Here is a 144,179-nt window from a genome sequence, read left to right as displayed (position 1 = left end):
AGGTGATCTGACCATCGCCTCTATGTAGCAGAGCCAATCAGGCTATGACAGCTTCTAGCCTCCCATGGAGACTATCAAAGCATGCCAAAATAAAAAAAATGTTTTAAAAAATTTGAAAAAAATAGAATAAAATATAAAAGTTCAAATCCACCCCCCTTTTGCCCTATTCAAAATAAAACAAAAAAAAAAATCAAACCTACACATATTTGGCATCGCCGCGTTCACAATCGCACGATCAATAAAAAGGATCAACTGGATCGCTAAACGGCGTAGCGAAAAAAAATTAAAAACGACAGAATTACGTTTTTTTGGTCGCTGTGACATTGCATTAAAATGCAATAACGGGCGATCAAAAGAACGTATCTGCACATAAATGGTATACTTAAAACAGTCAGCTCGGCACGCAAAAATTAAGCCCTCACCCAATCCCCAATCCTGAAAAATGGAGTCGCTAAGGGTATCAGAAAACGGCGCAATTTTATTTTCTTTAGTAAACTTTGGAATTTTTTTCAACACTTAGATAAGAGAACCTAGACATGTTTGGTGTCTATGAACTCGCAATGACCCAGAGAATCATAATGGCAGGGTAGTTTTAGCATTTAGTGAGCCTAGCAAAAAAGCCAAACAAAAAACAAGTGTAGGATTGCACTTTTTTTGCAATTTCACCGCACTTGGAATTTTTTTCCCGTTTTCGAGTACACGACATACTAAAAGCAATGGTGTCATTAAAAAGTACAACTCGTCCAGTAAAAAATAAACCCTCAGATATGGACGGAAAAATAAAAAAAGTTATGGCTCTGGGATGATGGGGAGCAAAAAACGATAACGCAAAACCGAGAAAAGCTCCGTCATTAAGGGGTTAAAAGCTACACACCTTTAGCCTTTGTCATTGTTCTGCTACGGAAGCCACATCACGTCATGTGTGGAGACGGACCAGAAACTAAGAAGATGCCTGTGGTTACGAGAGGTTCCACTCATCCACAAGTTATACGGACAGGTAACGTGACCCATCCAGCTGACTGATGCCCCATCCTGTGCCCTCCCTGTATCTTCACCTCTGGCTGTAATCTCTGTATATTACTCTGTATATATCTGTATTATCCAGCTGACTGTGGCCCCATCCTGTGCCCTCCCTGTATCTGCACCTCTGGCTGTAATCTCTGTATATTACACTGTATATATCTGCATTATCCAACTGACTGCTGTCCCATCCTGTGCCCTCCCTGTATCTGCCCCTCTGGCTGTAATCTCTGGATATTACACTGTATATATCTGCATTATCCAACTGACTGCTGTCCCATCCTGTGCCCTCCCTGTATCTGCACCTCTGGCTGTAATCTCTGTATATTACACTGTATATATCTGCATTATCCAACTGACTGCTGTCCCATCCTGTGTCCTCCCTGTATCTGCACCTCTGGCTGTAATCTCTGTATATTACACTGTATATATCTGTATTATCCAGCTGACTGCTGCCCCATCCTGTGCCCTCCCTGTATCTGAACCTCTGGCTGTAATCTCTGTATATTACTCTGTATATATCTGTATTATCCAGCTGACTGCTGCCCCATCCTGTGCCCTCCCTGTATCTGCACCTCTGGTTGTAATCTCTGGATATTACTCTGTATATATCTGTATTATCCAGCTGACTGCTGCCCCATCCTGTGCCCTCCCTGTATCTGCCCCTCTGGCTGTAATCTCTGTATATTACTCTGTATATATCTGTATTATCCAGCTGACTGCTGCCCCATCCTGTGCCCTCCCTGTATCTGCACCTCTGGCTGTAATCTCTGTATATTACTCTGTATATATCTGTCTTATCCAGCTGACTGCTGTCCCATCCTGTGCCCTCCCTGTATCTGCACCTCTGACTGTAATCTCTGTATATTACTCTGTATATATCTGCATTATCCAACTGACTGCTGTCCCATCCTGTGCCCTCCCTGTATCTGCACCTCTGGCTGTAATCTCTGTATATTACTCTGTATATATCTGTATTATCCAGCTGACTGCTGCCCCATCCTGTGCCCTCCCTGTATCTGCACCTCTGGCTGTAATCTCTGTATATTACTCTGTATATATCTGTATTATCCAGCTGACTGCTGTCCCATCCTGTGCCCTCCCTGTATCTGCACCTCTGGCTGTAATCTCTGTATATTACTCTGTATATATCTGTATTATCCAGCTGACTGCTGCCCCATCCTGTGCCCTCCCTGTATCTTCACCTCTGGCTGTAATCTCTGGATATTACTCTGTATATAGCTGTATTATCCAGCTGACTGCTGTCCCATCCTGTGCCCTCCCTGTATCTGCACCTCTGGCTGTAATCTCTGTATATTACTCTGTATATATCTGTATTATCCAGCTGACTGCTGCCCCATCCTGTGCCCTCCCTGTATCTTCACCTCTGGCTGTAATCTCTGGATATTACTCTGTATATAGCTGTATTATCCAGCTGACTGCTGTCCCATCCTGTGCCCTCCCTGTATCTGCACCTCTGGCTGTAATCTCTGTATATTACTCTGTATATATCTGTATTATCCAGCTGACTGCTGTCCCATCCTGTGCCCTCCCTGTATCTGCACCTCTGGCTGTAATCTCTGTATATTACTCTGCATATATCTGTATTATCCAGCTGACTGCTGTCCCATCCTGTGCCCTCCCTGTATCTGCACCTCTGGCTGTAATCTCTGTATATTACTCTGTATATATCTGTATTATCCAGCTGACTGCTGTCCCATCCTGTGCCCTCCCTGTATCTGCACCTCTGGCTGTAATCTCTGTATATTACTCTGTATATATCTGTATTATCCAGCTGACTGCTGTCCCATCCTGTGCCCTCCCTGTATCTGCACCTCTGGCTGTAATCTCTGTATATTACTCTGTATATATCTGTATTATCCAGCTGACTGCTGTCCCATCCTGTGCCCTCCCTGTATCTGCACCTCTGGCTGTAATCTCTGTATATTACTCTGTATATATCTGTATTATCCAGCTGACTGCTGTCCCATCCTGTGCCCTCCCTGTATCTGCACCTCTGGCTGTAATCTCTGTATATTACTCTGTATATATCTGTATTATCCAGCTGACTGCTGCCCCATCCTGTGCCCTCCCTGTATCTGCACCTATGGCTGTAATCTCTGTATATTACACTGTATATATCTGCATTATCCAACTGACTGCTGTCCCATCCTGTGCCCTCCCTGTATCTGCACCTCTGGCTGTATCCTCTGTATATTACTCTGTATATATCTGTATTATCCAGCTGACTGCTGCCCCATCCTGTGTCCTCCCTGTATCTGCACCTCTGGCTGTAATCTCTGTATATTACTCTGTATATATCTGTATTATCCAGCTGACTGCTGTCCCATCCTGTGCCCTCCCTGTATCTGGACCTCTGGCTGTAATCTCTGTATATTACTCTGTATATATCTGTATTATCCAGCTGACTGCTGCCCCATCCTGTGCCCTCCCTGTATCTGCACCTCTGGCTGTAATCTCTGTATATTACTCTGTATATATCTGTATTATCCAGCTGACTGCTGCCCCATCCTGTGCCCTCCCTGTATCTGCCCCTCTGGCTGTAATCTCTGTATATTACTCTGTATATAACTGTATTATCCAGCTGACTGTGGCCCCATCCTGTGCCTTCCCTGTATCTGCACCTCTGGCTGTAATCTCTGTATATTACTCTGTATATATCTGTATTATCCAGCTGACTGCGGTCCCATCCTGTGCCCTCCCTGTATCTGCACCTCTGGCTGTAATCTCTGTATATTACTCTGTATATATCTGTATTATCCAGCTGACTGTGGCCCCATCCTGTGCCCTCCCTGTATCTGCACCTCTGGCTGTAATCTCTGTATATTACTCTGTATATATCTGTATTATCCAGCTGACTGCTGCCCCATTCTGTGCCCTCCCTGTATCTGCACCTATGGCTGTAATCTCTGTATATTACTCTGTATATATCTGTATTATCCAGCTGACTGCTGTCCCATCCTGTGCCCTCCCTGTATCTGCACCTATGGCTGTAATCTCTGTATATTACACTGTATATATCTGCATTATCCAACTGACTGCTGTCCCATCCTGTGCCCTCCCTGTATCTGCACCTCTGGCTGTATCCTCTCTATATTACTCTGTATATATCTGTATTATCCAGCTGACTGCTGCCCCATCCTGTGCCCTCCCTGTATCTGCACCTCTGGCTGTAATCTCTGTATATTACACTGTATATATCTGTATTATCCAGCTGACTGCTGCCCCATCCTGTGCCCTCCCTGTATCTGCACCTCTGGCTGTAATCTCTGTATATTACTCTGTATATATCTGTATTATCCAGCTGACTGCTGTCCCATCCTGTGCCCTCCCTGTATCTGCACCTATGGCTGTAATCTCTGTATATTACACTGTATATATCTGCATTATCCAACTGACTGCTGTCCCATCCTGTGCCCTCCCTGTATCTGCACCTCTGGCTGTATCCTCTGTATATTACTCTGTATATATCTGTATTATCCAGCTGACTGCTGCCCCATCCTGTGTCCTCCCTGTATCTGCACCTCTGGCTGTAATCTCTGTATATTACTCTGTATATATCTGTATTATCCAGCTGACTGCTGTCCCATCCTGTGCCCTCCCTGTATCTGGACCTCTGGCTGTAATCTCTGTATATTACTCTGTATATATCTGTATTATCCAGCTGACTGCTGCCCCATCCTGTGCCCTCCCTGTATCTGCACCTCTGGCTGTAATCTCTGTATATTACTCTGTATATATCTGTATTATCCAGCTGACTGCTGTCCCATCCTGTGCCCTCCCTGTATCTGCACCTCTGGCTGTAATCTCTGTATATTACTCTGTATATATCTGCATTATCCAACTGACTGCTGTCCCATCCTGTGCCCTCCCTGTATCTGCACCTCTGGCTGTAATCTCTGTATATTACTCTGTATATATCTGTATTATCCAGCTGACTGCTGCCCCATCCTGTGCCCTCCCTGTATCTGCACCTCTGGCTGTAATCTCTGTATATTACTCTGTATATATCCGTCTTATCCAGCTGACTGCTGTCCCATCCTGTGCCCTCCCTGTATCTGCACCTCTGGCTGTAATCTCTGTATATTACTCTGTATATATCTGCATTATCCAACTGACTGCTGTCCCATCCTGTGCCCTCCCTGTATCTGCACCTCTGGCTGTAATCTCTGTATATTACTCTGTATATATCTGTATTATCCAGCTGACTGCTGCCCCATCCTGTGCCCTCCCTGTATCTGCACCTCTGGCTGTAATCTCTGTATATTACTCTGTATATATCTGTATTATCCAGCTGACTGCTGTCCCATCCTGTGCCCTCCCTGTATCTGCACCTCTGGCTGTAATCTCTGTATATTACTCTGTATATATCTGTATTATCCAGCTGACTGCTGTCCCATCCTGTGCCCTCCCTGTATCTGCACCTCTGGCTGTAATCTCTGTATATTACTCTGTATATATCTGTATTATCCAGCTGACTGCTGTCCCATCCTGTGCCCTCCCTGTATCTGCACCTATGGCTGTAATCTCTGTATATTACACTGTATATATCTGCATTATCCAACTGACTGCTGTCCCATCCTGTGCCCTCCCTGTATCTGCACCTCTGGCTGTATCCTCTGTATATTACTCTGTATATATCTGTATTATCCAGCTGACTGCTGCCCCATCCTGTGTCCTCCCTGTATCTGCACCTCTGGCTGTAATCTCTGTATATTACTCTGTATATATCTGTATTATCCAGCTGACTGCTGTCCCATCCTGTGCCCTCCCAGTATCTGGACCTCTGGCTGTAATCTCTGTATATTACTCTGTATATATCTGTATTATCCAGCTGACTGCTGCCCCATCCTGTGCCCTCCCTGTATCTGCACCTCTGGCTGTAATCTCTGTATATTACTCTGTATATATCTGTATTATCCAGCTGACTGCTGCCCCATCCTGTGCCCTCCCTGTATCTGCCCCTCTGGCTGTAATCTCTGTATATTACTCTGTATATAACTGTATTATCCAGCTGACTGTGGCCCCATCCTGTGCCTTCCCTGTATCTGCACCTCTGGCTGTAATCTCTGTATATTACTCTGTATATATCTGTATTATCCAGCTGACTGCGGTCCCATCCTGTGCCCTCCCTGTATCTGCACCTCTGGCTGTAATCTCTGTATATTACTCTGTATATATCTGTATTATCCAGCTGACTGTGGCCCCATCCTGTGCCCTCCCTGTATCTGCACCTCTGGCTGTAATCTCTGTATATTACTCTGTATATATCTGTATTATCCAGCTGACTGCTGCCCCATTCTGTGCCCTCCCTGTATCTGCACCTATGGCTGTAATCTCTGTATATTACTCTGTATATATCTGTATTATCCAGCTGACTGCTGTCCCATCCTGTGCCCTCCCTGTATCTGCACCTATGGCTGTAATCTCTGTATATTACACTGTATATATCTGCATTATCCAACTGACTGCTGTCCCATCCTGTGCCCTCCCTGTATCTGCACCTCTGGCTGTATCCTCTGTATATTACTCTGTATATATCTGTATTATCCAGCTGACTGCTGCCCCATCCTGTGCCCTCCCTGTATCTGCACCTCTGGCTGTAATCTCTGTATATTACACTGTATATATCTGTATTATCCAGCTGACTGCTGCCCCATCCTGTGCCCTCCCTGTATCTGCACCTCTGGCTGTAATCTCTGTATATTACTCTGTATATATCTGTATTATCCAGCTGACTGCTGTCCCATCCTGTGCCCTCCCTGTATCTGCACCTATGGCTGTAATCTCTGTATATTACACTGTATATATCTGCATTATCCAACTGACTGCTGTCCCATCCTGTGCCCTCCCTGTATCTGCACCTCTGGCTGTATCCTCTGTATATTACTCTGTATATATCTGTATTATCCAGCTGACTGCTGCCCCATCCTGTGTCCTCCCTGCATCTGCACCTCTGGCTGTAATCTCTGTATATTACTCTGTATATATCTGTATTATCCAGCTGACTGCTGTCCCATCCTGTGCCCTCCCTGTATCTGGACCTCTGGCTGTAATCTCTGTATATTACTCTGTATATATCTGTATTATCCAGCTGACTGCTGCCCCATCCTGTGCCCTCCCTGTATCTGCACCTCTGGCTGTAATCTCTGTATATTACTCTGTATATATCTGTATTATCCAGCTGACTGCTGCCCCATCCTGTGCCCTCCCTGTATCTGCCCCTCTGGCTGTAATCTCTGTATATTACTCTGTATATATCTGTATTATCCAGCTGACTGCGGCCCCATCCTGTGCCCTCCCTGTATCTGCACCTCTGGCTGTAATCTCTGTATATTACTCTGTATATATCTGTATTATCCAGCTGACTGCGGTCCCATCCTGTGCCCTCCCTGTATCTGCACCTCTGGCTGTAATCTCTGTATATTACTCTGTATATATCTGTATTATCCAGCTGACAACTGCCCCATTCTGTGCCCTCCCTGTATCTGCACCTATGGCTGTAATCTCTGTATATTACTCTGTATATATCTGTATTATCCAGCTGACTGCTGCTCCATCCTGTGCCCTCCCTGTATCTGCCCTTCTGGCTGTAATCTCTGTATATTACTCTGTATATATCTGTATTATCCAGCTGACTGCTGCCCCATCCTGTGCCCTCCCTGTATCTGCACCTCTGGCTGTATTCTCTGTATATTACACTGTATATATCTGTATTATCCAGCTGACTGCGGTCCCATCCTGTGCCCTCCCTGTTTCTGCCCCTCTGGCTGTAATCTCTGTATATTACTCTGTATATATCTGTATTATCCAGCTGACTGCGGTCCCATCCTGTGCCCTCCCTGTATCTGCACCTCTGGCTGTAATCTCTGTATATTACTCTGTATATATCTGTATTATCCAGGTGACTGCTACCCATCCTGTGCCCTCCCTGTTTCTGCCCCTCTGGCTGTAATCTCTGTATATTACTCTGTATATATCTGTATTATCCAGCTGACTGCTGTCCCATCCTGTGTCCTCCCTGTATCTGCACCTCTGGCTGTAATCTCTGTATATTACTCTGTATATATCTGTATTATCCAGCTGACTGCTGCCCCATCCTGTGCCCTCCCTGTATCTGCACCTCTCGCTGAAATTTCTGTATATTACTCTGTATATATCTGTATTATCCAGCTGACTGCTGCCCCATCCTGTGCCCTCCCTGTTTCTGCCCCTCTGGCTGTAATCTCTGTATATTACTCTGTATATATCTGTATTATCCAGCTGACTGCTGCCCCATCCTGTGCCCTCCCTGTATCTGCACCTATGGCTGTAATCTCTGTATATTACTCTGTATATATCTGTATTATCCAGCTGACTGCGGTCCCATCCTGTGCCCTCCCTGTTTCTGCACCTCTGGCTGTAATCTCTGTATATTACTCTGTATATATCTGTATTATCCAGGTGACTGCTGCCCCATCCTGTGCCCTCCCTGTATCTGCACCTATGGCTGTAATCTCTGTATATTACACTGTATATATCTGCATTATCCAACTGACTGCTGTCCCATCCTGTGCCCTCCCTGTATCTGCACCTATGGCTGTAATCTCTGTATATTACACTGTATATATCTGCATTATCCAACTGACTGCTGTCCCATCCTGTGCCCTCCCTGTATCTGCACCTCTGGCTGTATCCTCTCTATATTACTCTGTATATATCTGTATTATCCAGCTGACTGCTGCCCCATCCTGTGCCCTCCCTGTATCTGCAACTCTGGCTGTAATCTCTGTATATTACTCTGTATATATCTGTATTATCCAGCTGACTGCTGCCCCATCCTGTGCCCTCCCTGTATCTGCACCTCTGGCTGTAATCTCTGTATATTACTCTGTATATATCTGTATTATCCAGCTGACTGCTGCCCCATCCTGTGCCCTCCCTGTATCTGCACCTCTGGCTGTAATCTCTGTATATTACTCTGTATATATCTGTATTATCCAGCTGACTGCTGTCCCATCCTGTGCCCTCCCTGTATCTGCACCTATGGCTGTAATCTCTGTATATTACACTGTATATATCTGCATTATCCAACTGACTGCTGTCCCATCCTGTGCCCTCCCTGTATCTGCACCTCTGGCTGTTTCCTCTGTATATTACTCTGTATATATCTGTATTATCCAGCTGACTGCTGCCCCATCCTGTGTCCTCCCTGTATCTGCACCTCTGGCTGTAATCTCTGTAAATTACTCTGTATATATCTGTATTATCCAGCTGACTGCTGTCCCATCCTGTGCCCTCCCTGTATCTGTACCTCTGGCTGTAATCTCTGTATATTACTCTGTATATATCTGTATTATCCAGCTGACTGCTGCCCCATCCTGTGCCCTCCCTGTATCTGCACCTCTGGCTGTAATCTCTCTATATTACTCTGTATATATCTGTATTATCCAGCTGACTGCTGCCCCATCCTGTGCCCTCCCTGTATCTGCACCTCTGGCTGTAATCTCTGTATATTACTCTGTATATATCTGTATTATCCAGCTGACTGCTGTCCCATCCTGTGCCCTCTCTGTATCTGTACCTCTGGCTGTAATCTCTGTATATTACTCTGTATATATCTGTATTATCCAGCTGACTGCTGCCCCATCCTGTGCCCTCCCTGTATCTGCCCCTCTGGCTGTAATCTCTGTATATTACTCTGTATATATCTGTATTATCCAGCTGACTGCGGCCCCATCCTGTGCCCTCCCTGTATCTGCACCTCTGGCTGTAATCTCTGTATATTACTCTGTATATATCTGTATTATCCAGCTGACTGCTGCCCCATCCTGTGCTCTCCCTGTATCTGCACCTCTGGCTGTAATCTCTGGATATTACTCTGTATATATCTGTATTATCCAGCTGACTGCTGTCCCATCCTGTGCCCTCCCTGTATCTGCACCTCTGGCTGTAATCTCTGTATATTACTCTGTATATATCTGTATTATCCAGCTGACTGCTGCCCCATTCTGTGCCCTCCCTGTATCTGCACCTCTGGCTGTAATCTCTGTATATTACTCTGTATATATCTGTATTATCCAGATGACTGCTGTCCCATCCTGTGCCCTCCCTGTATGTGCACCTCTGGCTGTAATCTCTGTATATTACTCTGTATATATCTGTATTATCCAGCTGACTGCGGTCCCATCCTGTGCCCTCCCTGTTTCTGCCCCTCTGGCTGTAATCTCTGTATATTACACTGTATATATCTGTATTATCCAGCTGACTGCGGTCCCATCCTGTGCCCTCCCTGTTTCTGCCCCTCTGGCTGTAATCTCTGTATATTACTCTGTATATATCTGTATTATCCAGCTGACTGCGGTCCCATCCTGTGCCCTCCCTGTTTCTGCCCCTCTGGCTGTAATCTCTGTATATTACTCTGTATATATCTGTATTATCCAGCTGACTGCGGTCCCATCCTGTGCCCTCCCTGTTTCTGCCCCTCTGGCTGTAATCTCTGTATATTACTCTGTATATATCTGTATTATCCAGCTGACTGCGGTCCCATCCTGCGCCCTCCCTGTATCTGCACCTCTGGCTGTAATCTCTGTATATTACACTGTATATATCTGTATTATCCAGCTGACTGCGGTCCCATCCTGTGCCCTCCCTGTTTCTGCCCCTCTGGCTGTAATCTCTGTATATTACTCTGTATATATCTGTATTATCCAGCTGACTGCGGTCCCATCCTGTGCCCTCCCTGTATCTGCACCTATGGCTGTAATCTCTGTATATTACTCTGTATATATCTGTATTATCCAGGTGACTGTTACCCATCCTGTGCCCTCCCTGTTTCTGCCCCTCTGGCTGTAATCTCTGTATATTACTCTGTATATATCTGTATTATCCAGCTGACTGCTGCCCCATCCTGTGCCCTCCCTGTATCTGCACCTATGGCTGTAATCTCTGTATATTACTCTGTATATATCTGTATTATCCAGCTGACTGCTGTCCCATCCTGTGTCCTCCCTGTATCTGCAACTCTGGCTGTAATCTCTGTATATTACTCTGTATATATCTGTATTATCCAGCTGACTGCTGCCCCATCCTGTGCCCTCCCTGTATCTGCACCTCTGGCAGTAATCTCTGTATATTACTCTGTATATATCTGTATTATCCAGCTGACTGCTGCCCCATCCTGTGCCCTCCCTGTATCTGCACCTCTGGCTGTAATCTCTGTATATTACTCTGTATATATCTGTATTATCCAGCTGACTGCTGCCCCATCCTGTGCCCTCCCTGTATCTGCACCTATGGCTGTAATCTCTGTATATTACTCTGTATATATCTGTATTATCCAGCTGACTGCGGTCCCATCCTGTGCTCTCCCTGTTTCTGCACCTCTGGCTGTAATCTCTGTATATTACTCTGTATATATCTGTATTATCCAGCTGACTGCTGCCCCATCCTGTGCCCTCCCTGTATCTGCACCTATGGCTGTAATCTCTGTATATTACTCTGTATATATCTGTATTATCCAGCTGACTGCGGTCCCATCCTGTGCCCTCCCTGTATCTGCACCTCTGGCTGTAATCTCTGTATATTACTCTGTATATATCTGTATTATCCAGCTGACTGCTGTCCCATTTTGTGCCCTCCCTGTATCTGCACCTCTGGCTGTAATCTCTGTATATTACTCTGTATATATCTGTATTATCCAGCTGACTGCTGCCCCATCCTGTGCCCTCCCTGTATCTGCACCTATGGCTGTAATCTCTGTATATTACTCTGTATATATCTGTATTATCCAGCTGACTGCGGTCCCATCCTTTGCCCTCCCTGTATCTGCACCTATGGCTGTAATCTCTGTATATTACTCTGTATATATCTGTATTATCCAGCTGACTGCTGCCCCATCCTGTGCCCTCCCTGTATCTGCACCTATGGCTGTAATCTCTGTATATTACTCTGTATATATCTGTATTATCCAGCTGACTGCTGCCCCATCCTGTGCCCTCCCTGTATCTGCACCTATGGCTGTAATCTCTGTATATTACTCTGTATATATCTGTATTATCCAGCTGACTGCTGCCCCATCCTGTGCCCTCCCTGTATCTGCACCTATGGCTGTAATCTCTGTATATTACTCTGTATATATCTGTATTATCCAGCTGACTGCTGCTCCATCCTGTGCCCTCCCTGTATCTGCACCTATGGCTGTAATCTCTGTATATTACTCTGTATATATCTGTATTATCCAGCTGACTGCGGTCCCATCCTGTGCCCTCCCTGTTTCTGCCCCTCTGGCTGTAATCTCTGTATATTACTCTGTATATATCTGTATTATCCAGCTGACTGCTGTCCCATCCTGTGCCCTCCCTGTATCTGCACCTCTGGCTGTAATCTCTGTATATTACTCTGTATATATCTGTATTATCCAGCTGACTGCTGCCCCATCCTGTGCCCTCCCTGTATCTGCACCTATGGCTGTAATCTCTGGATATTACTCTGTGTATGTCTGTATTATCCAGCTGACTGCTGCCCCATCCTGTGCCCTCCCTGTATCTGCACCTCTGGCTGTAATCTCTGTATATTACTCTGTATATATCTGTATTATCCAGCTGACTGCTGTCCCATCCTGTGCCCTCCCTGTATCTGCCCCTCTGGCTGTAATCTCTGTATATAACTCTGTATATATCTGTATTATCCAGCTGACTGCTGCCCCATCCTGTGCCCTCCCTGTATCTGCACCTATGGCTGTAATCTCTGGATATTACTCTGTGTATGTCTGTATTATCCAGCTGACTGCTGCCCCATCCTGTGCCCTCCCTGTATCTGCACCTCTGGCTGTAATCTCTGTATATTACTCTGTATATATCTGTATTATCCATCTGACTGCTGCCCCATCCTGTGTCCTCCCTGTTTCTGCACCTGTGGCTGTAATCTCTGTATATTACTCTGTATATATCTGTATTATCCAGCTGACTGCTGCCCCATCCTGTGGTCTCCCTGTATCTGCACCTCTGGCTGTAATCTCTGTATATTACTCTGTATACACTCACTGGCCACTTTATTAGGTATACCTGTCCAACTGTGTGTTAAGACTTAATTTCTAATCAGCCAATCACATGGCGGCAACTCAGTGCATTTAGGCATGTAGACATGATCAAGACAATCTCCTGCAGTTCAAACCGAGCATCAGTATGGGGAAGAAAGGTGATTTGAGTGCCTTTGAACGTGGCATGATTGTTGGTGCCAGAAGGGCTGGTCTGAGAATTTCAGAAACTGCTGATCTACTGGGATTTTCACGCACAACCATCTCTAGGGTTTACAGAGAATGGTCCGAAAAAGAAAAAAAATCCAGTGAGCGGCAGTTCTGTGGCCGGAAATGCCATGTTGATGCCAGAGGTCAGAGGAGAATGGGCAGACTGGTTCGAGCTGATAGAAAGGCAACAGTGACTCAAATTGCCACCCGTTACAACCAAGGTAGGCAGAAGAGCATCTCTGAACGCACAGTGCGTCGAACTTTGAGGCAGATGGGCTACAGCAGCAGAAGACCACACTGGGTACCACTCCTCTCAGCTAAGAACAGGAAACTGAGGCTACAATTTGCACAAGCTCATCGAAATTGGACAGTAGAAGATTTGAAAAACGTTGCCTGGTCTGATGTGTCTCGATTTCTGCTGCGACATTCGGATGGTAGGGTCAGAATTTGGCGTAAACAACATGAAAGCATGGATCCATCCTGCCTTGTATCAACGGTTCAGGCTGGTGGTGGTGGTGTCATGGTGTGGGGAATTTTTTCTGGGCACTCTTTGGGCCCCTTGGTACCAATTGAGCATCGTTGCAACGCCACAGCCTACCTGAGTATTGTTGCTGACCATGTCCATCCCTTTATGACCACAATGTACCCAACATCTGATGGCTACTTTCAGCAGGATAATGCGCCATGTCATAAAGCTCGAATCATCTCAGATTGGTTTCTTGAACATGACAATGAGTTTACTGTACTCAAATGGCCTCCTCAGTCACCAGATCTCAATCCAATAGAGCATCTTTGGGATGTGGTGGAACGGGAGATTCGCATCAGGGATGTGCAGCCGACAAATCTGCGCCAACTGTGTGATGCCATCATGTCAATATGGTCCAAAATCTCTGAGGAATGCTTCCAGCACCTTGTTGAATCTCTGCCACGAAGAATTGAGGCAGTTCTGAAGGCAAAAGGGGGTCCAACCCCTTACTAGCATGGTGTACCTAATAAAGTGGCCAGTGAGTGTATATCTGTATTATCCAGCTGACTGCTGTCCCATCCTGTGCCCTCCCTGTATCTGCACCTCTGGCTGTAATCTCTGTATATTACTCTGTATATATCTGTATTATCCAGCTGACTGCTGCCCCATCCTGTGCCCTCCCTGTATCTGCACCTATGGCTGTAATCTCTGTATATTACTCTGTATATATCTGTATTATCCAGCTGACTGCTGCCCCATCCTGTGCCCTCCCTGTATCTGCACCTCTGGCTGTAATCTCTGTATATTACTCTGTATATATCTGTATTATCCAGCTGACTGCTTCCCCATCCTGTGCCCTCCCTGTATCTGCACCTATGGCTGTAATCTCTGGATATTACTCTGTGTATGTCTGTATTATCCAGCTGACTGCTGCCCCATCCTGTGCCCTCCCTGTATCTGCACCTCTGGCTGTAATCTCTGTATATTACTCTGTATATATCTGTATTATCCATCTGACTGCTGCCCCATCCTGTGTCCTCCCTGTTTCTGCACCTGTGGCTGTAATCTCTGTATATTACTCTGTATATATCTGTATTATCCAGCTGACTGCTGCCCCATCCTGTGGTCTCCCTGTATCTGCACCTCTGGCTGTAATCTCTGTATATTACTCTGTATACACTCACTGGCCACTTTATTAGGTACACCTGTCCAACTGTGTGTTAAGACTTAATTTCTAATCAGCCAATCACATGGCGGCAACTCAGTGCATTTAGGCATGTAGACATGATCAAGACAATCTCCTGCAGTTCAAACCGAGCATCAGTATGGGGAAGAAAGGTGATTTGAGTGCCTTTGAACGTGGCATGATTGTTGGTGCCAGAAGGGCTGGTCTGAGAATTTCAGAAACTGCTGATCTACTGGGATTTTCACGCACAACCATCTCTAGGGTTTACAGAGAATGGTCCGAAAAAGAAAAAAAATCCAGTGAGCGGCAGTTCTGTGGCCGGAAATGCCATGTTGATGCCAGAGGTCAGAGGAGAATGGGCAGACTGGTTCGAGCTGATAGAAAGGCAACAGTGACTCAAATTGCCACCCGTTACAACCAAGGTAGGCAGAAGAGCATCTCTGAACGCACAGTGCGTCGAACTTTGAGGCAGATGGGCTACAGCAGCAGAAGACCACACTGGGTACCACTCCTCTCAGCTAAGAACAGGAAACTGAGGCTACAATTTGCACAAGCTCATCGAAATTGGACAGTAGAAGATTTGAAAAACGTTGCCTGGTCTGATGTGTCTCGATTTCTGCTGCGACATTCGGATGGTAGGGTCAGAATTTGGCGTAAACAACATGAAAGCATGGATCCATCCTGCCTTGTATCAACGGTTCAGGCTGGTGGTGGTGGTGTCATGGTGTGGGGAATTTTTTCTGGGCACTCTTTGGGCCCCTTGGTACCAATTGAGCATCGTTGCAACGCCACAGCCTACCTGAGTATTGTTGCTGACCATGTCCATCCCTTTATGACCACAATGTACCCAACATCTGATGGCTACTTTCAGCAGGATAATGCGCCATGTCATAAAGCTCGAATCATCTCAGATTGGTTTCTTGAACATGACAATGAGTTTACTGTACTCAAATGGCCTCCTCAGTCACCAGATCTCAATCCAATAGAGCATCTTTGGGATGTGGTGGAACGGGAGATTCGCATCAGGGATGTGCAGCCGACAAATCTGCGCCAACTGTGTGATGCCATCATGTCAATATGGTCCAAAATCTCTGAGGAATGCTTCCAGCACCTTGTTGAATCTCTGCCACGAAGAATTGAGGCAGTTCTGAAGGCAAAAGGGGGTCCAACCCCTTACTAGCATGGTGTACCTAATAAAGTGGCCAGTGAGTGTATATCTGTATTATCCAGCTGACTGCTGTCCCATCCTGCGCCCTCCCTGTATCTGCACCTCTGGCTGTAATCTCTGGATATTACTCTGTATATATCTGTATTATCCAGCTGACTGCTGTCCCATCCTGTGCCCTCCCTGTTTCTGCACCTCTGGCTGTAATCTCTGTATATTACTCTGTATATATCTGTATTATCCAGCTGACTGCTGTCCCATCCTGCGCCCTCCCTGTATCTGCACCTCTGGCTGTAATCTCTGTATATTACTCTGTATATATCTGTATTATCCAGCTGACTGCTGTCCCATCCTGTGCCCTCCCTGTTTCTGCACCTCTGGCTGTAATCTCTGTATATTACTCTGTATATATCTGTATTATCCAGATGACTGCTGCCCCATCCTGTGCCCTCCCTGTATCTGCACCTCTGGCTGTAATCTCTGTATATTACACTGTATATATCTGTATTATCCAACTGACTGCTGTCCCATCATGCGCCCTCCCTGTATCTGCACCTCTGGCTGTAATCTCTGTATATTACTCTGTATATATCTGTATTATCCAGCTGACTGCTGCCCCAACCTGTGCCCTCCCTGTATCTGCACCTCTGGCTATAATCTCTGTATATTACTCTGTATATATCTGTATTATCCAGCTGACTGCTGTCCCATCCTGTGCCCTCCCTGTATCTGCACCTCTGGCTGTAATCTCTGGATATTACTCTGTATATATCTGTATTATCCAGCTGACTGCGGTCCCATCCTGTGCCCTCCCTGTATCTGCACCTCTGGCTGTAATCTCTGTATATTACTCTGTATATATCTGTATTATCCATCTGACTGCTGTCCCCCATCCTGTGCCCTCCCTGTATCTGCCCCTCTGGCTGTAATCTCTGTATATTACTCTGTATATATCTGTATTATTCATCTGACTGCTGCCCCATCCTGTGTCCTCCCTGTATCTGCACCTCTGGCTGTAATCTCTGTATATTACTCTGTATATATCTGCATAATCCAACTGACTGCTGTCCCATCCTGTGCCCTCCCTGTATCTGCACCTCTGGCTGTAATCTCTGTATATTACTCTGTATATATCTCTATTATCCAGCTGACTGCTGTCCCATCCTGTGCCCTCCCTGTATCTGGACCTCTGGCTGTAATCTCTGTATATTACTCTGTATATATCTGTATTATCCAGCTGACTGCTGCCCCATCCTGTGCCCTCCCTGTATTTGCACCTCTGGCTGTAATCTCTGTATATTACTCTGTATATATCTGTATTATCCAGCTGACTGCTGTCCCATCCTGTGCCCTCCCTGTATCTGCACCTCTGGCTGTAATCTCTGGATATTACTCTGTAAATATCTGTATTATCCAGCTGACTGCGGTCCCATCCTGTGCCCTCCCTGTATCTGCACCTCTGGCTGTAATCTCTGTATATTACTCTGTATATATCTGTATTATCCATTTGACTGCTGCCCCATCCTGTGCCCTCCCTGTATCTGCCCCTCTGGCTGTAATCTCTGTATATTACTCTGTATATATCTGTATTATCCATCTGACTGCTGCCCCATCCTGTGTCCTCCCTGTATCTGCACCTCTGGCTGTAATCTCTGTATATTACTCTGTATATATCTGTATTATCCAACTGACTGCTGCCCCATCCTGTGCCCTCCCTGTATCTGCACCTCTGGCTGTAATCTCTTTATATTACTCTGCATATATCTGTATTATCCAACTGACTGCTGCCCCATCCTGTGCCCTCCCTGTATCTGCACCTCTGGCTGTAATCTCTGTATATTACTCTGTATATATCTGTATTATCCAGCTGACTGCTGCCCCATCCTGTGCCCTCCCTGTATCTGCACCTCTGGCTGTAATCTCTGTATATTACTCTGTATATATCTGCATTATCCAACTGACTGCTGTCCCATCCTGTGCTCTCCCTGTATCTGCACCTCTGGCTGTAATCTCTGTATATTACTCTGTATATATCTCTATTATCCAGCTGACTGCTGCCCCATCCTGTGCCCTCCCTGTATCTGCGCCTCTGGCTGTAATCTCTGTATATTACTCTGTATATATCTGTATTATCCAGCTGACTGCTGTCCCATTCTGTGCACTCCCTGTATCTGCACCTCTGGCTGTAATCTCTGTATATTACTCTGTATATATCTGTATTATCCAACTGACTGCTGCCCCATCCTGTGCCCTCCCTGTATCTGCACCTCTGGCTGTAATCTCTGTATATTACTCTGTATATATCTGTATTATCCAGCTGACTGCTGCCCCATCCTGTGCCCTCCCTGTATCTGCACCTCTGGCTGTAATCTCTGTATATTACTCTGTATATATCTGCATTATCCAACTGACTGCTGTCCCATCCTGTGCCCTCCCTGTATCTGGACCTCTGGCTGTAATCTCTGTATATTACTCTGTATATATCTGTATTATCCAGCTGACTGCTGCCCCATCCTGTGCCCTCCCTGTATCTGCACCTCTGGCTGTAATCTCTGTATATTACTCTGTATATATCTGTATTATCCAGCTGACTGCTGTCCCATTCTGTGCACTCCCTGTATCTGCACCTATGGCTGTAATCTCTGTATATTACTCTGTATATATCTGTATTATCCAGCTGACTGCGGTCCCATCCTGTGCCCTCCCTGTTTCTGCCCCTCTGGCTGTAATCTCTGTATATTACTCTGTATATATCTGTATTATCCAGCTGACTGCGGTCCCATCCTGTGCCCTCCCTGTATCTGCACCTATGGCTGTAATCTCTGTATATTACACTGTATATATCTGCATTATCCAACTGACTGCTGTCCCATCCTGTGCCCTCCCTGTATCTGCACCTCTGGCTGTATCCTCTGTATATTACTCTGTATATATCTGTATTATCCAGCTGACTGCTGCCCCATTCTGTGCCCTCCCTGACTCTGCACCTCTGGCTGTAATCTCTGTATATTACTCTGTATATATCTGTATTATCCAGCTGACTGCTGTCCCATCCTGTGCTCTCCCTGTATCTGCACCTCTGGCTGTATCCTCTGTATATTACTCTGTATATATCTGTATTATCCAGCTGACTGCTGCCCCATTCTGTGCCCTCCCTGACTCTGCACCTCTGGCTGTAATCTCTGTATATTACTCTGTATATATCTGTATTATCCAACTGACTGCTGTCCCATCCTGTGCCCTCCCTGTATCTGCACCTCTGGCTGTATCCTCTGTATATTACTCTGTATATATCTGTATTATCCAGCTGACTGCTGCCCCATTCTGTGCCCTCCCTGACTCTGCACCTCTGGCTGTAATCTCTGTATATTACTCTGTATATATCTGTATTATCCAGCTGACTGCGGTCCCATCCTGTGCCCTCCCTGTATCTGCACCTATGGCTGTAATCTCTGTATATTACACTGTATATATCTGCATTATCCAACTGACTGCTGTCCCATCCTGTGCCCTCCCTGTATCTGCACCTCTGGCTGTATCCTCTGTATATTACTCTGTATATATCTGTATTATCCAGCTGACTGCTGCCCCATTCTGTGCCCTCTCTGACTCTGCACCTCTGGCTGTAATCTCTGTATATTACACTGTATATATCTGTATTATCCAGCTGACTGCTGTCCCATCCTGTGCCCTCCCTGTATCTGCACCTATGGCTGTAATCTCTGTATATTACACTGTATATATCTGCATTATCCAACTGACTGCTGTCCCATCCTGTGCCCTCCCTGTATCTGCACCTCTGGCTGTAATCTCTGTATATTACTCTGTATATATCTGTATTATCCAGCTGACTGCTGCCCCATCCTGTGCCCTCCCTGTATCTGCACCTCTGGCTGTAATCTCTGTATATTACTCTGTATATATCTGTATTATCCAGCTGACTGCTGTCCCATCCTGTGCCCCCCCTGTATCTGCTCCTCTGGCTGTAATCTCTGTATATTACTCTGTATATATCTGTATTATCCAGCTGACTGCTGTCCCATCCTGTGCCCTCCCTGTATCTGCACCTCTGGCTGTAATCTCTGTATATTACTCTGTATATATCTGTATTATCCAGCTGACTGATGCCCCATCCTGTGCCCTCCCTGTATCTGCACCTCTGGCTGTAATCTCTGTATATTACTCTGTTTATATCTGTATTATCCAGCTGACTGATGCCCCATCCTGTGCCCTCCCTGTATCTGCACCTCTGGCTTTATTCTCTGTATATTACTCTGTATATATCTGTATTACCCAGCTGACTTCTGCCCCATCCTGTACCCTCCCTGTATCTGCACCTCTGGCTGTAATCTCTGTATATTACTCTGTATATATCTGTATTATCCAGCTGACTGATGCCCCATCCTGTGCCCTCCCTGTATCTGCACCTCTGGCTGTAATCTCTGTATATTACTCTGTATATATCTGTATTATCCAGCTGACTGATGCCCCATCCTGTGCCCTCCCTGTATCTGCACCTCTGGCTGTAATCTCTGTATATTACTCTGTATATATCTGTATTATCCAGCTGACTGCTGTCCCATCCTGCGCCCTCCCTGTATCTGCACCTCTGGCTGTAATCTCTGTATATTACTCTGTATATATCTGTATTATCCAGCTGACTGCTGTCCCATCCTGTGCCCTCCCTGTTTCTGCACCTCTGGCTGTAATCTCTGTATATTACTCTGTATATATCTGTATTATCCAGCTGACTGCTGCCCCATCCTGTGCCCTCCCTGTATCTGCACCTCTGGCTGTAATCTCTGTATATTACACTGTATATATCTGTATTATCCAACTGACTGCTGTCCCATCATGCGCCCTCCCTGTATCTGCACCTCTGGCTGTAATCTCTGTATATTACTCTGTATATATCTGTATTATCCAGCTGACTGCTGCCCCAACCTGTGCCCTCCCTGTATCTGCACCTCTGGCTATAATCTCTGTATATTACTCTGTATATATCTGTATTATCCAGCTGACTGCTGTCCCATCCTGTGCCCTCCCTGTATCTGCACCTCTGGCTGTAATCTCTGGATATTACTCTGTATATATCTGTATTATCCAGCTGACTGCGGTCCCATCCTGTGCCCTCCCTGTATCTGCACCTCTGGCTGTAATCTCTGTATATTACTCTGTATATATCTGTATTATCCATCTGACTGCTGTCCCCCATCCTGTGCCCTCCCTGTATCTGCCCCTCTGGCTGTAATCTCTGTATATTACTCTGTATATATCTGTATTATCCATCTGACTGCTGACCCATCCTGTGTCCTCCCTGTATCTGCACCTCTGGCTGTAATCTCTGTATATTACTCTGTATATATCTGCATAATCCAACTGACTGCTGTCCCATCCTGTGCCCTCCCTGTATCTGCACCTCTGGCTGTAATCTCTGTATATTACTCTGTATATATCTCTATTATCCAGCTGACTGCTGTCCCATCCTGTGCCCTCCCTGTATCTGGACCTCTGGCTGTAATCTCTGTATATTACTCTGTATATATCTGTATTATCCAGCTGACTGCTGCCCCATCCTGTGCCCTCCCTGTATTTGCACCTCTGGCTGTAATCTCTGTATATTACTCTGTATATATCTGTATTATCCAGCTGACTGCTTTCCCATCCTGTGCCCTCCCTGTATCTGCACCTCTGGCTGTAATCTCTGGATATTACTCTGTAAATATCTGTATTATCCAGCTGACTGCGGTCCCATCCTGTGCCCTCCCTGTATCTGCACCTCTGGCTGTAATCTCTGTATATTACTCTGTATATATCTGTATTATCCATTTGACTGCTGCCCCATCCTGTGCCCTCCCTGTATCTGCCCCTCTGGCTGTAATCTCTGTATATTACTCTGTATATATCTGTATTATCCATCTGACTGCTGCCCCATCCTGTGTCCTCCCTGTATCTGCACCTCTGGCTGTAATCTCTGTATATTACTCTGTATATATCTGTATTATCCAACTGACTGCTGCCCCATCCTGTGCCCTCCCTGTATCTGCACCTCTGGCTGTAATCTCTGTATATTACTCTGTATATATCTGTATTATCCAGCTGACTGCTGCCCCATCCTGTGCCCTCCCTGTATCTGCACCTCTGGCTGTAATCTCTGTATATTACTCTGTATATATCTGCATTATCCAACTGACTGCTGTCCCATCCTGTGCTCTCCCTGTATCTGCACCTCTGGTTGTAATCTCTGTATATTACTCTGTATATATCTGTATTAATCATAGAATCATAGAATCATAGAATCGTAGAGTTGGAAGGGACCTCCTGGGCCATCTGGTCCAACCCCCTGCTCAAAGCAGGATTCGCTAAATCATCCCAGTCAGATGTGTGTCCAGCCTCTGTTTGAAGACTTCCATTGAAGGAGAACTCACCACTTCTGGTTGCAGCCTGTTCCACTCATTGATCACTCTAACTGTCAAAAAGTTTTTTCTAATATCTAATCTGTGTCTCCTCCCATTCAGTTTCATCCCATTGCTTCTAGTCTTTCCTTGTGCAAATGAGAATAAAGTTGATCCTTCTACAATGTGACAGCCCTTTAGATATTTGTAGACAGCTATTAAGTCTCCTCTCAGTCTTCTCTTTTGCAAACTAAACATTCCCAAATCCTGCAACCTTTCCTCATAAGACAGGGTTTGCAGACCGGTCACCATTCTGGTCGCTCTTTTCTGAACTTGCTCCAGTTTGTTGATGTCTTTTTTAAAATGTGGTGCCCAAAACTGGACACAATATTCCAGATGAGGTCTGACCAAAGAGGAGTAGAGGGAAATAATGACTTCACGTGATCTAGACTGTATGCTTCTGTTAATACATCCTAGAATTGCATTTGCCTTTTTTGCTGCTGCATCACACTGTTGACTCATATTCAGTCTGTGATCTATTAGTATACCCAAGTCTTTTTCACATGTGCTGTCACTTAGCCCTATTCCTCCCATTCTATATATGCTTTTTTCATTTTTATTGCCCAGATGTAGTACTTTGCATTTCTCCCTGTTAAAAACCATTCTGTTAGTTGCTGCCCACTTCTCCAGTTTATTTAAATCTTTTTGAATCCTCTCTCTCTCTTCTCTAGTATTAGCTATCCCTCCTAGCTTTGTGTCATCAGCAAATTTAATCAGTTTACCCTCAATTCCTTCATCCAAATCGTTGATAAAGATGTTGAACAATACAGGGCCCAGGACAGAGCCCTGTGGTACCCCACTTGAGACATTCTTCCAACTGGATGTGCAGCCATTTATGACCACTCTTTGGGTCCGATCACTAAGCCAGTTATGAATCCACCTAACAGTTGCCTTGTCCATTCCATACTTAGTTATTTTTTCAATAAGGATTGTATGAGAGACTTTGTCAAATGCTTTGCTGAAGTCAAGATATACTATATCTACAGCATTTCCTTGATCCACCCAATCAGTAATACCGTCATAGAAGGAAATTAAATTAGTCTGACATGACTTATTAGTTAGAAACCCATGCTGACTCTGTTTAATCACTTCATTCTTATCCAGGTATTGACATACATGTTGTTTAATAATTTGTTCAAAGATCTTTCCTGGTATAGAAGTCAGACTCACCGGCCTATAGTTGCCTGGGTCCACCTTCTTCCCCTTTTTGAAGATAGGAACAACATTTGCTCTTCTCCAGTCTTCTGGCACTTCTCCTGTTCTGTATTATTATCTGACAGCTGACTGCTGTCCCATCCTGTGCCCTCCCTGTATCTGAACCTCTGGCTGTAATCTCTGTATATTACTCTGTATATATCTGTATTATCCAGCTGACTGGTGTCCCATCCTGTGCCCTCCCTGTATCTGCCCCTCTGGCTGTCATCTCTGTATATTACTCTGTATATATCTGTATTATCCAGCTGACTGCTGCCCCATCCTGTGCCCTCCCTGTATCTGCACCTCAGGCTGAAATCTCTGTATATTACTCTGTATATATCTGTATTATCCAGCTGACTGCTGTCCCATCCTGTGCCCTCCCTGTATCTGCACCTCAGGCTGAAATCTCTGTATATTACTCTGTATATATCTGTATTATCCATCTGACTGCTGCCCCATCCTGTGCCCTCCCTGTATCTGCACCTCTGGCTGTAATCTCTGTATATTACTCTGTATATATCTGTATTATCCAGCTGACTGCTGTCCCATCCTGTGCCCTCCCTGTATCTGAACCTCTGGCTGTAATCTCTGTATATTACTCTGTATATATCTGTATTATCCAGCTGACTGGTGTCCCATCCTGTGCCCTCCCTGTATCTGCCCCTCTGGCTGTAATCTCTGTATATTACTCTGTATATATCTGTATTATCCAGCTGACTGGTGTCCCATCCTGTGCCCTCCCTGTATCTGCCCCTCTGGCTGTAATCTCTGGATATTACTCTGTATATATCTGTATTATCCAGCTGACTGCTGTCCCATCCTGTGCCTCCCTGTATCTGCACCTCTGGCTGCAATCTCTGTATATTACTCTGTATATATCTGTATTATCCAGCTGACTGCTGTCCCATCCTGTGCCCTCCCTGTATCTGCACCTCTGGCTGTAATCTCTGTATATTACTCTGTATATATCTGTATTATCCAGCTGACTGGTGTCCCATCCTGTGCCCTCCCTGTATCTGCCCCTCTGGCTGTCATCTCTGTATATTACTCTATATATATCTGTATTATCCAGCTGACTGCTGTCCCATCCTGTGCCCTCCCTGTATCTGCACCTCTGGCTGTAATCTCTGTATATTACTCTGTATATATCTGTATTATCCAGCTGACTGCTGCCCCATCCTGTGCCCTCCCTGTATCTGCACCTCTGGCTGTAATCTCTGTACATTACTCTGTATATATCTGTATTATCCAGCTGACTGCTGTCCCATCCTGTGCCCTCCCTGTATCTGAACCTCTGGCTGTAATCTCTGTATATTACTCTGTATATATCTGTATTATCCAGCTGACTGCTGTCCCATCCTGTGCCTCCCTGTATCTGCACCTCTGGCTGCAATCTCTGTATATTACTCTGTATATATCTGTATTATCCAGCTGACTGCTGTCCCATCCTGTGCCCTCCCTGTATCTGCACCTCTGGCTGTAATCTCTGTATATTACTCTGTATATATCTGTATTATCCAGCTGACTGGTGTCCCATCCTGTGCCCTCCCTGTATCTGCCCCTCTGGCTGTCATCTCTGTATATTACTCTGTATATATCTGTATTATCCAGCTGACTGCTGTCCCATCCTGTGCCCTCCCTGTATCTGCACCTCTGGCTGTAATCTCTGTATATTACTCTGTATATATCTGTATTATCCAGCTGACTGCTGTCCCATCCTGTGCCCTCCCTGTATCTGTACCTCTGGCTGTAATCTCTGTATATTACTCTGTATATATCTGTATTATCCAGCTGACTGCTGTCCCATCCTGTGCCCTCCCTGTATCTGCACCTCTGGCTGTAATCTCTGTATATTACTCTGTATATATCTGTATTATCCAGCTGACTGCTGTCCCATCCTGTGCCCTCCCTGTATCTGCACCTCTGGCTGTAATCTCTGTATATTACTCTGTATATATCTGTATTATCCAGCTGACTGCTGCCCCATCCTGTGCCCTCCCTGTATCTGCACCTCTGGCTGTAATCTCTGTATATTACTCTGTATATATCTATATTATCCAGCTGACTGCTGTTCCATCCTGTGCCCTCCCTGTATCTGCACCTCTGGCTGTAATCTCTGTATATTACTCTGTATATATCTGTATTATCCAGCTGACTGCTGTCCCATCCTGTGCCCTCCCTGTATCTGCACCTCTGGCTGTAATCTCTGTATATTACTCTGTATATATCTGTATTATCCAGCTGACTGCTGTCCCATCCTGTGCCCTCCCTGTATCTGCACCTCTGGCTGTAATCTCTGTACATTAGTCTGTATATATCTGTATTATCCAGCTGACTGCTGCCCCATCCTGTGCCCTCCCTGTATCTGAACCTCTGGCTGTAATCTCTGTATATTACTCTGTATATATATGTATTATCCAGCTGACTTCTGTCCCATCCTGTGTCCTCCCTGTATCTGCACCTCTGGCTGTAATCTCTGTATATTACTCTGTATATATCTGTATTATCCAGCTGACTGCTGCCCCATCCTGTGCCCTCCCTATATCTGCACCTCTGGCTGTAATCTCTGTATATTACTCTGTAAATATCTGTATTATCCAGCTGACTGCTGCCCCATCCTGTGCCCTCCCTGTATCTGCACCTCTGGCTGTAATCTCTGTATATTACTCTGTAAATATCTGTATTATCCAGCTGACTGCTGCCCCATCCTGTGTCCTCCCTGTATCTGCACCTCTGGCTGCTATCTCTGTATGTTACTCTGTATATATCTGTATTATCCAGCTGACTGCTGTCCCATCCTGTGCCCTCCCTGTATCTGCACCTCTGGCTGTAATCTCTGTATATTTCTCTGTATGTATCTGTATTACCCAGCTGACTTCTGTCCCATCCTGTGTCCTCCCTGTATCTGCCCCTCTGGCTGTAATCTCTGTATATTAATCTGTATATATCTGTATTATCCAGCTGACTGCTGTCCCATCCTGTGCCCTCCGTGTATCTGCACTTCTGGCTGTAATCTCTGTATATTACTCTGTATATATCTGTATAATCCAGCTGACTGCTGTCCCATCCTGTGCCCTCCCTGTATCTACACCTCTGGCTGTAATCTCTGTATATTACTCTGTATATATCTGTATTATCCAGCTGACTGGTGTCCCATCCTGTGCCCTCCCTGTATCTGCCCCTCTGGCTGTCATCTCTGTATATTACTCTGTATATATCTGTATTATCCAGCTGACTGCTGTCCCATCCTGTGCCCTCCCTGTATTTGCCCCTCTGGCTGTAATCTCTGTATATTACTCTGTATATATCTGTATTATCCAGCTGACTGCTGCCCCATCCTGTGCCCTCCCTGTATCTGCACCTCTGGCTGTAATCTCTGTATATTACTCTGTATATATCTGTATTATCCAGCTGACTGCTGTCCCATCCTGTGCCCTCCCTGTATCTGCACCTCTGGCTGTAATCTCTGTATATTACTCTGAATATATCTGTATTATCCAGCTGACTGCTGCCCCATCCTGTGCCCTCCCTGTATCTGCACCTCTGGCTGTAATCTCTTTATATTACTCTGTATATATCTGTGTTATCCAGCTGACTTCTGTCCCATCCTGTGCCCTCCCTGTATCTGCACCTCTGGCTGTAATCTCTGTATATTACTCTGTATATATCTGTATTATCCAGCTGACTGCTGTCCCATCCTGTGCCCTCCCTGTATCTGAACCTCTGGCTGTAATCTCTGTATATTACTCTGTATATATCTGTATTATCCAGCTGACTGCTGTCCCATCCTGTGCCCTCCCTGTATCTGCACCTCTGGCTGTAATCTCTGTATGTTACTCTGTATATATCTGTATTATCCAGCTGACTGCTGTCCCATCCTGTGCCCTCCCTGTATCTGAACCTCTGGCTGTAATCTCTGTATATTACTCTGTATATATCTGTATTATCCAGCTGACTGCTGTCCCATCCTGTGCCCTCCCTGTATCTGCACCTCTGGCTGTAATCTCTGGATATTACTCTGTATATATCTGTATTATCCAGCTGACTGCTGTCCCATCCTGTGCCCTCCCTGTATCTGCACCTCTGGCTGTAATCTCTGGATATTACTCTGTATATATCTGTATTATCCAGCTGACTGCTGCCCCATCCTGTGCCCTCCCTGTATCTGCACCTCTGGCTGTAATCTCTTTATATTACTCTGTATATATCTGTGTTATCCAGCTGACTTCTGTCCCATCCTGTGCCCTCCCTGTATCTGCACCTCTGGCTGTAATCTCTGTATATTACTCTGTATATATCTGTATTATCCAGCTGACTGCTGTCCCATCCTGTGCCCTCCCTGTATCTGAACCTCTGGCTGTAATCTCTGTATATTACTCTGTATATATCTGTATTATCCAGCTGACTGCTGTCCCATCCTGTGCCCTCCCTGTATCTGCACCTCTGGCTGTAATCTCTGTATGTTACTCTGTATATATCTGTATTATCCAGCTGACTGCTGCCCCATCCTGTGCCCTCCCTGTATCTGCACCTCTGGCTGTAATCTCTGTATATTACTCTGTATATATCTGTATTATCCAGCTGACTGCTGTCCCATCCTGTGCCCTCCCTGTATCTGCACCTCTGGCTGTAATCTCTATATATTACTCTGTATATATCTGTATTACCCAGCTGACTTCTGTCCCATCCTGTGTCCTCCCTGTATCTGCACCTCTGGCTGTAATCTCTGTATATTACTCTGTATATATCTGTATTATCCAGCTGACTGCTGCCCCATCCTGTGCCCTCCCTGTATCTGCACCTCTAGCTGTAATCTCTGTATATTACTCTGTAAATATCTGTATTATCCAGCTGACTGCTGCCCCATCCTGTGCCCTCCCTGTATCTGCACCTCTGGCTGTAATCTCTGTATATTACTCTGTAAATATCTGTATTATCCAGCTGACTGCTGCCCCATCCTGTGTCCTCCCTGTATCTGCACCTCTGGCTGTAATCTCTGTATATTACTCTGTATATATCTGTATTATCCAGCTGACTGCTGCCCCATCCTGTGTCCTCCCTGTATCTGCACCTCTGGCTGTAATCTCTGTATATTACTCTGTATATATCTGTATTATCCAGCTGACTGCTGCCCCATCCTGTGCCCTTCCTGTATCTGCACCTCTGGCTGTAATCTCTGTATATTACTCTGTATATATCTGTATTATCCAGCTGACTGCTGTCCTATCCTGTGCCCTCCCTGTATCTGCACCTCTGGCTGTAATCTCTGCATATTACTCTGTATATATCTGTATTATCCAGCTGACTGCTGCCCCATCCTGTGCCCTCCCTGTATCTGCACCTCTGGCTGTAATCTCTGTATATTACTCTGTATATATCTGTATCATCCAGCTGACTGCTGTCCCATCCTGTGCCCTCCCTGTATCTGCACCTCTGGCTGTAATCTCTGTATATTACTCTGTATATATCTGTATCATCCAGCTGACTGCTGCCCCATCCTGTGCCCTCCCTGTATCTGCACCTCTGGCTGTAATCTCTGTATATTACTCTGTATATATCTGTATCATCCAGCTGACTGCTGTCCCATCCTGTGCCCTCCCTGTATCTGCCCCTCTGGCTGTAATCTCTGTATATTGCTCTGTATATATCTGTATTACCCAGCTGACTTCTGTCCCATCCTGTGCCCTCCCTGTATCTGCACCTCTGGCTGTAATCTCTGTATATTACTCTGTATATATCTGTATTATCCAGCTGACTGCTGCCCCATCCTGTGCCCTCCCTGTATCTGCACCTCTGGCTGTAATCTCTGTATATTACTCTGTATATATCTGTATTATCCAGCTGACTGCTGCCCCATCCTGTGTCCTCCCTGTTTCTGCACCTCTGGCTGTAATCTCTGTATATTACTCTGTATATATCTGTATTATCCAGCTGACTGCTGCCCCATCCTGTGCCCTCCCTGTATCTGCCCCTCTGGCTGTAATCTCTGTATATTACTCTGTATATATCTGTATTATCCAGCTGACTGCTGCCCCATCCTGTGCCCTCCCTGTATCTGCACCTCTGGCTGTAATCTCTGTATATTACTCTGTATATATCTGTATTATCCAGCTGACTGCTGCCCCATCCTGTGCCCTCCCTGTATCTGCACCTCTGGCTGTAATCTCTGTATATTACTCTGTATATATCTGTATTATCCAGCTGACTGCTGCCCCATCCTGTGCCCTCCCTGTATCTGCCCCTCTGGCTGTAATCTCTGTATATTACTCTGTATATATCTGTATTATCCAGCTGACTGCTGCCCCATCCTGTGCCCTCCCTGTATCTGCCCCTCTGGCTGTAATCTCTGTATATTACTCTGTATATATCTGTATTATCCAGCTGACTGCTGCCCCATCCTGTGCCCTCCCTGTATCTGCACCTCTGGCTGTAATCTCTGTATATTACTCTGTATATTACTCTGTATATATCTGTATTATCCAGCTGACTGCTGTCCCATCCTGTGCCCTCCCTGTATCTGCACCTCTGACTGTAATCTCTGTATATTACTCTGTATATATCTGTATTATCCAGCTGACTGCTGCCCCATCCTGTGCCCTCCCTGTATCTGCCCCTCTGGCTGTAATCTCTGTATATTACTCTGTATATATCTGTATTATCCAGCTGACTGCTGCCCCATCCTGTGCCCTCCCTTTATCTGCACCTCTGGCTGTAATCTCTGTATATTACTCTGTATATATCTGTATTATCCAGCTGACTGCTGCCCCATCCTGTGCCCTCCCTGTATCTGCCCCTCTGGCTGTAATCTCTGTATATTACTCTGTATATATCTGTATTATCCAGCTGACTGCTGCCCCATCCTGTGCCCTCCCTGTATCTGCACCTCTGGCTGTAATCTCTGTATATTACTCTGTATATATATGTATTATCCAGCTGACTGCTGCCCCATCCTGTGCCCTCCCTGTATCTGCACCTCTGGCTGTAATCTCTGTATATTACTCTGTATATATATGTATTATCCAGCTGACTGCTGTCCCATCCTGTGCCCTCCCTGTATCTGCACCTCTGGCTGTAATCTCTGTATATTACTATGTATATATCTGTATTATCCAGCTGACTGCTGTCCCATCCTGTGCCCTCCCTGTATCTGCCCCTCTGGCTGTAATCTCTGTATATTACTCTGTATATATCTGTATTATCCAGCTGACTGCTGTCCCATCCTGTGCCCTCCCTGTATCTGCACCTCTGGCTGTAATCTCTGTATATTACTCTGTATATATCTGTATTATCCAGCTGACTGCGGTCCCATTCTGTGCCTTCCCTGTATCTGCCCCTCTGGCTGTAATCTCTGTATATTACTCTGTATATATCTGTATTATCCAGCTGACTGCTGCCCCATCCTGTGCCCTCCCTGTATCTGCCCCTCTGGCTGTAATCTCTGTATATTACTCTGTATATATCTTTATTATCCATCTGACTGCTGCCCCATCCTGTGCCCTCCCTGTATCTGCACCTCTGGCTGTAATCTCTGGATATTACTCTGTATATATCTGTATTATCCAGCTGACTGCTGTCCCATCCTGTGCCCTCCCTGTATCTGCCCCTCTGGCTGTAATCTCTGTATATTACTCTGTATATATCTGTATTATCCATCTGACTGCTGCCCCATCCTGTGCCCTCCCTGTATCTGCACCTCTGGTTGTAATCTCTGGATATTACTCTGTATATATCTGTATTATGCAGCTGACTGCTGTCCCATCCTGTACCCTCCCTGTATCTGCACCTCTGGCTGTAATCTCTGTATATTACTCTGTATATATCTGTATTATCCAGCTGACTGCTGCCCCATCCTGTGCCCTCCCTGTATCTGCACCTCTGGCTGTAATCTCTGTATATTACTCTGTATATATCTGTATTATCCAGCTGACTGCTGTCCCATCCTGTGCCCTCCCTGTATCTGCCCCTCTGGATGTAATCTCTGGATATTACTCTGTATATATCTGTATTATCCAGCTGACTGCTGCCCCATCCTGTGCCCTCCCTGTATCTGCACCTCTGGCTGTAATCTCTGTATATTACTCTATATATATCTGTATTATCCAGCTGACTGCTGTCCCATCCTGTGCCCTCCCTGTATCTGCACCTCTGGCTGTAATCTCTGTATATTACTCTGTATATATCTGTATTATCCAGCTGACTGCTGTCCCATCCTGCGCCCTCCCTGTATCTGCACCTCTGGCTGTAATCTCTGTATATTACTCTGTATATATCTGTATTATCCAGCTGACTGCTACCCATCCTGTGCCCTCCCTGTATCTGTACCTCTTTCTGTAATGTCTGTATATTACTCTGTATATATCTGTATTATCCAGGTGACTGCTACCCATCCTGTGCCCTCCCTGTATCTGTACCTCTGGCTGTAATCTCTGTATATTACTCTGTATATATCTGTATTATCCAGCTGACTGCTGCCCCATCCTGTGCCCTCCCTGTATCTGCACCTATGGCTGTAATCTCTGTATATTACTCTGTATATATCTGTATTATCCAGCTGACTGCTTTCCCATCCTGTGCCCTCCCTGTATCTGCACCTCTGGCTGTAATCTCTGTATATTACTCCGTATATATCTTTATTATCCATCTGACTGCTGCCCCATCTTGTGCCCTCCATGTATCTGCCCCTCTGGATGTAATCTCTGGATATTACTCTGTATATATCTGTATTATCCAGCTGACTGCTGTCCCATCCTGTGCCCTCCCTGTATCTGCACCTCTGGCTGTAATCTCTGTATATTACTCTGTATATATCTGTATTATCCAGCTGACTGCTGTCCCATCCTGTGCCCTCCCTGTATCTGCACCTCTGGCTGTAATCTCTGTATATTACTCTGTATATATCTGTATTATCCAGCTGACTGCTGTCACATCCTGTGCCCTCCCTGTATCTGCACCTCTGGCTGTAATCTCTGTATATTACTCTGTATATATCTGTATTATCCAGCTGACTGCTGCCCCATCCTGTGCCCTCCCTGTATCTGCACCTATGGCTGTAATCTCTGTATATTACTCTGTATATATCTGTATTATCCAGCTGACTGCTTTCCCATCCTGTGCCCTCCCTGTATCTGCACCTCTGGCTGTAATCTCTGTATATTACTCCGTATATATCTGTATTATCCAGCTGACTGCTGTCCCATCCTGTGCCCTCCCTGTATCTGCACCTCTGGCTGTAATCTCTGTATATTACTCTGTATATATCTGTATTATCCAGCTGACTGCTGTCCCATCCTGTGCCCTCCCTGTATCTGCACCTCTGGCTGTAATCTCTGTATATTACTCTGTATATATCTGTATTATCCAGCTGACTGCTGTCCCATCCTGTGCCCTCCCTGTATCTGCACCTCTGGCTGTAATCTCTGTATATTACTCTGTATATATCTGTATTATCCAGCTGACTGCTGTCCCATCCTGTGCCCTCCCTGTATCTGCACCTCTGGCTGTAATCTCTGTATATTACTCTGTATATATCTGTATTATCCAGCTGACTGCTGCCCCATCCTGTGCCCTCCCTGTATCTGCACCTCTGGCTGTAATCTCTGTATATTACTCTGTATATATCTGTATTATCCAGCTGACTGCTGTCCCATCCTGTGCCCTCCCTGTATCTGCACCTCTGGCTGTAATCTCTGTATATTACTCTGTATATATCTGTATTATCCAGCTGACTGCTGCCCCATCCTGTGCCCTCCCTGTATCTGCACCTATGGCTGTAATCTCTGTATATTACTCTGTATATATCTGTATTATCCAGCTGACTGCTTTCCCATCCTGTGCCCTCCCTGTATCTGCACCTCTGGCTGTAATCTCTGTATATTACTCCGTATATATCTTTATTATCCATCTGACTGCTGCCCCATCCTGTGCCCTCCCTGTATCTGCCCCTCTGGATGTAATCTCTGTATATTACTCTGTATATATCTGTATTATCCAGCTGACTGCTGCCCCATCCTGTGCCCTCCCTGTATCTGCACCTCTGGCTGTAATCTCTGTATATTACTCTGTATATATCTGTATTATCCAGCTGACTGCTGTCCCATCCTGTGCCCTCCCTGTATCTGCACCTCTGGCTGTAATCTCTGTATATTACTCTGTATATATCTGTATTATCCAGCTGACTGCTGTCCCATCCTGTGCCCTCCCTGTATCTGTACCTCTTTCTGTAATCTCTGTATATTACTCTGTATATATCTGTATTATCCAGCTGACTGCTGCCCCATCCTGTGCCCTCCCTGTATCTGCACCTATGGCTGTAATCTCTGTATATTACTCTGTATATATCTGTATTATCCAGCTGACTGCTGTCCCATCCTGTGCCCTCCCTGTATCTGTACCTCTTTCTGTAATCTCTGTATATTACTCTGTATATATCTGTATTATCCAGGTGACTGCTACCCATCCTGTGCCCTCCCTGTTTCTGCCCCTCTGGCTGTAATCTCTGTATATTACTCTGTATATATCTCTATTATCCAGCTGACTGCTGCCCCATCCTGTGCCCTCCCTGTATCTGCCCCTCTGGATGTAATCTCTGGATATTACTCTGTATATATCTGTATTATCCAGCTGACTGCTGTCCCATCCTGTGCCCTCCCTGTATCTGCACCTCTGGCTGTAATCTCTGTATATTACTCTGTATATATCTGTATTACCCAGCTGACTGCTGTCCCATCCTGTGCCCTCCCTGTATCTGCCCCTCTGGCTGTAATCTCTGTATATTACTCTGTATATATCTGTATTATCCATCTGACTGCTGCCCCATCCTGTGCCCTCCCTGTATCTGTACCTCTTTCTGTAATGTCTGTATATTACTCTGTATATATCTGTATTATCCAGCTGACTGCTGCCCCATCCTGTGCCCTCCCTGTATCTGCACCTCTGGCTGTAATCTCTGTATATTACTCTGTATATATCTGTATTATCCAGCTGACTGCTGTCCCATCCTGTGCCCTCCCTGTATCTGCACCTCTGGCTGTAATCTCTGTATATTACTCTGTATATAACTGTATTATCCAGCTGACTGCTGTCCCATCCTGTGCCCTCCCTGTATCTGCACCTCTGGCTGTAATCTCTGTATATTACTCTGTATATATCTGTATTATGCAGCTGACTGCTGTCCCATCCTGTGCCCTCCCTGTATCTGAACCTCTGGCTGTAATCTCTGTATATTACTCTGTATATATCTGTATTATCCAGCTGACTGCTGTCCCATCCTGTGCCCTCCCTGTATCTGCACCTCTGGCTGTAATCTCTGTATATTACTCCGTATATATCTTTATTATCCATCTGACTGCTGCCCCATCCTGTGCCCTCCCTGTATCTGTACCTCTGGCTGTAATCTCTGTATATTACTCTGTATATATCTGTATTATCCAGCTGACTGCTGCCCCATCCTGTGCCCTCCCTGTATCTGCACCTCTGGCTGTAATCTCTGTATATTACTCTGTATATATCTGTATTATCCAGCTGACTGCTGTCCCATCCTGTGCCCTCCCTGTATCTGTACCTCTTTCTGTAATGTCTGTATATTACTCTGTATATATCTGTATTATCCAGCTGACTGCTGTCCCATCCTGTGCCCTCCCTGTATCTGCACCTCTGGCTGTAATCTCTGTATATTACTCTGTATATATCTGTATTATCCAGCTGATTGCTGTCCCATCCTGTGCCCTCCCTGTATCTGCCCCTCTGGCTGTAATCTCTGTATATTACTCTGTATATATCTTTATTATCCATCTGACTGCTGCCCCATCCTGTGCCCTCCCTGTATCTGCACCTCTGGATGTAATCTCTGGATATTACTCTGTATATATCTGTATTATCCAGCTGACTGCTGCCCCATCCTGTGCCCTCCCTGTATCTGCACCTCTGGATGTAATCTCTGGATATTACTCTGTATATATCTGTATCATCCAGCTGACTGCTGCCCCATCCTGTGCCCTCCCTGTATCTGCACCTCAGGCTGTAATCTCTGTATATTACTCTGTATATATCTGTATTATCCAGCTGACTGCTGTCCCATCCTGTGCCCTCCCTGTATCTGCACCTCTGGCTGTAATCTCTGTATATTACTCTGTATATATCTGTATTATCCAGCTGACTGCTGCCCCATCCTGTGCCCTCCCTGTATCTGCACCTCTGGCTGTAATCTCTGTATATTACTCTGTATATATCTGTATTATCCAGCTGACTGCTGTACCATCCTGTCCCTTCCCTGTATCTGTACCTCTGGCTGTAATCTCTGTATATTACTCTGTATATATCTGTATTATCCAGCTGACTGCTGTCCCATCCTGTGCCCTCCCTGTATCTGCACCTCTGGCTGTAATCTCTGTATATTACTCTGTATATATCTGTATTATCCAGCTGACTGCTGCCCCATCCTGTGCCCTCCATGTATCTGCACCTCTGGCTGTAATCTCTGTATATTACTCTGTATATATCTGTATTATCCAGCTGACTGCTGCCCCATCCTGTGCCCTCCCTGTATCTGCACCTCTGGCTGTAATCTCTGTATATTACTCTGTATATATCTGTATTATCCAGCTGACTGCTGTCCCATCCTGTGCCCTCCCTGTATCTGCACCTCTTTCTGTAATCTCTGTATATTACTCTGTATATATCTGTATTATCCAGCTGACTGCTGTCCCATCCTGTGCCCTCCCTGTATCTGCACCTTTGGCTGTAATCTCTGTATATTACTCTGTATATATCTGTATTATCCAGCTGATTGCTGTCCCATCCTGTGCCCTCCCTGTATCTGCCCCTCTGGCTGTAATCTCTGTATATTACTCTGTATATATCTTTATTATCCATCTGACTGCTGCCCCATCCTGTGCCCTCCCTGTATCTGCACCTCTGGATGTAATCTCTGGATATTACTCTGTATATATCTGTATTATCCAGCTGACTGCTGCCCCATCCTGTGCCCTCCCTGTATCTGCACCTCTGGATGTAATCTCTGGATATTACTCTGTATATATCTGTATCATCCAGCTGACTGCTGCCCCATCCTGTGCTCTCCCTGTATCTGCACCTCAGGCTGTAATCTCTGTATATTACTCTGTATATATCTGTATTATCCAGCTGACTGCTGTCCCATCCTGTGCCCTCCCTGTATCTGCACCTCTGGCTGTAATCTCTGTATATTACTCTGTATATATCTGTATTATCCAGCTGACTGCTGTCCCATCCTGTGCCCTCCCTGTATCTGCACCTCTGGCTGTAATCTCTGTATATTACTCTGTATATATCTGTATTATCCAGCTGACTGCTGTACCATCCTGTCCCTTCCCTGTATCTGTACCTCTGGCTGTAATCTCTGTATATTACTCTGTATATATCTGTATTATCCAGCTGACTGCTGTCCCATTCTGTGCCCTCCCTGTATCTGCACCTCTGGCTGTAATCTCTGTATATTACTCTGTATATATCTGTATTATCCAGCTGACTGCTGTCCCATCCTGTGCCCTCCCTGTATCTGCACCTCTGGCTGTAATCTCTGTATATTACTCTGTATATATCTGTATTATCCAGCTGACTGCTGTCCCATCCTGTGTCCTCCCTGTATCTGCACCTCTGGATGTAATCTCTGTATATTACTCTGTATATATCTGTATTATCCAGCTGACTGCTGCCCCATCCTGTGCCCTCCCTGTATCTGCACCTCTGGCTGTAATCTCTGTATATTACTCTATATATATCTGTATTATCCAGCTGACTGCTGTCCCATCCTGTGTCCTCCCTGTATCTGCACCTCTGGCTGTAATCTCTGTATATTACTCTGTATATATCTGTATTATCCAGCTGACTGCTGTCCCATCCTGTGCCCTCCCTGTATCTGCACCTCTGGCTGTAATCTCTGGATATTACTCTGTATATATCTGTATTATCCAGCTGACTGCTGTCCCATCCTGTGCCCTCCCTGTATCTGCACCTCTGGCTGTAATCTCTGTATATTACTCTGTATATATCTGTATTATCCAGCTGACTGCTGCCCCATCCTGTGCCCTCCCTGTATCTGCACCTCTGGCTGTAATCTCTGTATATCACTCTGTATATATCTGTATTATCCAGCTGACTGCTGCCCCATCCTGTGCCCTCCCTGTATCTGCACCTCTGGCTGTAATCTCTATATTACTCTGTATATATCTGTATTATCCAGCTGACTGCTGTCCCATCCTGTGCCCTCCCTGTATCTGCACCTCTGGCTGTAATCTCTGTATATTACTCTGTATATATCTGTATTATCCAGCTGACTGCTGTACCATCCTGTCCCTTCCCTGTATCTGTACCTCTGGCTGTAATCTCTGTATATTACTCTGTATATATCTGTATTATCCAGCTGACTGCTGTCCCATCCTGTGCCCTCCCTGTATCTGCACCTCTGGCTGTAATCTCTGTATATTACTCTGTATATATCTGTATTATCCAGCTGACTGCTGTCCCATCCTGTGCCCTCCCTGTATCTGCACCTCTGGCTGTAATCTCTGTATATTACTCTGTATATATCTGTATTATCCAGCTGACTGCTGTCCCATCCTGTGTCCTCCCTGTATCTGCACCTCTGGATGTAATCTCTGTATATTACTCTGTATATATCTGTATTATCCAGCTGACTGCTGTCCCATACTGTGCCCTCCCTGTATCTGCACCTCTGGCTGTAATCTCTGTATATTACTCTGTATATATCTGTATTATCCAGCTGACTGCGGCCCCATCCTGTGCCCTTCCTGTATCTGTACCTCTGGCTGTAATCTCTGTATATTACTCTGTATATATCTGTATTATCCAGCTGACTGCTGTCCCATCCTGTGCCCTCCCTGTATCTGCACCTCTGGCTGTAATCTCTGTATATTACTCTGTATATATCTGTATTATCCAGCTGACTGCTGCCCCATCCTGTGCCCTCCCTGTATCTGCCCCTCTGGCTGTAATCTCTGTATATTACTCTGTATATATCTGTATTATCCAGCTGACTGCTGTCCCATCCTGTGCCCTCCCTGTATCTGCACCTCTGGCTGTAATCTCTGTATATTACTCTGTATATATCTGTATTATCCAGCTGACTGCTGTCCCATCCTGTGCCCTCCCTGTATCTGCACCTCTGGCTGTAATCTCTGTATATTACTCTGTATATATCTGTATTATCCAGCTGATTGCTGTCCCATCCTGTGCCCTCCCTGTATCTGCCCCTCTGGCTGTAATCTCTGTATATTACTCTGTATATATCTTTATTATCCATCTGACTGCTGCCCCATCCTGTGCCCTCCCTGTATCTGCACCTCTGGATGTAATCTCTGGATATTGCTCTGTATATATCTGTATTATCCAGCTGACTGCTGCCCCATCCTGTGCCCTCCCTGTATCTGCACCTCTGGATGTAATCTCTGGATATTACTCTGTATATATCTGTATCATCCAGCTGACTGCTGCCCCATCCTGTGCCCTCCCTGTATCTGCACCTCAGGCTGTAATCTCTGTATATTACTCTGTATATATCTGTATTATCCAGCTGACTGCTGTCCCATCCTGTGCCCTCCCTGTATCTGCACCTCTGGCTGTAATCTCTGTATATTACTCTGTATATATCTGTATTATCCAGCTGACTGCTGTCCCATCCTGTGCCCTCCCTGTATCTGCACCTCTGGCTGTAATCTCTGTATATTACTCTGTATATATCTGTATTATCCAGCTGACTGCTGTCCCATCCTGTGCCCTCCCTGTATCTGCACCTCTGGCTGTAATCTCTGGATATTACTCTGTATATATCTGTATTATCCAGCTGACTGCTGTCCCATCCTGTGCCCTTCCTGTATCTGTACCTCTGGCTGTAATCTCTGTATATTACTCTGTATATATCTTTATTATCCAGCTGACTGCTGTCCCATCCTGTGCCCTCCCTGTATCTGCACCTCTGGCTGTAATCTCTGTATATTACTCTGTATATATCTGTATTATCCAGCTGACTGCTGTCCCATCCTGTGCCCTCCCTGTATCTGCACCTCTGGCTGTAATCTCTGGATATTACTCTGTATATATCTGTATTATCCAGCTGACTGCTGTCCCATCCTGTGCCCTTCCTGTATCTGTACCTCTGGCTGTAATCTCTGTATATTACTCTGTATATATCTGTATTATCCAGCTGACTGCTGTCCCATCCTGTGTCCTCCCTGTATCTGCACCTCTGGCTGTAATCTCTGTATATTACTCTGTATATATCTGTATTATCCAGCTGACTGCTGTCCCATACTGTGCCCTCCCTGTATCTGCACCTCTGGCTGTAATCTCTGTATATTACTCTGTATATATCTGTATTATCCAGCTGACTGCTGCCCCATCCTGTGCCCTCCCTGTATCTGCACCTCTGGCTGTAATCTCTGTATATTACTCTGTATATATCTGTATTATCCAGCTGACTGCTGTCCCATCCTGTGCCCTCCCTGTATCTGCACCTCTGGCTGTAATCTCTGTATATTACGCTGTATATATCTGTATTATCCAGCTGACTGCGGCCCCATCCTGTGCCCTCCCTGTATCTGCACCTCTGGCTGTAATCTCTGTATATTACTCTGTATATATCTGTATTTTCCAGCTGACTGCTGTCCCATCCTGTGCCCTCCCTGTATCTGCACCTCTGGCTGTAATCTCTGTATATTACTTTGTATATATCTGTATTATCCAGCTGACTGCTGTCCCATCCTGTGCCCTCCCTGTATCTGCACCTCTGTCTGTAATCTCTGTATATTACTCTGTATATATCTGTATTATCCAGCTGACTGCTGCCCCATCCTGTGCCCTCCCTGTATCTGCCCCTCTGGCTGTAATCTCTGTATATTACTCTGTATATATCTGTATTATCCAGCTGACTGCTGTCCCATCCTGTGCCCTCCCTGTATCTGCACCTCTGGCTGTAATCTCTGTATATTACTCTGTATATATCTGTATTATCCAGCTGACTGCTGCCCCATCCTGTGCCCTCCCTGTATCTGCACCTCTGGCTGTAATCTCTGTATATTACTCTGTATATATCTGTATTATCCAGCTGACTGCTGTCCCATCCTGTGCCCTCCCTGTATCTGCACCTCTGGCTGTAATCTCTGTATATTACTCTGTATATATCTGTATTATCCAGCTGACTGCTGCCCCATCCTGTGCCCTCCCTGTATCTGCACCTCTGGCTGTAATCTCTGTATATTACTCTGTATATATCTGTATTATCCAGCTGACTGCTGCCCCATCCTGTGCCCTCCCTGTATCTGCACCTTTGGCTGTAATCTCTGTATATTACTCTGTATATATCTGTATTATCCAGCTGACTGCTGCCCCATCCTGTGCCCTTCATGTATCTGCTCCTCTGGCTGTAATCTCTGTATATTACTCTGTATATATCTGTATTATCCAGCTGACTGCTGTCCCATCCTGTGCCCTCCCTGTATCTGCACCTTTGGCTGTAATCTCTGTATATTACTCTGTATATATCTGTATTATCCAGCTGACTGCTGCCCCATCCTGTGCCCTCCATGTATCTGCTCCTCTGGCTGTAATCTCTGTATATTACTCTGTATATATCTGTATTATCCAGCTGACTGCTGCCCCATCCTGTGCCCTCCCTGTATCTGCACCTCTGGCTGTAATCTCTGTATATTACTCTGTATATATCTGTATTATCCAGCTGACTGCTGCCCCATCCTGTGCCCTCCCTGTATCTGCACCTTTGGCTGTAATCTCTGTATATTACTCTGTATATATCTGTATTATCCAGCTGACTGCTGTCCCATCCTGTGTCCTCCATGTATCTGCTCCTCTGGCTGTAATCTCTGTATATTACTCTGTATATATCTGTATTTTCCAGCTGACTGCTGTCCCATCCTGTGCCCTCCCTGTATCTGCACCTTTGGCTGTAATCTCTGTATATTACTCTGTATATATCTGTATTATCCAGCTGACTGCTTCCCCATCCTGTGCCCTCCCTGTATCTGCACCTCTGGCTGTAATCTCTGTATATTACTCTATATATATCTGTATTATCCAGCTGACTGCTGTCCCATCCTGTGTCCTCCCTGTATCTGCACCTCTGGCTGTAATCTCTGTATATTACTCTGTATATATCTGTATTATCCAGCTGACTGCTGCCCCATCCTGTGCCCTCCCTGTATCTGCACCTCTGGCTGTAATCTCTGTTTATTACTCTGTATATATCTGTATTATCCAGCTGACTGCTGTCCCATCCTGTGCCCTCCCTGTATCTGCACCTCTGGCTGTAATCTCTGTATATTACTCTGTATATATCTGTATTATCCAGCTGACTGCTGTACCATCCTGTCCCTTCCCTGTATCTGTACCTCTGGCTGTAATCTCTGTATATTACTCTGTATATATCTGTATTATCCAGCTGACTGCTGTCCCATCCTGTGCCCTCCCTGTATCTGCACCTCTGGCTGTAATCTCTGTATATTACTCTGTATATATCTGTATTATCCAGCTGACTGCTGTCCCATCCTGTGCCCTCCCTGTATCTGCACCTCTGGATGTAATCTCTGTATATTACTCTGTATATATCTGTATTATCCAGCTGACTGCTGTCCCATCCTGTGTCCTCCCTGTATCTGCACCTCTGGATGTAATCTCTGTATATTACTCTGTATATATCTGTATTATCCAGCTGATTGCTGTCCCATCCTGTGCCCTCCCTGTATCTGCCCCTCTGGCTGTAATCTCTGTATATTACTCTGTATATATCTTTGTTATCCAGCTGACTGCTGTCCCATCCTGTGCCCTCCCTGTATCTGCACCTCTGGCTGTAATCTCTGTATATTACTCTGTATATATCTTTATTATCCAGCTGACTGCTGTCCCATCCTGTGTCCTCCCTGTATCTGCACCTCTGGCTGTAATCTCTGTATATTACTCTGTATATATCTGTATTATCCAGCTGACTGCTGTCCCATACTGTGCCCTCCCTGTATCTGCACCTCTGGCTGTAATCTCTGTATATTACTCTGTATATATCTGTATTATCCAGCTGACTGCTGCCCCATCCTGTGCCCTCCCTGTATCTGCACCTCTGGCTGTAATCTCTGTATATTACTCTGTATATATCTGTATTATCCAGCTGACTGCTGTCCCATCCTGTGCCCTCCCTGTATCTGCACCTCTGGCTGTAATCTCTGTATATTACTCTGTATATATCTGTATTATCCAGCTGACTGCGGCCCCATCCTGTGCCCTCCCTGTATCTGCACCTCTGGCTGTAATCTCTGTATATTACTCTGTATATATCTGTATTTTCCAGCTGACTGCTGCCCCATCTTGTGCCCTTCCTGTATCTGTACCTCTGGCTGTAATCTCTGTATATTACTCTGTATATATCTGTATTATCCAGCTGACTGCTGTCCCATCCTGTGCCCTCCCTGTATCTGCACCTCTGGCTGTAATCTCTGTATATTACTCTGTATATATCTGTATTATCCAGCTGACTTCTGCCCCATCCTGTGCCCTCCCTGTATCTGCCCCTCTGGCTGTAATCTCTGTATATTACTCTGTATATGTCTGTATTATCCAGCTGACTGCTGTCCCATCCTGTGCCCTCCCTGTATCTGCACCTCTGGCTGTAATCTCTGTATATTACTTTGTATATATCTGTATTATCCAGCTGACTGCTGTCCCATCCTGTGCCCTCCCTGTATCTGCCTCTCTGGCTGTAATCTCTGTATATTACTCTGTATATATCTGTATTATCCAGCTGACTGCTGTCCCATCCTGTGCCCTCCCTGTATCTGCACCTCTGGCTGTAATCTCTGTATATTACTCTGTATATATCTGTATTATCCAGCTGACTGCTGCCCCATCCTGTGCCCTCCCTGTATCTGCACCTCTGGCTGTAATCTCTGTATATTACTCTGTATATATCTGTATTATCCAGCTGACTGCTGTCCCATCCTGTGCCCTCCCTGTATCTGCACCTCTGGCTGTAATCTCTGTATATTACTCTGTATATATCTGTATTATCCAGCTGACTGCTGCCCCATCCTGTGCCCTCCCTGTATCTGCACCTCTGGCTGTAATCTCTGTATATTACTCTGTATATATCTGTATTATCCAGCTGACTGCTGCCCCATCCTGTGCCCTCCCTGTATCTGCACCTCTGGCTGTAATCTCTGTATATTAATCTGTATATATCTGTATTATCCAGCTGACTGCTGCCCCATCCTGTGCCCTCCCTGTATCTGCACCTCTGGCTGTAATCTCTGTATATTACTCTGTATATATCTGTATTATCCAGCTGACTGCTGCCCCATCCTGTGCCCTCCCTGTATCTGCCCCTCTGGTTGTAATCTCTGGATATTACTCTGTATATATCTGTATTATCCAGCTGACTGCTGTCCCATCCTGTGCCCTCCCTGTATCTGCACCTCTGGCTGTAATCTCTGTATATTACTCTGTATATATCTGTATTATCCAGCTGACTGCTGCCCCATCCTGTTGTTGAGGTAGGGCTAAATTAACCCTTCACGGTTGATCCAATGATTTCCAAATTAATTTACAGGGCGTTGCTAGCAACTGGGAATGACCACACGGAGACGGGGGTCTCTGTACGGGAGGATCGAGGCAGATCACTGAGCCCCTTTACTGAATCTCACATTACATAGCATTCTGCTTAATTATGCAAAGTATACAGCTACCAATAGAATCGTAATACATTTAAGCCAATAGTATTGCAAGAAAATCGGAATATGTCCCTAGCTGCGTGACGTAGACTATAGAACAATAGCACATTCTTTTCGGGTCTCATTTGATATCTCATATCTTGTACAAGCTGGAACAGTCTGGTTTCATAACAGCCGTGAACTTTCATCTAGTTAAGTTACAAAATTTAACTCGTAAACAGCAAAATGGCGTCGCAAGCACAAAAATGGAGTCTGGAGAACAAGATGTCCCGTACATCTGAATACTGTACTTCACAATTCCCCCCTAGATAAATTTTGGTAAGACATATGCAGCATCAGAGGTGCTATCCCAAGCTAACAGCTTGAGGGGTACTGGTCTTCACATGACTGATGACGTGTTACCAGTCATGGCTGTCGCAGCGCACCCGTCCCCCCTGTATACTGCAGTTCACGAATAACAATTCTTGATGACGGTGGTGGAGATCTTTTGTAGGCAGCCATGTGCTTGGCTTCAACATCTTCATCAAGTAGCCTTTTAAGATCGGAGCAGAGAAGAGCAGGGGCAACGACGCCTTTGGTATCATCATTAGCTGGCTTAGTGCAGACTTTCCTAATACATACAGAAATACACCAAAAAACAAGTTTTAGTCTCACATATACAACAAGGATACAGGCAGCAATGTGTAACAAGCTTTGTAAGATCCCAGCTATCAGCCCCCAATTCCCTTAAACCAATTGGCTGGATTGAGAAAGGAGAAGGTGTCTGACCACCAGCTGTCCTTAGTACGATCATTGTCTTTATCGTATTGATCTCTGAGTCTTTGAATATCTTCTAACTTTAACTTCATAGTACTGTTAGGATCTATATAATGACAGCAAGCGGGTCCAGTGACCTGACACATACCACCTTGTGCTGCTGTTATGTAGTCCAGCACTATAGGATGTTGATTAGTGACTATAATATGTTGATTTTGGACAGCAACAGTAGTGTTACGTATATCCAATATATCCCAAATTTGATCATCTAGATAGTCTGTGGCCCTAACCAATTTATCCCACATTTGTGTAATCATTAGGTAAATGAAAATGGAACTGACAATTTTATTGGCCACACTCATCTGCACTATATGTGGTCTCCCTGAAGGGCGGGGTGAATTGTCCGCAGCTCTTTTGTATAATGTATGTTTGGGTATAGCCTGTGTATCCAACTTTTTGTTCGGAATAACAAAGGTGGCCGGGGTCATGCGACCCAGAGTACAAGTACCTCTTACCCCTACTGGCAACCATTTATAAGCATTGTCTCCACATACCCAGAACATGTCATCAGGTAAATCCCATAGGGCTGAATGTTGCAGTACCAATCTATGAGTTAAGTCTATGAATGCAGATGCATTCTGGAGATTGCCCTCAAGGACTACAATCACCTACATCGGGATTTCCACAAGTGGGGGTTCCTGGCACATATTCAGAGGACTCATTACAAGATATATTGCCAGGAATACTGGCACAGGTTTTGTTAGAACCCTGGGGAAACAAATTAGAAAATTCCCATTATGTAACCTTCTTTCTAGCAACATTGGTTTGAAGGCATCAGTAGAGTGTGAAGTTACATTGAAACTGACTTGTAGACCATACGTTGGAACTTGCCCTAGATTGGTTAGACTAGTCTTATTCTTAGGGACCCAAGCCCCTCCTTTGTAGGCCAAATATTGAAGTTGTGTACTGCTTCCTGAAAGGTTACCTTGCCACCAGGGTTATCCCACCCATCCTACAATAGGTATACCAACAGTTAAATTCCATAATTTAGCATTATCTGTGGCATTATTAGCGAGTGTGTCAGTGCATTCTGTCCTAGCAAATAACTCCTCGGGTGGAACCGGGATAGCCAAAAAGGGGATGCTTGTGGCTGACACTGGTGAATACCTGCAGATCCAACAGTCTGCCAGAGACTGGGAATTATCCAACAAATCTCTCAGTAATTTTTCATGATGTTGTATAAACTTATTATTCAAGGACGTTGGGGAATTTAGGCTGTCCCGTGCGGTTACCAATAGTAATATGGAAAATGCGAAAGACCAAAACATTATGTCCCTTCATTTGCTATTGGCTTGTTGGGTGATGAGGAGAACTTGATAGGGACCGTCATACAAGGGTTCTAGTCCGTGCTTCCTGACATGCCTTTTCACGACTACCAAATCACCAGGCTTCAGGTTATAACAGGTGTCAGTTTCTGCTGAATCTGGAAAAGAAGAGGAAACTAGAACATGGGTGTTAGCAAAAAAAATCTTGCTAAGCTGAATAACACATTGAACAGCACGGTCAGTTTCTTCTGATAACTGCTGAGGCTGGAAATTTGCAACTGGGGGCCTAGTACCAAACAATATCTCATATGGGGACAGGCCATGTTTTGCAATAGGGGTAGTACGAATGAGGTATAGTACAATGGGTAGGAGCTCTGGCCATGGAGCCGTAGTCTCCTGCATCATTTTGGTCAATTGTCCCTTCAGTATGCCGTTCAACCTCTCAACTTCCCCACTGGATTGTGCGTGGTACGGAGTATGGAAGGCTACAGTGGATCCAAGCATTGTCAGAACTTCTTGGTACACATGAGAAGAAAAGGCCGGACCTTGGTCACTTTCAACAACTTCTGGAACCCCATATCTGCATATAACTTCCATCACCAGTTTCTTCGCTGTGGTCTTTGCAGTCATGTTGGTAACAGGGAATGCTTCCGGCCAACTGGAGAACAGGGGCCCAGTAGAATTTTTGCACCAGTGTGAGGGCCTGATTCTTTCCTCGATGTGTAGGCCCATGTGCCCATAGCAGGGTACATCCGCTTAGGGAGACACACGAGTTGGTCCTTTTTCCAGAGACCATTATCCATTCGTGCCCCATCAGCCTTCCATTGCTTCACCTCTTCCTTTGGAGACATTCTCTGCATCGTCATTAAGCAGTCTCGCGGGGTCCGACAGAAAACTTCAGTCTGTTGTAGATCCTCAGGTTCTTGCAGGGTCAGTGCTTCTTGTAACTGTTCACGCTAAGAGCGTGTGGTCACCATAGTTGGTATGGTTGGTTCAACGGGTAAGAGAGCGGCGGCTTTTGCTTGCATATCCGCAAATGCGTTGTCAACAGTCTGTGGACTGTTCCTAGGACCGTGCGCCTTACCTTTGATAATGGCCACCTGAGTAGGTAGTTTGATCGAGTCCATGAGGGTTTTAACAGCTTCAGCATTTTTCACTGGGGTTCCGGCAGTAGTAATAAACCTTCGATTGGCCCATAGAGCCCCAAAATCATGAGCAATACCAAATGCATACCGTGAGTCCGTGTATATATTATCCCGTCTGTTCTTGGCCAAAGTACATGCAGTAGACAGAGCCTGGAGTTCTGCTTCTTGTGCTGACTGTGAGGGCGGGAGTGCAGCTGCGTGCACTACAGTGTCCTCTGTGGTAACAGCGTATCCCGTGTGGAATCTACCAAACTCGTCAGCATATCTTGAACCATCCGTGTATAACACCAGATCGGGATTTGGGAGTGGATTCTCACTGACATTTGGTGGAGTAACTGTTTCTTCAGTCAGAAGTTGGGAACAATCATGTTGGAGAAAATCCTCATCACTGCCATCTTTCTTGGGGACCGGCAGTAAAGTAGCGGGGTTGATTGTTGTACAGCGATGCAACTTGACATAATCAGGCAAAAGGAGTGAACACTGCAGCCGTAAGTGTCGTTGCACAGTCAAATGTCTTGGTTGCTGAAGGCTCAGTATTGCTGCAATATCATGCGGGGCAAAAATATGCGTTTCATGTCCAAGAATTATGTCTGCAGTCTTGTCAAGCAACGAGTGAGTGGCGTGAACTGCCCTCATGCAACTTGGTGATGCTCGGGCCACTGGGTCGAGGCGGGCCGAATAATAGCCCACTGGTCGCTGCCTATTGCCATGTGATTGTGTAAGTACTCCTGCTGCGTGTCCTTCATTCTCAGACACATACAAATGGAAAGGTCGAGTATAGTCCGGGATGCCCAAGGCAGGGGCGGAAGCAATAAGCCGCTTCAATTCAGAGAAGGCATGATGAGGGCTTTCCATGCAAACTGGTGATCTTTCCTTGTAGCTCATTGTGCCGTCTTTCAAGGCATTGTAAAGAGGTTGCATTATGCGGGATGCATCCGGTATCCACTGACGACAGTAGGTACATAGTCCAAGAAAACGCTGGAGTTCAGTTTCATCTTTTGGGAAAGGAAGGGAGCTGACAGCTATTTTCTTCTGTGAGGTGTCTGACACCCTGAAGGAGACAGTGACCCAAGAAGATCACTTGACCAAGGCAGAACTGAAGTTTCGAGGCCGAAACCCGACAGTTCAGTGCTGCCAGATGCTTAAGGAGGCTAACAGTGGCAGAAATGGCAAAAGACACCTGCTCATATTTTTTTTTTTTTGCAAACTGGTTGGGACTGTTTTGGGCCCCTTGTGACATAACTGTACATATTAACTGTCATCCCTGAAAAGTGAATACAAATAGAAACTGGCAGTCTGGGTGTAACGGAATGCTAAAGAAGGCATTGGTAAGATAAATAACTGTAAACCAAGCAGCATCCTGGGGTATTTGGGACAAAAGAGTATGAGGATTAGGCACCAGGTTTGAGAAACACTTTTACTGGTTCTACAGGCATTTTCCCTATATCATTTGGCCCTTTTGACCAGAGTTTAGATAGTATCTCTGAGAGGTATGGGGTGAGTCATTGATCCTCAGGCAATATTGGGGGTGGATCTGAGCCTATCAGGGCCATCATAACTGTGGGAAGGGCATGCAAAATACAGATTTCCTCACTGTCTTCATAACGTAAGAGCCATCTGACCATCATCTTGGAATTGTATTCCGGAGCGGAACTGTGATAATAAATCTGCCCCTAATAAATTTACTGGACATGTGGGAGAGATTACAAACTGAACAGTAACCTTGGGAAAAGGTCCCACAGAAATAGTATATTAATTGGGTCTACCATCTACTCCGATTAAAATAGCAGGGGAATGACAATCTCTGAAAATGTTCGAGTCTGGCACAGTGCCATAATTAGCAGGGAGGGGCTGAGGAGTAAGGTTCTCAGTAGCTGAAGACTGGGGGGGGCAGAGTTTGCTGTGTGGGCTGAAGGGCACACTGTGTGCTCGCAGCTGTGGTGGGGGCTGGAGGCTGCTGTTTGCTTTTGTTTTTTTTTCTCTGTACGCTGAACAGACGGGTTAAATTCTTCTGAAAACTTTTTTTTTTTTTTTTTTTTCCTCTGGATCGGGTGAACGGGGATTGAGGCTGGCAGCAAAGGTGGGGGCTGCGACTCTCGGTCTCCTTGTACCATTGTCATCTAGCAGGGAGACCTCTTCTTTCAAATCATCACTTTTAACTATTCATCTGCCTGACACATTGTCTGGATCTTAGTTCCTTCTTTAATCAATCACATTCTCACATCACAGTCACTTGCTTGAGCCACAAACAATCCCGTCTTTGCCATAATAATAGACAATTTTTCCTTCTTCAACATAGCAGTATCAGAATTCACTTCCTCTGTTCTTCCTGACACCTTCGTCACACAATTCATGTACCAAGCCACAAAATTCTTCGTTTCCTTCCACGGATTCTCTCATTTAGAGCTAAATATCCTTTAGTTGTGCACAATACTGGAGCGGCCGTCTCAGTCTGTTCCACAGGGTCAATAATCCCCCTCTGGGATTGCCCAAAATTCGCGGTACTCAGTGAAAGGAGGAGGGTATCTCAGACTATCCCTCCGGACACCTATGGTTATATAAATATATATATATATATATATATATATATATATATATACATACCTGAGTTACGTATCCTACCCAGTCTTCGATCACTCACCACACCTGATTACTAACAGTGAATTCAGGATTTCAGGATATTTTGACTATAAAGAGAGTCACTGTTATGATTGACTCACCGTAGGAGGCAAAAACAGAAATGCTAGCTAAGTCCAGAAAACCAGAGAGGTTGGCAGCTATCGGATTGCAGACCCCTGAACCTATCAACACAACTAGCAGTAGCCGATGCCCTAGACCCCTCGATCACTGCCGGAGAATTAAATAGGCCTAAAGAAAGAAAGGGGAAATCTAAACTGCCCCAGAGCAGACTCCAAAGCAAAAGGCAGCCCCCAACATATAATGATGGTGAAGCAAGATGAAAACACTAACACAGACAGAAAGATAGACTGAGCAAAGACGGGGCCCAAGCTAACTAGATAGAAAAGGACAGGAAGGCTGCTGTCTGCAATCCGTGAAAAACCCTATGAAAATAAGAGCCAACAGACTGACAGTGAAAAAGGCCCTGAAGACGCTAGGCTTCAAAAAAGCTATGTCAGTACTCAGGAATATTCTGAAGACAGAGCTACAGGCAAAAGGAGATTCAGCTCACCCCAGCAGGGAATGGCAGAATACAGAAAATCAAGGAAAACAAAAACAAAACATAAATGCTAACAGGCAAAGCAGAAAACTTAGCTTTAGAGGAGCAGGAATCAGACTGGTGTCCTAGAAGTCCACAGAGAAATCACCCGCAGGGCAGAAGGGCGTCGGCAGCCTTATATCCAGTCCGTGACTCCACTCAGCCAGTCATCCTCATTAGGCTCAGGTGCCTGATAATCAGGCTCATTACCTTCCTTTACCAGAATAGGGAGTTCACCAGACCTCAGTGACGAAGGGGAAAATGAACTCACAACAAGTCACAATCACTGGTCAATCCGGGGTGTCCGTCCCTTATGAGGTACGGTTCGAGCACTGGGCCCCCAACGGGACTACACCTCTATATGATTCCACCCATGAATCACCCCACCACGGGGACAAACCTCAGATCCTCTTTGCAGCAACAAGCACAGGAAAACCGCACCAACGGTCAGTCTGAACAGTATAACTGCCAACTTACTGTGGTTGTCGTGGGGGGGTGATCAGTCCCAATTTTCCAGCACATGTGTCCGCTCCGAGGGTCGTTTGTCTTGTTGTCCTCCGGGGGGGCAGAGGCGTCCCTACTCGGGGGCCCCACGTTGGGCGCCAAGCTGTTGAGGTAAAGCTAAATTAACCCTTCACGGTTGAGCCAGTGATTTCCAAATTAATTTACAGGGCGTTGCTAGCAACTGGGAATGACCACACGGAGACGGGGGTCTCTGTACGGGAGGATCGAGGCAGATCACTGAGCCCCTTTACTGAATCTCACATTACATAGCATTCTGCTTAATTATGCAACGCATACAGCTACCAATAGAATCGTAACACATTTAAGCCAATAGTATTGCAAGAATATCGGAATATGTCCCTAGCTGCGTGACGTAGACTATAGAAAAATGGCACATTCTTTTCGGGTCTCATCTCATATCTCATATCTTGTACAAGCTGGAACAGTCTGGTTTCATAACAGCCGTGAACTTTCATCTAGCTAAGTTACAAAATTTAACTCGTAAACAGCAAAATGGCGTCGCAAACGCAAAAATGGAGTCTGGAGAACAAGATGTCCCGTACATCTGAATACTGTACTTCACACTGTGCCCTCCCTGTATCTGCACCTCTGGTTCTAATCTCTGTATATTACTCTGTATATATCTGTATTATCCAGCTGACTGCTGCCCCATCCTGTGTCCTCGCTGTATCTGCACCTCTGGCTGTAATCTCTGTATATTACTCTGTATATATCTGTATTATCCAGCTGACTGCTGCCCCATCCTGTGCCCTCCCTGTATCTGCACCTCTGGCTGTAATCTCTGGATATTACTCTGTATATATCTGTATTATCCAGCTGACTGCTGCCCCATCCTGTGCCCTCCCTGTATCTGCACCTCTGGGTGTAATCTCTGGATATTACTCTGTATATATCTGTATTATCCAGCTGACTGCTTCCCCATCCTGTGCCCTCCCTGTATCTGCACCTCTGGCTGTAATCTCTGTATATTACTCTGTATATATCTGTATTATCCAGCTGACTGCTGCCCCATCCTGTGCCCTCCCTGTATCTGCACCTCTGGCTGTAATCTCTGGATATTACTCTGTATATATCTGTATTATCCAGCTGACTGCTGTCCCATCCTGTGCCCTCCCTGTATCTGCACCTCTGGCTGTAATCTCTGTATATTACTCTGTATATATCTGTATTATCCAGCTGACTGCTGTCCCATACTGTGCCCTCCCTGTATCTGCACCTCTGGCTGTAGTCTCTGGATATTACTCGGTATATATCTGTATTATCCAGCTGACTGCTGCCCCATCCTGTGCCCTCCCTGTATCTGCACCTCTGGCTGTAATCTCTGTATATTACTCTGTATATATCTGTATTATCCAGCTGACTGCTGCCTCATCCTGTGCCCTCCCTGTATCTGCACCTCTGGCTGTAATCTCTGGATATTACTCTGTATATATCTGTATTATCCAGCTGACTGCTGCCCCATCCTGTGCCCTCCCTGTATCTGCACCTCTGGCTGGAATCTCTGGATATTACACTGTATATATCTGTATTATCCAGCTGACTGCTGTCCCATTCTGTGCCCTCCCTGTATATTACTCTGTATATATCTGTGTTATCCAGCTGACTGCTGCCCCATCCTGTGCCCTCCCTGTATCTGCACCTCTGGCTGTAATCTCTGGATATTACTCTGTATATATCTGTATTATCCAGCTGACTGCTGCCTCATCCTGTGCCCTCCCTGTATCTGCACCTCTGGCTGTAATCTCTGGATATTACTCTGTATATATCTGTATTATCCAGCTGACTGCTGCCCCATCCTGTGCCCTCCCTGTATCTGCACCTCTGGCTGTAATCTCTGTATATTTCTCTGTATATATCTGTATTATCCAGCTGACTGCTGTCCCATCCTGTGCCCTCCATGTATCTGCACCTCTGGCTGTAATCTCTGTATATTTCTCTGTATATATCTGTATTATCCAGCTGACTGCTGTCCCATTCTGTGCCCTCCCTGTATATTACTCTGTATATATCTGTGTTATCCAGCTGACTGCTGTCCCATCCTGTGCCCTCCCTGTATCTGCACCTCTGGCTGTAATCTCTATATATTACTCTGTATATATCTGTATAAGACAGCTGACTGCTCCCCCATCCTGTGCCCTCCCTGTATCTGCACCTCTGGCTGTAATCTCTGTATATTTCTCTGTATATATCTGTATTATCCAGCTGACTGCTGCCCCATCCTGTGCCCTCCCTGTATCTGCACCTCTGGCTGTAATCTCTGTCTATTACTCTGTATATATCTGTATTATCCAGCTGACTGCTGTCCCATCCTGTGCCCTCCCTGTATCTGCACCTCTGGCTGTAATCTCTATATATTACTCTGTATGTATCTGTATTATCCAGCTGACTGCTGTCCCATCCTGTGCCCTCCCTGTATCTGCACCTCTGGATGTAATCTCTGTATATTACTCTGTATATACCTGTATTATCCAGCTGACTGCTGCCCCATCCTGTGCCCTCCCTGTATCTGCACCTCTGGCTGTAATCTCTGGATATTACTCTGTATATATCTGTATTATCCAGCTGACTGCTGCCCCATCCTGTGCCCTCCCTGTATCTGCACCTCTGGCTGGAATCTCTGGATATTACACTGTATATATCTGCATTATCCAGATGACTGATGTCCCATCCTGTGCCCTCCCTGTATCTGCACCTCTGGCTGTAATCTCTGTATATTACTCTGTATATACCTGTATTATCCAGCTGACTGCTGTCCCATCCTGTGCCCTCCCTGTATCTGCACCTCTGGCTGTAATCTCTGTATATTACTCTGTATATATCTGTATTATCCAGATGACTGATGTCCCATCCTGTGCCCTCCCTGTATCTGCACCTCTGGCTGTAATCTCTAGATATTACACTGTATATATTTGCATTATCCAGATGACTGCTGCCCCATCCTGTGCCCTCCCTGTATCTGCACCTCTGGCTGTAATCTCTGTATAGTACTCTGTATATATCTGTATTATCCAGCTGACTGCAGTCCTATCCTGTGCCCTCCCTGTATCTGCACCTCTGTCTGTAATCTCTGTATATTACTCTGTATATATCTGCATTATACAGCTGACTGCTCCCTCATCCTGTGCCCTCCCTGTATCTGTACCTCTGGCTGTAATCTCTGTATGTTACTCTGTATATATCTGTATTATCCAGCTGACTGCTGTCCCATCCTGTGCCCTCCCTGTATCTGTACCTCTGGCTGTAATCTCTGTATATTACTCTGTATATATCTGTATTATCCAGCTGACTGCTGCCCCATCCTGTGCCCTCCCTGTATCTTCACCTCTGGCTGCAATCTCTGTATATCACTCTGTATATATCTGTATTATCCAGCACTGCTGCGCCATCCTGTGTCCTCCCTGTATCTGCACCTCTGGCTGTAATCTCTGTATATAACTCTGTATATATCTGTATTATCCAGCTGACTGCTGCCCCATCCTGTGCCCTCCCTGTATCAGCCCCTCTGGCTGTAATCTCTGTATATTACTCTGTATATATATGTATTATCCAGCTGACTGCTGTCCCATCCTGTGCCCTCCCTGTATATGCCCCTCTGGCTGTAATCTCTGTATATTACTCTGTATATATCTGTATTATCCAGCTGACTGCTGCCCCATCCTGTGCCCTCCCTGTATCTGCACCTCTGGCTGTAATCTCTGTATATTACTCTGTATATATCTGTATTATCCAGCTGACTGCTGTCCCATCCTGTGCCCTCCCTGTATCTGCACCTCTGGCTGTAATCTTTGTATATTACTCTGTATATATCTGTATTATCCAGCTGACTGCTGCCTCATCCTGTGTCCTTGCTGTATCTGCACCTCTGGCTGTAATCTCTGTATATTACTCTGTATATATCTGTATTATCCAGCTGACTGCTGCCCCATCCTGCGCCCTCCCTGTATCTGCCCCTCTGGCTGTAATCTCTGTATATATCTGTATTATCCAGCTGACTGCTGTCCCATCCTGTGCCCTTCCTGTATCTGCACCTCTGGCTGTAATCTCTGTATATTACTCTGTATATATTTGTATTATCCAGCTGACTGCTGTCCCATCCTGTGCCCTCCCTGTATCTGCACCTCTGGCTGTAATCTCTGTATATTACTCTGTATATATTTGTATTATCCAGCTGACTGCTGTCCCATCCTGTGCCTTCCCTGTATCTGCACCTCTGGCTGTAATCTCTGTATATTACTCTGTATATATTTGTATTATCCAGCTGACTGCTGTCCCATCCTGTGCCCTTCCTGTATCTGCACCTCTGGCTGTAATCTCTGTATATTACTCTGTATATATTTGTATTATCCAGCTGACTGCTGTCCCATCCTGTGCCCTCCCTGTATCTGCACCTCTGGCTGTAATCTCTGTATATTACTCTGTATATATCTGTATTATCCAGCTGACTGCTGTCCCATCCTGTGCCCTTCCTGTATCTGCACCTCTGGCTGTAATCTCTGTATATTACTCTGTATTTATTTGTATTATCCAGCTGACTGCTGTCCCATCCTGTGCCTTCCCTGTATCTGCCCCTCTGGCTGTAATCTCTGTATATTACTCTGTATATATCTGTATTATCCAGCTGACTGCTGTCCCATTCTGTGCCCTCCCTGTATATTACTCTGTATATATCTGTGTTATCCAGCTGACTGCTGTCCCATCCTGTGCCCTCCCTGTATCTGCACCTCTGGCTGTAATCTCTATATATTACTCTGTATATATCTGTATTATCCAGCTGACTGCTGTCCCATTCTGTGCCCTCCCTGTATATTACTCTGTATATATCTGTGTTATCCAGCTGACTGCTGTCCCATCCTGTGCCCTCCCTGTATCTGCACCTCTGGCTGTAATCTCTGTATATTACTCTGTATATATCTGTGTTATCCAGCTGACTGCTGTCCCATCCTGTGCCCTCCCTGTATCTGCACCTCTGGCTGTAATCTCTGTATATTACTCTGTATATATCTGTATTATCCAGCTGACTGCTGTCCCATCCTGTGCCCTTCCTGTATCTGCACCTCTGGCTGTAATCTCTATATATTACTCTGTATATATCTGTATAATACAGCTGACTGCTCCCCCATCCTGTGCCCTCCCTGTATCTGCACCTCTGGCTGTAATCTCTGTATATTTCTCTGTATATATCTGTATTATCCAGCTGACTGCTGTCCCATCCTGTGCCCTCCCTGTATCTGCACCTCTGGCTGTAATCTCTGTATATTACTCTGTATATATCTGTATTATCCAGCTGACTGCTGCCCCATCCTGTGCCCTCCCTGTATCTGCACCTCTGGCTGTAATCTCTGTATATTACTCTGTATATATCAGTATTATCCAGCTGACTGCTGCCCCATCCTGTGCCCTCCCTGTATCTGCACCTCTGGCTGTAATCTCTGTATATTACTCTGTATATATCTGTATTATCCAGCTGACTGCTGCCCCATCCTGTGCCCTCCCTGTATCTGCACCTCTGGCTGTAATCTCTGGATATTACTCTGTATATATCTGTATTATCCAGCTGACTGCTGTCCCATCCTGTGCCCTCCCTGTATCTGCACCTCTGGCTGTAATCTCTGTATATTACTCTGTATACAGTGTCTACAAGTAGTATTCAACCCCCTGCAGATTTAGCAGGTTTACACATTCGGAATTAACTTGGCATTGTGACATTTGGACTGTAGATCAGCCTGGAAGTGTGAAATGCACTGCAGCAAAAAAGAATGTTATTTCTTTTATTATTTTTTTTTTAAATTGTGGAAAGTTTATTCAGAGGGTCATTTATTATTCAACCCCTCAAACCACAAGAATTCTGTTTGGTTCCCCTAAAGTATTAAGAAGTATTTCAGGCACAAAGAACAATGAGCTTCACATGTTTGGATTAATTATCTCTTTTTCCAGCATTTTCTGACTAATTAAGACCCTCCCCAAACTTGTGAACAGCACTCATACTTGGTCAACATGGGAAAGACAAAGGAGCATTCCAAGGCCATCAGAGACAAGATCGTGGAGGGTCACAAGGCTGGCAAGGGGTACAAAACCCTTTCCAAGGAGTTGGGCCTACCTGTCTCCACTGTTGGGAGCATCATCCGGAAGTGGAAGGCTTATGGAACTACTGTTAGCCTTCCACGGCCTGGACAGCCTTTGAAAGTTTCCACCCGTGCCGAGGCCAGGCTTGTCTGAAGAGTCAAGGCTAACCCAAGGACAACAAGGAAGGAGCTCCGGGAAGATCTCATGGCAGTGGGGACATTGGTTTCAGTCAATACCATAAGTAACGTACTCCACCGCAATGGTCTCCGTTCCAGACGAGCCCGTAAGGTACCTTTACTTTCAAAGCGTCATGTCAAGGCTCGTCTACAGTTTGCTCATGATCACTTGGAGGACTCTGAGACAGACTGGTTCAAGGTTCTCTGGTCTGATGAGACCAAGATCGAGATCTTTGGTGCCAACCACACACGTGACGTTTGGAGACTGGATGGCACTGCATACGACCCCAAGAATACCATCCCTACAGTCAATCATGGTGGTGGCAGCATCATGCTGTGGGGCTGTTTCTCAGCCAAGGGGCCTGGCCATCTTGTCCGCATCCATGGGAAGATGATAGCACGGCCTACCTGGAGATTTTGGCCAAGAACCTCTGCACCTCCATCATGGATCTTAAGATGGGTCGTCATTTCATCCTCCAACAAGACAACGACCCAAAGCACACAGCCAAGAAAACCAAGGCCTGGTTCCAGAGGGAAAAAATCAAGGTGTTGCAGTGGCCTAGTCAGTCTCCTGACCTTAACCCAATTGAAAACTTGTGGAAGGAGCTCAAGATTAAAGTCCACATGAGACACCCAAAGAACCTAGATAACTTGGAGAAGATCTGCATGGAGGAGTGGGCCAAGATAACTCCAGAGACCTGTGCCGGCCTGATCAGGTCTTATAAAAGACGATTATTAGCTGTAATTGCAAACAAAGGTTATTCCACAAAATATTAAACCTAGGGGTTGAATAATAATTGACCCACACTTTTATGTTGAAAAGTTATTAAAATTTAACTGAGCAACATAACTTGTTGTTTTGTAAGATTTATGCATCTGTTAATAAATCCTGCTTTTGTTTGAAGTTTGCAGACTCTAACTTATTTGCATCTTATCAAACCTGATAAATCTGCAGGGGGTTGAATACTACTTGTAGGCACTGTATATCTGTATTATCCAGCTGACTGCTGTCCCATACTGTGCCCTCCCTGTATCTGCACCTCTGGCTGTAGTCTCTGGATATTACTCGGTATATATCTGTATTATCCAGCTGACTGCTGCCCCATCCTGTGCCCTCCCTGTATCTGCACCTCTGGCTGTAATCTCTGTATATTACTCTGTATATATCTGTGTTATCCAGCTGACTGCTGCCCCATCCTGTGCCCTCCCTGTATCTGCACCTCTGGCTGTAATCTCTGGATATTACTCTATATATCTGTATTATCCAGCTGACTGCTGCCTCATCCTGTGCCCTCCCTGTATCTGCACCTCTGGCTGTAATCTCTGGATATTACTCTGTATATATCTGTATTATCCAGCTGACTGCTGTCCCATCCTGTGCCCTCCCTGTATCTGCACCTCTGGCTGTAATCTCTGTATATTTCTCTGTATATATCTGTATTATCCAGCTGACTGCTGCCCCATCCTGTGCCCTCCCTGTATCTGCCCCTCTGGCTGTAATCTCTGTATATTACTCTGTATATATCTGTGTTATCCAGCTGACTGCTGCCCCATCCTGTGCCCTCCCTGTATCTGCACCTCTGGCTGTAATCTCTGGATATTACTCTATATATCTGTATTATCCAGCTGACTGCTGCCTCATCCTGTGCCCTCCCTGTATCTGCACCTCTGGCTGTAATCTCTGGATATTACTCTGTATATATCTGTATTATCCAGCTGACTGCTGTCCCATCCTGTGCCCTCCCTGTATCTGCACCTCTGGCTGTAATCTCTGTATATTTCTCTGTATATATCTGTATTATCCAGCTGACTGCTGTCCCATCCTGTGCCCTCCCTGTATCTGCACCTCTGGCTGTAATCTCTGTATATTTCTCTGTATATATCTGTATTATCCAGCTGACTGCTGTCCCATCCTGTGTCCTCCATGTATCTGCACCTCTGGCTGTAATCTCTGTATATTTCTCTGTATATATCTGTATTATCCAGCTGACTGCTGCCCCATCCTGCGCCCTCCCTGTATCTGCACCTCTGGCTGTAATCTCTGGATATTACTCTGTATATATCTGTATTATCCAGCTGACTGCTGTCCCATTCTGTGCCCTCCCTGTATATTACTCTGTATATATCTGTGTTATCCAGCTGACTGCTGCCCCATCCTGTGCCCTCCCTGTATCTGCACCTCTGGTTGTAATCTCTGGATATTACTCTGTATATATCTGTATTATCCAGCTGACTGCTGCCTCATCCTGTGCCCTCCCTGTATCTGCACCTCTGGCTGTAATCTCTGGATATTACTCTGTATATATCTGTATTATCCAGCTGACTGCTGCCCCATCCTGTGCCCTCCCTGTATCTGCACCTCTGGCTGTAATCTCTGTATATTTCTCTGTATATATCTGTATTATCCAGCTGACTGCTGTCCCATCCTGTGCCCTCCATGTATCTGCACCTCTGGCTGTAATCTCTGTATATTTCTCTGTATATATCTGTATTATCCAGCTGACTGCTGTCCCATTCTGTGCCCTCCCTGTAATATACAGAGTAATAATCTGTGTTATCCAGCTGACTGCTGTCCCATCCTGTGCCCTCCCTGTATCTGCACCTCTGGCTGTAATCTCTATATATTACTCTGTATATATCTGTATAATACAGCTGACTGCTCCCCCATCCTGTGCCCTCCCTGTATCTGCACCTCTGGCTGTAATCTCTGTATATTTCTCTGTATATATCTGTATTATCCAGCTGACTGCTGCCCCATCCTGTGCCCTCCCTGTATCTGCACCTCTGGCTGTAATCTCTGTATATTACTCTGCATATATCTGTATTATCCAGCTGACTGCTGCCTCATCCTGTGCCCTCCCTGTATCTGCACCTCTGGCTGTAATCTCTGTATATATCTGTATTATCCATCTGACAGCTGCCCCATCCTGTGCCCTCCCTGTACCTGTACCTCTGGATGTAATCTCTGTATATTACTCTGTATATATCTGTATTATCCAGCTGACTGCAGTCCTATCCTGTGCCCTCCCTGTATCTACACCTCTGTCTGTAATCTCTGTATATTACTCTGTATATATCTGCATTATACAGCTGACTGCTCCCTCATCCTGTGCCCTCCCTGTATCTGTACCTCTGGCTGTAATCTCTGTATGTTACTCTGTATATATCTGTATTATCCAGCACTGCTGCGCCATCCTGTGTCCTCCCTGTATCTGCACCTCTGGCTGTAATCTCTGTATATAACTCTGTATATATCTGTATTGTCCAGCTGACTGCTGCCCCATCCTGTGCCCTCCCTGTATCTGCCCCTCTGGCTGTAATCTCTGTATATTACTCTGTATATATATGTATTATCCAGCTGACTGCTGTTCCATCCTGTGCCCTCCCTGTATCTGCACCTCTGGCTGTAATCTCTGGATATTACTCTGTATATATCTGTATTATCCAGCTGACTGCTGCCCCATCCTGTGCCCCCCCTGTATCTACACCTCTGGCTGTAATCTCTGGATATTACTCTGTATATATCTGTATTATCCAGCTGACTGCTGTCCCATCCTGTGCCCTCCCTGTATCTGCACCTCTGGCTGTAATCTCTGTATATTACTCTGTATATATCTGTATTATCCAGCTGACTGCTGTCCCATCCTGTGCCCTCCCTGTATCTGCACCTCTGGCTGTAATCTCTGTATATATCTGTATTTTCCAGCTGACTGCTGTCCCATCCAGCACCCTCCCTGTATCTGCACCTCTGGCTGTAATCTCTGTATATTACTCTGTATATATCTGTATTATCCAGCTGACTGCTGCCTCATCCTGTGTCCTTGCTGTATCTGCACCTCTGGCTGTAATCTCTGTATATTACTCTGTATATATCTGTATTATCCAGCTGACTGCTGCCCCATCCTGTGCCCTCCCAGTATCTGCACCTCTGGCTGTAATCTCTGTATATTACTCTGTATATATCTGTATTATCCAGCTGACTGCTGTCCCATCCTGTACCCTCCCTGTATCTGCACCTCTGGCTGTAATCTCTGTATATTACTCTGTATATATCTGTATTATCCAGCTGACTGCTGTCCCATCCTGTGCCCTCCCTGTATCTGCACCTCGGGCTGTAATCTCTGTATATTACTCTGTATATATCTGTATTATCCAGCTGACTGCTGTCCCATCCTGTGCCTTCCCTGTATCTGCCCCTCTGGCTGTAATCTCTGTATATTACTCTTTATATATCTGTATTATCCAGCTGACTGCTGCCCCATCCTGTGCCCTCCCTGTATCTGCACCTCTGGCTGTAATCTCTGTATATTACTCTGTATATATCTGTATTATCCAGCTGACTGCTGTCCCATCCTGTACCCTCCCTGTATCTGCACCTCTGGCTGTAATCTCTGTATATTACTCTGTATATATCTGTATTATCCATCTGACAGCTGCCCCATCCTGTGCCTTCCCTGTATCTGCCCCTCTGGCTGTAATCTCTGTATATTACTCTTTATATATCTGTATTATCCAGCTGACTGCTGCCCCATCCTGTGCCCTCCCTGTACCTGCACCTCTGGATGTAATCTCTGTATATTACTCTGTATATATCTGTATTATCCAGCTGACTGCTGTCCCATCCTGTGCCCTCCCTGTATCTGCACCTCGGGCTGTAATCTCTGTATATTACTCTGTATATATCTGTATTATCCAGCTGACTGCGGCCCCATCCTGTGCCCTTCCTGTACCTCTGGATGTAATCTCTGTATATTACTCTGTATATATCTGTATTATCCAGCTGACTGCTGCCCCATCCTGTGCCCTCCCTGTATCTGCACCTCTGGCTGTAATCTCTGTATATTACTCTGTATATATCTGTATTATCCAGCTGACTGCTGCCCCATCCTGTGCCCTCCCTGTATCTGCACCTCTGGCTGTAATCTCTGTATATTACTCTGTATATATCTGTATTATCCAGCTGACTGCTGCCCCATCCTGTGCCCTCCCTGTATCTGCACCTCTGGCTGTAATCTCTGTATATTACTCTGTATATATCTGTATTATCCAGCTGACTGCTGTCCCATCCTGTGCCCTCCCTGTATCTGCACCTCTGGCTGTAATCTCTGTATATTACTCTGTATATATCTGTATTATCCAGCTGACTGCTGCCCCATCCTGTGCCCTCCCTGTATCTGCACCTCTGGCTGTAATCTCTGTATATTACTCTGTATATATCTGTATTATCCAGCTGACTGCTGCCCCATCCTGTGCCCTCCCTGTACCTGCACCTCTGGATGTAATCTCTGTATATATCTGTATTATCCAGCTGACTGCTGCCCCATCCTGTGCCCACCCTGTATCTGCACCTCTGGCTGTAATCTCTGTATATTACTCTGTATATATCTGTATTATCCAGCTGACTGCTGTCCCATCCTGTGCCCTCCCTGTATCTGCACCTCGGGCTGTAATCTCTGTATATTACTCTGTATATATCTGTATTATCCAGCTGACTGCTGTCCCATCCTGTGCCCTCCCTGTATCTGCACCTCTGGCTGTAATCTCTGTATATTACTCTGTATATATCTGTATTATCCAGCTGACTGCTGCCCCATCCTGTGCCCTCCCTGTATCTGCATCTCTGTATATTACTCTGTATATATCTGTATTATCCAGCTGACTGCTGTCCCATCCTGTGCCCTCCCTGTATCTGCACCTCTGGCTGTAATCTCTGTATATTACTCTGTATATATCTGTATTATCCATCTGACAGCTGCCCCATCCTGTGCCCTCCCTGTATCTGCACCTCTGGCTGTAATCTCTGTATATTACTCTGTATATATCTGTATTATCCAGCTGACTGCGGCACCATCCTGTGCCCTCCCTGTATCTGCACCTCTGGCTGTAATCTCTGGATATTACTCTGTATATATCTGTATTATCCAGCTGACTGCGGCACCATCCTGTGCCCTCCCTGTATCTGCACCTCTGGCTGTAATCTCTGTATATATCTGTATTATCCAGCTGACTGCTGTCCCATCCTGCGCTCTCCCTTTATCTGCACCTCTGGCTGTAATCTCTGGATATTACTCTGAATATATCTGTATTATCCAGATGACCGCTGACATACCCCGTGCCCTCCCTGTATCTGCACCTCTGGCTGTAATCTCTGTATATTACTCTGTATATATCTGTATTATCCAGCTGACTTCCCTTCCAAAAGGTAAGGGAGAAAACAAGGGGAACTGCTACCTTGGATCTAATCCTTATAAACAGGGAGGAAATGGTTGAGGAGGTAAAAGTGGCTGGGACCCTAGGAGGTAGCGACCATGCTATTTTAGAATTTTGGATAACTAGAGGTGGAAGACCTGTGAAGACTCAGACGTCAAGGTTAGATTTCAGAAAGGCAGATTTTAAGGGATTCAGAAAGAGAATTGGAGGGATCCAATGGCTGGATATCCTTAAAGACAAAAATGTCCAGGAAGGATGGGAAATCTTGAAAAATGAAATTCTCAATGCACAGTTGTTAACAATTCTGAAAAGAGGGAAGAATAGGAAGCATGTAAGGAAACCAGGATGGATGAACACAGAACTTAAGCACATGCTAAAAAGGAAGAAAAAAATGTTTATAAAATGGAAAGAGGGAGGCATATCTAAAGAAGAATATAATGCTGTCTGCAGAACCTGCAGGGCACAAATCAGATTATCTAAAGCTGAAAATGAACTGAGGCTTGCAAGAGATGTCAAAAGCAATAATAAAGGATTTTGGGGATATGTCAAAAGTAAAAGAAAAGTCAAAGATGCTATAGTATTTTTACAGGATGAAAATGATGAAATGGTAAGACAGGATGTTGAGAAGGCTGAACTTTTAAATTCCTATTTTGCATCTGTTTTCTCTCGGAAAGGAAATGCAACATCAACTGTTATTCACTGTCCTATTAAGGGAATAGAAGAATCCAGGATATCTATAAACAGAAAGATAGTGAGGAAACACTTAGCTAACCTAAATGAATTCAAGTCTCCAGGTCCAGATGAATTACACCCCAGAGTACTGAAGGAGATAGCAGAAGAAATTTTTGAACCCCTCTCCATAATCTTTGAAAATTCTTGGAGAACAGGAGAAGTGCCAGAAGACTGGAGAAGAGCAAATGTTGTTCCTATCTTCAAAAAGGGGAAGAAGGTGGACCCAGGCAACTATAGGCCGGTGAGTCTGACTTCTACACCAGGAAAGATCTTTGAACAAATTATTAAACAACATGTATGTCAATACCTGGATAAGAATGAAGTGATTAAACAGAGTCAGCATGGGTTTCTAACTAATAAGTCATGTCAGACTAACTTAATTTCCTTCTATGACGGTATCACTGATTGGGTGGATCAAGGAAATGCTGTAGATATAGTATATCTTGACTTCAGCAAAGCATTTGACAAAGTCTCTCATACAATCCTTATTGAAAAAATGACTAAGTATGGAATGGACAAGGCAACTGTTAGGTGGATTCATAACTGGCTTAGTGATCGGACCCAAAGAGTGGTCGTAAATGGCTGCACATCCAGTTGGAAGAATGTCTCAAGTGGGGTACCACAGGGCTCTGTCCTGGGCCCTGTATTGTTCAACATCTTTATCAACGATTTAGATGAAGGAATTGAGGGTAAACTGATTAAATTTGCTGATGACACAAAGCTAGGAGGGATAGCTAATACTAGAGAGGAGAGAGAGATGATTCAAAAAGATTTAAATAAACTGGAGAAGTGGGCAGCAACTAACAGAATGGTTTTTAACAGGGAGAAATGCAAAGTACTACATCTGGGCAATAAAAATGAAAAAAGCATATATAGAATGGGAGGAATAGGGCTAAGTGACAGCACATGTGAAAAAGACTTGGGTATACTAATAGATCACAGACTGAATATGAGTCAACAGTGTGATGCAGCAGCAAAAAAGGCAAATGCAATTCTAGGATGTATTAACAGAAGCATACAGTCTAGATCACGTGAAGTCATTATTTCCCTCTACTCCTCTTTGGTCAGACCTCATCTGGAATATTGTGTCCAGTTTTGGGCACCACATTTTAAAAAAGACATCAACAAACTGGAGCAAGTTCAGAAAAGAGCGACCAGAATGGTGACCGGTCTGCAAACTCTGTCTTATGAGGAAAGGTTGCAGGATTTGGGAATGTTTAGTTTGCAAAAGAGAAGACTGAGAGGAGACTTAATAGCTGTCTACAAATATCTAAAGGGCTGTCACATTGTAGAAGGATCAACTTTATTCTCATTTGCACAAGGAAAGACTAGAAGCAATGGGATGAAACTGAATGGGAGGAGACACAGATTAGATATTAGAAAAAACTTTTTGACAGTTAGAGTGATCAATGAGTGGAACAGGCTGCCACGAGAAGTGGTGAGTTCTCCTTCAATGGAAGTCTTCAAACAGAGGCTGGACAGACATCTGACTGGGATGATTTAGCGAATCCTGCTTTGAGCAGGGGGTTGGACCAGATGGCCCAGGAGGTCCCTTCCAACTCTACAATTATATGATTCTATGACTGCTGTCCCATCCTGTGCCCTCCCTGTATCTGCACCTCTGGCTGTAATCTCTGTATATTACTCTGTATATATCTGTATTATCCAGCTGACTGCTGCCCCATCCTGTGTCCTCCCTGTATCTGCACCTCTGGCTGTAATCTCTGTATATTACTCTGTATATATCTGTATTATCCAGCTGACTGCTGCCCCATCCTGTACCCTCCCTGTATCTGCACCTCTGGCTGTAATCTCTGTATATTACTCTGTATATATCTGTATTATCCAGCTGACTGCTGCCCCATCCTGTGCCCTCCCTGTATCTGCACCTCTGGCTGTAATCTCTGTATATTACTCTGTATATATCTGTATTATCCATCTGACAGCTGCCCCATCCTGTGCCCTCCCTGTATCTGTACCTCTGGCTGTAATCTCTGTATATTACTCTGTATATATCTGTATTATCCAGCTGACTGCTGCCTCATCCTGTGCCCTCCCTGTATCTGCACCTCTGGCTGTAATCTCTGTATATATCTGTATTATCCATCTGACAGCTGCCCCATCCTGTGCCCTCCCTGTACCTGTACCTCTGGATGTAATCTCTGTATATTACTCTGTATATATCTGTATTATCCAGCTGACTGCTGCCCCATCCTGTGCCCTCCCTGTATCTGCACCTCTGGCTGTAATCTCTGTATATTACTCTGTATATATCTGTATTATCCAGCTGACTGCTGTCCCATTCTGTGCCCTCCCTGTATCTGTACCTCTGGATGTAATCTCTGTATATTACTCTGTATATATCTGTATTATGCAGCTGACTGCTGTCCCATTCTGTGCCCTCCCTGTATCTGCACCTCTGGCTGTAATCTCTGTATATTACTCTGTATATATCTGTATTATCCAGCTGACTGCTGTCCCATCCAGCACCCTCCCTGTATCTGCACCTCTGGATGTAATCTCTGGATATTACTCTGAATATATCTGTATTATCCAGATGACCGCTGCCACATCCCGTGCCCTCCCTGTATCTGCACCTCTGGCTGTAATCTCTGTATATTACTCTGTATATATCTGTATTATCCAGATGACTGATGTCCCATCCTGTGCCCTCCCTGTACCTGCACCTCTGGATGTAATCTCTGTATATTACTCTGTATATATCTGTATTATGCAGCTGACTGCTGTGCCATTCTGTGCCCTCCCTGTGTCTGCACCTCTGGCTGTAATCTCTGTATATATCTGTATTATCCAGCTGACTGCTGTCCCATCCTGTGCCCTCCCTTTATCTGCACCTCTGGCTGTAATCTCTGTATATTACTCTGTATATATCTGTATTATCCAGCTGACTGCTGTCCCATCCAGCACCCTCCCTGTATCTGCACCTCTGGCTATAATCTCTGGATATTACTCTGAATATATCTGTATTATCCAGATGACTGCTGCCACATCCCGTGCCCTCCCTGTATCTGCACCTCTGGCTGTAATCTCTGTATATTACTCTGTATATATCTGTATTATCCAGCTGACTGCTGCCCCATCCAGCACCCTCCCTGTATCTGCACCTCTGGCTGTAATCTCTGGAAATTACTCTGTATATATCTGTATCATCCAGATGATTGCTGTCCCATCCTGTGCCCTCCCTGTATCTGCACCTCTGGCTGTAATCTCTATTACTCTGTACATATCTGTATTATCCAGCTGACTGCTGTCCCATCCTGTGCCGTCCCTGTATCTGCACCTCTGGCTATAATCTCTGTATATTACTCTGTATATATCTGTATTATCCAGCTGACTGCTGTCCCATCCTGTGCCCTCCCTGTATCTGCACCTCTGGCTGTAATCTCTGTATATTACTCTGTATATATCTGTATCATCCAGATGATTGCTGTCCCATCCTCTGCCCTCCCTGTATCTGCACCTCTGGCTGTAATCTCTATTACTCTGTACATATCTGTATTATCCAGCTGACTGCTGCCCCATCCTGTGCCCTCCCTCTATCTGCACCTCTGGCTGTAATCTCTGTATATATCTGTATTATCCAGCTGACTGCTGTCCCATCCTGTGCCCTCCCTGTTTCTGCACCTCTGGCTGTATCCTCTGTATATTACTCTGTATATATCTGTATTATCCAGCTGACTGCTGTCTCATCCTGTGCCCTCCCTGCATCTGCACCTCTGGCTGTAATCTCTGTATATTACTCTGTATATATCTGTATTATCCAGCTGACTGCTGTCCCATCCTGTGCCCTCCCTGTATCTGCACCTCTGGCTGTAATCTCTGGAAATTACTCTGTATATATCTGTATCAGATGATTGCTGTCCCATCCTCTGCCCTCCCTGTATCTGCACCTCTGGCTGTATTCTCTATTACTCTGTACATATCTGTATTATCCAGCTGACTGCTGTCCCATCCTGTGCCGTCCCTGTATCTGCACCTCTGGCTGTAATCTCTGTATATTACTCTGTATATATCTGTATTATCCAGCTGACTGCTGTCTCATCCTGTGCCCTCCCTGTATCTGTACCTCTGGCTGTAATCTCTATTACTCTGTACATATCTGTATTATCCAGCTGACTGCTGCCCCATCCTGTGCCCTCCCTGTATCTGCACCTCTGGCTGTATTCTCTGTATATATCTGTATTATCCAGCTGACTGCTGTCCCATCCTGTGCCCTCCCTGTATCTGCACCTCATGCTGTATCCTCTGTATATTACTCTGTATATATCTGTATTATCCAGCTGACTGCTGTCTCATCCTGTGCCCTCCCTGTATCTGCACCTCTGGCTGTAATCTCTGTATATTACTCTGTATATATCTGTATTATCCAGCTGACTGCTGTCCCATCCTGTGCCCTCCCTGTATCTGCACCTCTGGCTGTAATCTCTGTATATTACTCTGTATATATCTGTATTATCCAGCTGACTGCTGCCCCATCCTGTGCCCTCCCTGTATCTGCACCTCTGGCTGTAATCTCTGTATATTACTCTGTATATATCTGTATTATCCAGCTGACTGCTGCCCCATCCTGTGCCCTCCCTGTATCTGCACCTCTGGCTGTAATCTCTGTATATTACTCTGTATATATCTGTATTATCCAGCTGACTGCTGCCCCATCCTGTGCCCTCCCTGTATCTGCACCTCTGGCTGTAATCTCTGTATATTACTCTGTATATATCTGTATTATCCAGCTGACTGCTGCCCCATCCTGTGCCCTCCCTGTATCTGCACCTCTGGCTGTAATCTCTGTATATATCTGTATTATCCAGATGACTGCTGCCCCATACTGTGCCCTCCCTGTATCTGCACCTCTGGCTGTAATCTCTGTATATTACTCTGTATATATCTGTATTATCCAGCTGACTGCTGCCCCATCCTGTGCCCTCCCTGTATCTGCACCTCTGGCTGTAATCTCTGTATGTTACTCTGTATATATCTGTATTATCCAGCTGACTGCTGCCCCATCCTGTTCCCTCCCTGTATCTGCACCTCTGGCTGTAATCTCTGTATATTACTCTGTATATATCTGTATTATCCAGCTGACTGCTGCCCCATCCTGTGCCCTCCCTGTATCTGCACCTTTGACTGTAATCTCTGTATATTACTCTGTATATATCTGTATTATCCAGCTGACTGCTGCCCCATCCTGTGCCCTCCCTGTATCTGTACCTCTGGCTGTAATCTCTGTATATTACTCTGTATATATCTGTATTATCCAGCTGACTGCTGTCCCATCCTGTGCCCTCCCTGTATCTGCACCTCTGACTGTAATCTCTGTATATTACTCTGTATATATCTGTATTATCCAGCTGACTGGAGCATACCGTCCCAGTGTTATTGGGGGATCCTGGCACTGACGGATCGGATATATATATATATATACATATACACACACTGCTCAATAAAATAAAGGGAACACAAACAGAATATAACTCCAAGTAAATGAAACTTCTGTGAAATCAAACGGTCCACTTAGGAAGCAACACTGACTAATAATCAATTTCACATGCTGTTGTGCAAATGGAATAGACAACAAATGGAAATTATTGGCAATTATCAAGACACCCTCAATAAAGGAGTGGCTCTGCAGGTGGGGACCACAGACCACATCTCAGTACCAATGCTTTCTGGCTGATGTTTTGGTCACTTTTGAATGTTGGTTGTGCTTTCACACTCGTGGTAGCATTATACGGACTCTACAACCCACACAAGTGGCTCAGGTAGCGCAGCTCATCCAGGATGGCACATCAATGCGAGCTGTGGCAAGAAGGCTTGCTGTGTCTGTCAGCATAGTGTCCAGAGGCGTTACCAGGAGACAGGCCAGTACCCCAGGAGACGTGGAGGGGGCCATAGGAGGCCAACAACCCAGCAGTAGGACCGCTACCTCTGCCTTTGTGCAAGGAGGAACAGGAGGAGCACAGCCCAGAGCCCTGCAAAATGACCTTCAGCAAGTCAGAAATGTGCATGTGTGTGCACAAACGGTTAGAAACCGACTCCATGAGGATGGTCTGAGTGCCCGACGTCCACAGATGAGGGTTGTGCTCACAGCCCAACACCATGCAGGACATTTGGTATTCGCCCCTATTCCTAGACAGAGGCCGATGCGTCCCCACTTCCTAGACAGAGGCCGATTTGCCCCCACTTCCTAGACAGAGGCCGATGGTCTCCCTCTTCCAATAAAGAGGCCGATGCTTTCCCTCTTCCTATACAGAGGTAGATGCTTTCCCTCTTCCTATAGAGGCCGATGCTCTCCCTCTTCCTATACAGAGGCCGATGTGCCCCTTCTTCCTATACAGAGGCCGATGCTTTCCCTTTTCCAATTAAGAGGCCGCTGTGCCCGCACTTCCTATACAGAGTCCGATGTGCCCCCACTTCCTATACAGAGGCTGATGCGCTCCCTCTTCCTATACAGAGGTAGATGGCTCGCCCTCTTCCTCTAGAGGCCGATGTGCCCCTTCTTCCTATAGAGGCAGATGCTTTCCCTTTTCCAATAAAGAGGCCGCTGTGCCCCCACTTCCTATACAGAGGCCGCTGTGCCCCCACTTCCTATACAGAGGCCGCTGCGCCCCCACTTCCTATACAGAGGCCGCTGCGCCCCCACTTCCTATACAGAGGCCGCTGCGCCCCCACTTCCTATACAGAGGCCGATGCGCCCCCACTTCCTATACAGAGGCCGATGCGCCCCTTCCTATACAGAGGCCGATGCACCCCCACTTCCTATAGAGGTAGATGCTTTCCCTCTTCCTATAGAGGCCGATGCGCTCCCTCTTCCTATACAGAGGCCGCTGTGCCCCCACTTCCTATAGAGGCCGCTGCGCCCCCACTTCCTATACAGAGGCCGCTGCGCCCCCACTTCCTATACAGAGGCCGCTGCGCCCCCACTTCCTATACAGAGGCCGATGCGCCCCCACTTCCTATACAGAGGCCGAAGTGCCCCCACTTCAGTGTTCAGCAGAGTAATCATCCTGATGAGCCCTATATTCTCATCCTTTGTGACACTTAGTATCTTATCTGTGAGGGGAGTCATTTACGAGGGCCGGTATGTGCCCCCCAGGATGCTCATAGAACCATACTGAACCCTCTGGAGAGTGCTGTGATTACAGTTGCGGAGATATATATATATATATATATATATATATACACGCCTTATAGTGTCTGTAACCGAAATCGCGGGCCGCTGATTGGTTGCGGCCGCGACCAGTCAGCAACAGGCGCAGCTGTAACGGTAAGCTGCGCCTGCCGCAATCAGCGGCAGGCGCAGGCCTTAATCTGTAAAAAAGAGAATTAAAATAAAGAAGTTATTCTCACCTTCCGACGGCCTCCTGTCTTCTTTCCACACGCCCGGCCTCGCGTTCCCAGTAATGCTTTGCGGCTTAGACCGCTGATGTCACTCTCGCGAGAGCGAGAAAAAGACCGACGTCATCAGTGGTCTAAGCCGCAAAGCATTCCTGGGAACGCGAGGCCGGGCGCATGGAAAGAAGACAGGAGGCCGTCGGAAGGTGAGAATAACTTTATTTTGTAATGTTTTTGCACAGGGCCGCGACACGGATTGGTCGTGGCTACACGGAAAGGGGGGGGGGGGGTGAGGGGACCATGCATACCAGGATAGGGGGGGTGAGGGGGACCATGCATACCAGGATAGGGGGGGTGAGGGGACCATGCATACCAGGATAGGGGGGGTGAGGGGACCATGCGTGCCAGGATTGGGGGGGGGGGGGGGGTGAGGGGACCATGCATACCAGGAAAGGGGGGTGAGAGGGCCATGCATACCAGGACTGGGGGGTGAGGGGACCATGCATACCAGGATTGGGGGGTGAGGGGACCATACATACCAGGAAAGGGGGGGTGACGGTGAGCATACATACCAGGATAGGGGGTGAGGGGACCATGCATACCAAGAAAGGGGGGTGAGGGGACCATGCATACCAGGATTGGGGGGTGAGAGGACCATGCATACCAAGAAAGGGGGGTGAGGGGACCATGCATACCAGGATTGGGGGGTGAGAGGACCATGCATACCAGGATTGGGGGGTGAGAGGACCATGCATACCAGGACTGGGGGGTGAGAGGACCATGCATACCAGGACTGGGGGGTGAGAGGACCATGCATACCAGGACTGGGGGGTGAGAGGACCATGCATACCAGGACTGGGGGGTGAGAGGACCATGCATACCAGGACTGGGGGGTGAGAGGACCATGCATACTAGGATGGGGGGGGTGAGGGGACCATGCATACCGCAAAAGGAGGGTAAGAGGACCATGCATACCAGGATAGGAGGGTGAGAGGACCATGCATACCAGGACTGGGGGGTGACGGGACCATGCATACCCCAAAAGGAGGGTAAGAGGACCATGCATATCAGGAAAGGGGGTGAGGGGACCATGCATACCAGGAAAGGGGGGTGAGGATACCATACATACCAGGAAAGGGGGGGGTGACAGTGAGCATACATACCAGGATTGGGGTGTGTGAGGGCCATGCATACCAAGAAAGGGGGGTGAGGGGACCGTGCATATCAGGAAAGGGGGGTGAGGGCACCATGCATATCAGGAAAGGGGGGTGAGGGGACCATGCATACCAGGAAAGGGGGTGAGGATACCATACATACCAGGATGGGGGGGGGGGGGTGAGGGGACCATGCATACCAGGATTGGGAGGGGGGGGTGAGGGGACCATGCATACCAGGATTGGGGGGGGGTGAGGGGACCATGCATACCAGGATTGGGGGGGGGGTGAGGGGACCATGCATACCAGGATTGGGGGGGGGGGGGGTGAGGGGACCATGCATACCAGGATAGGGGGGTAAGAGGACCATGCCTACCAGGAAAGAGAGGTGAGGGGACCATGCATACCAGGGAAGGGGGGTGAGGATACCATACATACCAGGAAAGGGGGGTGAGGATACCATACATACCAGGAAAGGGGGGTGAGGATACCATACATACCAGGAAAGGGGGGTGAGGATACCATACATACCAGGAAAGGGGGGTGACGGTGAGCATACATACCAGGATTGGGGTGTGAGGGCCATGCACACCAGCAAAGGGGGGTGAGGGGACCATATATACCAGGATTGGGGGGTGAGGGGACCATGCATACCCCGAAAGGGGGGTAAGAGGACCATGCATACAAGGAAAGAGAGGTGAGAGGACGATGCTTTCAAGGATTGGGGGGGGGGGGGGGTCAGGGGACCATGCATACCAGGATAGGGGGTTGAGGGGAAGCATGCATATCAGGATTGGGGGTGAGAACCATACATATCAGGATTGGGGGGTGCATTATTGCATTATTATTAAATCTTCAAAAATAAACTGCATATATATTCTAGAATACCCGATGCGTTAGAACTGGGCCACCATCTAGTTACAGAATAAAAGAGTATGGACTGGGTCAAACTTTTTGATCAGGTCAGATTTTAGGAAAACTGACATGAATTTTTATTTTTGGAGAGACCTATAGGATTGGTAGTGGAGCGGATCTCTCCCACCACTCCGGGTTTTGAGTCTCACGTCCACGATTCCCATTTAACCTCCGTTTAGCTTTGGGTGGGTCAGGGTGTTACCTGAAAGCATCGGAGCAGGATCTCGATGCAGGACAGGTCTGAACATAGACACCGGGGGGCACAGATCTGACGAGAAACAGAGATGTGCACAAAATGATACATTTATTTATGGAAAGTTTTTTTGTTTTTATTTTCTATAAAAGGAGTTTTCTCATTCCTCCTATGTACAATCTTGTGTTTTACTCCACAAACTTCTCCCAGAAAAATAAACCGCACACGATCACAACAAAAAGAGAAACTCAGAGTAATAACCAAGAAGCTGGAGAAGTAAAGCCACAGGGGCCCTGCAGCAGCAAAACCACCACTACCCCGCCCCTCTGGAGGTGCCGGGTGTACGCAAGACCACCATGGTTACCAATCCTAGGACCCTACAGAACCCCAGGCCCCACAGCCGGTCCCCTCAGCAAGTGCCGACACATTTCTCATGATTGTCCAGGGACATGTAGGACGCCACCTCCATTCTCCCCTTTACCTGAAGAGCACCTGGGCTCAGGCCGGCCCTTGTAATGTAGCGACTCGGGCGACAGCAACCACAGGGACACACAGCCGAAGCTCCCAGTCAGCTTCACCCAGAGACCTGCCATGATCACAAGGGGCAAACGCCATGGGAGAAAGCCAGCAGCCGAAAAGGAAACCATCTTTGCTATTCTGTAACCTCATGCGCTGGTTGTGGCCCCCCAGACTGTGGCACGTGGGCCCCCCTCCAGGCTATGATCCCAGGGGCCCACTCCAGGCTGATTCTGGTAACAACCTGAGTTTTAACATTTCATAACCAAAAATCATCCAAAACAAGAGTATAGACCCTAAAGTCTGCAGTGCGCCCACCAATGACCGCAGCGCTGCAGGAGCCACCATTGGGGCTGCATGCTAAACCTAAGTGCACTTATCAAGCAGCACGTCCACTGCCACGTTCCCTGCCTTCGCCCGAGGGACCGGGATTAAAAGACCCTGGTAGTTAGGCCAGTGCTTACACTCTGCTGACTCCATGTCCTGCCCTCCGTGTGGCCGAGGACCTGTTGCTGCCACGTGCCTCCATGTGACCAGGGTTGCGGAATCGGAGCCCATGACATCGAGGAGTAGGAGGTTTGGCTTACCGACTCCACAGCCTCCGTGTGGCCGAGGACCCGACGCTGCAGAGAGCCTCCGTGTGGCCGAGGACCCGACGCTGCAGAGAGCCTCCGTGTGGCCGAGGACCCGACGCTGCAGAGAGCCTCCGTGTGGCCGAGGACCCGACGCTGCAGAGAGCCTCCGTGTGGCCGAGGACCCGACGCTGCAGAGACTCCATCTATCCCTTCTATGTTGGTGTTGCAAGTTTTTAACAAACTCTGAGAAGTGGGGACCTGCTAGAGCCCACCCACAGGGAAGAGCGTGGCCCACCCACACCAGACCAGGTTTACCAGTGGTCTACCTTCAGCTCAACTGCCATCTCCTCAGATGACGTGGAAAACATCAAGGGAGAAAGTGATTGCTGGACCCTAATCGTAAATGCAGAATAATCAGGCACCGATGGACCAATGAGACGTTTCAGCCGCCACTGAGGGAGGATCTGTAGACCGCACGATACGGGCGCAGAAGTCAACGGCACCGAGCTGCAGTGGAACATGGATTATGAATGCGGCCTGAGAAGACCCCCGCCCTGGACTCCTAGATCCAATCTGCACATCAGATCACAACTGCAGTATGCTGAGGAGGCGGAAAACATTCACACTTCCCCAGCAACATTGGACGCACGCAGGGCCCACGTCAGACGCACAGACACTGCCACAATCACACAGATCTATAGCACATCAACACTGGCTGGAAAAGCAGGTGCCCCGCCCCACACAACCCACTACATGGCAGGGGCCCCGCCCCACACAACCCACTACACGGCAGGGGCCCCGCACCGCACAACCCACTACACGGCAGGGGCCCCGCCCCGCACAACCCACTACACGGCAGGGGCCCCGCCCCACACAACCCACTACACGGCAGGGGCCCCGCCCCACACAACCCACTACACGGCAGGGGCCCCGCCCCACACAACCCACTACACGGCAGGGGCTCCGCACCGCACAACCCACTACACGGCAGGGGCCCCGCCCCACACAACCCTCTACACGGCAGGGGCTCCGCACCACACAACCCTCTACACGGCAGGAGCTCCGCACCACACAACCCACTACACGGCAGGGGCCCCGCCCCGCACAACCCTCTACACGGCAGGGGCTCCGCACCGCACAACCCACTACATGGCAGGGGCCCCGCCCCACACAACCCTCTACACGGCAGGGGCTCCGCACCGCACAACCCACTACACGGCAGGGGCCCCGCCCCACACAACCCTCTACACGGCAGGGGCTCCGCACCACACAACCCTCTACACGGCAGGGGCTCCGCACCTCATCTGTTTAATACCCAGACTTCTCAAGAAGAAAATCTATTGCAGATAAAGAAAACCAGCGGAGCCGTGAACACGGCAGCACAGCGGCTCCAGGCCGGCACCTCCGGGAGGAGGTCACAGCTGGTCGACCGCATCATCTGCACGTGGAGCAGCCCCGGCAGCGGGTCCAGCGCCCAAGGTGGAGGGGCGACCAGGGCAGTCTGCTGGAAAGAGCTGACTGAGGCCGCCATCTGGCAGTGCCCAGAATTACAGTACACATGATCAGAAAGGCTAAGAAATACTGATGGGTGCTAGAACGCAACTCTTGTAGTGCTGTCTCCGAGAACAAAAGGTTAACCTACTCCAGCACCGCTCAGCTGGCACCAGGGGAAGCGGATACTCTGGGAAGGGTGAAATGATCGCTGATCGCACGGTTATATTTTTTCCTTTTGATATAAAAGCAGATAAAAATTATCCCTGGAGCACCGCCCAGAGACATCACCAGCCAGCCCCGATGTCCCCTGCCCTCCGCACACAGGCCGGACCCTGAACCACCCGACTGCAGGCTCCCCTACGTCCCCTGCCCTCCATACACAGGCCAGACCCCGAACCGCCCCTGAGCGCAGGCTCCCCCACGTCCCCTGCCCTCCGCACACAGGCAGGACCCCGAACCGCCCGAGCGCAGGCTCCCCCACGTCCCCTGCCCTCCGCACCCAGGCCGGACCACGAACCGCCCGAGGGCAGGCTCCCCCACGTCCCCTGCCCTCCGCACACAGGCCGGACCCCGAACCACCCGAGCGCAGGCTCCCCCACGTCCTCTGCCGTCCGCACACAGGCCGGACTCCAAACCGCCCGAGCGCAGGCTCCCCCACGTCCCCTGCCGTCCACACACAGGCCAGACCCCAAACCGCCCGAGCGTAGGCTCCCCCATGTCCCCTGCCCTCCGTACACAGGCTGGACCCCGAACCGCCCCCGAGCGCAGGCTCCCCCACGTCCCCTGCTGTCCGCACACAGGCCGGACCCCGAACCGCCCCCGAGGGCAGGCTCCCCCACGTCCCCTGCCCTCCTCACACAGGCCTGACCCCGAACAGCCCCCGAGAGCAGGCTTTCCTACGTCCCCTGCTGTCTGCACACAGGCCGGACCCTGAACCGCCCCCCAAGCGCAGGCTCCCCCCCCGTCCCCTGCCCTCCGCACACAGGCCTAACTCCACCCCGGAGCGCAGCCACCAGTGTCCTCTACAGACACATGGCCACCTCTATCCACACACGCTCTGCCCTCCGCAGAGGTCGGACCCCGCACCGCCCCCTTTAGCCTCTGAGAGCAGTCTAGACCTCAAATACTGAGGTTTTAGAAAAATAAAACAATCTGTCATCAATCCCTTGATAAAATTCTGTGTCTCCGGCCGGTGGGAGACAGACCCCTGTATAACAGCATCAAAGTGAGCCTGTCCTCCCATCACAATAAGTGCAAATCTATCTCAACCAAAGGGCCACAACACGGGCCCCAGATCCAAGGCTCTGAGCCCCTGGCAGGAGGCGCACACCACAGCCCGGTCCAGCACATGAGAAAAGATGTCCGTGGGGGGAAAGAACCGATATCAAACAACAAGTGAAAGGCATCAATAATAAATAAGTGGTGCAGTCTCCTGTGCAGCAGTCTGTTGGGCAGCAGTTTCCTGTGCAGCAGTCTGTTGGGCAGCAGTTTCCTGTGCAGCAGTCTCCTGTGCAGCCGTCTGTCGGGCAGCAGTCTCCTGTGTAGCCGTCTGTCGGGCAGCAGTCTCCTGTGTAGCCGTCTGTCGGGCAGCAGTCTCCTGTGTAGCCGTCTGTCGGGCAGCAGTCTCCTGTGCAGCAGACTGTCGGGCAGCAGTTTCCTGTGCAGCAGACTGTCGGGCAGCAGTTTCCTGTGCAGCAGTCTGTCGGGCAGCCGTCTGTTGGTAGCGGCCGTCACTCGTTCTTGCTGTTGTGCGACGTCTCCAGATTCACCACTTGGAGCTCGGTCAGGTTACTGCTGCTGCCGGACTGCTGCCCAATCAGCGCCATCTGGTGGACAAAACAGAAACTACAGGTCAGACGCAGCACTCAGCACACGGCTCTAGGGGGCAGCACAAGGTGGCAGACCAACCTGGTGAAGCGACACTGCAGACACAGGAATCTGGACAGTGCCGGACGGCGCGGTGAGGAAAACCTGCTGTACGCCACCTAAGGAAAAGGAGAGTCAGGGGCACACATGCACCACAAGCCCCAGCAGAGCAGGCAACAACCCCCATCACATGGTCAGTCCACCTTACCCTGGTCCTGGGAGTGGGACACCTGCATCGGGGGGCCCGACGAGAAGGCATTGAGCACTGCCAGGCTCCCATCTGCCAATCCCTGAGTGGGAGCATACATGACGGCGTGTGGGCTGGGGTACATCATGTGGCCGCTGACGGTGGTGGGCACGGAGGAGGTCATGATAGCAGCAGGGAGGGTCACTGACAGAGGAGACGTGGCATGAGACCAGAGGCCGTGGTGTCGCCCACAGCCCACCACCCACCTACAGCCCACCACCCGCCCACTGCCTGACCACAGCCCACCACCCACCTACTGCCTGACCACAGCCCACCACCCACCTACTGCCTGACCACAGCCCACAGCCCACCACCTGCAGCCCACCACCTACCCACTGCCTGCCTACAGCCCACCACCCAACTACAGCGCACCACCCGCCCACAGCCACCACCCGCCCACTGCCTCCCTACAGCCACCACCCACAGCTCACCACCCGCCCACTGCCTGCCCACAGGCCACCACCCGCCCACAGCCCACCACCTGCCTGCCCACCACCCGCCCACTGCCTGCAGCCCACCACCCGCCCACTGCCTGCCTACAGCGCACCACCCGCCCACTGCCTGCCTACAGCCACCACCCGCCCACTGCCTCCCTACAGCCCACCACCCACAGCTCACCACCTACCCACTGCCTGCCTACAGCCCACCACCCACCTACAGCGCACAACCCGCCCACTGCCTGCCTACAGACCACCACCCGCCCACTGCCTGCCTACAGCCCACCACCCGCCCACTGCCTGCAGCCCACCACCCACATACAGACACCACCCGTCCACCACCCACCTACAGACCACCACTCGCCCACTGCCTGCCTGCAGCCCACCACCCGCCTACAGCCCACCACCTGCCTACAGCCCACCACCCGCCCACTGCCTGCCTACAGCCCACCACCCGCCCACTGCCTGCAGCCCACCACCCACCCACTGCCTACAGACCACCACCCACCCACCAACCACCCACAGATTACCACCTACCCACCAACCACCACCTACCACTCACCTGTCCCACTGGATGATGTCTGCACCAGGTCAGAGCCGCTGTCACTGGACGGGGACGCCTGGGTGGCGGGGTGCACCTGGATTGCCTGCACCGGCACTTGTTGAGCGACAGCGCCTCCTGCTGTAGAGGAGAGTTCATCACCTGATGCCCCCGATTTCAGAGTTAGGGGGTGAGGGCAGAAGACTTACCAGACATCAGTGTGAAGCCGGTGGGGAGCTGCATGAGACCGCCGGAGCTCATGGCCCCGCCCTCAGTCTTCAGGATTGTCCCGTTGGCGCTGGTGACCGGTGTCAGGTAGTTGGTTATGGGGAAGGAGTGGCCGCTGGTGACCTGCATGGAGGTGGAGGTGGTGGGGGCCGTCTGGATGCTGGAAGTGCCGGGAAGGTTGGACACGGTGAACGCCGGCTTCAGAGAGTCCTGGGGGAGAGAAGCAGGATTGTAAGCATTGTCCTGTGCAGAGAAGGCGAGCTGTGCCATTTACTACTGTGCAGAGGAGACGAGCTGTGTTATCTATTACTGTGCAGAGTAGAAGAGCTGTGTCATCTATTACTTTGCAGAGGGGGTGAGCTGTGCCATCTACTACTATGCAGAGTAGACGAGCTGTGTCATCTATTACTGTGCAGAGTAGACGAGCTGTGTCATCTATTACTGTACGGAGGAGACCCGCTGTGCCATCTACTATTGTGCAGAGGAGGCGAGCAGTGCCATCTATTACTGTGCAGAGGAGACAAGCTGCGCCACCTATTACTGTGCAGAGGAGACGAGCTGTGCCATCTATTACTGTGCAGAGGAGACGAGCTGTGCCATGTATTACTGTACGGAGGAGACGAGCTGTGCCATCTACTATTGTGCAGAGGAGGCGAGCGGCGCCATCTATTACTGTGCAGAGGAGACGAGCTGTGCCATCTATTACTGTGCAGAGGAGACGAGCTGTGCCATCTATTACTGTACGGAGGAGACGAGCGGTGCCATCTATTACTGTACGGAGGAGACGAGCTGCGCCACCTATTACTGTGCAGAGGAGACGAGCTGTGCCATCTATTACTGTGCAGAGGAGACGAGCTGCGCAATCTATTACTGTGCAGAGGAGGCGAGCAGTGCCATCTATTACTGTGCAGAGGAGACGAGCTGCGCCACCTATTACTGTGCAGAGGAGACGAGCTGTGCCATCTATTACTGTGCAGAGGAGACGAGCTGTGCCATCTATTACTGTACGGAGGAGACGAGCGGTGCCATCTACTATTGTGCAGAGGAGGCGAGCTGTGCCATCTATTACTGTACGGAGGAGACCCGCTGTGCCATCTACTATTGTGCAGAGGAGACGAGCTGTGTCATCTATTACTGTGCAGAGGGGGTGAGCTGTGTCATCTATTACTGTGCAGAGGAGACGAGCTGTGCCATCTATTACTGTGCAGAGGAGACTAGCTGTGCCATCTATGTACGGAGGAGACGAGCTGTGCCATCTATTACTGTACGGAGGAGACGAGCTGTGTCATCTATTACTGTACGGAGGAGACGAGCTGTGCCATCTATTACTGTACGGAGGAGACGAGCTGTGCCATCTATTACTGTACGGAGGAGACGAGCTGTGCCATCTATTACTGTACGGAGGAGACGAGCTGTGCCATCTATTACTGTACGGAGGAGACCCGCTGTGCCATCTACTATTGTGCAGAGGAGACGAGCTGTGTCATCTATTACTGTACGGAGGAGACGAGCTGTGCCATCTATTACTGTACGGAGGAGACGAGCTGTGCCATCTATTACTGTACGGAGGAGACGAGCCGTGCCATCTATTACTGTACGGAGGAGACGAGCCGTGCCATCTATTACTGTACGGAGGAGACGAGCCGTGCCATCTATTACTGTACGGAGGAGACGAGCTGTGCCATCTATTACTGTACGGAGGAGACGAGCTGTGCCATCTATTACTGTACGGAGGAGACGAGCTGTGCCATCTATTACTGTACGGAGGAGACGAGCTGTGCCATCTATTACTGTACGGAGGAGACCCGCTGTGCCATCTACTATTGTGCAGAGGAGACGAGCTGTGTCATCTATTACTGTGCAGAAGGGGTGAGCTGTGTCATCTATTACTGTGCAGAGGAGACGAGCTGTGCCATCTATTACTGTGCAGAGGAGACTAGCTGTGCCATCTATGTACGGAGGAGACGAGCTGTGACAACTATTGTGCAGAGGAAGCGAGATGTGCCATCTATTACTGTACGGAGGAGACCTGTTGTGCCATCTACTATTGTGAAGAGGAAACGAGCTGTGTCATTATTACTGTGCATAGGGGGTGAGCTGTGCCATCTACTACTGTGCAGAGTAGATGAGCTGTGTCATCTATTACTGTGCAAAGGGGGTGAGCTGTGTCATCCATTACTGTACGGAGGAGATGAGCTGTGCCATCTATTACTGTGCAGAGGAGATGAGCTGTGCCATCTATTACTGTGCAGAGGAGACGTGCTGTGCCATCTATTACTGTGCAGAGGAGACGAGCTGTGCCAACTATTACTGTACGGAGCAGACGAGCTGTGCCATCTACTATTGTGCAGAGGAAACGAGCTGTGTCATTATTACTGTGCATAGGGGGTGAGCTGTGCCATCTACTACTGTGCAGAGTAGATGAGCTGTGTCATCTATTTCTGTGCAAAGGGGGTGAGCTGTGTCATCCATTACTGTACGGAGGAGAGGAGCTGTGCCATCTATTACTGTGCAGAGGAGATGAGCTGTGCCATCTATTACTGTGCAGAGGAGACGTGCTGTGCCATCTATTACTGTGCAGAGGAGACGAGCTGTGCCATCTATTACTGTACGGAGCAGACGAGCTGTGCCATCTACTATTGTGCAGAGGAGGCGAGATGTGCCATCTATTACTGTACGGAGGAGACCTGTTGTGCCATCTACTATTGTGCAGAGGACACGAGCTGTGTCATTATTACTGTGCATAGGGGGTGAGCTGTGCCATCTACTACTGTGCAGAGTAGATGAGCTGTGTCATCTATTACTGTGCAGAGGGGGTGAGCTGTGTCATCTACTACTGTGCAGAGGAGACGAGCTGTGCCATCTACTACTGTGCAGAGGAGACGAGCTGTGCCATCTATTACTGTGCAGAGGAGACAAGCTGTGCCATCTATTACTGTGCAGAGGAGACGAGCTGTGCCATCTATTACTGTGCAGAGGAGACGAGCTGTGCCATCTATTACTGTGCAGAGGAGACGAGCTGTGCCATCTATTACTGTGCAGAGGAGACGAGCTGTGCCATCTATTACTGTGCAGAGGAGACGAGCTGTGTCATCTATTACTGTGCAGAGGAGACGAGCTGTGCCATCTATTAGTGTGCAGAGGAGACGAGCTGTGCCATCTATTACTGTGCAGAGGAGACGAGCTGTGCCATCTATTACTGTGCAGAGGAGACGAGCTGTGCCATCTATTACTGTGCAGAGGAGACGAGCTGTGCCATCTATTACTGTGCAGAGGAGACGAGCTGTGCCATCTATTACTGTGCAGAGGAGACGAGCTGTGCCATCTATTACTGTGCAGAGGAGACGAGCTGTGCCATCTATTACTGTACGGAGGAGACGAGCTGTGCCATCTATTACTGTGCAGAGGAGACTAGCTGTGCCATCTATGTACGGAGGAGACGAGCTGTGCCATCTATTACTGTACGGAGGAGACGAGCTGTGTCATCTATTACTGTACGGAGGAGACGAGCTGTGCCATCTATTACTGTACGGAGGAGACGAGCTGTGCCATCTATTACTGTACGGAGGAGACGAGCTGTGCCATCTATTACTGTACGGAGGAGACCCGCTGTGCCATCTACTATTGTGCAGAGGAGACGAGCTGTGTCATCTATTACTGTACGGAGGAGACGAGCTGTGCCATCTATTACTGTACGGAGGAGACGAGCTGTGCCATCTATTACTGTACGGAGGAGACGAGCCGTGCCATCTATTACTGTACGGAGGAGACGAGCCGTGCCATCTATTACTGTACGGAGGAGACGAGCCGTGCCATCTATTACTGTACGGAGGAGACGAGCTGTGCCATCTATTACTGTACGGAGGAGACGAGCTGTGCCATCTATTACTGTACGGAGGAGACGAGCTGTGCCATCTATTACTGTACGGAGGAGACGAGCTGTGCCATCTATTACTGTACGGAGGAGACCCGCTGTGCCATCTACTATTGTGCAGAGGAGACGAGCTGTGTCATCTATTACTGTGCAGAAGGGGTGAGCTGTGTCATCTATTACTGTGCAGAGGAGACGAGCTGTGCCATCTATTACTGTGCAGAGGAGACTAGCTGTGCCATCTATGTACGGAGGAGACGAGCTGTGACAACTATTGTGCAGAGGAAGCGAGATGTGCCATCTATTACTGTACGGAGGAGACCTGTTGTGCCATCTACTATTGTGAAGAGGAAACGAGCTGTGTCATTATTACTGTGCATAGGGGGTGAGCTGTGCCATCTACTACTGTGCAGAGTAGATGAGCTGTGTCATCTATTACTGTGCAAAGGGGGTGAGCTGTGTCATCCATTACTGTACGGAGGAGATGAGCTGTGCCATCTATTACTGTGCAGAGGAGATGAGCTGTGCCATCTATTACTGTGCAGAGGAGACGTGCTGTGCCATCTATTACTGTGCAGAGGAGACGAGCTGTGCCAACTATTACTGTACGGAGCAGACGAGCTGTGCCATCTACTATTGTGCAGAGGAAACGAGCTGTGTCATTATTACTGTGCATAGGGGGTGAGCTGTGCCATCTACTACTGTGCAGAGTAGATGAGCTGTGTCATCTATTTCTGTGCAAAGGGGGTGAGCTGTGTCATCCATTACTGTACGGAGGAGAGGAGCTGTGCCATCTATTACTGTGCAGAGGAGATGAGCTGTGCCATCTATTACTGTGCAGAGGAGACGTGCTGTGCCATCTATTACTGTGCAGAGGAGACGAGCTGTGCCATCTATTACTGTACGGAGCAGACGAGCTGTGCCATCTACTATTGTGCAGAGGAGGCGAGATGTGCCATCTATTACTGTACGGAGGAGACCTGTTGTGCCATCTACTATTGTGCAGAGGACACGAGCTGTGTCATTATTACTGTGCATAGGGGGTGAGCTGTGCCATCTACTACTGTGCAGAGTAGATGAGCTGTGTCATCTATTACTGTGCAGAGGGGGTGAGCTGTGTCATCTACTACTGTGCAGAGGAGACGAGCTGTGCCATCTACTACTGTGCAGAGGAGACGAGCTGTGCCATCTATTACTGTGCAGAGGAGACAAGCTGTGCCATCTATTACTGTGCAGAGGAGACGAGCTGTGCCATCTATTACTGTGCAGAGGAGACGAGCTGTGCCATCTATTACTGTGCAGAGGAGACGAGCTGTGCCATCTATTACTGTGCAGAGGAGACGAGCTGTGCCATCTATTACTGTGCAGAGGAGACGAGCTGTGTCATCTATTACTGTGCAGAGGAGACGAGCTGTGCCATCTATTAGTGTGCAGAGGAGACGAGCTGTGCCATCTATTACTGTGCAGAGGAGACGAGCTGTGCCATCTATTACTGTGCAGAGGAGACGAGCTGTGCCATCTATTACTGTGCAGAGGAGACGAGCTGTGCCATCTATTACTGTGCAGAGGAGACGAGCTGTGCCATCTATTACTGTGCAGAGGAGACGAGCTGTGCCATCTATTACTGTGCAGAGGAGACGAGCTGTGCCATCTATTACTGTGCAGAGGAGACGAGCTGTGCCATCTATTACTGTGCAGAGGAGACGAGCTGTGCCATCTATTACTGTACGGAGGAGACGAGCTGTGCCATCTATTACTGTGCGGAGGAGACGAGCTGTGCCATCTATTACTGTGCAGAGGAGACGAGCTGTGCCATCTATTACTGTACGGAGGAGACGAGCTGTGCCATCTATTACTGTACGGAGGAGACGAGCTGTGCCATCTATTACTGTACGGAGACGAGCTGTGCCATCTATTACTGTACGGAGACGAGCTGTGCCATCTATTACTGTACGGAGGAGACGAGCTGTGCCATCTATTACTGTACGGAGGAGACGAGCTGTGTCATCTATTACTGTACGGAGGAGACGAGCTGTGCCATCTATTACTGTACGGGGAGACGAGCTGTGCCATCTATTACTGTAAGCAAAATGAAGCGAGCGTGCTTCCTCAGGGCGAGTGGGTAGCTGTCACTGCTTTAGTCCACATTAAGCTATCACTTGATATTGTTGTTTTGCACCATCTATTACTGTGCAGAGAAGGCGAGCTGTGCCATCTATGACTGTGCAGATGAGAGCTGTGCCATCTATTACTGTACGGAGGAGGCGAGCTGTGTCATCTATTACTGTGCAGAGAAGGCGAGCTGTGCCATCTATTACTGTATAGAGGAGGCGAGCTGTGCCATCTATGACTGTGCAGAGAAGGCGAGCTGTGCCATCTATGACTGTGCAGATGAGAGATGTGCCATCTATTACTGTACAGAGGAGGCGAGTTGCGCCATCTATTGTGCAGAGGCGAGCTGTACCATCTATTTTTGTGCAGAGGAGACGAGCTGTGACATCTATTAAGCTGTGTTCACACACAGCTTTTTTTTTCGCGTTTTTACAAAAAATCTGCTCAAAAAACGCTTAAAAGAAGCTTCCCATTCATTTTAATGCATTTTGCACTTTTTGTGCATATTTATGCGTTTTGTACCGCAGCATGCTCATTAATTTCGCGGTAAATTCCGCATTTCTGGCAATTTTCTATGTGTCTGGGGATGTGCGGCAAAAACGCGCGTTTTCTGGGAAGGAGTCCTGTTATTATGCAGAAATTATCTGCATACGTGCGCACATAGCCTACTGTGCAGAGGAGGCAACCTGTCACAGTTCATCTGTGTATGTGGGGGGGGGGTGAGCTGTGACATGTACAGTTGTGGCCAAAAGTATTGACACCCCTGCACTTTTGTCAGATAATACTCAGTTTCTTCCTGTAAATGATTGCAAACACAAATTCTTTGTTATCTTCATTTAAATTTGTCTTAAATGAAAAAACACAAAAAGAATTGTCCTAAAGCCAAATTGGATATAATTCCGCACCAAACATAAAAAAGAGGGTGGACAAAAGTATTGGCACTGTTGGAAAAATCATGTGATGCTTCTCTAATTTGTGTAATTAACAGCACCTGTAACTTACCTGTGGCACCTAACAGGTGTTGGCAATAACTAAATCACACTTGCAGCCAGTTGACATGGATTAAAGTTGACTCAACCTCTGTCCTGTGTCCTTGTGTGTACCACATTGAGCATGGAGAAAAGAAAGAAGACCAAAGAACTGTCCGAGGACTTGAGAAACCAAATTGTGAGGAAGCATGAGCAATCTCAAGGCTACAAGTCCATCTCCAAAGACCAGAATGTTCCTGTGTCTACCGTGCGCAGTGTCCTCAAGAAGTGTAAAGCCCATGGCACTGTGGCTAACCTCCCTAGATGTGGCCGGAAAAGAAAAATTGACAAGAGATTTCAACGCAAGATTGTGCGGATGTTGGATAAAGAACCTCGACTAACATCCAAACAAGTTCAAGCTGCCCTGCAGTCCGAGGGTACAACAGTGTCAACCCGTACTATCCGTCGGCGTCTGAATGAAAGGGGACTGTATGGTAGGAGACCCAGGAAGACCCCACTTCTTACACCGAGACATAAAAAAGCCAGGCTGGAGTTTGCCAAAACTTACCTGAAAAAGCCTAAAACGTTTTGGAAGAATGTTCTCTGGTCAGAGGAGACAAAAGTAGAGCTTTTTGGGCAAAGGCATCAACATAGAGTTTACAGGAGAAAAAAAAGAGGCATTCAAAGAAAAGAACACAGTCCCTACAGTCAAACATGGCGGAGGTTCCCTGATGTTTTGGGGTTGCTTTTCTTCCTCTGGCACTGGACTGCTTGACCGTGTGCATGGCATTATGAAGTCTGAAGACTACCAACAAATTTTGCAGCATAATGTAGGGCCCAGTGTGAGAAAGCTGGGTCTCCCTCAAAGGTCATGGGTCTTCCAGCAGGACAATGACCCAAAACACACTTCAAAAATCACTAGAAAATGGTTTGAGAGAAAGCACTGGAGACTTCTAAGGTGGCCAGCAATGAGTCCAGACCTGAATCCCATAGAACACCTGTGGAGAGATCTAAAAATGGCAGTTTGGAGAAGGCACCCTTCAAATATCAGGGACCTGGAGCAGTTTGCCAAAGAAGAATGGTCTAAAATTCCAGCAGAGCATTGTAAGAAACTCATTGATGGTTACCGGAAGTGGTTGGTAGCAGTTATTTTGGCTAAAGGTTGTGCAACCAAGTATTAGGCTGAGGGTGCCAATACTTTTGTCCGGCCCATTTTTGGAGTTTTGTGTGAAATGATCAATGTTTTGCTTTTTGCTTCATTCTCTTTTGTGTTTTTTCATTTAAGACAAATTAAATGAAGATAATAACAAAGAATTTGTGTTTGCAATTATTTTCAGGAAGAAACAGAGTATTATCTGACAGAATTGCAGGGGTGTCAATACTTTTGGCCACAACTGTATGGTATCTAAAATTATCTCCTCTAGCCACCATGTCGTCATCATTGTGCTCACCTATGGTATCTATAATATCTCCTCTAGCCACAATATCGTCATCGTTGTGCTCACCTATGGTATCTAGAATATCTCCTATAGCCACCATGTCATCATCATTGTGCTCACCTATGGTATCTAGAATATCTCCTCTAGCCACAATATCGTCATCATTGTGCTCACCTATGGTATCTAGAATATCTCCTCTAGCCACCATGTCGTCATCATTGGGCTCACCTATGGTATCTAGAATATCTCCTCTAGCCACAATATCGTCATCATTGTGCTCACCTATGGTATCTATAATATCTCCTCTAGCCACAATATCGTCATCGTTGTGCTCACCTATGGTATCTATAATATCTCCTATAGCCACCATGTCATCATCATTGTGCTCACCTATGGTATCTATAATATCTCCTCTAGCCACAATATCGTCATCGTTGTGCTCACCTATGGTATCTATAATATATCCTCTAGCCACAATATCGTCATCGTTGTGCTCACCTATGGTATCTATAATATCTCCTATAGCCACCATGTCATCATCATTGTGCTCACCTATGGTATCTATAATATCTCCTCTAGCCACAATGTCATCATCGTTGTGCTCACCTATGGTATCTATAATATCTCCTCTAGCCACAATATCGTCATCGTTGTGCTCACCTATGGTATCTATAATATCTCCTCTAGCCACAATATCGTCATCATTGTGCTCACCTATGGTATCTAGAATATCTCCTCTAGCCACCATGTCGTCATCATTGTGCTCACCTATGGTATCTATAATATCTCCTCTAGCCACAATATCGTCATCGTTGTGCTCACCTATGGCATCTAGAATATCTCCTCTAGCCACCATGTCATCATCATTGTGCTCACCTATGGTATCTATAATATCTCCTCTAGCCACCATGTCATCATCATTGTGCTCACCTATGGTATCTAGAATATCTCCTCTAGCCACAATATCGTCATCATTGTGCTCACCTATGGCATCTAGAATATCTCCTCTAGCCACCATGTCGTCATCATTGGGCTCACCTATGGTATCTATAATATCTCCTCTAGCCACCATGTCATCATCATTGTGCTCACCTATGGTATCTATAATATCTCCTCTAGCCACCATGTCGTCATCATTGGGCTCACCTATGGTATCTAGAATATCTCCTCTAGCCACAATATCGTCATCATTGTGCTCACCTATGGCATCTAGAATATCTCCTCTAGCCACCATGTCATCATCATTGTGCTCACCTATGGTATCTAGAATATCTCCTCTAGCCACAATGTCGTCATCATTGGGCTCACCTATGGTATCTATAATATCTCCTATAGCCACCATGTCATCATCATTGTGCTCACCTATGGTATCTATAATATCTCCTCTAGCCACCATGTCATCATCACTGTGCTCACCTATGGTATCTAGAATATCTCCTCTAGCCACAATATCGTCATCATTGTGCTCACCTATGGTATCTAGAATATCTCCTCTAGCCACCATGTCGTCATCATTGGGCTCACCTATGGTATCTAGAATATCTCCTCTAGCCACAATATCGTCATCATTGTGCTCACCTATGGTATCTATAATATCTCCTCTAGCCACAATGTCGTCATCACTGGGCTCACCTATGGTATCTAGAATATCTCCTCTAGCCACAATATCGTCATCATTGTGCTCACCTATGGTATCTATAATATCTCCTCTAGCCACCATGTCATCATCATTGTGCTCACCTATGGTATCTAGAATATCTCCTCTAGCCACCATGTCGTCATCATTGTGCTCACCTATGGTATCTATACTATCTCCTCTAGCCACAATATCGTCATCGTTGTGCTCACCTATGGTATCTATAATATCTCCTATAGCCACCATGTCATCATCATTGTGCTCACCTATGGTATCTATAATATCTCCTCTAGCCACCATGTCATCATCATTGTGCTCACCTATGGTATCTATAATATCTCCTCTAGCCACAATATCGTCATCGTTGTGCTCACCTATGGTATCTAGAATATCTCCTCTAGCCACAATGTCGTCATCATTGGGCTCACCTATGGTATCTAGAATATCTCCTCTAGCCACAATATCGTCATCATTGTGCTCACCTATGACATCTAGAATATCTCCTCTAGCCACCATGTCATCATTGTGCTCACCTATGGTATCTAGAATATCTCCTCTAGCCACAATGTCATCATCATTGGGCTCACCTATGGTATCTATAATATCTCCTCTAGCCACAATGTCGTCATCATTGGGCTCACCTATGGTATCTAGAATATCTCCTCTAGCCACAATATCGTCATCATTGTGCTCACCTATGGTATCTATAATATCTCCTCTAGCCACCATGTCATCATCATTGTGCTCACCTATGGTATCTAGAATATCTCCTCTAGCCACCATGTCGTCATCATTGTGCTCACCTATGGCATCTATAATATCTCCTCTAGCCACCATGTCATCATTGGGCTCACCTATGGTATCTAGAATATCTCCTCTAGCCACAATATCGTCATCATTGTGCTCACCTATGGTATCTATAATATCTCCTCTAGCCACGATGTCATCATCATTGTGCTCACCTATGGTATCTAGAATATCTCCTCTAGCCACCATGTCATCATCATTGTGCTCACCTATGGTATCTATAATATCTCCTACAGCCACAATATCGTCATCATTGTGCTCACCTATGGTATCTATAATATCTCCTATAGCCACAATGTCGTCATCATTGTGCTCACCTATGGTATCTATAATATCTCCTCTAGCCACAATATCGTCATCGTTGTGCTCACCTATGGTATCTAGAATATCTCCTCTAGCCACAATATCGTCATCATTGTGCTCACCTATGGTATCTAGAATACCTCCGCTAGCCACAATATCGTCATCATTGTGCTCACCTATGGTATCTAGAATACCTCCTCTAGCCACAATATCGTCATCATTGTGCTCACCTATGGTATCTAGAATACCTCCTCTAGCCACCATGTCGTCATCATTGTGCTCACCTATGGTATCTATAATATCTCCTCTAGCCACAATATCGTCATCATTGTGCTCACGTATGGTATCTAGAATATCTCCTCTAGCCACAATATCGTCATCATTGTGCTCACGTATGGTATCTAGAATATCTCCTCTAGCCACAATATCGTCATCATTGTGCTCACCTATGGTATCTATAATATCTCCGCTAGCCACAATATCGTCATCATTGGGCTCACCTATGGTATCTAGAATACCTCCTCTAGCCACCATGTCATCATTGTGCTCACCTATGGTATCTATAATATCTCCGCTAGCAACAATATCGTCATCATTGTGCTCACCTATGGTATCTATAATATCTCCTATAGCCACAAAATCGTCATCGTTGTGCTCACCTATGGTATCTATAATATCTCCTATAGCCACAATATCGTCATCATTGTGCTCACCTATGGTATCAATATCTCCTATAGCCACAATGTCGTCATCATTGTGCTCACCTATGGTATCTATAATATCTCCGCTAGCCACAATATCGTCATCATTGTACTCACCTATGGTATCTAGAATATCTCCTCTAGCCACCATGTCGTCATTGTGCTCACCTATGGTATCTATAATATCTCCGCTAGCAACAATATCGTCATCATTGTGCTCACGTATGGTATCTATAATATCTCCGCTAGCAACAATATCGTCATCATTGTGCTCACCTATGGTATCTATAATATCTCCTCTAGCCACCATGTCATCATCATTGTGCTCACCTATGGTATCTAGAATATCTCCTCTAGCCACCATGTCGTCATCATTGTGCTCACCTATGGTATCTATACTATCTCCTCTAGCCACAATATCGTCATCGTTGTGCTCACCTATGGTATCTATAATATCTCCTATAGCCACCATGTCATCATCATTGTGCTCACCTATGGTATCTATAATATCTCCTCTAGCCACCATGTCATCATCATTGTGCTCACCTATGGTATCTATAATATCTCCTCTAGCCACAATATCGTCATCGTTGTGCTCACCTATGGTATCTAGAATATCTCCTCTAGCCACAATGTCGTCATCATTGGGCTCACCTATGGTATCTAGAATATCTCCTCTAGCCACAATATCGTCATCATTGTGCTCACCTATGACATCTAGAATATCTCCTCTAGCCACCATGTCATCATTGTGCTCACCTATGGTATCTAGAATATCTCCTCTAGCCACAATGTCATCATCATTGGGCTCACCTATGGTATCTATAATATCTCCTCTAGCCACAATGTCGTCATCATTGGGCTCACCTATGGTATCTAGAATATCTCCTCTAGCCACAATATCGTCATCATTGTGCTCACCTATGGTATCTATAATATCTCCTCTAGCCACCATGTCATCATCATTGTGCTCACCTATGGTATCTAGAATATCTCCTCTAGCTACCATGTCGTCATCATTGTGCTCACCTATGGCATCTATAATATCTCCTCTAGCCACCATGTCATCATTGGGCTCACCTATGGTATCTAGAATATCTCCTCTAGCCACAATATCGTCATCATTGTGCTCACCTATGGTATCTATAATATCTCCTCTAGCCACCATGTCATCATCATTGTGCTCACCTATGGTATCTAGAATATCTCCTCTAGCCACCATGTCATCATCATTGTGCTCACCTATGGTATCTATAATATCTCCTACAGCCACAATATCGTCATCATTGTGCTCACCTATGGTATCTATAATATCTCCTATAGCCACAATGTCGTCATCATTGTGCTCACCTATGGTATCTATAATATCTCCTCTAGCCACAATATCGTCATCGTTGTGCTCACCTATGGTATCTAGAATATCTCCTCTAGCCACAATATCGTCATCATTGTGCTCACCTATGGTATCTAGAATACCTCCGCTAGCCACAATATCGTCATCATTGTGCTCACCTATGGTATCTAGAATACCTCCTCTAGCCACAATATCGTCATCATTGTGCTCACCTATGGTATCTAGAATACCTCCTCTAGCCACCATGTCGTCATCATTGTGCTCACCTATGGTATCTATAATATCTCCTCTAGCCACAATATCGTCATCATTGTGCTCACGTATGGTATCTAGAATATCTCCTCTAGCCACAATATCGTCATCATTGTGCTCACGTATGGTATCTAGAATATCTCCTCTAGCCACAATATCGTCATCATTGTGCTCACGTATGGTATCTAGAATATCTCCTCTAGCCACAATATCGTCATCATTGTGCTCACCTATGGTATCTATAATATCTCCTCTAGCCACAATATCGTCATCATTGTGCTCACGTATGGTATCTAGAATACCTCCTCTAGCCACAATATCGTCATCATTGTGCTCACGTATGGTATCTAGAATATCTCCTCTAGCCACAATATCGTCATCATTGTGCTCACCTATGGTATCTAGAATACCTCCTCTAGCCACCATGTCATCATTGTGCTCACCTATGGTATCTATAATATCTCCGCTAGCAACAATATCGTCATCATTGTGCTCACCTATGGTATCTATAATATCTCCTATAGCCACAAAATCGTCATCGTTGTGCTCACCTATGGTATCTATAATATCTCCTATAGCCACAATATCGTCATCATTGTGCTCACCTATGGTATCAATATCATCTCCTATAGCCACAATGTCGTCATCATTGTGCTCACCTATGGTATCTATAATATCTCCGCTAGCCACAATATCGTCATCATTGTACTCACCTATGGTATCTAGAATATCTCCTCTAGCCACCATGTCGTCATTGTGCTCACCTATGGTATCTATAATATCTCCGCTAGCAACAATATCGTCATCATTGTGCTCACGTATGGTATCTATAATATCTCCGCTAGCAACAATATCGTCATCATTGTGCTCACCTATGGTATCTATAATATCTCCTATAGCCACAATGTCGTCATCATTGTGCTCACCTATGGTATCTAGAATATCTCCTCTAGCCACCATGTCATCATCATTGTGCTCACCTATGGTATCTAGAATACCTCCTCTAGCCACCATGTCGTCATTGTGCTCACCTATGGTATCTATAATATCTCCGCTAGCAACAATATCGTCATCATTGTGCTCACGTATGGTATCTATAATATCTCCGCTAGCAACAATATCGTCATCATTGTGCTCACCTATGGTATCTATAATATCTCCGCTAGCCACAATATCGTCATCATTGTGCTCACCTATGGTATCTAGAATATCTCCTCTAGCCACCATGTCGTCATTGTGCTCACCTATGGTATCTATAATATCTCCGCTAGCAACAATATCGTCATCATTGTGCTCACCTATGGTATCTATAATATCTCCTCTAGCCACAATATCGTCATCGTTGTGCTCACCTATGGTATCTATAATATCTCCTATAGCCACAACATCGTCATCATTGTGCTCACGTATGGTATCTATAATATCTCCTATAGCCACCATGTCGTCATCATTGTGCTCACCTATGGTATCTATAATATCTCCTCTAGCCACAATATCGTCATCATTGTGCTCACCTATGGTATCTATAATATCTCCTCTAGCCACCATGTCGTCATCATTGTGCTCACGTATGGTATCTAGAATATCTCCTCTAGCCACAATATCGTCATCATTGTGCTCACGTATGGTATCTAGAATATCTCCTCTAGCCACAATATCGTCATCATTGTGCTCACCTATGGTATCTAGAATATCTCCTCTAGCCACCATGTCGTCATCATTGGGCTCACCTATGGTATCTAGAATATCTCCTCTAGCCATGTCGTCATCGTTGTGCTCACCTATGGTATCTAGAATACCTCCTCTAGCCACCATGTCATCATTGGGCTCACCTATGGTATCTAGAATATCTCCGCTAGCAACAATATCGTCATCATTGTGCTCACCTATGGTATCTAGAATATCTCCTCTAGCCACCATGTCATCATTGTGCTCACCTATGGTATCTATAATATCTCCTATAGCCACAATATCGTCATCATTGTGCTCACCTATGGTATCTATAATATCTCCGCTAGCAACAATATCGTCATCATTGTGCTCACCTATGGTATCTATAATATCTCCGCTAGCAACAATATCGTCATCATTGTGCTCACCTATGGTATCTATAATATCTCCTCTAGCCACCATGTCATCATCATTGGGCTCACCTATGGTATCTTGAATATCTCCTCTAGCCACGCGTGTAGTGTCCTCCTGGGAGATCTGAGTTAGGTGATCTTTACTTACTGTGAATCGCAGATCTGACTGTTTTGTTCCACATATGAAATGGACGCTTTGGCGCTGAAGAGGTTAACTATGCTGTTAGAGACATGCAGCTCCATCTCACAGCTGCTACTGACCTTCTCGTTTTCTCTATCAAATCTGGCCAGACTTTCTCATCCCCGCCTGTGAAAGTTTACTTCCTGGCTTGCTGGAGTTGATGTGCTGAAGTTGGGAGTTCGTAGCTGCTGCTGGAGATTGTTGCCTGCTGTTTTTGTGTGTATGCTTTCTCCATTATTCTATTCCCAGTTTGTTAGTACCTTCCTGTCCTTCCCTTTATTCCTCTCTACCCTTGGTGAGCATTTTTGTATGCAAATTGCTTTGTTATCCCTTTTGTCTGACGTGTTTATGCACGAACATTTTTGTCCCAGGCCTCCTGGAGGAGGGGACTGCTTAGGACATTAACAGGAGCAAAGTAAGGTCAGAGACTCAGGCCTCTCTACCTTCAAGAGTACCCCTGGTACAGGCATAGTTAGAGTCCCAGTTCTAGGGACAATTTGAGGCCCTCTTCCTTACCGAAGACCGTCTCAACACAACACTATGTCGTCACTCCTGTATCAATAGTAATGTCTCTATACACACTATTGCTAAAATATGTTATTCTGAGCACAAGATCCAGTGGATCCCATCAAGAAATATCTCTAGTCTACATAACTTTTGGACTAGGCATTTACCCACTATATGGAATGTGACCTTTACTTCCAGGGAATTACCCTGTGTAGGGCAAGCATTTTCCTTAGTCTGTCCCCTTTTTCCCCCTCCTCATAACTAGCACTTATACCTACTGTGGGGGAAATAAGTATTTGATCCCTTGCCGATTTTGTAAATTTGCTCACTGACAAAGCCATGAACAGTCTATAATTTTAAGGGTAGGTTAATTTTAACAATGAGAGCTAGAATATCAAAAATAAAATCCAGAAAATCACATTGTATAAATTATATACATTTATTTGCACTTTGTTCTGGCTCCTACAGACCAATTAGACGCAGTAAAGGCTTACAATCCTGCAGTGCCCGCAAGGTCAAGAAGGCGCATGTGCAGCCTATCTGAAGTTTCCTTCACCGTACAGGCAATGGCCTTCCTGGTGCAGAACACGCATGCGCCAGTATGTGATCTCACAAGGAGGCTCTTGGCCGCCTCCTTGCCACGTATGCACAAAACAAAGTCCTGACAGGGAGATTTCTGCCCCATCTTGCAGTCATGTGACCTCCACTTCCAGCAGCTTGTTTCTTTTTGCATTCTTGGGGGTCTTTCCTGTACTCTCCCATAATCCCTCTTGGTACCCTATATGCATAGGGTCTTTCCCGCACTCCCCATGATCCATCTCAGCATCTTAAACACATTGGGTCTTTCCCGCACTTCCCCATGTTCCACCTTGACACATTATATGTGTGGGGTTTTTCACGTACTCCCTATGATCCACCTCAGCACCTTATATGCGTGGGGTCCTTCCTGTACTCCCCCCCCCCCCCCCATAAGATCCACCTCGGCACATATGCATGGGGTCCTTCCTGTACTCCCACATGATCCCTCTCGGCATCTTGTACGCATGGGGTCCTTCCTGTACTCCCACATGATCCCTCTCGGCATCTTGTACGCATGGGGTCCTTCCTGTACTCCCACATGATCCTTCTCGGCATCTTGTACGCATGGGGTCCTTCCTGTACTCCCACATGATCCCTCTCGGCATCTTGTACGCATGGGGTCCTTCCTGTACTCCCACATGATCCCTCTCGGCATCTTGTACGCATGGGGTCCTTCCTGTACGCCCCATGGTCCTCCTCAGCACATTACACACATGGGGTCCTTCTTGTACTTCCCCATGATCCATCTCGGCACATTACATGTGTGGGGTCCTTCTTGTACTCCCCCCCCCCCCATAATCCACCTCGGCACATTACACACGTGGGGTCCTTCTTGTACCCCCCCCCCCACCATGATCCACCTCGGCACATTACACACGTGGGGTCCTTCTGGTACTCCCAACCCCCCCCCCCCCCCATGATCCACCTCGGCACATTACACGTGTGGGGTCCTTCTTGTACTCCACCCCCCCCATGATCCACCTCGGCACATTACATGTGTGGGGTCCTTCTTGTACTCCACCCCCCCCCCCCATGATCCACCTCGGCACATTACACGTGTGAGGTCATTCTTGTACCCCCCACCCCAATGATCCACCTCGGCACATTACACGTGTGGGGTCATTCTTGTACCCCCCCCCAATGATCCACCTCGGCACATTACACACGTGGGGTCCTTCTTGTACCCCCCCCCCCCCATGATCCACCTCGGCACATTACGCACGTGGGGTCCTTCTTGTAATTCCCGATGAACCACCTCGGCACATTACATGTGTGGGGTCCTTCTTGTACCCCCCCATGATCCACCTCGGCACATTACATGTGTGGGGTCCTTCTTGTACCCCCCCCCCCCCCATGATCCACCTCGGCACATTACACGCGTGGGGTCCTTCTTGTACCCCCTCCCCCCATGATCCACCTCGGCACATTGCACGCGTGGGGTCCTTCTTGTACCCCCCCCCCATGATCCACCTCGGCACATTACACGCGTGGGGTCCTTCTTGTACCCCCCCCCCCATGATCCACCTCGGCACAATACACGTGCGGGGTCATTCTTGTACCCCCCCCCCCCCCATGATCCACCTCGGCACATTACACGTGTGGGGTCATTCTTGTACCCCCCCATGATCCACCTCGGCACATTACACGTGTGGGGTCATTCTTGTACCCCCCCCCCAATGATCCACCTCGGCACATTACACGTGTAGGGTCCTTCTTGTACCCCCCCCAATGATCCACCTCGGCACATTACACGCGTGGGGTCCTTCTTGTACCCCCTCCCCCCATGATCCACCTCGGCACATTGCACGCGTGGGGTCCTTCTTGTACCCCCCCCCCCCATGATCCACCTCGGCACATTACACGCGTGGGGTCCTTCTTGTACCCCCCCCATGATCCACCTCGGCACAATACACGTGCGGGGTCATTCTTGTACCCCCCCCCCCCCCATGATCCACCTCGGCACATTACACGTGTGGGGTCATTCTTGTACCCCCCCATGATCCACCTCGGCACATTACACGTGTGGGGTCATTCTTGTACCCCCCCCCCAATGATCCACCTCGGCACATTACACGTGTAGGGTCCTTCTTGTACCCCCCCCAATGATCCACCTCGGCACATTACACGCGTGGGGTCCTTCTTGTACCCCCCCCATGATCCACCTTGGCACATTACACGTGTGGGGTCCTTCTTGTAACTCCCCCCCCCCCATGATCCACCTCGGCACATTACGCGCGTGGGGTCCTTCTTGTAATTCCCGATGAACCACCTCGGCACATTACATGTGTGGGGTCCTTCTTGTACCCCCCCCCCCATGATCCACCTCGGCACATTACGCACGTGGGGTCCTTCATGTAATTCCCGATGAACCACCTCGGCACATTACATGTGTGGGGTCCTTCTTGTACCCCCCCATGATCCACCTCGGCACATTACATGTGTGGGGTCCTTCTTGTACCCCCCCCCCATGATCCACCTCGGCACATTACACGTGTGAGGTCATTCTTGTACCCCCCCACCCCCATGATCCACCTCGGCACATTACACGCGTGGGGTCCCTCTTGTACCCCCCCATGATCCACCTCAGCACATTACACGCGTGGGGTCCCTCTTGTACCCCCCCATGATCCACCTCAGCACATTACACGCGTGGGGTCCTTCTTGTACCCCCCCCCCCATGATCCACCTCGGCACATTACACGCGTGGGGTCCTTCTTGTACCCCCCCCCCCCCCCATGATCCACCTCGGCACATTACACGCGTGGGGTCCTTCTTGTACCCCCCCCCCCCCCATGATCCACCTCGGCACATTACACGTGTGGGGTCATTCTTGTACCCCCCCCATGATCCACCTCGGCACATTACACGTGTGGGGTCATTCTTGTACCCCACCCCCCCCCCCATGATCCACCTCGGCACATTACACGTGTGGGGTCATTCTTGTGCCCCACCCCCCCCCCCATGATCCACCTCGGCACATTACACGTGTGGGGTCATTCTTGTACCCCCCCCATGATCCACCTCGGCACATTACACGTGTGGGGTCATTCTTGTACCCCCCCGCATGATCCACCTCGGCACAATACACGTGCGGGGTCATTCTTGTACCCCGCCCCCATGATCCACCTCGGCACATTACACGTGCGGGGTCATTCTTGTACCCCCCCCCCCCATGATCCACCTCGGCACATTACACGTGTGGGGTCCTTCTTGTACCCCCCCAATGAGCCACCTCGGCACATTACACACGTAGGGTCCTTCTTGTAACCCCCCCCCCCCCCCCCATGATCCACCTCGGCACATTACGCAAGTGGGGTCCTTCTTGTAATTCCCCATGATCCACCTCGGCACATTACACGTGTGGGGTCCTTCTTGTACCCCCCCCCCCATGATCCACCTCGGCACATTACACGCGTGGGGTCCTTCTTGTACCCCCCCCCCATGATCCACCTCGGCACATTACACGCGTGGGGTCCTTCTTGTACCCCCCCCATGATCCACCTCGGCACATTACACGCGTGGGGTCCTTCTTGTACCCCCCCCCCCCCAATGATCCACCTCGGCACATTACATGTGTGGGGTCCCTCTTGTACCCCCCCCCCATGATCCACCTTCCCCATGATCCACCTTCGGCACATTACATGTGTGGGGTCCATCTTGTACCCCCCCCCCCATGATCCACCTTCGGCACATTACACGCGTGGGGTCCTTCTTGTCCCCCCCCCCCCCAAAATGATCCACCTCGGCACATTGCATGTGTGGGGTCCCTCTTGTACCCCCCCCCCCCCATGATCCACCTCGGCACATTGCATGTGTGGGGTCCCTCTTGTACCCCCCCCATGATCCACCTCGGCACATTACATGTGTGGGGTCCTTGTACCCCCCCCCATGATCCACCTCGGCACATTACACGCGTGGGGTCCTTCTTGTACCCCCCCCCATGATCCACCTCGGCACATTACACGCGTGGGGTCCTTCTTGTACCACCCTATGATCCACCTCGGCACATTACACGTGTGGGGTCCTTCTTGTATCCCCCCTCCCCCATGATCCACCTCAGCACATTACAGAAGTGGGGTCCTTCTCGTACTTCCCCATGATCCACCTCGGCACATTACGTGTGGGGTCCTTCTCGTACCCCCCCCCCCCCCAATGATCCACCTCTGCACATTACGCGCGTGGGGTCCTTCTTGTAATTCCTGATGAACCACCTCGGCATATTACGCGCGTGGGGTCCTTCTTGTACCCCCCCCCCCATGATCCACCTCGGCACATTACGCGCGTGGGGTCCTTCTTGTAATTCCTGATGAACCACCTCGGCATATTACACGCGTGGGGTCCTTCTTGTACCCCCTCCCCCCATGATCCACCTCGGCACATTGCACGCGTGGGGTCCTTCTTGTACCCCCCCCCCCCCCATGATCCACCTCGGCACATTACACGCGTGGGGTCCTTCTTGTACCCCCCCCCCCCACCCCCCCATGATCCACCTCGGCAGAATACACGTGCGGGGTCATTCTTGTACCCCCCCCCCCCCATGATCCACCTCGGCACATTACACGTGTGGGGTCATTCTTGTACCCCCCCATGATCCACCTCGGCACATTACACGTGTGGGGTCATTCTTGTACCCCACCCCCAATGATCCACCTCGGCACATTACACGTGTAGGGTCCTTCTTGTACCCCCCCCAATGATCCACCTCGGCACATTACACGCGTGGGGTCCTTCTTGTACCCCCCCCCCATGATCCACCTCGGCACATTACACGTGTGGGGTCCTTCTTGTAACTCCCCCCCCCCCCCCCCATGATCCACCTCGGCACATTACGCGCGTGGGGTCCTTCTTGTAATTCCCGATGAACCACCTCGGCACATTACATGTGTGGGGTCCTTCTTGTACCCCCCCCCCCCCCCCCCATGATCCACCTCGGCACATTACGCACGTGGGGTCCTTCATGTAATTCCCGATGAACCACCTCGGCACATTACATGTGTGGGGTCCTTCTTGTACCCCCCCATGATCCACCTCGGCACATTACATGTGTGGGGTCCTTCTTGTACCCCCCCCATGATCCACCTCGGCACATTACACGTGTGAGGTCATTCTTGTACCCCCCCCCACCCCCATGATCCACCTCGGCACATTACACGTGTGGGGTCATTCTTGTACCCCCCCCACGATCCACCTCGGCACATTACACGCGTGGGGTCCCTCTTGTACCCCCCCATGATCCACCTCAGCACATTACACGCGTGGGGTCCCTCTTGTACCCCCCCATGATCCACCTCAGCACATTACACGCGTGGGGTCCTTCTTGTAACCCCCCCCCCCCCCCCCCATGATCCACCTCGGCACATTACACGCGTGGGGTCCTTCTTGTACCCCCCCCCCCCCCATGATCCACCTCGGCACATTACACGTGTGGGGTCATTCTTGTACCCCCCCCCCATGATCCACCTCGGCACATTACACGTGTGGGGTCCTTGTACCCCCCCCCATGATCCACCTCGGCACATTACACGCGTGGGGTCCTTCTTGTACCCCCCCCCCCCCCCATGATCCACCTCGGCACATTACATGTGTGGGGTCCTTGTACCCCCCCCCATGATCCACCTCGGCACATTACACGCGTGGGGTCCTTCTTGTACCCCCCCCCCCCATGATCCACCTCGGCACATTACACGCGTGGGGTCCTTCTTGTACCACCCTATGATCCACCTCGGCACATTACACGTGTGGGGTCCTTCTTGTATCCCCCCTCCCCCATGATCCACCTCAGCACATTACAGAAGTGGGGTCCTTCTCGTACTTCCCCATGATCCACCTCGGCACATTACGTGTGGGGTCCTTCTCGTCCCCCCCAATGATCCACCTCTGCACATTACGCGCGTGGGGTCCTTCTTGTAATTCCTGATGAACCACCTCGGCATATTACGCGCGTGGGGTCCTTCTTGTACCCCCCCCCCCCCCCCATGATCCACCTCGGCACATTACGCGCGTGGGGTCCTTCTTGTACCCCCCCCCCCCCCCATGATCCACCTCGGCACATTACATGTGTGGGGTCCTTCTTGTACCCCCCCCCAATGATCCCACCTTGGCACATTACACACGTGGGGTCCTTCATTGGTAAAGTCGCCATGGTCCAGTCACAATCCAGGAATTAGAATATTAACATGAGAGGCTGGTCCAGAAATCTGATCTGCAGGTTAAACCTATAAATTAGGCCCATACACAAAGTAAGATGTTCACAGACTGAGGGACAGCCAAGCTGGTGTGAGCCATTCCATATTCATCCCCCCCCCAGGGAGCAGGACACCAGACTGCAAGGTTTAGATATCTCTTAAGCTTTGTCCTTTTATTTTATTACTGTTTTTGCATATTTGTCACTTTTTATTTCCATATTTTTATATCCTTTTATTGTAAGCTCTGCACCTTTCCTATTAAAGCTTAAAACGTTAATAAGTCTGAACCTTGCTGCTCTATAGAATCCACAGCCTTAGAGTGCGCTCCTGGTGATTGGCGGATAGTAGTAATATTTCCGGGTCTCATTGCCCGTGTGTTCGGTGAGTGGTGGCAGCGTGTAGGAGCGGGGTGTGTGGTCTGTGTCGGGGTGTGATTTATGCTCCATTGCAGCATAGGACAGAGGGTGAATGCTGGACGGAATGAGAGGAGATGGATTAACCCTTGCAGACGCAACCCCAAGTCATGTGCTGAAAAGCGGGTACATGGCACTGCGCTACACACGCACACGGCTACAAACCCAACAAGAACCCCACAATGATGGGTGTGAGGACAGGACAGGAATACTACCAGCTCACACCTGAAATAAAGCCAGGAGGAGCCCAAACAGTGAGAAGACTCCACAGGACCCCCAAGGCAGTGAGGCCGGAGCCCCCCCAGGGAATAAAAGCAGCGTGTGGCGGATAACACCCATCAGGAACACACAGCAGGTTTTGACTATTGCTGCCCCAACCTCTGGGAGGTGCAGACTTTTAGGTTTTGGGCACTTCCAGCAGCTGGAGGTGCGGGTCCTTTGTTTGATTAGTGCCCGGAAAGCCCCTCAAAGCCCACCCTCCCCAGTCACATGATCTGACAAGGTCACACGTCCAGCACAACCTAAAAATAGAGGAGCAAAGCAGCAGCAGGAATACAGAGGACGCACGTCATTAGGGCAAGGGGGGTGCAAGAGCCAATTAGGAGGTGGGTGGATGGGTGGGGGGAGACTTACTGCTACTTCGGCACATCGCAACAGCTGGGAAGTGTGGGGGAGGGGCCATCACTGCAGGCTCCTCCCCCAGTCTGGGGACACTCACTCCCACCCTTCCTGACAACACCATGATACCAGGGAACAGTTGCACCGGTCTCAAGCAAAACTTCATCCCTGGCGCAGGTTGTAGAAGAAAACAACTCAGTGATGTAACTGGGGGAATCACACAGCGCCCCCCCGCTGCAGTCACAGCATCTGGGGGTAAAGTCAGGGCAGCAGCGGGCACCACCTGACTCCCCCACACAGGCCTGCCATTAGCCCCCAGATTCAGTGGTGGCAGCGTGGTGAATGTGATGCAGGGGGTGTGCGGTGTTTGGGGTGGGCAGTGGATGCGGAGGGTGTGCGGTGTCTGGGGTGGGCAGTGGATGCGGAGGGTGTGCGGTGTCTGGGGTGGGCAGTGGATGCGGAGGGTGTGCGGTGTCTGGGGTGGGCAGTGGATGCGGGGGGTGTGCGGTGGATGCGGAGGGTGTGCGGTGCTCGGGGTGGACAGTGGATGCGGGGGGTGTGCGGTGTCTGGGGTGGACAGTGGATGCGGGGGGTGTGCGGTGTCTGGGGTGGACAGTGGATGCGGGGGGTGTGCGGTGTCTGGGGTGGACAGTGGATGCGGGGGGTGTGCGGTGTCTGGGGTGGACAGTGGATGCGGGGGGTGTGCGGTGTCTGGGGTGGACAGTGGATGCGGGGGGTGTGCGGTGGTCGGGGTGGGCAGTGGATGCGGGGGGTGTGCGGTGGTCGGGGTGGGCAGTGCTCGGGGTGGGCAGTGGATGCGGAGGGTGCGCGGTGCTCGGGGTGGACAGCGGATGCGGGGGGTGCGCGGTGCTCGGGGTGGACAGCGGATGCGGGGGGTGCGCGGTGCTCGGGGTGGACAGCGGATGCGGGGGGTGCGCGGTGCTCGGGGTGGACAGCGGATGCGGGGGGTGCGCGGTGCTCGGGGTGGACAGCGGATGCGGGGGGTGCGCGGTGCTCGGGGTGGACGCGGTGGTCGGGGTGGACAGTGGACGTGATGGGGGGTGGACAGTGGATGCGAGGTGGGGTGCGGTGCTCGGGGTGGACAGTGGATGTGATGGGGGGGTGGACAGTGGATGCGAGGTGGGGTGCGGTGCTCGGGGTGGGCAGTGGATGCGGGGGGGGTGCGGTGCTCGGGGTGGGCAGTGGATGCAGGGGGGGGTGCGGTGGTCGGGGTGGACAGTGGATGTGATGGGGGTGTGGACAGTGGATGCGAGGTGGGGTGCGGTGCTCGGGGTGGACAGTGGATGCGATGGGGGGATGGGGTGCTCGGGGTGGGCAGTGGATGCCATGCGGGGGGTGTGCTCGGGGTGGACAGTGCATGCGGGGGGTGTGCGGTGCTCGGGGGGGGGGGGGGGGTTTGGACAGTGGATGCAGTGAGGGGGGTGTGCGGTGCTCAGGGTGGACGGTGCTCGGGGTGGACAGTGGGTGTGATGCGGGGGGGTGGACAGTGGATGCAGTGAGGGGGGTGTGCGGTGCTCAGGGTGGGCAGTGGAGCAGTGAGGGGGGTGTGTGGTGCTCGGGGGTGGACAGCGGATGCGGGGGGGGGGGGAGGTGCGGTGCTGTGCTCGGGGTGGGCAGTGGATGCAATGAGGGGGGTGTGTGGTGCTCGGGGTGGGCAGTGGATGCAATGAGGGGAGTGTGCGGTGCTCGGGGTGGGCAGTGGATGCGGGGAGTGTGCGGTGCTCGGGGTGGGCAGAGGGTGCAGTGAGGTGGGGGTGCGGTGCTCAGGATGGGCAGCAGTGTGTGTTTGCTGACAGCCCGCAGACCCTCCCCCTCCCATACAGAGACAGCTGCGTCTTATAAGGAATGCGGGGGTCCTGCCAGCAGCACTCGGCCGCTCCTTATAAGGCCACGAGGAAGAATCACAATTTTATCAATGAGAAGTGAGAGAGACGGAGCGCAGCTGCACCCGACAGGACGGGGAGGACAGGAGGACCACCTGTCCCTTGTCTGTCCCTGCACCATTCTTCACCAGTCACATGGAGGGGGAGGGGAGGCCACTGACCACCAGACGCCCCTCATTACTCACAACTTCCTGGGCAGACCTCACTAAACCTTGCCTACATTATGGCTGAGCACATGCCTGTCCTCTGCTATCAGCCGGGCTGGAGGAAGCTACAGGTCATCCCAGGTCACCAATGAACACCTACTTCTGAAGACCCCCAATGATACTGCACATCCCGTCACCGGGAACCGCACAGAACAGCAGAGTGCGGCCCCCACCCGCAGGTCACACGATCAGACTCTGTGTGGGGATATCACGGCCCGGTTACCGTCTGGTGGGCGAATCAGATGATCGGGACGTCCGCTGCTGCAGCCAGGCACAAGGTGGCCAGTCACCTGTGAGGTCAGGGGACTTTACATCTCAGTACCTCAGAGGACCCTGAGGAATGCAAGATGGACCCCGGGAAGAACCGCTAGTGAGAGGACAGACCAAGGGCCGCAGAAGATCCTGAGGGAGAGCGGGTCCGACCAGAAGACAAAGGAGCCCAATTTACACAGCAGCAATTATCAAACCAGAGGCCGAGGACCAGACCGAGGGAGCAGTGGTCAAACCAGAGGCCGAGGACCGGACCAAGGGAGCAGTGGTCAAACCAGAGGCCGAGGACCAGAGCGAGAGAGCAGCGATCAAATCAGGGGCCAAAGACCGGACCGAGGGAGCAACGGTCAAATCAGAGGCCGAGGACAGGAGCGAGAGAGCAGCGATCAAATCAGGGGCCAAAGACCGGACCGAGGGAGCAGCGGTCAAACCAGAGGCCGAGGACCGGAGCGAGAGAGCAGCGATCAAATCAGGGGCCAAAGACTGGACCGAGGGAGCAGCGCAAATCAGGAGCCAAAGACCGGACCGAGGGAGCAGCGGTCAAACCAGAGGCCGAGGACCAGACCGAGGGAGCAGCGGTCAAACCAGAGGCCGAGGACCAGACCGAGGGAGCAGCGGTCAAACCAGAGGCCGAGGACCGGACCGAGGGAGCAGCGTCAAACCAGAGGCCAAAGACGTAACAAGGCAAGACTGCAGTAAACCACACGGCAGGGGCCCGTGGACAGGCCCCGCCACACGGCAGGGCACAACATCCTCCCCCTCCAAATAAAGTATGGCATGTAGGGATACCGCTTCCATCAGGCTGACTGATGCGTCACGCGAGCACTTACCTTAGTTTCTCCGCTGCTGTCGGATTCAGACACCTGGTAGGTGAGGTCAGTCTCTTCAAATCCTGTGGCGCTCATCCGTTGGTCAGTGGAGGGGTCCGAGCGAGGGGGGGAATCCGGAGAGTTCAGACAAGTCTGTATTAATGCTTTCCCTGTCTCGCTGGTTATCATTGGCTGGAGCTTTCTTGTAGCAAAGGTGTAGACGTGTCCGGTCTCACTGGCCACCAGCAGCAGGACCTGCGTCCCAGTCAGTGTGGACAACTCATACGCCTGCGGGGAGAAGGAATGGGTTAATGAAGGAGCCTACACCTCTACCCACACCACAAACTGCAGACCCTGAGGGCTATTTGCTCCAAAAAGTTCTGACTGATCCCCAATCCCCCACCCCAAGAGTTGAGAGCAACTAATGACCCCCAATAACCTCCCATGAACCATCTCAGCACCTGCAGTCAGGCTGACCAGCTCAGGACATGGGGGTCCCAGCTCACCTCCCCCACCCGGCTGTTCTCACCTTACAACTGCATCTGTTTCTCATCTCAGGGGTCTCCTCTCCCCCAAGAGACCAGACACTTAAAACACCGTAATTAAAGGACCAGAAACTTCAGTGTGGAGGTTATAAAAGGTCAGTAGCCATATAAGACCTCCATATTACAGCTCCACCAGGATCTCTGTACAGGACATGCAGGTCGCTGTCCGAACTTCCGGATATTCATCCCATTAAGGAACACAACTGTCAGCCTCTGATAAGAGAGCAAGAGAGCGCACAGCACCGGACGACAGAAACTGAGCCTCTACAAGGGCCTGCGACTCCAAAATTCATGCCCAGAAGAAAGCGCTACATAATACCATATGTATGGGTGCCAGGCACAGACCCCACCCGGGCCAGCCTCCCACTACCCGGATCCCCACCCGGGCCAGCCGCCCACTACCCGGATCCCCGCCTCACACTACCCATATCTCCACCTCACACTAACCGGGGCCAGTCGCCCACTACCCGGATCCCCGCCTCCCCCACCCGGGGGCAGCCGCCCACTACCCGGATCCCCGCCTCCCCCACCCGGGGGCAGCCGCCCACTACCCGGATCCCCACCCGGGGGCAGTCGCCCACAGCCCGGATCCCTGCCTCCTCCACCCGGATCCCCACCTCACACTACCCGGGGGCAGCCGCCCACTACCCAGATCCCCGCCTCCCCCACCCGGGCCAGCCTCCTCGGCGTGCTTGTATACTACGTCAGAGTCCCTGCAGCTGCACGTCTCACGCACGCTGTTCCACAGCCACATCACTCGCAGGGATCGCCTGATTGCACGCTCGCTCAACACTAATCTCCATTAGTGACCATAATTACCTTAGACCAAACTGACAACTTAGAAAACAGTCACAGAGGACAGGCCTCGATGGGAGGTCACCAGTCAGGGCCTCTCCAAGGCCGTCGCTTGGAGGACAGGATTTGGTTGGACGGTGGAGTCCAGGGGCCACACAAAAGGAAAACCCTTTTAGTCAGAATAGTGTTTTCTTGGCCACAGACAGCAGCCGTCCCTGCACTCGCCCCATGACTCTCGCACTAGGACATCCGTCACGGTTCTGATGGTACCAGACATTTTTGTGGACCGAGCCGGGACACTGAAGTCATGATGGGGGCAATCATTGTATTCACTTTCTGAAGCCACACCGTGTCACATGACCAAAAGACCCTGCGCCCTGGACACAGAGCTAGATGAGGTCATGCCCCTCAAACACTGGCAGGAAAACCCCAAAACCACAGCCCCCCGAAACACAAACCCAACCAAATACACCAACTTCCCAAAATCGGAGCTGCCGCCCTGAGGGCACATCACAACGTCCTCAACATTGCTGTGTCCCCTGGGGACAAAGTGGACGTCTCCCCGAACTGCGCTCACCTTCATGATGCCCGTCTTCCCCTTGTTGAACATTGTGTAACTCCGCCGCCCCCTCCTGGACCCCCCGGTCAACCCCTCGGACCCCCACCTTCATGATGCCAGTCTTCCTCTTGCTGAACGTCATGTACCTCCGCCGCCCCCTTTCGGACCCCAGGTCACTCCAAAGACCCCTACCTTCACGATGCCTGTCTTCCCCTTGCTGAACGTCGTGCACCTCCGCCGCCCCCTCCCGAACCCCCAGTCACCCCTCGGACTCTCACCTTCATGATGCCCGTCTTCCCCTTGCTGAACATTGTGTACCTCCGCCGCCCCCTCCTGGACCCCAAGTCACCCCTCGGACCCCCACCTTCATGATGCCCGCCTTCCCCTTGCTGAACGTCATGTATCTCTGCCGCCCCCTCCTGGACCCCCGGTCACCCCTCAGACCCCCGGCACCCCCTCCCGGACCCTCACCTTCATGATGCCAGTCTTCCTCTTGCTGAACGTCGTGTACCTCCGGCGCCCTCTCCCAGACCCCCGCCGACCCCTCTAGGACCCCCGCGGACCCTCACCTTCTTCATGATGCCCGTCTTCCTCTTGCTGAACGTCGTGTACCTCCGCCGCCCCCTCCCGGACCCCCGGTCACCCCTCAGACCCCCGGCGCCCCCTCTAGGACCCCCGCGGACCCTCACCTTCATGATGCCCGTCTTCCTCTTGCTGAACGTCGTGTACCTCCACCGCCCCCTCCCGGACCCCCGGTCACCCCTCAGACCCCCGGCGCCCCCTCTAGGACCCCCGCGGACCCTCACCTTCTTCATGATGCCCGTCTTCCTCTTGCTGAACGTCGTGTACCTCCGCCGCCCCCTCCCGGACCCCCGGTCACCCCTCAGACCCCTGGCGCCCCCTCTAGGACCCCCGCGGACCCTCACCTTCTTCATGATGCCCGTCTTCCTCTTGCTGAACGTCGTGTACCTCCGCCGCCCCCTCCCGGACCCCCGGTCACGCCTCTAGGACCCCCGCGGACCCTCTAGGACCCCCGCGGACCCTCACCTTCTTCATGATGCCCGTCTTCCTCTTGCTGAACGTCGTGTACCGCCTCCGCCCCCTCCCGGACCCCCGGTCACCCCTCAGACCCCCGGCGCCCCCTCTAGGACCCCCGCGGACCCTCACCTTCTTCATTATGCCCGTCTTCCTCTTGCTGAACGTCGTGTACATCCGCCGCCCCCTCCCGGACCCCCGGTCACCCCTCAGACCCCCGGCGCCCCCTCTAGGACCCCCGCGGACCCTCACCTTCTTCATGATGCCCGTCTTCCTCTTGCTGAACGTCGTGTACCTCCGCCGCCCCCTCCCGGACCCCCGGTCACCCCTCAGACCCCCGCGGACCCTCACCTTCTTCATGATGCCTGTCTTCCTCTTGCTGAATGTCGTGTACCGCCTCCGCCCCCTCCCGGACCCCCGGTCACCCCTCAGACCCCCGGCGCCCCCTCTAGGACCCCCGCGGACCCTCACCTTCTTCATGATGCCCGTCTTCCTCTTGCTGAACGTCGTGTACCGCCGCCGCCCTCTCCCAGACCCCCGCCGACCCCTCTAGGACCCCCGCGGACCCTCACCTTCTTCATGATGCCCGTCTTCCTCTTGCTGAACGTCGTGTACCTCCGCCGCCCCCTCCCGGACCCCCGGTCACCCCTCAGACCCCCGCGGACCCTCACCTTCTTCATGATGCCCGTCTTCCTCTTGCTGAACGTCGTGTACATCCGCCGCCCCCTCCCGGACCCCCGGTCACCCCTCAGACCCCCGGCGCCCCCTCTAGGACCCCCGTGGACCCTCACCTTCTTCATGATGCCCGTCTTCCTCTTGCTGAACGTCGTGTACCGCCGCCGCCCCCTCCCGGACCCCCGGTCACCCCTCAGACCCCCGGCGCCCCCTCTAGGACCCCCGCGGACCCTCACCTTCTTCATGATGCCCGTCTTCCTCTTGCTGAACGTCGTGTACCGCCGCCGCCCCCTCCCGGACCCCCGGTCACCCCTCAGACCCCCGGCGCCCCCTCTAGGACCCCCGCGGACCCTCACCTTCTTCATGATGCCCGTCTTCCTCTTGCTGAACGTCGTGTACCTCCGCCGCCCCCTCCCGGACCCCCGGTCACCCCTCAGACCCCCGGCGCCCCCTCTAGGACCCCCGCGGACCCTCACCTTCTTCATGATGCCCGTCTTCCTCTTGCTGAACGTCGTGTACCGCCTCCGCCCCCTCCCGGACCCCCGGTCACCCCTCAGACCCCCGGCGCCCCCTCTAGGACCCCCGCGGACCCTCACCTTCTTCATGATGCCCGTCTTCCTCTTGCTGAACGTCGTGTACCTCCGCCGCCCCCTCCCGGACCCCCGGTCACCCCTCAGACCCCCGGCGCCCCCTCTAGGACCCCCGCGGACCCTCACCTTCTTCATGATGCCCGTCTTCCTCTTGCTGAACGTCGTGTACATCCGCCGCCCCCTCCCGGACCCCCGGTCACCCCTCAGACCCCCGGCGCCCCCTCTAGGACCCCCGCGGACCCTCACCTTCTTCATGATGCCCGTCTTCCTCTTGCTGAACGTCGTGTACCGCCGCAGCTTGTTGTCGATGAACTCCATCTTGATCTTGACGCGGCCCCGGGTCTTCTTGCCCGGCTTGGCCCCGGACACCCCTCCGCTGGCCCCCGGGTACCCTCCGGCCGCTGCCCCCGGCTCCGGGCCCCCCAGCTCCAGCTCCGTCAGGCCGCGCTTCATGCCCCGGGACACGGCCGGAGCCTCGTCGTCCTCCCCGGAGTCGGAGGTCGCCTCACTGCCGCTGTACAGGGCGCCGCCCGGGGCCACCTCATAGCGCGGAGCCCCCGGCGGCCTCCCCCGGCCCGGAGACGCTCCGTTCCCGGCCCTGCGCGGCAGCGCCATCCCGGGGCTCCGGCCTAGAGCGGCGCCGTTCCCCGGGGAGGCCCCGGCCTGGCTGGGCAGCATGTCCCGCTCACCGACAGCAGCGGCCGGTGCCTGAGCCCATCAATGTGTGCGGCGGCGCCTCCGCCGTCCCGGGCTCTCAGCTCCCGGCTTCCCCGCGAACCGCTGCGGCCAATCACAGGCGGCGCCACACACTGACAGCACAGATCCCTGCGCCGCGCCGGGACTATTTCCCTTCTCATAGAGCACCGGCCGCGGCGCACGGATCCCAGGCCGAACAGCGGGACTATTTTCAGCCATATAAAGCGAATCAATGTTTCCTTTTATGGAAAAGCATTTCCTTATATGGTGAGTCACCGCGCGGCGCGCTGATTGGCTGCAGCCTGCACACAGCAAACTGTTCATTGGATGACGGATGGATGGAGGCGGGCACAGATGTCGCCATGACGTCACAGCGCAGCGGAGCGGACGGCGAATGTCACAGGGTCCGACCCGAGGGGGGAAACGCGTCACAGGGTCCGACCCGAGGGGGGAAACGCGTCACAGGGTCCGACCCGAGGGGGGGAAACGCGTCACAGGGTCCGACCCGAGGGGGGAAACGCGTCACAGGGTCCGACCCGAGGGGGGAAACGCGTCACAGGGTCCGACCCGAGGGGGGAAACGCGTCACAGGGTCCGACCCGAGGGGGGAAACGCGTCACAGGGTCCGACCCGAGGGGGGAAACGCGTCATAGGGTCCGACCCGAGGGGGGAAACGCGTCACAGGGTCCGACCCGAGGGGGGGAAACGCGTCACAGGGTCCGACCCGAGGGGGGGAAACGCGTCACAGGGTCCGACCCGAGGGGGGGAAACGCGTCACAGGGTCCGACCCGAGGGGGGAAACGCGTCACAGGGTCCGACCCGAGGGGGGGGGAACGCGTCACAGGGTCCGACCCGAGGGGGGGAAACGCGTCACAGGGTCCGACCCGAGGGGGGGAAACGCGTCATAGGGTCCGACCCGAGGGGGGAAACGCGTCACAGGGTCCGACCCGAGGGGGGAAACGCGTCACAGGGTCCGACCCGAGGGGGGGAAACGCGTCACAGGGTCCGACCCGAGGGGGGGAAACGCGTCACAGGGTCCGACCCGAGGGGGGGAAACGCGTCACAGGGTCCGACCCGAGGGGGGAAACGCGTCACAGGGTCCGACCCGAGGGGGGGAAACGCGTCACAGGGTCCGACCCGAGGGGGGGAAACGCGTCACAGGGTCCGACCCGAGGGGGGGAAACGCGTCACAGGGTCCGACCCGAGGGGGGGAAACGCGTCACAGGGTCCGACCCGAGGGGGGAAACGCGTCACAGGGTCCGACCCGAGGGGGGAAACGCGTCACAGGGTCCGACCCGAGGGGGGAAACGCGTCACAGGGTCCGACCCGAGGGGGGGAAACGCGTCACAGGGTCCGACCCGAGGGGGGGGGAACGCGTCACAGGGTCCGACCCGAGGGGGGGAAACGCGTCACAGGGTCCGACCCGAGGGGGGGGGAACGCGTCACAGGGTCCGACCCGAGGGGGGGAAACGCGTCACAGGGTCCGACCCGAGGGGGGGAAACGCGTCACAGGGTCCGACCCGAGGGGGGGGGAACGCGTCACAGGGTCCGACCCGAGGGGGGGGAACGCGTCACAGGGTCCGACCCGAGGGGGGGGGAACGCGTCACAGGGTCCGACCCGAGGGGGGGGGAACGCGTCACAGGGTCCGACCCGAGGGGGGGGAAACGCGTCACAGGGTCCGACCCGAGGGGGGGGAAACGCGTCACAGGGTCCGACCCGAGGGGGGGGAAACGCGTCACAGGGTCCGACCCGAGGGGGGGGAAACGCGTCACAGGGTCCGACCCGAGGGGGGGGAAACGCGTCACAGGGTCCGACCCGAGGGGGGGAAACGCGTCACAGGGTCCGACCCGAGGGGGGGAAACGCGTCACAGGGTCCGACCCGAGGGGGGGAAACGCGTCACAGGGTCCGACCCGAGAGGGGAAATGTAATTTCATGCTTTAAACATAAAGGTACCAAATGTAAATTTTTGGTGAAGAATCAGCAACAAGTGGGACACAATTGTGAAGTTGAATGAAATTTATTGGTTATTTTAAATTTTTGTGGAAATTCAAAAACTGAAAAGTGGGACGTGCAATATTATTGGGCCCCTTGAACCCTAGAACGCATACCTGGGGCCTCGCAGGCCTGCTAGGTTGTTTTCTATTTTCTGCAAGATTACTTTAGTTAGAATTCTGAAACTCTCGGTAATCCTCAGGTATATAGTTGTTAGTAATTTCCAGTTGTTCATATGTTTTTATGTTACAGGCATTTCGGTATATCAACTCTTTTTTTGGGAATACCCCACATTCACATACCTGGGGCCTTTTAGGCCTCTACTAGGTTTACATGTGATCCTCTGTCTTTTTGTCTTTACTGTTGCTGGGAAAGACTAGGTCTTTATGACTCTGACAATGTGACAGTGGATGAGCAACTTCTTGCCTTTAGAGGACATTGCAAATTCATTCAGTATATGCCCAGTAAACCGGCCAAGTATGGAATAAAAATGTTCTGGAAGTGTGATTCTGCAAGCTATTTTGAGATGAGTGGTCTGATTTACTGTGGCAAAGAAGTTGAAGCTTCAGTCCAGAAAGACCTATGTCCTGACATAGTAAAAACACTTGCTGTACCTGTACGTGTAAGGCCTCTTTCACACTTCAGTTTTTTGTGTCAGTTAAAATCCGCCAAAAAGGCGGAAAAGCGGATCCGTTCCTAACTGATGTGAACGGATGCCACAGGATCCGTTTTTTGACGGATCCGCAGAATGAAGAATTTTAAAGGAACTGCTGGCCGAGAGAGAGAGAGAGAGAATTTTTTCGTCCGCCAGAAAGGTTTTCAGGGTTAATTTTCTCCCTGACTTCCTTTCTCCGGGCATGCGCACTGGAAAATGCGGATCCAACAACAAAAAAAATTTGCAAGGTCCGTCCAGGCATGCCGGCGGACGCAAAAAGTTTGGCGGATCCGCAAAAAAAACGGATCAAATGGATGGCCATCCGTCAAGATCCACCAGTAATGCAACTCAATGGAAAAAACGGATCCGCCAAAAAAAATGGCGGATCCGTTTTTTTCAAAACCTGGTGGATTTTGACTGATGGTCAAAAACGGAAGTGTGAAAGAGGCCTTACATGTTACAGAACCACTTAGCACCCAGAATACATTGTGCAGTTATATGTATTGATAATAGGTTCTATGTGAGATGCATGTCCCTAATGCATCAGCCCACAGGCTGCTCCCCTGGGCAGAGGGGACACAATATTCCCCTTTTGTCCGCTCTCCCCCCACCTTTGTAATTCCCACAGTAAACATCGGCAGGCTCCGGCCACCTGCGGCTTTTGCAATGCATGTCTGGCCTGCCGCTTTTCTATTGGCCTGCCCTCTGTATCTGTGTGATATATTCTGTGTCCTGTGAGTAAAGTGTTGTCAGACTGGAAATACATGGAGAAGCAGTGATCTTTTATATGCGCCCATGTAACCCAGGGATTCCAGCCAGCGTCATTCATTCAGACTCCAGCCAACGCAGAACGGACCTCCGAAAACACGGGGTGGCACTGAAAGAGATACTCCAGCTTGGTAGACACCGTTACACTGGTGGCAGCAGTGGGATTTGATACCCCTTCTACAGGAGGAAAGGAATTAATGGAAAATAACTACCAGAAGTTAAAGAGGACTACATTAAAAGATCTGGTGGAAGCCCGAGGGTTGATCGCCAGCAACAAAACAAAAGCGGATTTGATAGCAGCCATCATGGAACACGACAGTGCAGGGCCCCCCAATGTGAACGTGGAGGAGACCGAATTCCAGAGGGAGGTAACAGACTGGCGTTCTATGGCCCGAACCCTGCAGTAGAGATCATACGAGAGGTGATGGCTGATGTGCGTACTGATCTGAAGGAAAAGATGGTCGAGCGGACCAGGATAGAGCTAGCCAAGATGGAGATGGCAGAGCGGACCAAAGTGGATCTGGCCAAGATGGAGATGGCAGAGAGGAGAGCCAGCGAGCAGGGGGAGCTCTGGCCTTCGACCAGGTACCTTCAACAGTAAGCCACAAAAAGATCCAGTATAATGCCTTCCGACAGTTGGGGGAGGCAGAGGAAGACATTGATGGCTTTCTGCAGGACTTTGAGCGGCAGTGTGCCCTTCGTCAAGTGAAGCCGGAGGAACGGGTTCAGATTCTGGCCAGCAAGCTGACAGGCCGGGCAGCGGACGCCTATCGCACGGTACCTGATGAGGACTGTATGGACTATGAGCGGATCAAAGAAGTGATCTTGGCCCGGTATGCGCTGACACCAGAGGCCTATCGCCAAAAGTTCCGCAGACTTATAAAACACGTAACCGATACCCACGCTGAATGGGCCTGTAAATTACGGCGGTCACTGCTACAGTGGGTACAAGGGAGCCAAGCAACCACTAAGGAGGACGTCCTCCAGCTCTTCCTGTTAGAATGATTCTTTAATGGACTAAACCCCGAGACACAGGAATGGCTTTGGGACAGGCGGCCAACGACTCTTGAGGAAGCCGCTCGTCTGGCTGAGGAACATCATGATGCCAGGAGGCTGCAGTTCTCCGGATCAAAGGTGGTCACTAGGGGCCCGCCCCTGGACCTGGAGGGCCCCAAACCACCGAAGATTGTAGGGGGACCAGCTAGAAACCCGGCCTACCACAGTCCCCCTGGGGCGCGATGCCACACCTGCCGTCAGCTGGGCCACCTGCAAAGACAATGCCCCAACCAGACTCAGCATACCCAGTGGCCAAAGGCGGGAACAGCTACCTTCAGCCGGGCTGCTGTACACTGCTACCAAGGCGAATCTGACCCGGCATTGGGGGCTATGACTACCCAAGGGGTGGAAGAGATGGAGGAAGTGCTGCCTGAAGTAGACCCCATGCAGGCAGCCCGGTCAGATAACAACTGCATCGACAGGTCGTGTGGGTTAATGGGAAACTTATGCAGGGACTAAGAGATTCTGGAGCAACTTTGACCTTTGTGAAGCCTCATCTCGTCCGGGACCAAGAGAAGACGGACCGGACAGTGGCAGTCCGTGTAGCAGGGGGAGCTATACATCGACTACCCACTGCCAGGATTCACCTGAACTGGGGAGTCGGGGATGGCCTTGTTGAGGTCGGCTTGATGGAGGATTTGCCTGCAGACGTCTTGCTGGGAAATGACTTGGGGCCCATGTTGTCTGCATTCTCGGTGGCCCCTCTGGCTGAGACTTATCCTGTGACCACTCGGAGACAAGCTCGAGCTGCGGAGGCGGAATCACACTCAGAGGAGGCCCAGGTAAGACATCCCAGCCCTGCACGTATTCCCATAGCCAGGCACATTTCTTGGGCCACCCCAGATGAATTTAAGAGGGAGTTACTTGAGGATCCTTCTGTTATGAATGAGTCACCGAAGGAGGAAAAAACAAAAATACAAGCTAAGTCCAGAAAACCGGAGAGGTTGGTAGCTATCGGATTGCAGACCCCTGATCCTATCACAACTAACAGTAGCCGGGGGGGGTTCCTACGATGCCCTAGACCCCTCGATCACAGCCGGAGTACTAAATAGGCCTAAAGAAAGAAATGGGAAATCTAAACTGCCCCAGAGCAGACCCCAAAGCAATAGGCAGCCCCCAACATATAATGACGGTGAAGCAAGATGAAAACACTAACACAGATAGAAAGATAGGTTGAGCAAACGATGGGGCCCAAGCTAACTAAAAAGGACAGGAAAGAAAAGCTGCTGTCTGCAATCCGTAAAAAACCCTACCAAAAAATGTCCCAACCGTCTCATAGGAAAAACAGGCCCTGAAGTCGCTAGGACTTCAAAATGACTATATCAGCACTCAGGTAAATTCTGAAGACAAAGCAAAGAGACAAACTGATCAGAGACAAAAATGGAACTCAGCACACCCCCGACCGGGGATGGCTGAACTGCAAAAAACAAAGTAAACAAAACTAATAAGTTCAATAGCAGAGCAAAAACTTATCTTTGGGAAGCAGGAATCAGACTGGTCTCCAAGAATCCAGCAGAGAAATCACCAGTGACTCAGAAGGGCGTCGGCTGCCTTATATCCAGTCAGAAGTTCCTGTTACCCAGTTATCATCTACCAGCTCAGGTGTTTGGTAATCAGCCTCACTACCTTCCTTCACCAGAAGAGGGAGTTCATCAGACATCGACGGTGAAGGGGAAAATGAACTCACAACAGTACCTCCCCTTGGGAAGAGGGGTCACCGAACCCTCATCCACGCCACCAGGGCGATCAGGATGGGCCCGATGAAAAGCATGAACCAATCTTTCGGCATGAATATCGGATGCAGGGACCCAAGAATTATCCTCCTGGCCATAACCCTTCCATTTAACCAAATACTGGAGTCTCCGTCTAGCCAGGCGAGAATCCAGTATCTTCTCAACCTCATATTCCACATTACCTTCAACTAATACAGGGTCGGGAGGTGCCACCACAGGAACTACTGGCTCAACAAACCTTTAACAGAGACTTATGAAACATGTTATGGATCTTAAATGTAACAGGAAGAGCCAATCGAAAAGAGACTGGATTAAGAATCTCCAAAATCTTGTAAGGTCCAATAAATCTAAGTTTAAACTTTGGAGAAGCCACCTTCATAGCGATATTCTTTGATGACAACCAAACCATATCACCCACCTTAAACTGGGGACCAATGGTCCTATGCCGGTTGAAAAACCGCTGGGCCTTTTCCTGGGAGAGAGACAACTTATCCACCACTTGGTCCCAGATCTGGTGCATTCTCTCCACCACAGTGTCAACACCTGGGCAGGCAGAAGGCTCCACCTGCCCTGAAGAGAATCGAGGATGAAACCCAAAGTTACAAAAAAAAGGTGACATCAAAGTGGCAGAACTAGCTCTATTATTTAAAGCAAATTCGGCCAGGGGCAAAAATGAAACCCAATCATCCTGATCAGCAGAAATAAAACATCTCAAATACGACTCCAAAGTCTGGTTTGTTCTCTCCGTCTGTCCATTGGTCTGAGGGTGAAACGCAGAGGAGAAGGACAACTGAATTCCCAGCTTGGAACAGAAAGTCCTCGAAAATCTAGACACACTGAACTCCTCTGTCAGATACAATGTTCTCAGGAATCCCGTGCAAGCGAACCACCTGTTGCAAAAACAAGGGCACCAACTCTGAGGAAGATGGCAACTTAGGGAGTGGTACAAGATGGACCATCTTAGAGAATCTATCACAAATCACCCAAATAACAGTCATTCTCTGAGAGACAGGCATATCAGAGATAAAATCCATTGAAATATGGGTCCATGGCCTCCTGGGCACCGGCAAAGGCATCAACAACCCACTAGAGCGAGAACAAGGTTTAGACCAAGAGCAAGCCCCACAGGACTGCACAAAATTCCTGACATCACGAGACAAGGCGGGGCACCAAAAAGATCGACTCACCAAATCTCTAGTACCAAAAATACCTGGATGACCAGCCAGTGCAGAGCAGTGAACTTCAGACATCACTCTCTTCGGCCACTGGTCAGGAACATACAATTTTCCAATGGGACAACGCTCAGGTTTGTCCTCCTGAAACTCTTCCAGAGCACGTCTCAAATCAGGCGAGATGGCAGAAAGAACTACCCCCTCACCTAAGATGGTAGCAGGCTTGGTCACAACAGGAGAATCAGCAAAGAAACTCCTAGAGAGGGCATCTGCCTTGACATTCTTAGAGCCCGGAAGAAAAGAGACCACAAAATCAAAACGTGTGAAAAACAAGGCCCACCTAGCCTGTCTAGGGTTCAAGCATTTGGTCGACTCCAGGTAAATCAAATTCTTGTGGTCAGTAAGGACCACGACTTGATGTTTAGCTCCCTCCAACCAATGTCTCCACTCCTCAAATGCCCATTTCATGGCTAACAGTTCCCGATTCCCCACATCATAGTTACGTTCGGATGGGGAGAACTTTCGGGAAAAGAAAGCACAGGGATTCATTTTAGATGTTACAGGATCTTTTTGGGACAAAACAGCTCCTGCACCAATCTCAGAAGCGTCCACCGCTACCTGAAACGGGAGTGAGACATCAGGTTGCCGCAAAACCGGAGGAGAAGTGAAACTTCGCTTCAGCTCCTGAAATAAAGAAACAGCCTCCAGAGACCAATTCAGCACATCAGCACCATTCTTAGTCAAATCAGTCAATGGTTTGGCAATACCAGAAAAATTAGCAATAAATTTACGATAAAAATTAGCAAAACCCAAAAACTTCTGGAGGGCCTTCAAAGAAGTGGGCTGAACCCAATCATAAATGGCCTGTACCTTGGCCGGGTCCATTTGAATAGTTGACGGAGACAAAATAAATCTCAAAAATGAAATCCTCTGTACTCCAAAAAGGCATTTCGATCCCTTGACATACAGGGAATTCTCCCTCAAAATCCAGAACACAGTCCGAATATGTTCCACATGAGAGTCCCAATCCTTGGAAAAGATCAAAATATCATCCAGATAGATGATCAAAAATTTATCCACCAAGTCTCGGAAAATATCATTCATGAAGCACTGGAAGACAGAAGGGGCATTAGTGAGCCCAAAAGGCATCACCAGGTACTCAAAATGTCCCTCCGGAGTATTAAACGCCTTCTTCCATTCATCCCCATGCTTAATGCGAATAAGATTATACGACCCCCTAAGGTCAAGCTTTGTAAACCAGCAAGCACCTTTAACTCTGGAGAATAGATCAGAAATCAGGGGTAACGGATACTGATATTTAACAGTAATTTTGTTGAGGGAACGATAGTCAATACAAGGCCTTAATGACCCATCTTTCTTAGCCACGAAAAAAACCTAGCACCTAAGGGTGAAGAGGATGGTCTAATATGACCCTTCTCCAACGACTCCTTAATATAGGATCGCATAGCCTCATGCTCGGGTACAGATAAATTGAAAAGTCGACCCTTAGGAAGCTTACACCCAGGGCTCAGCTCAATTGCACAGTCATAACTCCTATGAGGAGGCAAAGACGCAGACTCATTCTCACTAAATACATCATAAAACTCAGCCAAATAGTCAGGAACATCATGCGACTGGGGAGAGGTGGAGAAAACAGGAGCATCACTAAGGGCACACCGACAACCCCAACTCACCACAGACACAGATTTCCAATCCAAAACTGGATTATGGATTTGCAACCAGGGAAACCCCAGAACAATGGTATCATGCAAATTATGCAACACCAAAAATGTGCAATTCTCTTGATGGTCTGGGGCGACCCGCATTACCACCTGGGTCCAAAACTGAGGTTTATTCTTTGCCAAGGGAGTAGCATCAATACCCCTCAAAGGGATAGGTGTCCGCAGAGGTGTCATAGGAAATCCACAACGCTTAGCAAAATCCAAGTCCATCAGGTTCAGAGCTGCTCCCGAATCCACAAAAGCCTTAGCGGAAAATGTGGACAGGGAGCAGATCAGAGTAATTGCCAGAAGAAACTTAGGTTGAACACCACCCACAGCAAATGTGTGTGCAAAACGTTTCTCTCATTTAGGGCAGACAGAAATAATATGTGAGGCATCACAACAGAAGAAACACAGCTCATTACGTCTTCTGAACTCCCAACGTTGCGCCCCAGACAAAACTCCATCACATTGCATAGGTTCAGACATTTGTTCAACAGGTGGCAACACCTCTCGTGCGGTTTTGCGTTCACGCAAACGCCGATCAACCTGAATGGCCAATGACATAGAATCGTCAAGACCAGAGGGAACAGGAAATCCCACCATAGTATATTTTACGGTTTCTGACAAACCCTTCCGAAAGAGAGCTGCCAATGCACTATCATTCCATGTAGTAAGGACCGCCCACTTTCCGAATTTTTGACAGTACAGCTCCCGACCCTGGCTCAATGCCAACAGGGCCTTTTCAGCCTGATCAATAGCATTAGGTTCATCATACAACAACCCCAAGGCTTGAAAAAATGCGTTCACATTAGTAAGAATAGGATCATCAGGTTTCAAAGAAAACGCCCAATCCTGGGGATCGCCGCGCAGCAAAGAGATGACAATTTTAACCTGCTGCGCAGAGCTCCCCTATGAGTTAGGCTTCAAGGCAAAAAATAATTTACAATTATTCTTAAAATTCAAAAATTTAGACCGATCCCCAAAAAACACATCAGGAGTAGGGATCTTTGGTTCAGCAGCATGTGAATGAGCAAAATAGGCGGAAATTCCCCACACTTCAGCAGTGAGCTGCTCCACACGATCAGACAATTGCTTCATCTCCATTGAGCAAGAAAAAAAAAAAATTCCCCCTATGGCCTCAGAGATAGAGGAAAAAATATACACACAAAAAAATTAAAAAAATTCTGACAAACTCTTTTTTTTTTTTACAATTCTTTCCTGCTGTTGAGTACCCTAGGATCTGCGGTATGGCTGGTGATTCTGTTATGAATGAGTCACCGAAGGAGGAAAAAACAAAAATACAAGCTAAGTCCAGAAAACCGGAGAGGTTGGTAGCTATCGGATTGCAGACCCCTGATCCAGTCACAACAACTAACAGTAGCCGTGGGGGGTTCCTATGATGCCCTAGACCCCTCGATCACAGCCAGAGAACTAAATAGGCCTAAAGAAAGAAATAGGAAATCTAAACTGCCCAAGAGCAGACCCCAAAGCAATAGGCAGCCCCCAACATGTATTGTCGGTGAAAAGCAGATGAAAGCACAAATACAGACAGAAAGACAGGCAGAGCAAACGATGGGGCCCAACTAACTAAATAGGAAAGGACAGAAAAGATGCTGGCTGCAATCCGCAAAAAACCCTACCAAAAATGTCCCAACCGTCTGATAGGGAAAAAGCCCTGAAGTCGCTAGACTTCAAAATCACTATATCAGCACTCAGGTATATTCTGAAGACTGAGCAAAAGATCAACTTGACCAGAGACAAAAATGGAGCTCAGCCTGTGCCAACAAGGGCAGGCAGAACACAAACACTAAGTAAACAGACACAATCTCATGGAAAAATAAGAGAGCAAAAACTTAGCTTTCAGAAGACAGGTACTGAACTGGTTTGCAAGAGCTCAGAGCAGAAAGGATCACCAGCAACCCTGCAGGGCATCTGCTGTCTTATATCCACTCAGTGATACCGGGTGTCCAATCACGCTCCGCCTGTTCAGATGACAGGTTTTTCCCATCCCAATCAATTTCACTACCTCTCTTCCCCAGCAGAGGGAGTTCATCAGACATTAACGGTGAAGGGGAAAATGAACTCACAACACTTCACCATATTTACATGGAATACCTTCTGATGCTTGGCATGCTCATCTAGGGCCACCACATAGATAACAGCATTTAGCCGCTTGTGTACAGTGTATGGTCCCTCCCATGTGGCTAGTGTACAGTGTATGGTCCCTCCCATGCGGCTTGTGTACAGTGTATGGTCCCTCCCATGTGGCTTGTGTACAGTGTATGGTCCCTCCCATGTGGCTTGTGTACAGTGTATGGTCCCTCCCATGTGGCTTGTGTACAGTGTATGGTCCCTCCCATGCGGCTTGTGTACAGTGTATGGTCCCTCCCATGCGGCTTGTGTACAGTGTATGGTCCCTCCCAAGTGGCTTGTGTACAGTGTATGGTCCCTCCCATGTGGCTTGTGTACAGTGTATGGTCTCTCCCATGCGGCTTGTGTACAGTGTATGGTCCCTCCCATGCGGCTTGTGTACAGTGTATGGTCCCTCCCATGCGGCTTGTGTACAGTGTATGGTCCCTCCCATGCGGCTTATGTACAGTGTATGGTCCCTCCCATGCGGCTTGTGTACAGTGTATGGTCCCTCCCATGCGGCTTGTGTACAGTGTATGGTCCCTCCCATGCGGCTTGTGTACAGTGTATGGACCCTCCCATGCGGCTTGTGTACAGTGTATGGACCCTCCCATGTGGCTTGTGTTCAGTGTATGGTCCCTCCCATGCGGCTTGTGTACAGTGTATGGTCCCTCCCATGCGGCTTGTGTTCAGTGTATGGTCCCTCCCATGTGGCTTGTGTTCAGTGTATGGTCCCTCCCATGTGGCTTGTGTTCAGTGTATGGTCCCTCCCATGCGGCTTGTGTTCAGTGTATGGTCCCTCCCATGTGGCTTGTGTACAGTGTATGGTCCCTCCCATGTGGCTTGTGTACAGTGTATGGTCCCTCCCATGCGGCCTGTAATTTATTCTGTAACATAGGGACCAGCACCCAAACCTTCTGCCCCTCCTTGTAGGCCCTCAGACTGGCATTACTATATCAAGCTACTGCACTGAATCCTGCATGTGTTCTACCTCTATCATTCATCTTTGCAGCATATATAATGGTATATAGTTATTTCAACTCACCCTGCTTGTCCCCTTATGCTATTGTGGTCAAGTAACTTTTCAAAGTGGTTTATGATCCATGTAGGCCTGGACACTTGTTTATCTGCTCACTACATTTATTGAGTCCTGCTGTCTCAACTTAGTTTGATTGAATGCTATAGAGAGAAAAAAAAGTAAGAGATCTTAGAACTGGCCTCCTATATATTCAGACATAGTCTGGGGAAGTATTTATGCAGGGGGCATTTATGTAAATTTGATCAAAGTACGAGCAGTTATGACATGGCAGTTAGGGCAGGAGACAGGCAAGACAAATAAACAAAGCTACTCCCTGTACAATTGGATTGCAACAAAAATACACCATATGCATTGTATAATTTTTATCCTGGCTGCTGCATTCACTTACATCCACCGCCCTGACATTAACTCTCTACACTCCATCCATATCGGCCCCTCACTCCTTTCCTCTCCTATGTATAGCACTCACGCTCTTTTCACATTGCTAACACAGCACAGATCCATTCACTCGCAACATCCAACACAAGAGACGCTCTCACAAATCACTTAACCATCTGCTCACTCTTTCTATCCTCCTTCTCCTAGTCTCAGGAGACATCTCTCCCAACCCTGGTCCCCCATGTTATAGAAAGTCAAACCCCCCGACTGCTACACTCAGAAACCCCTCTAATCTTATTAATATTCCCTGCATGCCATCTGTCTCTCTTAATTGTGCCCTTTGGAATTCTCGCTCAGTGTGTAACAAACTCTCCTTCACTCATGACTTCTTCCTTTCTAATTCTCTTAACCTCCTGGCTCTTACTGAAACCTGGATCCAGCAGTCAGACACTACCGCTGCTCCTGCTCTTTCATACGGGGGACTACATTTCTCTCATACCCCAAGATCAGACAATAGAGCAGGTGGAGGCGTTGGTCTCCTCCTATCACCAAAATGTACCTTTCAGGTTATCCCTCAAGTATCTTCATTTGTTTTCCCTTCTTTTGAGGTCCATGCCGTCAGACTCTACACCCCCTTCTCCATGCGAGTGGCGGTGGTGTATCGTCCTCCCGGCCCCTCCCATCAGTTCCTGGATCACTTTGCCACCTGGCTTCCACGCTATCTTTCCTGTGACATCCCCACCCTCATCATAGCAGACTTCATCATAACCATTGCTCTTTCCCTCTCCCCATCTGCTACTCACCTTTTATCTCTAACCTCCTTTTTCGGCCTCTCGCAGCTTACTAATTCTCCAACGAATGAAGACGGAAACTCCCTCGACTTGGTCTTCTCCCGGCTTTGCTCAGTGGATGATTTCACAAACTCCCCTCTCCCGCTCTCTGAGCACGACCTTCTATCATTCTCTATCAAGAACTGCCATCCCTCCCAGGTGACCCCCACTGTTGTGAGTTCATTTTCTGGTCTACCAGTTGTGAGTTCTCCTTCCAGGCTCCCTCTGGTGGTAACAGGAGGTAGTGAGATCTGCCACCTGATAATGAGGATGACGATTGGACCTCAGGAATTTCAGACTGGATTTAAGTCAGCCGACGCCCTATTCTGGTGCTGGTGATTCCTTCTGGCTTTTCAGCTCTTGGTGTTCAGCTCTGTTCCAGTCTGCTCAAGCTAAGTTTTTCTGCTAATGTTCACACTTGATTTTGTTGTTCTATTCAGTTTTTTGTGTGGTCAGCCAGCCCCGGCTGGGGCTGTGCTGAATTACCACTCTTATTTATCTGTATTTGCCAATTTGCTTTTTGTCCCCTATTAGATTGGCCTCTTTTTGCTCTGTCTCAGAATATTTCAGAGTGCTGATATAGTGGGAGAAGTCTAGTGACTTCATGGTTAATTTTGTTATCAGAAGTGTTGGACATTATTTTTGTAGGGTTTTTGGCAGATTGCAGACAGTGTCTTTCCTTTCCTGTCCTTTCTATTTAGTTTGGGCCCATCGTTTGCTCGCCTATTTTCCTGCCTGGGATTGTGTTTTCATCTTGCTTCACCGCCAATACATGTGTGGGGGCTGTCTTTCCTTTGGGGTCTGCTCTGGGGCAGTTAGTTTTCCCCCTTCTTGCTTTAGGCTTACTTAGTCCTCCGGCGGTGACGAGGCATCTAGGATCATCGTAGGAACGTTCACGGCTGCTGCTATTTGTGTGGTTAGGATCAGGGATCTGCAATCTGCATAGTGACCAACCGCTCTGGTTTTTCTGAGACTTAGATTGTTTTGTTTTTTCCTCCTCCTCCGTTTCTCATTTCTAACAGAATCACTAGCCATACCACAGATTTTAGGGTACTCAAAAGCAGGAAAAGGTTGTTAAAAAAAAAAAAAGTCAGATTTTTTTTATGTATTTTTTCCTCTTTTTCTCTGGGGCCGTAAGAGGATTTTTTTTCCCTAATGGAGATTAAGCAATTGTCTGATCGTGTGGAGCAACTTGCTGCTGAAGTGCAGGGAATTTCCACCTACCTCATTCAGTCACATGCTGCTGAACCTAAGATCCCTACTCCTGATGTGCTTTCTGGGGATCGGTCTAAATTTCTGAATTTTAAGAATAATTGTAAATTATTTCTTGCCTTGAAGCCTAACTCATCGGGGAGCTCTGCGCAGCAGGTTAAAATTGTCATCTCCTTGCTGTGCGGCGATCCCCAGGATTGGGCTTTTTCTCTGACACCTGAAAATCCTATTCTGACTAATGTGGATGCATTTTTTCAGGCCTTGGGGTTGTTGTATGATGAACCTAATGCTGTTGATCAAGCTGAGAGAACCCTGTTGGCATTAAACCAGGGTCAGGATCCTGCAGAGTTGTACTGTCAAAAATTCCGAAAGTGGGGGGTCCTTACTACATGGAATGATAGTGCACTGGCAGCCCTCTTTCGGAAGGGTTTATCAGAGACCGTAAAAGATGTTATGGTGGGATTTCCTGTTCCCTCTGGTCTGGATGATTCTATGTCATTAGCCATTCAAGTTGATCGGCGTTTACGTGAACGTAAAACTACACGGGAGGCGCTGCCACCTTTTGAACAAATGTCTGAACCTATGCAATGTGATGGAGTTTTGTCTAGGGCGCAACGTCAGGAGTTTAGAAGGCGTAATAAGCTGTGTTTTTTCTGTGGAGACGTCTCTCATATTTCTGTCTGCCCTAAACGAGAGAAACGTTTTGCACACACATTTGCTGTGGGCAGTATACAACCTAAGTTTCTTTTGGCAATTACTCTGATCTGCTCCTTGTCCACGTTTTCCACGAAGGCTTTTATGGATTCAGGAGCAGCGTTGAATCTGATGGATTTGGACTTTGCTAAACGTTGTGGTTTGTCCATGACACCTCTGCAGACACCCATTCCTTTGAGGGGTATTGATGCTACTCCTTTGGCGGAGAATAAACCTCAGTTTTGGACCCAGGTGACAATGCGAGTTGCCCCAGACCACCAAGAAAGTTGTAAATTTTTGTTGCTGCATAATCTGCATGACACTATTGTTCTGGGTTTTCCTTGGTTGCAAACTCATAATCCAGTTTTGGATTGGAAATCTGGGTCTGTGGTGAGCTGGGGTTGTCAGTGTGTTCTTAGGGACGCTCCTGTTTTCTCCACCTCTCCTCAGTCTCATGATATTCCTGATTATCTAGCCGATTTTTCTGATGTATTTAGTGAAAGCAAGTCTGCGTCTTTGCCTCCTCATAGGAGTTATGACTGTGCAATTGAGTTGATGCCTGGGTGTAAATTTCCCAAGGGTCGGCTTCTCAACTTATCAGTACCCGAACATGATGCTAGGCGATCCTATATTAAGGAGTCATTGGAGAAGGGTCATATTAGACCATCCTCGTCACCTTTAGGTGCTGGGTTTTTTTTTGTGGCCAAGAAAGATGGTTCATTAAGGCCGTGTATTGATTATCGTTCCCTTACCAAGATCACGGTTAAATATCAGTACCCGTTACCTCTGATGTCTGATTTATTCTCTAGAGTTAAGAGTGCCTGCTGGTTTACTAAGCTTGACCTCAGGGGGCGTATAATCTTATTCGCATCAAGCACGGGGATGAATGGAAGACGGCGTTTAATACTCCGGAGGGACATTTTGAGTACCTGGTGATGCCTTTTGGGCTCACTAATTCCCCTTCTGTCTTCCAGTCCTTTATGAATGATATTTTCCGAGACTTTGTGGATAAGTTTTTGATCATCTATCTGGATGATATTTTGATCTTTTCTAGTGATTAGGATTCTCATGTGGAACACATCCAGACTGTCTTCTAGACTTTGAGGGAGAATTCCCTGTTTGTTAAGGGGTCGAAATGCCTCTTTGGTGTACAGAGGATTTCATTTTTGGGATTTATCTTGCCTCCATCGACTATTAAAATGGACCCGGCCAAGGGACAGGCCATTTATGATTGGGTTCAGCCTACTTCTTTGAAGGCCCTCCAGAAGTTTTTGGGTTTTGCTAATTTCTATCGTAAATTTATAGGTAATTTTTCTGGTATTGTCAAACCACTGACTGATCTGACCAAGACGGGTGCTGATGTGCTGAATTGGTCTCCTGAGGCTGTCTCAGCATTTCAGGAGCTTAAGCAGAGATTTACTTCAGCTCCAGTTTTACGGCAACCTGATGTCTCACTTCCATTTCAGGTGGAGGTAGATGCTTCTGAGATTGGTGCAGGAGCTGTTTTGTCCCAAAAGGACCCTGTGACTTCTAAGCTGAATCCCTGTGCCTTCTTTTCTCGAAAGTTCTCCCCATCTGAACGCAACTATGACGTGGGGAATCGGGAATTGTTGGCCATGAAGTGGGCATTTGAGGAGTGGAGACATTGGTTGGAGGGAGCTAGACATCAAGTTGTGGTCCTCACCGATCACAAGAATTTGATTTATCTGGAGTCGGCCAAACGCTTGAATCCTAGACAGGCTAGATGGGCTTTGTTTTTCGTGCGTTTTCATTTTGTGGTCTCTTTTCTTCCGGGCACTAAGAATGTTAAGGCAGATGCCCTTTCTAGGAGTTTCTTTGCCGATTCTTTTAGTATGACCGAGCCTACTACTATCCTAGGTGAGGGGGTAGTTCTTTCTGCCATTTCGCCCGATTTGAGACGCGCCCTGGAGGAATTTCAGGAGGATAAACCGAGCGTTGCCCTATGGGAAAATTGTATGTTCCTGACCAGCGGAGAAAGAGAGTGATGTCTGAAATTCATTGCTCCGCATTGGCTGGTCATCCAGGTATTTTTGGTACCAGAGATTTGGTGAGTCGGTCCTTTTGGTGACCTGCCTTATCTCGTGACGTCAGGAATTTTGTACAGTCCTGTGGGACTTGTTCTCGGTCTAAACCCTGTTCTCGTTCTAGTGGGTTGCTGATGCCCTTGCCGGTGCCCAAGAGGCCATGGACCCATATCTCAATGGATTTTATTTCTGATCTTCCTGTCTCTCAGAGAATGACTGTTATCTGGGTGATTTGTGATAGATTTTCGAAGATGGTCCATCTTGTACCATTCCCAAAGTTGCCATCTTCCGCTGAGTTGGTGCCCTTGTTTTTACAACAGGTGGTTCGGTTACATGGGATTCCTGAGAATATTGTGTCCGACAGAGGAGTCCAGTTTGTTTCCAGATTCTGGAAAGCCTTTTGTTCCAATCTGGGAATTCATAGAATCATAGAATCGTAGAGTTGGAAGGGACCTCCTGGGCCATCTGGTCCAACCCCCTGCTCAAAGCAGGATTCGCTAAATCATCCCAGTCAGATGTCTGTCCAGCCTCTGTTTGAAGACTTCCATTGAAGGAGAACTCACCACTTCTCGTGGCAGCTTGTTCCACTTATTGATCACTCTAACTGTCAAAAAGTTTTTTCTAATATCTAGTCTGTGTCTCCTCCCATTCAGTTTCATCCCATTGCTTCTAGTCTTTCCTTGTGCAAATGAGAATAAAGTTGATCCTTCTACAATGTGACAGCCCTTTAGATATTTGTAGACAGCTATTAAGTCTCCTCTCAGTCTTTTCTTTTGCAAACTAAACAATCCCAAATCCTGCAACCTTTCCTCATAAGACAGGGTTTGCAGACCGGTCACCATTCTGGTTGCTCTTTTCTGAACTTGCTCCAGTTTGTTGATGTCTTTTTTTTAAAATGTGGTGCCCAAAACTGGACACAATATTCCAGATGAGGTCTGACCAAAGAGGAGTAGAGGGAAATAATGAGTTCACGTGATCTAGACTGTATGCTTCTGTTAATACATCCTAGAATTGCATTTGCCTTTTTTGCTGCTGCATCACACGGTTGACTCATATTCAGTCTGTGATCTATTAGTATACCCAAGTCTTTTTCACATGTGCTGTCACTTAGCCCTATTCCTCCCATTCTGTATATGCTTTTTTCATTTTTATTGCCCAGATGTAGTACTTTGCATTTTTCCCTGTTAAAAACCATTCTGTTAGTTGCTGCCCACTTCTCCAGTTTATTTATATCTTTTTGAATCCTCTCTCTCTCTTCTCTAGTATTAGCTATCCCTCCTAGCTTTGTGTCATCAGCAAATTTAATCAGTTTACCCTCAATTCCTTCATCTAAATCGTTGATAAAGATGTTGAACAATACAGGACCCAGGACAGAGCCCTGTGGTACCCCACTTGAGACATTCTTCCAACTGGATGTGCAGCCATTTACGACCACTCTTTGGGTCCGATCACTAAGCCAGTTATGAATCCACCTAACAGTTGCCTTGTCCATTCCATACTTAATCATTTTTTCAATAAGGATTGTATGAGATACTTTGTCAAATGCTTTGCTGAAGTCAAGATATACTATATCTACAGCATTTCCTTGATCCACCCAATCAGTGATTCCATCATAGAAGGAAATTAAGTTAGTCTGACATGACTTATTAGTTACAAACCCATGCTGACTTTGTTTCATCACTTCATTCTTATCCTTCTCCTCTGCATTTCATCCCCAGACCAATGGACAGACTGAGAGAACAAACCAGACCTTGGAGTCTTATTTGAGATGTTTTATATCTGCTGATCAGGATGATTGGGTCTCATTTTTGCCCTTGGCCGAATTCGCGCTGAACAATAGAGCTAGTTCTGCCACTCTGATGTCACCTTTTTCTGTAATTTTGGGTATCATCCTCGATTTTCTTCAGGGCAAGTGGAATCTTCTTCCTGCCCAGGTGTGGACACTGTGGTTGAGAGAATGCAGCAGATATGGGACCAAGTGGTGGATAAGTTGTCACTCTCTCAGGAAAAGGCCCAGCGTTTTTCCAACAGGCATAGGACCATTGGTCCCCGGTTTAAAGTGGGTGATATGGTTTGGTTGTCGTCTAAGAATATTCCTTTGAAGGTTGCATCTCCTAAATTTAAGCCAAGATTTATTGGTCCTTATAAGATTTTGGAGATTCTTAATCCTGTTTCGTTTCGATTGGCTCTTCCAGTTAAGTTCAAGATCCATAACGTATTTCACAAATTTCTGTTGAAGAGGTTTGTGTTAGGAATCTGAGTTGTGTCATACCTATGCAGAAACCCAGGTCCTCACATTTATCTCCAGAGGCTAAGTCCTTTGTGCCAGCTTCTGAGCATGCTCACAGGACGAGCTCCTATTGGAGTTCGGGAGTCAGATGCTCAGGTCCTGCTCTGAATCCTTTTGGCTCCTATTGGAGTTCTTGAGATTTCCGGCAGGTCCCTTACGCTATAAAAAGCGCGTATGGCTGTTCCGCCATGCGCTAGTATAGTCATACTTGCTGCTGTATGTTTGTTGATGGATGCATGGACTGGTGAATGACTCATTTGAAACCCCCATTCCTTGGTTATTACGAATGTGTGAGAGTTTGAGTTAGAGCCAGTACTAGTGCCAGTGCCAGCGCGCCTTTGCTCCAGCGCCTCAGCAGCTAGTGTCAGCTTGCACCTGCTTGACAGCAGCGTTTCTTCCGCGGCTTAGTTATCGCCGCGCTGCAGTTGCAGCACTAGGTGCGTTCACACGTGCAACGCCCTATTTTCCAGATGTCCACGGTAGGTCTAGATGGAGTTGGTGCCATCAGCTAGGGCCACTCCTGTGACCAGATACCGCGTCTGTGTCGCTGAGCTCCTGTGACATTTAAACAGACTCAGCGTTATTGCACATGTGTATATGCTTGCAGCTCTGTGAGTGTAACAGAGCTTGTGTATGCTTGCAGCTCTGTGTGTGCAACAGAGCTTGTGCATGCTTGCGGCTCTGTGAGTGAAACAGAGCTTGCTCCAGCCTTATCTGTTCATGTGCCTATCCTTGCAGCTCTGTCAGTGCAACAGAGCTTGATCAGTGCACCTGGGTGAAGTCTGAACCCTGTGCACTCTACCGCCAGATACCTTCTGCCACCACCTAGCAGCGGTCTTGCCATCTACCGCACGGTGGACCCCGAGCGGTGAACGCACTTTATTTATAATTTTATTTATTGCGTTCCACCGCTCCTAACAGTTTGTTGAGCCAGTGGTTCCTATGGCAGCACCTCCTGACCCTGTGTTGGTTGAAGGCAATGTGGAATATGAGGTAGAGAAAAAGCCGGATTACTTACCGGTAATGCTCTTTTAATGAGTCCACGACAGCACCCACTGGAGGTATCGGATCCGCCCCATTTGGAACAGGAAACCCTACAGGAAAGATAAAAGGGGGCGGTCCGCCTTTCCTCCTCAGTTTTGTATTTCAGAGTACCAGGAGGACCGCCAAGGATTAGGCAATGTCTTTGTATATCTAACTTTACTTATTCATCTTTAGCAGATACACTTTATTATCGATATCTTTAGCAGGGAGGGAAGTGAGCGGGTGCCGTCGTGGACTCATTAAAAGAGCATTACCGGTAAGTAATCCGGCTTTTTACCCTTCGCCACGACAGCACCCACTGGAGAGATTCCAGAGACCATCACCTGGGTGGGACCACCGTGCTAAGGATAGTCCTGCCAAAGCTTAGGTCAGAGGTAGACGAAAGATCAAGTCTATAGTGTCTATAGAAGGTAGAAGGGGATGACCAAATTGCCGCCTTACATATGGTTTCAATTGGAACGTCTCCCCTCTCGGCCCAGGAGGTCGCCATTGCTCTAGTGGAATGCGCTCTGATGCCTTCTGGAGGATTTTCATTTTTTGCGGAGTAGAATCATAGAATCATAGAATCATAGAATCGTAGAGTTGGAAGGGACCTCCTGGGCCATCTGGTCCAACCCCCTGCTCAAAGCAGGATTCGCTAAATCATCCCAGTCAGATGTCTGTCCAGCCTCTGTTTGAAGACTTCCATTGAAGGAGAACTCACCACTTCTCGTGGCAGCCTGTTCCACTCATTGATCACTCTAACTGTCAAAAAGTTTTTTCTAATATCTAATCTGTGTCTCTTCCCATTCAGTTTCATCCCATTGCTTCTAGTCTTTCCTTGTGCAAATGAGAATAAAGTTGATCCTTCTACAATGTGACAGCCCTTTAGATATTTGTAGACAGCTATTAAGTCTCCTCTCAGTCTTCTCTTTTGCAAACTAAACATTCCCAAATCCTGCAACCTTTCCTCATAAGACAGGGTTTGCAGACCGGTCACCATTCTGGTCGCTCTTTTCTGAACTTGCTCCAGTTTGTTGATGTCTTTTTTAAAATGTGGTGCCCAAAACTGGACACAATATTCCAGATGAGGTCTGACCAAAGAGGAGTAGAGGGAAATAATGACTTCACGTGATCTAGACTGTATGCTTCTGTTAATACATCCTAGAATTGCATTTGCCTTTTTTGCTGCTGCATCACACTGTTGACTCATATTCAGTCTGTGATCTATTAGTATACCCAAGTCTTTTTCACATGTGCTGTCACTTAGCCCTATTCCTCCCATTCTATATATGCTTTTTTCATTTTTATTGCCCAGATGTAGTACTTTGCATTTCTCCCTGTTAAAAACCATTCTGTTAGTTGCTGCCCACTTCTCCAGTTTATTTAAATCTTTTTGAATCCTCTCTCTCTCTTCTCTAGTATTAGCTATCCCTCCTAGCTTTGTGTCATCAGCAAATTTAATCAGTTTACCCTCAATTCCTTCATCTAAATCGTTGATAAAGATGTTGAACAATACAGGGCCCAGGACAGAGCCCTGTGGTACCCCACTTGAGACATTCTTCCAACTGGATGTACAGCCATTTACGACCACTCTTTGGGTCCGATCACTAAGCCAGTTATGAATCCACCTAACAGTTGCCTTGTCCATTCCATACTTAGTCATTTTTTCAATAAGGATTGTATGAGAGACTTTGTCAAATGCTTTGCTGAAGTCAAGATATACTATATCTACAGCATTTCCTTGATCCACCCAATCAGTGATTCCGTCATAGAAGGAAATTAAGTTAGTCTGACATGACTTATTAGTTAGAAACCCATGCTGACTCTGTTTAATCACTTCATTCTTATCCAGGTATTGACATACATGTTGTTTAATAATTTGTTCAAAGATCTTTCCTGGTATAGAAGTCAGACTCACCGGCCTATAGTTGCCTGGGTCCACCTTCTTCCCCTTTTTGAAGATAGGAACAACATTTGCTCTTCTCCAGTCTTCTGGCACTTCTCCTGTTCTCCAAGAATTTTCAAAGATTATGGAGAGGGGTTCAAAAATTTCTTCTGCTATCTCCTTCAGTACTCTGGGGTGTAATTCATCTGGACCTGGAGACTTGAATTCATTTAGGTTAGCTAAGTGTTTCCTCACTATCTTTCTGTTTATAGATATCCTGGATTCTTCTATTCCCTTAATAGGACAGTGAATAACAGTTGATGTTGCATTTCCTTTCTGAGAGAAAACAGATGCAAAATAGGAATTTAAAAGTTCAGCCTTCTCAACATCCTGTCTTACCATTTCATCATTTTCATCCTGTAAAAATCCTATAGCATCTTTGACTTTTCTTTTACTTTTGACATATCCCCAAAATCCTTTATTATTGCTTTTGACATCTCTTGCAAGCCTCAGTTCATTTTCAGCTTTAGATAATCTGATTTGTGCCCTGCAGGTTCTGCAGACAGCATTATATTCTTCTTTAGATATGCCTCCCTCTTTCCATTTTATAAACATTTTTTTCTTCCTTTTTAGCATGTGCTTAAGTTCTGTGTTCATCCATCCTGGTTTCCTTAAATGCTTCCTATTCTTCCCTCTTTTCGGAATTGTTAACAACTGTGCTTTGAGAATTTCATTTTTCAAGATTTCCCATCCTTCCTGGACATTTTTGTCTTTAAGGATATCCAGCCATTGGATCCCTCCAATTCTCTTTCTGAATCCCTTAAAATCTGCCTTTCTGAAATCTAACCTTGACGTCTGAGTCTTCACAGGTCTTCCACCTCTAGTTATCCAAAATTCTAAAATAGCATGGTCGCTACCTCCTAGGGTCCCAGCCACTTTTACCTCCTCAACCATTTCCTCCCTGTTTATAAGGATTAGATCCAAGGTAGCAGTTCCCCTTGTTTTCTCCCTTACCTTTTGGAAGATAAAGTTGTCAGCAAGAGAGGATAAGAATTTCCTTGACCTGTTAGTTTTGCCTGAGAGAGATTCCCAACAAATGTCTGGATAGTTGAAATCTCCCATGACAACTATGTCATATTTTTTGGAGAACTTGGCCATTTGATGCATAAAGAGTTCATCCATAGCTTCAGCTTGCACAGGCGGCCTGTAGTAAATGCCTACAATGGTGTCCTTTCCATTGTTCTGTCCTTGTATTCTTACCCAAACAGTTTCCACAGAACTCCCAGTCTCTGAAGCTTGGATCTCTGTGCAGATATACGCGTTTCGAACATACAATGCGACACCTCCTCCTCGTTTATCAAGTCTGTTTCTTGCAAATAAGTTGTATCCTTCTAGTCTTGTATTCCAATCATGTGTATTGTCCCACCAAGTTTCAGTGATTCCAATTACATCATATTTCTGTTCCTGTGTTAGTAGTAGTAGGCTAACCGAATGGCTTCCCTGATCCATCAGGAAATGGTGCTCTTCGTGACTCCGTACCCTTTTTTATGGCCCTGAAAAGAAACGAACAGAGCCCTACACTGCCTCCAGCTCCTAGACCTCTCAATATACTTTAGGACAGTTCTTCTGATGTCTAAAGTGTGGAATTTCTGCTCCTCTGGAGTGGAGGGATCCTCAAAGAAGGTTGGGAGGAGTATCTCTTGAGATCTATGGTATTTTGTTGATACCTTAAGCAGGTATGAGGGGTCTGGCTTTAATAATAACCTATCTTGGTATACCTGGAAAAAGGGTGGATCTATGGACAGGGCCTGGATATCACCTACTCTTCTAGCAGATGTCAGTGCTACCAAGAGGGCCATCTTGAACGATAAGTATTTGAGGGATATCGTGTCTATCGGTTCAAAGAGTTCCCCCGTCAGGGCGTCTAAGACCAGATTTAAGTCCCATGTGGGGATTGTAGGTATGTGGACTGGTGTTATGCGTTCGCAGGCTGCAATAAATCGTGATATCCACTTATTTCCTGCTATATTATGGCCGTACAGTGCCCCTAATGCAGACACCTGTACTTTCAGTGTGTTTACTGCCAGACCCAAGTCCTTTCCTCTCTGTAGAAATTCTAAAATAGGAACTATCGGGACTTCTGCTGTATGGGGTGCTATATGAAACTGTAGGAACTTCTTCCATATTCTAGTATAAATCTGGGTCGTGGACTGCTTCCTGCTCTGCAGGAGAGTAGCAATCAGTGTTTCAGAAAACCCTCTTGATCTTAGTAGCTGCCTTTCAAATTCCACGCCGTCAAGTGTAAGCTGTCCACTTGGGGGTGGAAGAAAGGGCCTTGGGAGAGTAGGTTGGGAATCGAAGGGAGGACCCAAGGATCTGTCACTGACATAATTCGTAGCCATGAGAACCACGGTCTCTTGGGCCAGAATGGTGCTATCAAGATTACTCTCGCCTTGTCCTCTCTGATCTTCCGAATCACCTGTGGCAGGAGAATCAATGGAGGGAAGGCGTATGCCAGTTTGAACTTCCATGAGGCTTGGAGGGCATCCAGTATGTCTGGGTGATCTGACGGAGACAGGGAAGCAAATGTTTTTATCTGTCTGTTCGCCCTCGTGGCAAAGAGATCCACCTGAGGTTGTCCCCATAAGGCTACTATGTCCTTGAAGATCTGGCGGCTGAGGCCCCACTCCCCTTGCCGAAGCGTGTGTCGGCTTAAAAAGTCCGCCTCTTGGTTGTTCTCTCCTCTGATATGAAGTGCCGAGAGGGACAACAAATAGCTTTCGGCTAAGTTTATAAGATTCTTGCCGCAGAAGACATCAGAGTCTCTGATCGTGTACCTCCCTGTCTGTTTATGTAGGTCACTGTAGTGGTGTTGTCCGACAAGATCCTGACATGTTTCTGTTGGAGCTGTGGAAGAAAATGGTGTAGAGCATAGTATACCGCTGTCAGCTCTTTTAAATTAGACGAGTATTCCCCTTCCTCTCTATTCCACCTTCCTTGACAAAAGCTATTCCCCATATGGGCTCCCCAGCCATGGGGGCTAGCATCGGTGGTTAGGATACAAGATGGTACTATGACCCATGGGACTCCGGAGGATAGATGGTCATCCTCTAGCCACCACTCTAGAGAAGCCAAGACCTCCTGAGTTAAGGTTATCTTGCTCTCGAGGTGACCACCATGTCGCCTGTCCTCTTGGAGGATCTGGTGTTGAAGTGTGCGGACATGATAATGGGCCCACCGGACTGCTGGGGCACAGGAATTTAGCGACCCCAATAGCGACATCGCTTCTCTTAGAGACATGCGTGGTCTATCTATGGCTGCCTCTACTTTTCCTTTTGTGAGTGCAATCTTTACCTGAGGAAGTAGACATCTCTGGGTTGTGGATTCTAACTGGAAACCTAAAAACATCTGGAGGGATTGTGGAATGAGTCTGGACTTCTGTATATTGATGATCCAGCCTAGATCCTGCAAAGATGAGATTGCGTCAGCCACACGTTTGGTACATTGGGTGACCGAGTTCCCGATTTATTAGGAAGTCGTCTAGGTAAGGTACAATTAGAGTGTCTTTTTGGCGAAGATAGGCCATCACCTCTGCCATCACCTTGGTGAAGATTCTTGGCGCTGTAGAGAGACCGAAAGGCATGGCTGTATACTGAAAATGATGGATCCTGCCTTCGAACACCACTGCGACCCTTAGGTATTTTTGGTATCTATCATGGATAGGAATATGATAGTAAGCATCCTTCAAGTCAATCCCCGCCATTACACAGTTTGGAAAGAGAAGCTTTATGGTGGATCTGATTGATTCCATCTTAAACTTATAATTTTTTATAAACGTATTAAGCTTCCTTAAATTAATAATTGTTCTAAATGTGCCATCTGGTTTAGAAATTAAAAATAAAAGGAGAGTAGAAACCTCTACTTTCCTGTCCCTCTGGGACCTCCACTAAAACCCCCTTGGATAATAGGCTCCGAATTTCTTCTTCGAGGGCCTTTTGTTGAACTATGGAGTTAAGGCGGGTTATGAAAAAGAAATCATAAGGGGTTTGAAGGAATTCTATCTTCATTCCCTCTTTAATTATACCTAAGATCCATGGGCTCGAAGTTATTTGTTCCCATTTTGAATAAAAAAATTTTAATCTATCCCCTACTGGTGGGTCTGATTTTTTAATTTTTATTTTCCCTCCGGAATGCTGAACCCTTGAACATGCTACCCTTTTGCTTTTCTTCCTTCGTGGGCCATCTATTTGACCTATCCGTTTGTCTCCCTCTTCCAAACGGTCGTCTTTTAAAGGTTTTCCTATAGAAAGGAATAGAAGAGTCAGGAACGCCTTCTTCCTCTCCTTTGCTTTGGCGAGTATGTCGTCTAGGGCTTTCCCGAAGAGAAACTCACCCTCGCACGGGGTTGCACAAATCTTAGATTTTGATTGCGCATCCCCCTTCCAACTCTTCATCCACAATGCCCGCCTGGCGTTGTTCACAAGAGCTGCCGAACTTGCTGCCAGCCGCAGAGTATCCGCCGACGCATCGGCCATAAAGGCTGCTGCCCCTCTGATCAATGGAATAGTGGCCCGTAGCTTTTCTCTTGACGCCTTCTGCTCGATCTGTTGATCCAATTGGTCCAACTATACAAGCATAGATCTGGCGGTGCATGTGCTGGCTACTGCTGGTTTAAATATACCCGTAGTAGATTCCCAAGACCTTTTTAATGCTGACTCTGCCTTACGATCTAGCGGGTCTGCCAATAAGCCTGCGTCCTCTACCGGAATGGTAGATTGTTTAGAGGTAGAGGCTACAACGGCATCAACCTTTGGCACCTTGGTCCATTTTAATAGCTCGTCATCGCTAAATGGATATTTTCTTTTAGAGGCTGATGGGAGAAAACTTCTCTGATCGTGTTTTTCCCACTCTCTTTTTATTAGGGCCTTAACTGCCGGTATCACTGGGAACGCTCTCCTTTTCTTCTCTGCCAACCCCGCAAACATTATGTTTTGTGCGGTTTGGGCACCCCTTGGTTCCTCACACCACATAGTGCTCCTCACAGATTTGACCAGGTTATCCACACTATCCAGGGGAAAACATGACCGTCCCTCCAAGTCTGATGATGATGACGAGGATGTGAGTGAGGAATCGGAGATTAACCCCTGTTCTTCCTCTGACTCTGAGCTAAGGGTCATCTGTTTCTTGCTCCTAGTCTCTGAGGGAGTACTGGCGCGGTTGATAGCCTGTATTTCCTCCCTGATTATGGCCCGGATGTCTTTTGACGACATTGCGGACCCCTGCCTAGTCTCTCTGGTGCACTGCTTGCAGAGCTTTTTGGGGTAGGAGTCAGGGAGAGGTTCAGAACATAATGCGCATTCCTTATGCTTAGATTTTTCTTTTTTCTTTGTCTAGAAAGGGAGACCGAGAGGAGGGGGGGGGGGTAGGAGGTCAGCTTAATAGGCAGAGTATATACTTTGCACACTCACCCAGTGAAGCCTTATTACCGGATCGGATGACTGAGATCCCGTCCTAGGTCTTGACTCTCCCGTCTCGCTCCTGCGACCGGTGTCTGTCCTAGCGTTGCGGTCCCTGGTGGAGCTGCCCCCCGCAGAGTCTCCTGCTGGAGCGTGCGCTTCCGTTGGGGACGACATGGCTCACCACCGCTCAGCTGCGGCGCTGTTTAAATAGATTGCGCGCTCTTTTTTTTTTTTTTTTCCCCTCTTGTGTCCGCCCCCGGAAGTCGCTCTCAGCCATCCTGCCCCGGAAGTTCAACCATTACTTCCAGGGGTCAGGAGCCTCTGCGCCGGCCGGCTACCGCGCCCCCGCTGGTACATGCGGCCCGCGCTTTTTATGTCACCGCCACCGCTGCTCCCTTCTTCGCGCCACTGGCGCACTTACCGCTAGCAGCGGCGGAGCCCTGGTGCCACCCGGCGCGCTCCTGGGTGAGACCGGGCGGCCCACCCCGGACCCGGTCATCACCCTCCATACACCAGACGAGGGGGGAGCCGTCTAACGGAGTCTCCCCTGACGCTGCCTCCGGACCGCAGCCCCTGCCGTTCACATGGAGACTGCACAGGCGGCGTGCATGGCCCAGGTATGTTTCCTGAAGGATCGTGGCTCCGTTTGGAACAGGAAACCAAAACTGAGGAGGAAAGGCGGACCGCCCCCTTTTATCTTTCCTGTAGGGTTTCCTGTTCCAAATGGGGCGGATCCGATACCTCCAGTGGGTGCTGTCGTGGCGAAGGGTAAAATATTGGATTCTCGTTTGGTTAGATGGAGACTCCAGTATTTGGTCAAATGGAAGGGTTATGGTCAGGAGGATAATTCTTGGGTCTCTGCCTCTGATATTCATGCCAATAGATTGGTTCGTGCTTTTCACCGGGCTCATCCTGATCGGCCTGGTGGCGTGGATGAGGGTTCGGTGACCCCTCCTCAAGGGGGGTACTATTGTGAGTTCATTCTCTGGTTCACCAGTTGTGAGTTCTCTTTCCAGACTCCCTCTGGTGGTAACAGGAGGTAGAGAGGCTGATTTGATCGGTGGAGATCTGCCACCTGAGAATGAGGATGACATTTGGACCTTAGGAATTTCAGACTGGATTTAAGTCAGCCGACTCCCTATTCAGTTGCTGGTGATTCCTTCTGGCTTGTCAGCTCTTGGTTTTCAGCTCTGTTCCAGTCATCTAAAGCTAAGTTTTTCTGCAAATGACCACACTTGATTTTGTTGGTCTTTTCAGTTTTTTGTGTGGTCTGTCAGCCCCTGCTGGGGGCTGAGCTGAATTTCCACTCTTATTTATCAGTATTTTGCCAATTGGCTTTTTGTCCCTTACTAGTTCGGTCTCTTTTTGCTCTGTCTCAGAATATTTCAGAGTGCTGATATCAGGGCTGTGGAGTCGGAGTCGGAGTCGTGGAGTCGGAGTCGGTGCTCATTTTGGTGGAGTCGGAGTCGGAGTTGGAGTCGGTATAAAATGGACCGACTCCGACTCCTAAAATATATAATAAATTGGGTACAGTAATTCAATGCAGGATGTGCTGAATATTTTTTCATAGGAGTTTGGGAAATTTATGAAATGTCCTATAAATGGCTGTTATATTCCTGATCTAAGGCTACATTCACACACAGCATTTTTCCTGTGTTTTTTGAGGATACGTTTTTCAGCTGCAAAAGCTGATCATCTTTTTAAAAAACTGCATCACCTGAAAGGTTTTTGAGCTCATAGATAATGTTTTCAATAGCAAAAGCAGATTAGAAATCTGCTCTATCCATTTATCCATATCTGTCTATCCATATCGTATCTGTACCAAAAAGAATGAAAACCGGGTAGTACACCAATATATATTCTGTTGTATCTAAATATCTTGATTATTGGATCATAAAAATGATTAAATGTCTGAGGTTCACATTGTACTACAATAAATTTTTCACTTAAATATAAGCAATATGTGTGGGAGTCGGAGTCGTGGAGTCGGAGTTGGAGTCGGTGTAAGGGAAATTGAGGAGTCGGAGTCGCAGGTTTGGCTTACCGACTCCACAGCCCTGGCTGATATAGTGGGAGAAGTCTAGTGACTTCAGGGTCAATTTTGTTATCAGAAGTGTTAGACATTATTTTTGTAGGGTTTTTGGCAGATTGCAGACAGTGCCTTTCCTTTCCTGTCCTTTCTAGTTAGTGTGGGCCCCATCGTTTGCTCAGCCTATTTTCCTGCCTGTGTTTGTGCTTTCATTTTGCTTCACCGTCAGTACATGTGTGGGGGCTGTCTTTCCTTTGGGGTCTGCTCTGGGGCAATTAGTTTTCCCCTTTCTTGCTTTAGGCTTATTTAGTCCTCCGGCGGTGACGAGGCATCTAGGATCATTGCTAGTTGTGTTGTTAGGATCAGGGATCTGCAATCTGCATAGTTACCAACCTCTCTGGTTTTTCTGGGACTTAGCTTGTTTTGTTTTCTCCTCCTCGGTGACCCACTCATAACCCCCAACTTTCCACACTTTTAGAAACATACAGGCCATTAACACCCAGAAACTTATGAAGAACTTGCAGTCATCATTGGCCCCATCTCCTCCCTCTCATGTCCTGATTCTGCACTGAAGAATTACATTGAGACACTTCAAAGTGACCTGGATGAAACTGCACCTCCTATACATAGAACAACTAGGCACAGACGGCGACAACCCTGGCACATGCTGCAAACACGTTTCCTGCAGCGGTGCTCCAGGTGCGCCGAACGTCTGTGGAGAAAATCCAATCTACCCTGTGGCAGGGCTGAGGGTCGTGTAATCGATGGGAGATATGTGTCTCATAAATGGCTTGTATCCATAATGTAAGACATAAACAAATATTGCTGAATTATTGTTTTGAAGGACCTGTGGTGAGGTCACAGTCATGTGACCAGTCAGCTGCTGGGTTCGTGGGTGTGGCTACACCCTTATAATGTGGCCTGCTCTTGAACCAGGCAGCTGTATGTGAGGGGGTATACATCTCCTGTGTGTGCTGAGGCTCGCGGACTGAGCCTGAAGGAAAGGACATATGATGTTATTTTGTCTCCTGAACTGATGGCTGTTTATTTTGGTGACGTGCTGTTTGGTTTATGACGTAATAGACCGCACAAACTTTAAGGCAACCTGCCTCCTGACTGTCTCCCGTCGCACCTAAGTGAGTAGAATCCCTACAATTGGTGAAAAATACGGGAAGAGTTCCCAGCAGAGACTTGAGACTGTTGCTGCATGTCTTGGGTAGTTTTCAGCGAGGCAGCAAGCTCTACCCGGAATAATGGAGGACCTGCTGAAACACCTGGTCCAGGCCCAGACACAGCAACAGGAGGCCAACAGGCTATTCTTACAGCAGCTCCAGCAGAGCCAGCAGGAGCAACGGCAGCAGAGCCAGCAGGAGCAACGGCAGCTGATGCCGCTTCTGGCAACCGCCATCCAGTAGGGCAGGAGGAGCGCCCCAACCCCAGGTCCGGCTGATGCCACCCACATCACGAAGGGGGTAAGACACGCATTGCAAAAAAAGGCCCGAGGATGATGTGGAGGCCTTCCTCACGGTGTTTCAGAGGGAGGCTGAGAGGGAAAAACGTCAGCCAGAGCGCGGTGGGCAGAGGTAATGGCCCCATACCTAATGGGGGAGTCCCAGAAGGCGTACTTTGACCTGACTGTACAAGACGCCAGAGAGTATCCCAAATTAAAAGCGGAAATTCTCGCACGCTTGGGGGTAACAATGACTACCAGGGCACAGCGAGTTCATCGCTGGGCCTATCACCGGGACAAACCCCTGCGCTCCCAAATATTTGACCTGTTGCACTTGGTCCAGAAATGGCTGCAGCCAGAGTCGGCTTCCCCTGCACAGATGGTAGAGCGA

General features: G+C 48.5%; 2 protein-coding genes across 6 annotated transcripts; both read right to left on the bottom strand.

The window, feature by feature from the left end:
* Positions 1-44,379: 44,379 nt before the first annotated feature.
* On the bottom strand, positions 44,380-74,816 carry LOC141076162 (uncharacterized). Its single transcript, XM_073563498.1, has 3 exons — positions 74,716-74,816; positions 51,380-63,308; positions 44,380-46,698 (listed from the first exon to the last, which is right to left on the bottom strand). The coding sequence occupies exons 1-2, from the start codon at positions 74,814-74,816 to the stop codon at positions 62,162-62,164; spliced, it is 1,248 nt and encodes a 415-aa protein (XP_073419599.1). The 3' UTR covers positions 44,380-46,698; positions 51,380-62,161.
* Positions 74,316-112,435, bottom strand: SRF (serum response factor). Of its 5 annotated transcripts, none has more exons than XM_073563514.1 (7): positions 111,772-112,435; positions 107,348-107,614; positions 80,109-80,337; positions 79,921-80,037; positions 78,883-79,065; positions 78,717-78,793; positions 74,316-78,634 (listed from the first exon to the last, which is right to left on the bottom strand). In XM_073563514.1, exons 1-7 carry the CDS (start codon positions 112,201-112,203, stop codon positions 78,539-78,541), a joined length of 1,401 nt encoding a protein of 466 aa, XP_073419615.1. In that variant the 5' UTR covers positions 112,204-112,435; the 3' UTR covers positions 74,316-78,538. The 5 variants fall into 5 exon arrangements, with proteins under 5 accessions (XP_073419615.1, XP_073419614.1, XP_073419618.1 ...); XM_073563513.1 differs by having other exon boundaries at positions 79,921-80,040; positions 111,772-112,433; XM_073563517.1 differs by lacking the exon at positions 111,772-112,435 and adding an exon at positions 110,732-110,754 and having other exon boundaries at positions 79,921-80,040.
* Positions 112,436-144,179: the final 31,744 nt, after the last annotated feature.

The sequence above is a fragment of the Dendrobates tinctorius genome, unplaced genomic scaffold (genome assembly GCF_039654945.1).
Source record: "Dendrobates tinctorius isolate UK_male_01 unplaced genomic scaffold, ASM3965494v1 ptg000393l, whole genome shotgun sequence".
NCBI classification, from domain to species: Eukaryota; Metazoa; Chordata; class Amphibia; order Anura; family Dendrobatidae; genus Dendrobates; species Dendrobates tinctorius.
This window is presented reverse-complemented; position numbering and strand designations above follow the sequence as displayed.

What these genes read in the sequence shown, in the direction of transcription:
- LOC141076162 (XM_073563498.1), bottom strand. Translation starts at nt 74,816, where the DNA reads ATGGCAGGTCTCTGGGTGAAGCTGACTGGGAGCTTCGGCTGTGTGTCC. An exon ending in AAGGGCCGGCCTGAGCCCAG is followed by an intron (nt 63,309 to 74,715) that starts GTGCTCTTCAGG and finishes TGGATAATACAG; the next exon opens with ATATATACAGAGTAATATAC.
- SRF (XM_073563513.1), bottom strand. Translation starts at nt 112,203, where the DNA reads ATGCTGCCCAGCCAGGCCGGGGCCTCCCCGGGGAACGGCGCCGCTCTA. An exon ending in CGGCTTCACACTGATGTCTG is followed by an intron (nt 80,041 to 80,108) that starts GTAAGTCTTCTG and finishes TCTCCTCTACAG; the next exon opens with CAGGAGGCGCTGTCGCTCAA. An exon ending in GACATCATCCAGTGGGACAG is followed by an intron (nt 79,066 to 79,920) that starts GTGAGTGGTAGG and finishes CTCCTCTGTCAG; the next exon opens with TGACCCTCCCTGCTGCTATC.